The 144,179-nt window shown below is 37.9% G+C and overlaps 2 protein-coding genes and 1 non-coding gene across 17 annotated transcripts; 1 reads left to right on the top strand and 2 right to left on the bottom strand.

Annotated features, from left to right (window-relative positions):
- Positions 1-10,373: 10,373 nt before the first annotated feature.
- CCDC66 (coiled-coil domain containing 66) lies at positions 10,374-64,578 on the top strand. 9 transcript variants are annotated; one of them, XM_027121130.1, is made up of 18 exons: positions 10,374-10,466; positions 12,225-12,289; positions 12,954-12,979; positions 19,383-19,827; positions 21,308-21,473; positions 21,660-21,763; positions 23,205-23,326; positions 40,251-40,382; positions 40,771-41,021; positions 41,234-41,318; positions 42,149-42,310; positions 43,850-43,994; positions 44,450-44,590; positions 59,123-59,613; positions 60,235-60,275; positions 61,086-61,327; positions 61,567-61,682; positions 63,070-63,358. In XM_027121130.1, exons 1-18 carry the CDS (start codon positions 10,456-10,458, stop codon positions 63,154-63,156), a joined length of 2,832 nt encoding a protein of 943 aa, XP_026976931.1. In that variant the 5' UTR covers positions 10,374-10,455; the 3' UTR covers positions 63,157-63,358. The 9 variants fall into 9 exon arrangements, with proteins under 9 accessions (XP_026976931.1, XP_026976933.1, XP_026976938.1 ...); XM_027121131.1 differs by lacking the exon at positions 63,070-63,358 and adding an exon at positions 64,471-64,578 and having other exon boundaries at positions 10,382-10,466; positions 19,380-19,827; XM_027121129.1 differs by having other exon boundaries at positions 10,384-10,466; positions 19,380-19,827; positions 63,070-63,583.
- On the bottom strand, positions 30,892-30,997 carry LOC113628178 (U6 spliceosomal RNA). The gene has a single exon (XR_003435915.1). It is a non-coding gene; the product is annotated as a U6 spliceosomal RNA (small nuclear RNA).
- Positions 64,063-113,744, bottom strand: TASOR (transcription activation suppressor). 7 transcript variants are annotated; one of them, XM_027121127.1, is made up of 24 exons: positions 113,167-113,744; positions 105,246-105,391; positions 102,934-103,026; positions 102,130-102,202; positions 101,619-101,710; positions 100,970-101,131; positions 99,194-99,318; positions 97,027-97,058; positions 96,186-96,291; positions 95,183-95,286; positions 94,999-95,102; positions 84,396-84,468; positions 84,232-84,303; positions 82,476-83,177; positions 79,913-80,319; positions 78,250-78,391; positions 76,940-76,999; positions 72,222-73,012; positions 69,320-69,442; positions 68,392-68,551; positions 67,807-67,915; positions 66,318-66,496; positions 65,971-66,135; positions 64,063-65,440 (listed from the first exon to the last, which is right to left on the bottom strand). In XM_027121127.1, the coding sequence occupies exons 1-24, from the start codon at positions 113,492-113,494 to the stop codon at positions 65,385-65,387; spliced, it is 4,404 nt and encodes a 1,467-aa protein (XP_026976928.1). In that variant the 5' UTR covers positions 113,495-113,744; the 3' UTR covers positions 64,063-65,384. The 7 variants fall into 7 exon arrangements, with proteins under 7 accessions (XP_026976928.1, XP_026976929.1, XP_026976924.1 ...); XM_027121123.1 differs by having other exon boundaries at positions 64,432-65,163; XM_027121121.1 differs by having other exon boundaries at positions 64,432-65,163; positions 72,222-73,135.
- Positions 113,745-144,179: the final 30,435 nt, after the last annotated feature.

Below are 144,179 nucleotides of genomic sequence, written 5' to 3' on the forward strand. Positions count from 1 at the left end.
GGAATATTTGCCTTGTACTGACTAATTACCATAAAATAGTGATAGTGAGCAAAATGGGTGACAGTGGTCAAAAAGTACAAACTTCCAGTGATAAAATAAATACGTCCTGGAAATATAACATACAGCATGGTGACTATAGTTAATTATACTGTACTGTATATTTGAAAGTTGCTAAGAGAGTAGATCTTAAAAGTTCTCATCACAAGAAAAAGAATTCTATGTGTGGTGATAGATGTTAATGAGACCTTGTGGCGATCATTTTGCAATAAATACATATACAGAATCATTATGTTGTGCACCCAAAACTAATATAATGTTATATGTCAATAATTTTAAAAAATGAATAGTAGGGGCTTCCCTGGTGGCGCAGTGGTTGAGAGTCCGCCTGCCGATGCAGGGAACACGGGTTCGTGCCCCGGTCCAGGAAGATCCCACATGCCGTGGCGCGGCTGGGCCAGTGAGCCATGGCCGCTGAGCCTGCGCGTCTGCAGCCTGTGCTCCGCAACGGGAGAGACCACAACAGTGAGAGGCCCGAGTACCGCAAAAAAAAAAAAAAGTAACGTTGAGTTTAGAATCCAGAATTAGACTTATGTGGCTTTATCCTTACTTACTGTCTGATCCCACTCAAGTTATGTAATCTCTAAGCCTCAGTTTTATCATCTGTAATACGGAGATAATACTACTATCTACAGCTGAGTTTTTAGCTTTTTTAAGAATAAACTGAGATAGGGCTGCCCTGATGGCGCAGTGGTTGAGAGTCCGCCTGCCGATGCAGGGGACACGGGTTTGTGCCCTGGTCCGCGAAGATCCCACATGCCGCAGAGCAGCTGGCCCCGTGAGCCATGGCCGCTGTGCCTGCGCGTCCGGAGCCTGTGCTCCGCAACGGGAGAGGCCACGACAGTGAGAGGCCCACGTATCGCAAAAAATAAAAAAAGAATAAACTGAGATAATGCTATTAAGGTACTTATTACTATGCCTAATATATAGTAAATATTAAATAAATTGGAGCTTATTTCAACATATGACTGGTAAAACAATTAATTGGTTGTTTTGTTCTGTGTTCAAGAAGAATTTCATGATTAAAATTTTTGTTCATATTCAGTGATTCTCTATAGAAATAAAGTTAGGTAATTCTTGCTCTGATATATTCTGTGTTCTAGAAAAATCCATGAAGTTCTCAAAAATATCAAATTTTTGAATATCAAAATAATTTAACAAAGTTAAATTATCACAGAAATCTCTCCTACAACATGAAAACAATGGTTTAACACTTTCAAGTGTCTTTCTAACATGGCGCCTTATCAAATATTTCTAGTATTGGGAGAAAAGCCCATCTGGTGAATCTTCTAGCTGAAGCAAGGAATTCTCAGTTCTCCTGAGCCTTTCCTGGGGAAAGGTGGGAGGACTTGAAGAGAAGATGGCTGTGTCCCCAGCAGGGAAGGAGCAAACAAGTTCTGTCACTACATTCTTTGGAAATTAGAAGTAAATGAAGAAGAACTCTGGTGAGCAAGATGAGAGAGAAGTGGAGTTTCCGAATGGAAGAGAGAATGAGAAGAAGGAAAGAAAAGAATCAGGGCCTAATGATGGGCAGCATATTGGAGACACATCACTCCAAAGGCTGGGAAGGAAAGATGTCCGTGATGGGGGTTTCTACACATCCTGTAGAAGGGGAGAAAGAGAGAGAATATATACAAGAGGGTAACGTAGAGAGTAGAGCCTGGCAATCCTCAAGAACAGACATCTGTGCTAATACTGTGAACATATTATCACAGTAACCCTAAATGCTAAATTCTATTATTATCTCCATTTTACAGGGAAAGAAACTGAGTCTCAGAGATGCCAATGAACTTCCACTATATCACACAGGCAATCAGCAGCAAAGCAGGAATTTGAATCTGGTTCTGTTTAATTAGAGTTTGGACTCTCCTCCAGCTTGCTCTCCTGCCCTTATAGTTCTTGCTAAGGGAAGGGAAGCAGCAGATTCAAAAGAATCTGGAAAACTGGGGGATGTGGAGGAGGGGGGGAATGCAAAGAAATGTACTTGCAATTATCTCATATCTGCAGTTATTAAATAAAAATTGATTTAATTTAAATCTCTTTGGGTTTGATATTTTTTAAACTCTTGCCAAAAATGTAATCCTATACCATGGTAACAAAACATGAGGATTCATAAATAGTTTTATGAAGGGGTTTACTTGCCAAAGTCAAACTTGAAGTACTAGCTCAGACAATCATTCAAATCCTTGTGAGAATGAGTGTTGCTTAGTATTCTTTGGAGGCAATGATTCCTATTTCTGCTTAAGAATTAGCTTTTACTTTATTAATGAAGTATTTTTAATGAGTTTAATATAATTAGAAAATATGTCTCTAAATCCCCAGGAAGAGAGTCATAAGTTTCTATAATTTTACATTTTCTATATTAACCATTTAAAACCAAATTTTCTAGCTAAAATAAGTTTCATCTATGAACATGTCCATGTTATTATGGTATAGGAAACTGGACCTACACTGCCATCTGCTGTGTCAAGATTAGGTGAAAACAGCAAGATCCTTTTTGACCCAACTCCTAAAGTAATGGAAGTAAAAACAAAAATAAAGAAATGGGACCTAATGAAACTTAAAAGCTTTTACACAGCAAAGGAAAACATAAACAAGATGAAAAGACAACCCTCAGAATGGGAGAAAATATTTGCAAACAAAGCAACTGACAAAGGATTAATCTCCAAAATTCACAAGCAGCTCATGTAGCTCAATATCATAAAAACAAAGAACCCAGTCCAAAAATGGGCAGAAGACCTGAATAGACATTTCTCCAAAGATTTACAGATTGCCAACAAACACATGAAAGGATGCTCAACATCACTAATCATTAGAGAAATGCAAATCAAAACTACAATGAGATATCATCTCACACCAGTCAGAATGGCCATCATCAAAAAGTCTACAGACAATAAATGCTGGAGAGGGTGTGGAGAAAAGGGAACCCTCCTGCACTGTTGAATGTAAATTGATACAGCCACTGTGGAGAACAGTATGGAGGTTCCTTAAAAAGCTAAAAATAGAACTACCATATGACCCAGCAATCCCACTACTGGGCATATACCCTGAGAAAACCATAATTCAAAAAGAGGCGTGTACTACAATGTCCATTGCAGCACTATTTACAGTAGCCAGGACATGGATGTGGCACATATATACAATGGAATATTACGCAGCCAGAAAAAAAACGAAATTGAGTTATTTGTAGTGAGGTGGATGGACCTAGAGTCTGTCATACAGAGTGAACTAAGTCAGAAACAGAAAAACAAATACTGCATGCTAACACATGTATATGGAATCTAAATTTTAAAAAATGGTACTGATGAACCAAGTGGCAGGGCAGGAATAAAGACGTAGACATATAGAATGGACTTGAGGACATGGGGTGGGGGGAGGGGGAAGCTGGGGTAAAGTGAGAGTAGCATCGACATATATACACTACTGAATGTAAAATAGTTGGCTAGTGGGAAACAGCAGCATAGCACAAGGAGATCAGCTCAGTGCTTTGTGACCACCTAGAGGGGTGGGATAGGGAGTGTGGGAGGGAAGCTCAAGAAGGCAGGGATATGGGGATATATGTATATGTATAGCTGACTCACTTTGTTATAAAGCAGAAACTAACACAACATTATAAAGCAATTATACTCCAATAAAGATGTAAAAAACAAAGGATTAGATGAAAAATCACCCACATAAATTGGACTTGAGTAATGCAAAATATACATATGAAAAGCTTACATCACTTTGCTTTATGGAAATGAATGCAAGGGAAAATACATGCTTGCAGTTATATATTTCAAATTGTACTGGCAGCGTGGGGAAGAACTTTACGTGTATGTGTATTTTCAATATGACATAAAAAAATGGAGAATAATAAAACAAAACCTGTGTCCCCACCAGCTATATTTAAAATTGAATATTACCAATGCTATTGACGTTCCCTTTTTGTCTTCCTGGTCCCGTTCTCCACCACTCCCATGCCCACTCCAAAGAAATCACTCTCCAATATCATGTTTATCACTGGGAAAAGTTTCAACAGGCAAAGTTAAAAGGTAAGTATGTTCATTTTTTACTTTTGTAAACCTTTATCAAGGTTTACCAGTGAAGAAGTCTCTGTGCTAGCAGCACTTCATCCTGGGAAGTTAGCGGAGAGCACTCTATTCTGATACCCTTGTTCCCAAGAGTATTTTCCTCAAATTTAAGACTTTGTGCTGCCTAGCTAACTTCTTGGTTATCACTAAGTCTTATACCATTCATGGAGCTTCGCTTTTTCGGTATATCTAAGATATTACATCAGTTATGAGCTTCTGCTTTCCCATCACAAGTTCATGTGGGGAGAAAGGCAATCTAGGTAGGGGGAGTACAAAAGAAAAAACACAGGAATGAGAGAGAATAAAAAGTATATTTGGGGAAGAATAAATAGACTGTCACAGCTAGAGCATTAGGAGACTGGGGAAAGAGGACACGTCCTACCACTGGCACACCAACTACCAGGGGCTGGGAATGCCACTGTGCCCTTAATGAGAGAAGGGAAACTCAGGTACTTCTCTGGTCGTCCAGTGGTTAAGAATGTGCCTTCCAAAGCAGGGGTCGTGAATTCGATCCCTGGTCGGGGTACTAAAATCCCACATGCTGTGGGGCAACTAAGCCCATGCGCTGCAACTACTAAGCACCCAAGCCACAACTTGAGAGAACCGGTGTGCTGCAATGAAGAGCCTGCATGCCTAAACTAAGATCCAACACAGCCAAAAATAAAATAAATAAATATTTTTTTAAAAAAGGGAAACTCAGATGACAAGAGTCATGTTGGGGAAAGGATGGGACATCTGACATGGCCTCTACTGTATTTGAAGCGGTTCCACACAGCCAGAAAAGAACTGGCAGCCTGCAACTGGGGATTTTGTAGGTAAGGAGAGAAGTAGAGACTGGCGATTTCGGAGCCACCTTTATAGAGGTGAGACTGTGAATGAGGTGAGAGAGAGGTGAGCCAAGAGTCTAAGAGAAGAGCAGGGGCCACAGGGGCTAGAAAATAAAACTGGAGGAGTCAGTAATGAGATGCTGCAAAACACCACACTTTGAATGAAAAAAACACTCCTCTATGATTCTCCCCAGCACCTGATGGCTGTCATGGGCTATAACTGAAGACTCTTTCTTTTGGTTTTATCTCTTAAGTGTCCTTCTCTTCTAATGGACCCAAATGGAGGCAATCCCAGGAGGAAAGACACAGAGCCTGAGACATCACACCGTCTGCAACCCTTTCTCCACCTCCTTCAATACTTTTATGTAAGAATAAACTGGTTTAGATGAATATCAGGCCAACTAGAAGGAAAACAGAAGACACGACCAAAGAGGAGCCAGTAGAATCTGGGTTACAGGGAGGAGAAAGCCATCTCTTTGGAGGCTATTGCTAAAGAGGACCTTAGACACTTGCAGCAGGCCACATCTTCCCGAGTCATGTGGGTGTTTTGTGCTTTTACGTTTGCATGCATGTGGAGGACCTGCAGGACAAGTTACTTAATGAAGGGGTGCCGTGAGGAAGAGCATTCCAGCAAGAAGAAACAGCTCTGGAGGGCAGGGATTCTGTCTGTTTGGGTTACTGCTTTATCCTTTGTGCTAAAACAATTCTTGGGACACAGTAGGTACTCAATAAAATCTGTGATATGAATGACTACGTAAAGGTGGGAGATAGGAGTAAATGTGGCTACACTGAAGAAATGAAAGCAGATCAGTGGAAGGAGGCTTAAAGTTTGAGGGGCCAAGGTGAGGGGTGAAATTTAAAAGATCAAAATGGAGCTGGTGAACACAGTTAAGTCCTTTGGACTTTATATTGGGGCAACAGAGTTCTTAAATTAGTGAGAGATTTTAAGCAGCATAGTGACTTAAGCAGACTCACATTTTAGAAATCATTCTGGCTAGAGAATAGAGACTGCTTAGGAGGCTGTTGGAATACCCTTGGGGAGAAATGGGAGGGGCCCTAACTCTGGTGGAGGAGCAGGCATGGAGAGAGTTTGAGGATAATTTAGAATCAACCATTTACAAACTGAAAGAAACCTTAGACAGTTTGTCTAATCTTTTACATGAAGAGGTCAGAGAGGTTTAATTGACTTACTCCTGTAGTGGTTTTCTTTTTCTTCTTCCTCTGCTCTTTTGGTATTTCTTAAGACATTTCTCAGAATTGCCCAATTGAGACCTTCATCCCATCACACCTGAACAATTTACTTAATTTTACTTTTGTCTAACGTATTGGTCCTATGGTTTGTATCATCTGCCCCTAGAGCCAGAGAAGCCTGCTAATTAACTTGCTCTGTAGAGCAGCACTTACAAATGGATAGCCAACACTGCTTCACAGTGGTGGTCTGTAAGGCGGAAAAATTAAACCCATAAATGGAGGATGCAGGAAGGCCTTCCCAGTTATGTACTCCTGAAAAAGTCTTTGAACAGTTGCAGGCAAAGCTTCAGAGATCAGCAAACTAAAGGTTCAGGATGCAACCTTCCAAGCGGAATTGCTGAATCATAGGCAGATGTTTAAAAGTTTCTATTAAAAATTATCACACTGTTTTCCAATGAGATTGGACCATTTTACACTCCCAATGTAAGAAGATGAAGGTTCCAGTAGTGTCACATTTTCCCCAACATTTGGTATTGTCAGCTTTCCATTTTAGCTGTTCTAATGGATGTGAAATGGTATCTCATTATGTTTTCAACTTTCACTCTTGAAATTACTGTGTGGCTGGCATCTCTCTCCTGATTGGACCCAGACTGATACAAAGTCTTAGAAGCAAAATGAAAATGAAACACCTTTTTAACTTAAAGATACTTTATCAGGTACTTGATAAAAGTAGCAGTTTCCCATGACAAAAAGTGTTTACTCATACAGAAATGATGTACCGTATTTAGAGAAATGGAAATGATTTACACATTTGGGATTGAGCTGGCTAAGAAAAATAAAGCACATATAGAGATTTTTTTCTTATGCTTTCCTACTTAGTAATAATCATAACCATGTTTGTTTACTTTAGGATGAGCAAGATGTATAAATTTTATGATCTTAGGAGAGTCCCTGCAGTACTTAGATACTCAAAATTGCCTTAATCTAAAGTAAATTCAGGGGAGTCATAGACAACGAAAGGACTTACAAGCTCTCTTCTTTCTTCAGTAAAAAATTTCAAAACCTACTGTCATCTGTAGGGAAACATTTGTTAATTGTTTAAGTAGAATTCAAGGAGAACAGTTCTATAAAAGAAAGAAGCACAGAACAGTAGTTAAGATCATGGGTAAGTTACATCTCTGTGAGTCAGTTTCCTCATCTGTGAAAGGAGGCTGTCTGCAATTTTTACCTTAATTTTTTAAAAAGGAAAAAAAATCAAGTGATCTAAAACTCTGTAAATTATTGGACTCAATCAGCACTTCTCCTGTAACAATATTGATCATTGCTAATACTTACATGGCATTTATGTGCCAGCACTATTCTAAGTACTTTGCATGTGATTAAACTCATTTAATTCTCACAACAACCCTATGAGGTGGAATACTAGTATTCATCCTCCTTGTATCAGAGAAGAAACTGAAGCAGGTTAAGTTAATAACGTCCCATGATCACACAGCTAGAAAGCAAGAAAGCTGGGATCTGACCCCAGGCAGCCTCGATCCAAAGCTCTGGAAAACTATGCTATGCACTGGAACAGAAGAGAACACAAAAGGCATGCATTTCTCTTTCCTTACAGATGACTTGCAGCCTGGATACCTCAAGAGCTCCAGTGCACTCGGAGTGGGTTCCAGAAGTGCTTACTTAGCATGGGCCAAGATCCCACAGGTGCAGCTTGGAGCAAGATTATTGTCAAGGTGACACTCTTTGCACCCACAGGGTAATAAGATCTGAGGAAACTACACTGCATATAAATGAAGGATATGCTTGTAGTACCTCCAACCTTCACATACCTTTAAACAATAAATTCAAAGCATTTAACTAAACTCTCTTTTCCAGGGGAATGGACCTCAGGCAGACCATAAAGAAGCATGGAGTGTTAAGGGCGCGACAGGCCGCGCTTACAACTTGTAGCTTACAATGCTACAACTGGAAACTTGACCTTTGATTCCTATCTCACAATACGCTTGGGAAGTGGAATAGTTTTGCACCAATTTCTTGCACCTGGTAAACAAGTAGGCAGAGAAGAGTGGTATGTAAAGGATGTAAAACCATGCAAAAGATGACTTATTGAAAAATACAGAAAACACAAAATAAAAATCGTTCCTCATTATTAGGTGAAATGTTGTTGGGGAACAGAATATTTGCACAGTGCTAAACCATCAGCCCTCAGATTACTTACTGACTGCAAAGGGGAAAATAGATGCTTACAATAGAGAGATAGGACTGCCACGCACGACCAAGTCTTCAAACCTGACCACAGTAACTGTAGGACAACCTGATGTGATGCACGGTCGACCACATAATAACATCTTAAAAGTATTCACTTTTTATTGAAATATAGTTGGTATACAACATTCTGTAACCTTCAGGTGTACTACATAGTGATTTTATATTTGCATACATTATGAAATGAACATGATAAGTCCAGTAACCATCTGTTCCCATAAAAAGTTATTACAATATTATGGACCATATTCCTTCTGCTGTATACTATATCCCTGTGGCTTACTTATTTTGTAACTGGAGGTTTGTACTTCTTTTTTCTCTCTCTTTTTTTTTTTTTTTTTGCGGTACGCGGGCCTCTCACTGCTGTGGCCTCTCCCGTTGCGGAGCACAGGCTCCGGACGCGCAGGCTCAGCGGCCTTGGCTCACGGGCCCAGCCACTCCGCGGCATGTGGGATCTTCCCGAACCAGGGCACAAACCCGTGTCCCCTGCATCGGCAGGCGGACTCTCAACCACCACGCCACCAGGGAAGCCCCGGTTTGTACTTCTTAATCCCCTTCATCTATATAGAATATATTCCTAGAACAAGTGGGGAAAATTAAATAGGAATGGAACACTCGATATTATCATAAAATTGCTAATTTTCTTAAGTGTAATAATAGTGTTATGGTTATATAGGAGAATGTCTTAGGAGATACATGCTTTAATGTTTAAAGGCAAAGTGTTGTAATGTCTGTAACTTACTTGCAAATAGTGATGCAAAAAAAGGTGGGTGTGTTCATGGCCGTGGGTATGAGTGTATGGATGTGGATGTATGGGTGTGCCTGCCCACCTATGTGGAGAGAGAGAGAAAGCAAATGTAGCAAAACATTAACCATTGTCAAATCTAGGTAGAGGGTATATAGGCGTTCATTGAACTATTCTTATTTTTGTTTATTTAAACATTTTCATAATAATAAAAGCTAGAAACAAAATAAAATTTTAAAAGTCACACTACTCCCAGAAATACTCCTGCTAACGTGTTGGTTTAAATCCTTTGAGCCTTTTTTTTTTTACATGCACAGATGACTTTTCCTTTAAACGAAAACGAAAAACAACACAGGATCAAATATACATTGGTACCTGTTCATTTATTCAGTCAAATAAATTAACAAATGTTTATTTAAATATATCTTCCACAGGCCAGGTACATAAATAGAAAGATAACTTTGAGTTTTCACTGAATGTACCGTAAGAATTCAGTGTGCCTCATTTATTACAGCTATAGTTTGTAAAATTCATTTAAGAGTAAATAGATGAAAATTTGTAAACTTTTAGTAACTGCATTATATCTACGGGCATCCTCATCATGAAACATCATTGCCAAATTTAATAAGATTTTTGTTGGCATTAAAAACTTTTGCTGTTTATTCGTTTAACAAATATTTACTGTCTGTATTGTTCAGTTCCAGGTGCTGTGGGTATATAGGTGTCAAAAACCAACTCTGCCCCTCTGAAGCTCACTCTGACACAGGATCTGAAATGTATTAGTACCCTGATTGAAAGGGCAGGGACTGGGAAGTCCAGAAAATGGGTTCCTAATTTACCCACTAGTGGATTCCACAGGAGCTTCATGGAGGAAGTGACGTTTAAATTGAGATTTGAAGGATGGATAGGAGTTAGATTCATGTATCGCTAAATTGGAACATGGGCTCTGGGGTTACGTAGCTTGATACAGACCTCAGGCAAATTGCTTAACCAGCCACCTCCACTTGAGCTGAGGCACTTCTCTGAGAACTCCCTGTGAACTCTAAGGGCTACAATTGCGAGGAACGAAAAACCCCCAGCACTCCAGAGTCAGGACCAGGTGGGGCGAACCAACAGGGTCTCCCCGACAGCCCCGCCCCGCTGAGCGCAAGCGCCAGCACGCTCAACCCTGATTGGCCCGCTCTCCCAGCTCGCCGGCAACACTGTGTCCAATCGGCGTGGCGCTTGTTGAACGGCGGCGGCGACCGACGTATACAAGGGGCTTGAGCGGCTCGTGGAGAGCGCGGCCGGTTGCGCCATGAACTTAGGGTAAGCTGTGGAGAGAAAGGTGGTAGTTCGTGGAGAGCGGGTGAGGCTGGGTTGGCTCTTGGAGCCCTTCGCGGGGAGCCTTCCAGGCCTGCGGCGCCCCAAGCAGCAGTGCCCGGCTTCCTGAGGTTGAGGGGGCGAGGGGCTGGGTCGGCCTTTACAGCCTCCGCAGACTTCCGTTTTCCAGTTAATAACTCGCGAAACTGTCCGTGCCTCCTTTCCGCCTCCTCATTTACTTCAGGAGGGAGAGGGAGGAGAGGCGTGAGAGGAGATAAAAGGTGAGGGCAGGTGGAGAGATAAAGCGTAGCGGCTTCCTGGGGAGAAATCCTGGCCCAGGCCCTGGTGCTTTGCGACCCTGTGTGGGGGTTCTTTGCAGAGTGTGGGAGCGCCCAGAGGAGCTTAGCGGCCTACGTACGTGCTGGGAGCCGAGGCTTCTCGAGGAGTCGTGTATCACCGGTGCCTGGCACCTCATAGGCCCTCATTAAGTAGTGGTTGAGTAAATAAAAAGGACTGTTGCGTGGTTTATCACCACTGGGATGTTTGATATTTCAAGAAGATGAAAAGTCTTCAAACTTACACGTGTGCACCTCGTTTAGCAAATGGTTTCTGTGTTCTAGAATCTAGGGATAAGAAACAAGACAGTCTGCCCCTGAAGGTGTTTGCAACGCGGTAGTGCTGAATAGACGGTTTCATTCAAGGTCTTTCTTTTGCTTAAGTTTCACCGACATAAACATGAACTGTTTGTAACCGTGCTACCGGGAAACCCTTAAAACCCATTCTTTATGGTGTTTTTATCTTAGTAAGTTGAAATCGTTTGAGTAAGTTGAAATTGTTTGATTTCCCCAACCTTAGCATCACCGCAAATTTCGTGTTCCCTTTTATTGGCCCGCGAGATTTAATTTTGTCGCTTGGACATCATTTTTGTCCCTGTTGATATGTATTGACGTACGTCTATTCTCTCTCTCTCACTAAAACAATAAAATAACTGTGTGTACTGCTGTTTTTGTTTTCAGTGGAATTTTTATTGGGACCTTAACAGACGTACAAGTTTCGTTGGTAGTATCTACTGTTACTTTGTGCTCTTGGCGTTTGACAGGCACAGATAAAGTATAGCGGGCAAAGTTTATTATAGATGTATTGCTGTGATAGTTACAAAAGTGTCACTAAGTGTGAATATGTATTAGTTGAAATATTCAGAATAGAGTAGAACTCCATGCTCAAGCAGTTAATAACCCTGGTGGCAGTCTTACAGCTTCATTTTCAAATACTGCTCTAACAGGCCATAGAATGTGTTAGTCATGAGACCATTATGAAGCTAATAAATGGTAGCTAGATGTGTTTTGCTCCATTAACATAGGTGAGGAGTTTTGTAACAGCATTATTTTTTCCAGTCTAGAGTTAGAAGAACTAAATGATGTTACGATAACCAGATTAATTTATTCCTTGTCAGTAACCAAATGAAGTTTCAGATTAAAGATGATAAATTGTTGGAAAGTTTCAGTAATTTTCTCCATGAAGTTTTTGATTTTATGTTGAATTGAAAAATGTTTTAAATTAAAAGAATGGTTTCAGCTATACATCAATTTTTAAAAGAAAAATAAACATCTATAGAAATTTTTTTTAAAAACGTTTTAATATTTACAAGATTCCTTTATAAATTCAGGAGAACAAATTTACTTTCAAGGTTCAACTGAGCATTTCTGTCTATTTAAAATGTTGCTGCTTCTTAAAAATGACAGACAACTTTCTTTTATTTTGCAGAGATGGTTTAAAGCTTGAAACTGAATTATTGGATGGAAAAACCAAGCTAATACTGTCTCCATATGGTATGCTATATTACTAGAAATCGAAAATACTAACTTTTAAATTCCTACGAAAAATGTGTAGCTGTTTAACAGATTTTTTGCTTGTAGTGGAATATTTAAATGACACTTTGAAAAAAAGCTGGTTTCCCTAACTTCCTCAAATTTATTTTTAGCCAAGTAAAGTCACATTACATCATTGCTTACCACTGTCAGTATTTATTCATGGAATTTAATGTTCCAGTATATTTCATTTGTAATGTTTCTTTATTATATTTGTATACAGCACATATGCTTATTGCCTAATGAATAATCTAGGTAAAACTTATGCAGTTATGTTCTGTGCATGTAAAGAATATATTGTTTGAGAAAATTTATAATAAGACCATAGTTTTAAAGTCATTTTTAGTTTTAAAGCGCAGAGTATGCTTTGGTACTCTTTTCATTCACATTATTTTCTTTTTCTCTGATCTGTTTATAATTTTATCTTGGAAAATAAACAAAAATGAAATATAAATACTTGAACCACACTGTAAAAGAACACTCAGGCAGGACCTAAAGTTAATGCTTTGAGGGTTAATATTTTTACTTAATATCTTTTTAAAATAATGTTAATTAAAATTTTCTTTTGTGACTGCCTTAGTATGTTCTCGGTTGATAGTTTAGTAATTTTTTTTTTCTCTTGTAGAACATAAATCAAAAATTTCTGTAAAGGTAAGCCAAATGACTTTGACCTGACTTGTTTTCAAATGTAAAATGCAGTTTACTTTACAGTGGTTTGAAAATAATTCCTGTCAAACTGTTACACAGGGTTTGAAATGATGATGAAAAGTTATTATACCCTTGCTTTCAGGCTGGTCCTTTTACAGAAATAGATTCATAATTTTTCAGTTTAAAAAGCCTCCTAGAACTCACTTCTCTAGATCAGTTCTGTCCAGTAACACTTTCTGCAGTGATGGAAATGTTCTAAAATCAGTGCTGTCCGATATGATAGTCAGCCACTAGCCATGTGTAGTTATTAAGCACTTGAATGTGGCCAGTGTGACTAAGGAAGTGAATTTTTAATTCACTTGTTTGATTTTTAATTTAATGGCTACTGTACTGGACAGTGCAACTCGTGACATCTTTAAAAATAGTCAAACTTTAAAGCAAAATTTTTTTTTTCATACTCAAATTGCATTTTCCCACACCAAAAAGATGTATTTGATTGACAAAATCTTACATGCATTTAGCTTCCTCCTCTAAGAGGTTACACTTGAGTTAAATAATAGTTTTCCTTTTAAATTATTTTTCTTTATCAGGAGCCCACAGAGCCTTTTTCTACAAAATACATTACTGCTTCAAAATTTTGATACCACTACTTTTCTTGTTTCCCATTTCTTTTTCCATTAAGCAGCAGAAATTTCTACTGTCCCCCTCTATAACTTACTGTAGCCCATTTTATTTTGCAGTATCTTAAAGTCTGTCTTTCCATATCTTGACTAGAGACTGCTTTGGGTGATGCGGCCCTTTTCTCTTCAACTCTGAACCCCTGATGGCTTTGCTGTTTCTTCCTGGTTTAATCAAGGTGGAAAAGTTGCTTGAGAACCCAAGATATCAATTACTTGATAAATGGGTAATGCTGATCAGAGTAATTCCACAAGCTACCTATAAAAATTATTATATGCACACACACACACATACACAGTATATACATACCCTGTGTGTTCCCTTAATCACAGAATATAGATTGTATAGTTTTTCCTAACCCTGCGCTATTAAAATATTGCAACTAACTGTTCTTATTTGAGTCACATTAACAAATACAGTGCTCCTTTTCATGCTCCTAGATAGAAATCAACTATTACACATAGTTTTTTTTTATCTTCACCTGACCTCAATTCTGTCGCACACGTTCCCTCTTCTGTTGTGTTCTTAATGGATGTGTTATGGTCACTACATTTGTGAAGATATTTCATTATCTTTTTAACCAACTTAGAACATCTGGAGATCCCCTTTTATGCCTGTAATAAACAAAGTTACTAGTCTTGGACTTTTTGTAGAATCATTACAAAATTCTTTTAGCAGTTTAGGGATTTTTTTATTCTAGGATTCTTCTTTCCAGAGTAACTAATAAGTCTCTGCTGATATTGATCTTAAATTATTTATTGTCTTAAAGCAGATTATTTGAGTTTATTTCTCTTGCTTTTGGGACTCCAAAATACTGATGCATGGTAACTATGTGAAGTGATGGGTATGTTAATTAGCTTGATTGTGGTGATTATTTCACAATGTATACATATATCAAATCATCAAATTTTACACCTTAAATATATATGATTTTTAATGGTCAATTAAATCTCAGTAAAGCTGGAAAAAAATACTGATGCAACCTAAATCTCCTTTTTATATTGACTTTATTTCAAGGAGCTTCTCTTCCCTTATTTACAGAGGTTCCTGAGATGCTTATTTCTTTCTTTGCTCTTCACAGAAGACAAAAACCAAAAACAGTAGTGCTGTCTTCCTTTTTTTGTTTTAATCAGTTTTTTAGTTTCCAAAATCTCACAGTTCTGTAGATACATGTTGAATTCTCTTTTCTGTAAGTTATTCATGAATTCACTCATCATAGTGCTTTTCTTCTACTGGGGTAAGCTAAGTGACTATACTACCTACATTTTTGTTTTTCCTCTTCCTCACAGGTTGAATTACTGTCGTGTACATAGTGTGCTCTTTAGACACTGAACTCTATCTCATCATCATGAAGTTTAACAAACTGTGGTCAGAGTACTTTAATTCTTTCAAAATCTCTCCTGTACTTTTCTTTAATCTGTGGTAGTAAATATGAAGTAAAGATGGTTACCAGTCTAATTTCTTAAGCTTTTATAGAAAGATAAATGAGAGAAATATTAATGATTCAGTGTCATGGGTAATTTATACATTCTGACCTCAAAATTATCTCACAATTAGTTGAAATATAAAACATCTTAAAATTTTCGCAGGTATTTCTATGTGTGCGAGTCAATAGTAACACACTAAAAGATGTATACAATATTAGTGCTAGGTAGCACATTTTATATTTTAAAATGTTAATCTTCTCTGATTCTTTCTGGCGTTGGGATCCTGGCCCCATATAAATTGTGAAGTTGGCCAGCGTTAAATGCGTTGGACGCTGTCTTTATATATTTTTTTAATATTAGGAAAAGTACTGGTACAATCAAAACTAGGTAAGAGAGCAGCATGCTACCTAAGAATGTTTATGATGTGAAGACCTATTTGATGTATTAAAATTCATCTAATCCAGTAAACACTTGGGAGATGATTTGGGTTAGAGATTGCTTTTTCCTATTAATTAAGCTGAACATAATTGAATATTTATTTGGTAGTTCATGGATTTTTTTGCTGCCTCCACTCATTGCTCTTCTCTGGCATTAAGCTACAAATGTATTCAGGATTGAGCTGCATGTATATTGATCTCATGCCAGACATTGCTACCCCCCTTTTTTATTACATAATTTTTAGATGACTTTTTCTGTATGTTACTTCTGATTTAAGTGGAATGTGGCAAAATAGTTCTAGTTAAATTGGAGCTCCAATTAATAGGTTTCTGTTTAACAAGGATTTACTGCAGCTGTAAAACTCCATATGTGTGTACAGCTCCATTCTTGGCTTTATTTGTTCTGTGACTGAGAGAAAAATGGAGTAAAACCTAGTCCATGTTTCCTAGAAGCAGGGGTGTCAGTCAGGTAAATAACTATATAATACAAGTACAATAAAATGTGTGCCATGCTAGGGTTATAAAAAGAAGAAAACTGTGGAAAGCAGGTCTTTGTGGTTAAGGGAGACAGGGAATGCTTCATAAATGAGGTGACACTTTAATTAGAACTTAAAAGGTGAAGGAGATTTTCATAGTGAAAGAAGTAGGGTGGTATATTCTAAACTCAGAGAAAATAGTGGGCAAAAATACCAAGGTACAAAACAATTTGCATTTGGGGGATAGTGTGTATATCAGCGGGGAGTGTAGAACATAAAACTTAGGGAGGGTGGTTACAATCACAAGGAGTTTCAATGTATACACAGAGGGTTTGAACTTATTTGATTTGCATGTAGGGAGCATTAAAGACTTTTTGAAAAGTAGACTAGATATGATTTGTGTTGTAGGAACGGGCTTCAGGCAATTCTGTGAAGGACAGATTATCATAACACGGACACTACTTAAGGGACAATTATATTAGTCCAGGGAGAGTCTTATGAGACCCTGAAGCATGGTGGCTAGCAGAATGGAAAGAAGGGGACAAAATTGAGAGACTTTTAAGATACGTTTAGGGAATACACTACACTTCTTAGCAGTTTGAGTGAGAAACTGATTAGAGAACTGAAATACTCAGCTGTTAATGATCCCAAAAATGTCAGTATGAGTCAAAGAAGGGTAGGATTAGTAATAGCTGTAGTCGTTGGAGACTGGGGTGGAGCTTAGCTCTGTAACCTACGTGTAGTCTGCTGATAATTTGCCTAATCCACACAGTGGTTTTCAAAAACTAGAATGAATTGTGAGTGTCTAAAAAAATGGAACTTTTAAGGTAAAATATGGCATTCTTGGTTCTCTTGAAATACTGGATGATCTAGCAAGTAGACTCAGATTCCTCTTTGGCAATGTAGGCTGCTTCTGAGGGGTGGCTGCCTCCTTTAGACAGAAAAGTGCTTTTCAATTATCCTAGTTCCCACCCAGGCTAATTTACACTACGTATTTAAATTTGCCACCTCTCATTTAGAGTTAGTTATATAAAAATAGCCACAGAGATAGGAGGGTAAAAGCGCATTTTAGATTGTGGTATTGGTATTATCAAAAGTCTAAAGCCTGGAATAAAAGGGTATAGGTGAGGTGAAGAGGGTAAGAAAGAGATTTTTACTACTGATAATACAGGTACATTTTGAAAAGAAAGGTAAAATGGGGTTGATTCATTGGTCAAAGTGTGGTTGTGTATTATGTCATTTTTGAAAGACAAGGACATTGGGATATGATAAGCCAGATGAAAGCCATGTGGCATCTACCCCACTCCTTGATAACAAGAATCTTGTCTTACTCATTTTATACCTCCAACGTCTTTCCCATAGTGTTGCTCACCTAAAAAGCAACACTTAGTATTTATTGAATGACTGTTGAATTATTTTATGTTAGATGGGTTTGCAGAAATGTACAGTTGGATAGATTTGAGATAAGCTGTAATCAGTAGTGTGGTAATGAAAACCTGAATTTAGGTGTATTGTCATGTAAAAGGGGAGAAAAAGATATTTGGAAGGAAGAAATGACCAGTACTTGCTGGTAAGCTAAAGAAGACCGTGAAGGAGGATAAAGAGTCAAAGATGACTCTATGGTTGCTGGTCTGAAAGACTAGAACAACAGTGCTACAGAAATGAGATATTTTGGAAAGGGGAGCTAATTTGTGGGAGAGAGATAAAGAATCCAGTCTTTAAAATGGTATGGTTGAAGATAGTAATTCAACAAAAATTTACTGAAACCTACCCTGTTCCACTGACTGTTCAGATACTGGGGACACAGCAGTAGACAAAGCAAACAAAAATCTCTGCCCTGGGCTTCCCTGGTGGCACAGTGGTTAAGAATCTGCCTGCTAATGCAGGGGACACGGGTTCAGGCCCTGGTCCGGGGAGGTCCCACATGCCGCGGAGCAACTAAGCCTGTGTGCCACGATTACTGAAGCCCGCGCGCCTAGAGCCCGTGCTCCACAACAAGAGAAGCCACGGCAATGAGAAGTCCGCGCACTGCAACAAAGAGTAGCCCCCGCTTGCTGCAACTAGACAAAGCCGCGGGCAGCAATGAAGACCCAATGCAGCTAAAAATAAATAAAATAAATAAATTAAAAAAAAAATCTCTTCCCTGTAGTGTTTACGTTAGAAAAAGGTGGGAACTTCCCTGGTAGCGCAGTGATTAAGAATCTGCCTGCCAGTGCAGGGGACACGGGATCCATCCCTGGTCTTGGAAGAGCCCACATGCTGCGGAGCAACTAAGCCCGTGTGTCACAACTACTGAGCCTGTGCTCTAGAGCCCACGAGCCACAACTACTGAAGCCCGCACGCCTAGAGCCCATGCTCCGCAACGAGAGAAGCCACTGCAATGAGAAGCCCACGCTCCGCAACGAGAGAAGTCACTGCAATGAGAAGCCCACGCACCTCAAAGAAGAGTATTCCCACTTGCCACAACTAGAGAGAGCTCGTGCACAGCAGTGAAGACCCGATGCAGCCAAAAATAATAAATTTTTAAAAAGGTGGAATGGGCAGAAAATAATCAAAATAAATATAGAATATTACAGGACAAAAGTGCTATAGAGAAACATGAGAGAAAGGGAAGGGGCATGGTCATTTCAGGGGCATGGTAGCCTTGGGAAAGTGGGGAGTGCTAGGGAGGTGGGAGTGAAGTTAGAGCAGGAAGCCTGCAATTTTTAATAGGGTGTTCAGAGAAGACCTCACTGAGCCAGTGATGTTGAGCCAAGATTTGAACATGGTGAGTGAATGAGCCATGTGACTACTGCTAAGGCCTATGACTGGAGGTTCTTACTGAAATTGAGATTATTACAGTTATGGGTAGAGTTACAAGGTCAGTATAAGATATCACTGTGGCGATGAGTAACTGAGGTAGCATGGAAGACAAGAGTATAGGAACAGAGGTCAAGGAAATGAGGCCAGGGTATTGAAAGAACATGAAAGCACCAATAATTAAGACAGGAGTTAGGTTAGAGTGAGGGATGGTGACCCACAAGCTAAGTTATTCAAGGAATAAGGGCTAGTAACCTACCGGTGTATAAATGCCTGTAAAGAAAGATAGTGTGGGTGTTAGAATCATGACATGAGATTCAAAGCTGAAGCAGAATGGACTGTAAACACCTAGAATAAAAGTTGTTATGTAATCTTCGTTATCCTGAAATAAAATAATAATTTCCAGTTGTTAATGAAGCTTTCAAGTGGAGATTTGCGAAGGTTGAGTGTTAGTTTCTTATGGATATGTTATCTAACTAGAAAAATGAGAAAAAAAAGTTTCGAAGCCTGACTTATCACTGACTATATAAAGATAATTGTTGATTTTTCGTGGGCTCTTGTAAAGAATAAATTTCTGGTGTTTTAGCAGATGGGAAATAAGACCAAGATTGCAAAATGTCCTTTAAGAAATAAACAAACTGGATACATTCTGAAATCACAAAATACTTGTGTCAGGAGTGAAAAACTTTCGCAAAAGAAGAGAATTGGTTCAGAAACTTCATTGGCAAAAAGTGAAAAAAATAGTATGACTTTTTCACCCACTAAGGATTTATGCAAGCAGTATGCAGATAAAGACCATCTTCATATCCAGAAAGAAATTTCACCTGCAACCCCTAATATACAGAAGACTAGAAACAGCATAAATGCATTTGTAGTAGCTAAACAGAAGCCTTGCAAAAAGCACATCACAGCTGAAAATGTGAAGAGCAGTTTGGTGTGTCTAACACAAGGCCAACTACAACAGATTTTGATGACTGTAAACCAAGGAAATAAATCAGTTTCCCTGACTGAGAATGGAAAGAAGGAGGAAACAAGTAAGATTTTTCTGAAGTTTTAATATTAAGTTTATCAATATATAAGTTTTAGAATTTGAGTTTTATTGGATTTTACATAACTGTGCCTCTTAAATTCTAGTTTAATGTAACAATGTTTTAAAATAAATATTCGTTTAGAAAACATTCTCATAGGCAGAATTACTTTTGTAGTTAAAATATGCCATGTTTTAAGGTTAATGCTCAGAATATTATTCTCATGTACCATGGCCTTAAGAAACCTAGTTTCTGTGGATTCTAGATTTTAGTTCAGAAAGCTATTGTACTAATTTTGGAAGGTAGGAGGCTTTACTTACATGAAAACTAATTATGTAAAATGTTCTAAAAAATTGCTATTGTATTTCTAATGAAAAATGAGGGAATTTTGCTATGAAGATTTGACATGAGTTGCTGAAAAGGATTATTTTCCTGGCCCCGGCTTTTGCTCTTCCTGACTTTCAATCCTTGCTAAGAATTGGCAGCACTATCTTTTTAACCAGCGTAAAACACTGACTTGGAAGTAGTGGCGTATTATATGCCTTCTATTTTAGTAGTCAGGGTATTGTATTATGTTTTTAAAAGCCTTCTAGTTTTAGCTTTGAGCTAAGGAATTGTGACTATGAATAGAAATATTATTAAAATTTTGTTAAGCAACCGTGAAATAAATAAAAATAAAATTAACAGTCACCAGGAAGAGGCCCCACAACTGGTCTGGGGACTAGGTAGCTCCTTAGCACTCCCAAGGGGCTCAAAATGGAGTCATTTGCCTTCTCTTGGTATAGATTATTCTTTGTAAAGTCAGGGAGCTAACTTTTATCTTTAAGGCTAGAATTCTAGTTCAAAGAACAAAAAATAAAAACTTACTAGGCGTAATGAGAGATGATATCAACAAAGTTAAAAGCAGAATTTGCCTAATCATATAATGACCCGCATATTAGATATGCTTTCTCTCCATTGGGAGAACTATCACATTGAGGGATTTTTGAGCCAAGCATATGAGCCCTGTGTAAAACATTTGGAATAGATACAGCTGGGATATAGAGACAGTGGTCCATGGAAAAGATCATCACTGATTGCTTTCCCAGCTAAATGAGAAAAATAAGGGCAAGGTAATGAGTTTTTTATAAAGCTGTTTGCATTTATTCTCCTTTAAGTTGTGATTTGTATTATCATTTATATTATTTGTAAAAGTGTTGTTGGCAAGAGTAAATGGAGATTTTTTTGGTTGTTGCTTGTTTTCTTATTTGAAACAAAAGTTTGTATGGCTGTGGCCATACCTCTGGGCCATTTAACTTCTGAGGCTCAGGTTCCTCTTTTGACAAAAAGGGAATCGTAATACGCACTGCAAGGACTGCTGTGAGAGGTGATTAATTAGATGATGTGTAAAGCCGTGTTTTTTAAAACTGCGTAACTGTATCAAGATAAGGTATTATAATAGATGTAATTTTAGTATTAATTTTAAAACATGTATTTTACCTTCTAGGTCAGTATAGTCTAAATTTAAACAATATTCCTGATCAGCCAAAGGATGAGAACATCATGGGACTTCCGCAGAAAACTGAGGCCATTTCATCTGTTCAGGATGAAAAAAAGTCTGTTTTAAATGAAAATCAGGTGACATCTAATCAGTATGAGCAGAAAATTGCCACGTATGTAACTCACATCTATTGTTGTGGGGTCATCTTGGGAATATGGTTTTACTTTTCCTTGACTTGTATGTGAAATATTTACTCTGAAGACTAGAGCTATTTAAAAGTTTATTACTTAATATTTATGGAGTAAGTTGTATAGAAACATATGATAAGGTTTCTGTTATTTTTTGTGTCTTGTCTTAGAGAGAATATATGGAAACCAGCTGACATATTCAGTACTCTGGGAGAAAGAGAACGTGATAGAGGTTTGTTGGAAGCAAAAAAAGCCCAGTGGAGGAAAGAGCTTGGTAGGTAATTATTGCACATTTTATTATAGTTTTGTTGGCTTAAGGAATGTATATTGAGGATGAAGTACATCTTGCAGTATGATATTATCAAAAACCTTGTTTTATAACATTCACCATCTAGAGTAGTTTTCTGCAAGTGGCATAAGAAACTTTGTGATTTCACATTCCCTTATGTTATACCTTTTTGTTTTCTGCTCTGTGGTGTGCACCAAAAGCCACAGATGAACATTAGTATCATCAGTACCCTTCTGGAGCTCAAAGATTCCTAAACATTTCTCATTTCCTGAGAATCCATTTTAATATTTTTCCATTACAGAAATTCTATGGGTTAAAGATGGTTTTATTTAAAAATAATTCATTTTAAAAATTAAAACATTCTAATCAAGAATCATCAATATGATATCAATCAGTATATCCCATACAAAAATAAGCTTATTTCTTTTCTTCAGTCTGTAGACATCATAACAGAAAAAGTTATAATTTCTGTTAAGTAGGGTCTTAAGGTAAGTAAGATAATAACTAAGAAACTCCTGTTACTTCTTGGACTAGACTTAGGGTCCAGGTATCAGAGTTTGGAAAATACATGAGGTAATAGTTGTACTTGGGAATAGTTGTACTAAAAGCATGAAGATGGGATTCACTGTCCACTGAACTGGAAAGTCCTACCAGTTAGTCACAACCCTTCCAAGACAGGTGATCTAGAAAAAGATAAGCGAAGAAATAGGGAATGAATTGATGTTGGAAGTCAAAGTAATAGAATAATAAAGAAATTAAATGTATGGTAGCAGTATCAGAAGGTTTGGAGATCTGATGTGTTTTATATCATAATTGCAGCTTTAAATGTTTGTTCAGTACAAATTTGGACACATGATTTTTTGTACCTTTTCAGCAGTTACAAATAATAATGGCTGACATTTATTAAATATTTACTTTGTGTGAGGCCCTATACTGAAAATAGACATCATTATTGCTCTGATTTCACAGAATAAAAAATGGGGTTTAGAGGGATGAACATCATTCTGCCTTCAGTCACACAGCCGGGAAGTGGTTGAACCTGAATTTGACCCCAGGGTTCTCTGACTCCAGAGTTCTAGCTTTTAAGCCTTTTAGTAATAATTAAATGAACATTACTGTAGAGTAGAACCTCACAGTAATTAGCATAATATAAAATATGTTCTGAAAAAATTGCTCCTTATTTATAATTGTAGTAAAACAAACATTTTTACATCCATTTATGCCATACTTAAATTTGGTTCTGATTAAACATTTTCTTTTATTCCATATCCTTAAAATTCTTCTCTGTCTTGTGAGTTAATCTCCTTCCTAAAAAACAGTTTTGATCTGTGTTGGAATCTGCACTCTTTAAGAAGGTCATGATTTGTTTACGTCATTTTTTTTTTACAGTTTTTGTATATTTTTTTAAAAAGGACATTATTTACAGATGAACAGGTTGCTTTAAAGAAGAAAGAAAAAGACGCGTCTGAAAAATGGAATAATCCATGGAAAAAATCTGAAAGTGATAAAATAGTATGGGAAAAACTTCAAATTCTCGATCAGGCTAAGGTAAAAGTGTCAAAATCAGGCACTTATGGAATATAAAATACCTTAACTGCACTTTTTTAATGCTAAGCCTTGTTTATATCATACAGCTTTTTTTTTTTTTTTTAATTTATTTATTTATGGCTGCGTTGGGTCTTTGTTGCTGCACGCGGGCTTTTCTCTAGTTGTGGTGAGCGGGGCCTACTCTTCGTTGCGGTGCACGGACATCTCATTGCAATGGCTTCTCTTGTTGCGGAGCATGGGTTCTAGGCGCACGAGCTTCAGTAGTTGTGGCTCACAGGCTCTAGAGTGCAGGCTTCGTAGTTGTGGTGCACGGGCTTAGTTGCTGCACGGCATGTGGGACCTTTCCCGACCAGGGCTCGAACCCGTGTCTCCTGCATTGGCAGGCAAATTCTTAACCACTGTGCCACCAGGGAAGTCCCTCATAAAGCTTATTTTTGAAGCTTATTCATTTTTTTAAAACTCACTTTTCATATGGTATTTTAAAACAACGTTATTTTGAATTAAATTATGACCTCAGCTACTCTGTTTGCATTCTGTAAATAGTCTTACTGTGTTAGTAGGTGAGTGTAAAGGCCCCTGGCACCTCCTTTAGGCTCCTATAAAAGAGCTCCACGATGTTATAGATGACCACAAAACTCTACCACTGACCATGTGGTATTCACTACAAGGTTATCAAATCAAACATAAGTGATTGCTTATCAAACATAAGTATATACCATGTGTCCCTCGGGTAGTGCTTTGGGGACCTTTAAATTTTGCATATATTTAATACTAGACAAAAAAGTACCCTTGTTTATCGTTTTGTTGTTAGACTTCTGCTAGCTATTCTAGCATTCTGTCACAGTCTCCCAGTCAGGTAATGGTGATCCAGGCTGACAGGCATTCACTGCCTAGAGCTAGTCAGATTTTAGAGGTAAGTTCTAAATGTCATTACTTTGAATATATAAGCTCTTTAGTACATGATGACTATATAACTTATTTTCCTTGAAGAAGTGAATCTAAATACTCTTTTAAATCACCAGTTAATTTTTATTGAGTGCAGTATGCTCCTTAAATTTTTTTTTAATTTATTTATTTTAATTTTGGCTGCGATGGGTCTTCATTGCTGTGCGCGGGCTTTCTCTAGTTGCAGTGAGCGGGGGCTACTCTTCGTTGCGGTGCTTGGGCTTCTCGTTGTGGTGGCTTCCAACGTTGCAGAGCACGGGCTGTAGGCACGTGGGCTTCAGTAGTTGTGGTGCATGGGCTCAGTAGTTGTGGCTTGCGGGCTCTGGAGCACAGGCTCAGTAGTTGTGGTGCACGGGCTTAGTTGCTCTGCGGCATGTGGGATCTTCCTGGACCAGGGTTCAAACCCGTGTCCCTGGGTTCAAACCCGTGTCCCCTGCATTGGCAGGCGGATTCCTTTTTTTTTTTTAACATCTTTATTGGAGTACAATTGCTTTACATTATTGTGTTAGTTTCTGCTGTATAACAGAGTGAGTCAGCTATATGTATACACATATCCCCATATCCCCTCCCTCTTGCGTCTCCCTCCTACCCTTCCTATCCCACCCCTCTAGGTGGTCACAAAGCACCGAGCTGATCTCCCTGTGCTATGCGGCTGCTTCCCACTACCTATCTATTTTACATTTGGTAGTGTATATATGTCAATGCTACTTTCTCACTTCGTCCCAGCATCCCCTTCCCCTTCCCCATGTCCTCAAGTCCATCCTCTACATCTGCATCTTTATTCCTGTCCTGCCCCTAGGACAGGACAGGAATCGTTCTTCAGAACGATTTTTTCTTTTTTTTTTGTTTTTTAGATTCCATATACATGTGTTAGCATACGGTATTTATTTTTCTCTTTCTGACTTGCTTCACTCTGTATGACAGACTCTAGGTCCATCCACCTCACTACAAATAACTCAATTTCATTTCTTTTTATGGCTGAGTAATATTCCATTGTATGTATGTGTCACATCTTCTTTATCCATTCATCTGTCGATGGACACTTAGGTTGCTTCCATGTCCTGGCTATTGTAAATACTGGACAGGCGGATTCTTAACCACTGTGCCACTGGGGAAGCCCTGCTCCTTAAATTTTAAAAAAGTTATTAACTATTTCTTTTTTTCCTTCCTAATGAACATTTACATTTTAACAAATGTATTCTGAAAATAAGGCAGTAACCTAAAGGTATGATTCTGGTGGTAGACATTTTCAGTACTGGTAGAGTTCTTATAGAACCCCGCCAGTTAGATTGTTTGCATGGCAGCTTGTTCTCCATATAGGACTGACTAGCTTACATCAGTTTATAGTCTGTTGATAATTTTACGTTAACAAAAGGAATGAAATATGAATTACGTTTTTCTGTGTTCCCAAAAGCACTTTGACCAAATGTTAAAAGGCAATAAATTAGTCTTTCTAGAAGTTATTTTGGAAAACTCTATAGTTCTGGATGATAATTCTAAGTTTTTAAAGTTTAGAAATTGATGCATGCACATACTACTAAAAACTGCAAATAAAACTACTCATGACGTCATTGAGAATCAGTTGTAAGCTTATTTACTTTTCAACATGAGGATTAAAAAAACTTTAATGCTAAAAATATTAGGTATTTCTGTTACCGAAATGTCAGTTGAAGTGTTAGCATGTCATTTATTATTGCTTATTTTGCATGGCTTTTTAGGTCATTTATTATCTGGGAGTAATCCATACTATGATTGTTAATGATATAAAGAATTAACCATTTAAGGTGACTTTTAGTTTTTTTGCTTTTTTTTTTTGAATGATAGCATGTGTCATTTTTTTTTAATAATCTAGAAAACCAGTAAAGTTATTTATATTTTAGAGTCAGAGATAGGGGTTGGGGATGGGAGAAAGACTAGAAAGGAAATCATATACTAAATCCAGGGTTGGACAACCAAGGATTAGAGTATAATTACCTATGCATATTTTTACTGTTTAAATGTAGTTTTTATGTATTTATGTGTGAATGCTGTAAGATAATGGAGAGGTGCTACTGGGGGGACATGAACTGCAACAAAAAAATCCCCCTTTAAATACCTGAAAGCAGTTGGTTTCATAAATCCCAGCCATAGCCACAACCATTTATATTATTTGAATATTAAGTTAACCTCTTAATGTAATTGAGAGGAGGAGAAATTTAGTTGCAAGCAGAATCATCAAGGCCAATTTTGTTAAAACATGAGATAATGCGGGGCTTCCCTGGTGGCGCAGTGGTTGAGAGTCCGCCTGCCGATGCAGGGGACACGGGTTCGTGCCCCGGTCCGGGAAGATCCCACATGCTGCGGAACGGCTAGGCCTGTGAGCCATGGCCGCCGAGCCTGCGCGTCCGGAGCCTGTGGTCCGCAACGGGAGAGGCCACAACAGTGAGAGGCCCGCGTACCGCAAAAAATAAAAATTAAAAAAACATGAGGTAATGCATATTAAGTGCATAAGACAGTGGCTGACATATAACAAGTGTTTAATGAAAGTTTGCTCTAGTTATAATTTACAAAGTACAGGTCCATTCTGAACCCTGAGGCTGCTAAGAGTCAATCCTCTCACCATCTTCCTTTCCTCTCTCCTCTTCTTGATTCTCAGTCTTACTCCTCCTCCCCCAGTTGAATGGTCCTGTATTCTCTTTCCTGTATTGTTCAGCCCAAACGTTTTTTTACACTGTGCAGCTTAACATTTCTTTTTGTGTTTCTAAGAAATTTACTTATAGCCTCAGCCTTTGTGAGAATATGTCACCTCCATGAAACCTTGGCTTTCCCTAATGACTACCCCTTCCTGGGAAGCCTCTTAAGTGAAGGGAGTATATTCTAGCATACTAACATGGGATAGAAAGTGAGGTTATCTTTCTGCTAGCTTCTTACTGCTACCACCAGACCATAGTTCTGCAGTTAGCCAACAAAGAATTCCTCTTAATTTTCGGTGGTAAAAATTTGGTGGTAAAATATACATAACATCAAATTTACCCTTTTGTGGTGGTAAAATATACATAACATAAAATTTACCATTTTAATCATTTTTAAGTGTACAGTTAAGCGGCATTAAGTGCATTCACACTGTGTTGCAACCATCACCACTATCCATCTCCAGAATTTTTTAATCATTCCAAACTGAAACTATACCCATTAAATAGTAACTCCCCATTTCTCCCTCCCCTTAGCCCCTGGCAACCACCATTCTACTTTCTGTCTCTATGAATTTGATTATTCTCAGTATGTTTAAGTGGACTAACACAATATTTGTCCTTTTGTGTCTGACAGATTTCACTTAATGTTTAGAGGGTTCATCCATGTTGTAAACATGTATCAGAATTCCATTCCTTTTTAAGGGTGAAAATATTCCATTTTATGTATGATACTACATTTTGTTTATCCATTCATCCAAATGTTGATGGACATTTGAGTTGTTACCACCTTTTGGCTATTGGGAATAATGCTGTTATGAACCTTGATGTACAGATAATCTCTCCAAGTCTGTATTTGCAAGTCTTCTGGGTATATACCTATAAGTGAAATTGCTGGATCATATGGTAATTTTATGTTTTATCTTTTTATGTTAAATTTTTACCAGTTTTAATTTGATAATTTTATTTTTAATTGTTATACCGTTTCCACAGCTCCTGCACCATTGTGCATTCCCATCAGCAGTGCACAAGGGTTCTGATTACATCTTCACTAACACTTGTTTTTTTCTTTTTTTCTTTTGGTTGATAGCCATCCTAATGGATGTGGAGTGGCGTCTCGTAGTTCTGATTTACACTTCCCTAATGATTCTTGATGTTGAGCATTTTTTCATGTGCTTATTGGCCATCTGTATATCTTCTTTGGAGAGATGTCTATAAGTCCTTTGTGCATTTTTTTTTTAACATCTTTATTGGAGTATAATTGCTTTACAGTGGTGTGTTAGTTTTTGCTTTATAACAAAGTGAATCAACTGTACATATACATACACCCTCATATCTCCTCCCTCTTGCGTCTCCCTCCCACCCTCCCTATTCCACCTCTCTAGGTGGTCCCAAAACACTGAGCTGATCTCCCTGTGCTATGCAACTGATTCCTGCTAGCTATCTATTTTACATTTGGTAGTATATATAAGTCCATGCCACTCTCTCACTTCGTCCCAGCTTACCCTTCCCCCTCCCTGTGTCCTCAAGTCCATTCTCTACATCTGTGTCTTTATTCCTGTTCTGCCCCTAGGTTCTTCAGAACCTTTTTTTTTTTTTTAAGATTCCACATATATATGTTGGTTATACGGTATTTATTTTTCTCTTTCTGACTTTTTCACTCTGTATGACAGACTCTAGGTCCATCCACCTCACTACAAATAACTCAATTTCATTTCTTTTTATGGCTGAGTAATATTTCATTGTATGTATGTGCCACATCTTCTTTATCCATTCATCTGTTGATGGATATTTAGGTTGCTTCCATGTCCTGGCTATTGTAAATAGAGCTGCAGTGAACATTGTGGTACATGACTCTTTTTGAATTATGGTTTTCTCAGGGTATATGCCCAGTAGTGGGATTGCTGGGTCATATGGTAGTTCTATTTGTAGTTTTTTTTGTTTTTGTTTTTGTTTTGCGGTACGTGGGCCTCTCACTGTTGTGGCCTCTCCTGTTGCAGACCACAGGCTCCGGACGTGCAGGCTCAGCGGCCATGGCTCACGGACCCAGCCGCTCCGCAGCATGTGGGATCTTCCCAGACCGGGGCACGAACCCACGTCCCCTGCATCGGCAGGCGGACTCTCAACCACTGCGCCACCAGGGAAGCCCTATTTGTAGTTTTTTAAGGAACCTCCATACTGTTCTCCACAGTGGCTGTATCAGTTTACATTCCCACCAGCAGTGCAAGAGGGTTCCCTTTTCTCCACACCCTCTGCAGCATTTATTGTGTGTAGGTTTTTTGATGATGGCCATTCTGACTGGTGTGAGGTGATACCTCATTGTAGTTTTGATTTGCATTTCTCTAATGATTTGGGATGCTGAGCATCCTTTCATGTGTTTGTTGTCAATCTGTATATCTCCTTTGGAGAAATGTCTATTTAGGTCTTCTGTCCATTTTTGGATTGGGTTGTTTGTTTTTTTGATATTGAGCTGCATGAGCTGCTTGTGAATTTTGGAGATTAATACTTTGTCAGTTGCTTCATTTGCAAATACTTTCTCCCATTTTGAGGGTTGTCTTTTCGTCTTGTTTATGTTTTCCTTTGCTGTGCAAAAGCTTTTTAAGTTTCATTAGGTCCCATTTGTCTATTTTTCTTTTTATTTCCATTTCTCTAGGTGGTGGGTCAAAAAGGATCTTGCTGTGATTTATGTCATAGAGTGTTCTGCCTATGTTTTCCTCTAAGAGTTTGATAGTCTCTGGCCTTACATTTAGGTCTTTAATCCATTTTGAGTTTATTTTTGTGTATGATGTTAGGGAGTGTTCTAATTTCATACTTTTACATGTACCTGTCCAGTTTTCCCAGCACCACTCATTAAGGAGACTGTCTTTTATCCATTGTATATTCTTGCTTCCTTTATCAAAAATAAGGTGACCATATGTGTGTGGGTTTATCTCTGGACTTTCTATCCTGTTGTTCCATTTATCTGTATTTCTGTTTTTGTGCCAGTACAATACTGTTTTGATTACTGTAGCTTTGTAGTATAGTCTGAAGTCAGGGCACCTGATTCCTCCAGCTCCGTTTTTCTTTATCAAGATTGCTATGACTATTTGGGTTCTTTTGTGTTTCCATACAAATTGAGAAATTTTTTGTTCTAATTCTGTGAAAAATGTCAGTGGTAGTTTGGTAGGGATTGCATGGAATCTGTAGATTGCTTTGAGTAGTACAGTCATTTTCACAATGTTGATTCTTCCAATCCAAGAACATGGTATATCTCTCCATCTGTTTGTATCATCTTTAATTTCTTTAATCAGTGTCTTATAGTTTTCTGCATATAGATCTTTTGTCTCCTTAGGTAGGTTTATTCCTCGGTATTTTATTCTTTTTGTTGCAATGGTAAATGGGGGTGTTTCCTTAATTTCTCTTTCAGATTTTCACCATTAGTGTATAGGAATGCAAGAGATTTCTGTGCATTAATTTTGTATCCTGAAACTGTACCAGATTCATTGATTAGCTCTAGTAGTTTTCTGGTAGCATCTTTAGGATTCTCTATGTATAGTATCATGTCATTGGCAAACAGTGACAACTTTACTTCCTCTTTTCCGATTTGGATTCCTTTAATTTCTTTTTCTTCTCTGATTGCTGTGGTTAAAACTTCCAAAACTATTTGAATAACAGTGGTGCAAGTGGACAACCTTGTCTTATTCCTGATCTTAGAGGAAATGGTTTCAGTTTTTCACCATTGAGGATGATGTTGGCTGTGGGTTTGTCATATATGGCCTTTATTATGTTAAGGTAAGTTCCCTGTATGCCTACTTTCTGAAGGGTTTTTATCATAAACGGGTGTTGAATTTTGTTGAAAGCTTTTTCTGCCTCTATTGAGGTGATCATATGGTTTTTCTCCTTCAGTTTGTTAATATGGTGCATCACATGGACTGATTTACGTGTATTGAAGAATCCTTGCATTCCTGGGATAAAAATATGGAATGCTTCACGCATTTGCGTGTCATCCTATGTAGGGACCAAGCTCATCTTCTCTGTATCGTTCCAATTTTAGTATATGTGCTGCCGAAGCAAGCACCTTTGTCCATTTTTGAATTGGATTTTCTTTTTTGTTGAGTAGTAGGAGTTCTTTACATATTCTGGTTATTAACTCCTTATCAGGTATATAATTTACAGGTATTTCCTTCATGAGTTGACTTTTCACTCACTTCATAGTGTCCTTTCTTGTACAAAAGTTTTTAATTTTGATGAAGTCCATTTTACCTATTCTTTGTTTTTGTTGCCTGTGCTGTTGGTGTCATATCTAAGAAATCATTGCCAAATCTAACGTTGTGGAGCTTCCCCCTATGTTTTCTTCTAAAGGAGTTTTATAGTTTAGATCTTTGATCCATTTTGAGTTAATTTTTATATATGGTGTAAGGTAACGGTCCAGCTTCATTCTTTTGCATGTGGATATCCAGTTTTCCCGGCGCCAGACTCTTCTTTCCCCATCAAATCATCTTGGCACTCTTGTCGAAAATCATTTGACTGTATATGAAAGGGTTTATTTCTGGGCTCTCCATTCAGTTCATTTGTTCTGTATGTCTGTCTTTATGCCACTGTTTCACTGTTTTGATTACCATACCGGGGGCAGAGGTCGGTGGGACGTTGCACCAGCCTGAGGCGCGCTGTGCGTTCTCCCGCGGAAGTTGTCCCTGGATCCCGGGACCCTGGCCGTGGCGGGCTGCACAGGCTTCCGGGAGGGGAGGTGTGGATAGTGAGCTGTGCTCGCACACAGGCTTCTTGGTGGCGGCAGCAGCAGCCTTAGCGTCTCATGCCCGTATCTGGGGTTCGTGCTGTTAGCCGTGGCTCGCGCCCGTCTCTGGAGCTCCTTTAAGTAGGGCTCTTAATCCCCTCTCCTCAAGCACCAGGAAACAAAGAGGGAAGAAGAAGTCTCTTGCCTCTTTGGCGGGTCTAGACTTTTCCCCGGGCTCCCTCCCGGCTAGCCGTGGTGCACTAACCCCTTCAGGCTGTGTTCACGCCGCCAACCCCAGTCCTCTCCCTGGGATCCGACCGAAGCCCAAGCCTCACCTCCCAGCCCCAATCTGCCCCGGCGGGTGAGCAGACAAGCCTCTCGGGCTGGTGAGTGCCGGTCGGCACCAGTCCTCTGTGCGGGAATCTCTCTGCTTTGCCCTCCACACCCCTGTTGCTGTGCTCTCCTCCGCGGCTCCGAAGCTTCCCCCCTCCACCACCCGCAGTCTCCCTGCGAAGGGGCTTCCTAGTGTGTGGAAACCTTTCCTCCTTCACAGCTCCCTCCCACTGGTGCAGGTCCCATCCCTATTCTTTTGTCTCTGTTTATTCTTTTTTCTTTTGCCCTACCCAGGTACGTGGGGAGTTTCTTGCCTTTTGGGAGGTCTGAGGTCTTCTGCCAGCGTTCAGTGGGTGTTCTGTAGGAGCTGTTCCACGTGTAGATGTATTTCTGATGTATCTGTGGGGAGGAAGGTGATCTCCGCGTCTTACTCTTCCACCATCTTCCCCCTCTCTGTAGTAAGGTTTGAAATCAGAAAGTGGTTAAGTCCTCCAATTTTCTTTTTCAATATTATTTCACCTATTCAGGGTTCCTTGAGATTCCATATGAATTTTAAGATGCATTTTTCCATTTCTGCAAAAAACATCAAGATTTTCAGAGGGTTTGCTTTGAATCTGTAGCTTGCTTTAGGTAATCCTGACAATACGAAGTCTTCCTATTCATGAAGGTAGGGTCTTTCCATTTATTGATATTTGTGTCTTTAATTTCTATCAGCAATGTTTTGTAGTTTTCAGTGTACATGTCTTTGGCCTACTTATTCCTAAGTATTTTATTCTTAGTATTTGGTGCTATTGTACATGGAATAGTTTTCTTAATTTTATTTTCCCAGATTGTTCATTGTTAGTGTATAGAGATGCAACTGATTTTTTTCTCCTGGTTTTGTATCCTGCAAATTCGCTGAATTTGTTTTATTCTAACAGTTGTGTGTGTGTGTGTGTGTGTGTGTGTGTGTGTATAGACTCTTGAAGGTGGTGGTTATTGTGCAGCATATGAGTTTGATGTGGATCCTTTTGGTATTATATCTTCTTAATGAGTAGATACACAAACACCAGTCTGCATTAATGCCCAAGATATTCATATATAATAATCATCACTATATTACATATATTTTATCTTTTCCATTGTTTGGCATTTCAACTTTCTGACTTTTAAAAATATTATGTATTATTTCTGACACACAGAAGGATATGTTGACCTTAAAAAACAAAAGAGCAAGTTATTTTACCAGCAACATGAGTTTATTTGGGAATAGTAGACAGTTGTAATTCAGGACAAGCAAACTGTGACAAACCTTAGGCAAGTTTGGAGAACAGAGGAGAGGAACTTGATTTTGTAGAGGAAAGGAGGAAATTGGGGAGGGCTGTGGTAGCTGCAGGTGGTGGGAAGCTTGTTGCTAGTGAGAAGGAAATCTTGGTGGGGTCTGTAAGCTGTGGTGAGTCATATATGGGTGAGAGCTCCACCTTCACGGCTTTCTGACTCCATTTTAAATGAGGTTTCCTTTATTTTTCACAGGTATAAAGGATAATCCATAAAACATTTCTATCCATGTCATGTACCAAAAAGAGCTCATTATAGCATGGTTCAGAGTTCAACAAGAATTTCTCTAGATTTATAGCACTTACAGGACAGGATTTTTTTTAATAGTTGGTCACAACCCAGTAGAATAAAAATTGAATGCCTAGAACCTTTATATTCCATTTGTTGTCAAGTTACTTTAGAATTCTGAGAAGAGTGTTTGTGAATTATGAAGCCCTTTCCACAACAGAAATGGGTTGTGACTAAGTTATAAACTAGTACCAGTCCACTGATGGCCTAATTTCAGAAGAAAGAAATACAATAGCTTGACTAAAATGAATCAGTCCTAGCTAAAGTTTCCCTTTGCCTCTCTATACTGGCATTCTTGGAATCAGAGGAATCCTATCTCAGTCCTCCAAAATTAAACTTTATGGAAGGAAATCCTCTTCCTTATTCAACACTGGTGGGGGGGGATCCCCTGGCGGTCCAGTGGTTAGGACTCCGTGCTTCCACTGCACAGGTTTGATCCTTGGTCAGGGAACTAAGATCCCACATGCTGCATGGCGGGGCCAAAAAAAGAAAAGGAAAAAAAGCAAACAACTGAGTGGGTCTCTTTGCCTTATCAGAAAGATTTAATAATTAAATAAAATAAGGAAATTGATTTGTTTGAGGGCCTGTTAGGATCCAAGAAGTGTACTAAGTACTTCATATACCTGTGAATCCCCTTTTAGAATAAGAAGCAGAACTTACTAACAACTAAACAGGTGGAGGAGAACACTGAGAGTAAGTTGTGTACGCCAATTACCCATAACACTAAACCTAGATAAATCTCTCTTAAGTTAGGAAAAGAACAAAATAAACCTAAATTAGAAGAAATAGATCATGAAAATAAGGAATTTTCCCACCAGCTGTTGGTGGGAATGTAAATTAGTATAGCCATTATGGAAAACAGGATGGAGTTTCCTCCAAAAATTAAAAACAAAACTACCATACAATCCAGCAGTTCTACTTCTGGATATTCTTCCAAAGGAAAAAAACCACTAAATTGAAAAGATACATGCATCCCATGTTCATTGCAGTTTACAATAGGGGACATAAAGAAGCAACCTAGGGTCTATCGATAGATGAATGGATAAAGATGTGGTGTATGTATATAATGGCATGTTACTCAGCCATAAAAACAAATGAAACCTTGCTGTTTATAAAAACATGGACGGACCTAGAAGTCTATCTGCTTACTTCACTTATGCTAAGTGAAGTAAGAGAAAGACAAAGAGTACTATATGATTTCACTTATATGTAGAATCTAGGAAACAAAACAAATGAACAGAACATAATGAAGCAAACAGACTCATAGATACAGAGAATAAACAAGTGGTTTTGCCAGAGGGGAGGGGGGTGGGGGCATAAGTGAAACAGGTGACAGAAATTAAGAGGTATGAGCTTGTAGTTAAAAAATATATGAGTCATGGAGATAAATGTACAGCATGGGGAATATAGTCAATAATACTGTAATAACTTTGTATGGTGACAGATGATAACTAGACTTGTGATCATTTTGTAATGTATAGAAATATTGAATCACTATGTTGTGCACCTGGAACTAGCATAGTGTTGCAGGTCAGTTTTACTTAAATTTAAAAATTAAAAAAAAAGGAAAGAAAATAAGGGCACCAGTTGGTGAAATATATAATGAGTGAAAATGGCATTGCAGGTAGAGAGTGAATCATTAGTAAGTTAATATATTATGCCAATAATTATGAAAACTTAGATGAAGTGGGTAAATTACTGGAAAAGTTATAACTTACAGGAACTGACATAAAAATAAGTAAAAAGCTTGAATAATTATGTAACCATTAAAGTAATTGTAGATCTGGGTAAAAAAAAACTTTCCCACAAGGAGAACAAAATGCCCACATGGTTTTACTGACAGTTTCTACCAAACTTTAAAGAAATAAATCCCAAATTTATTCAGCTTTCCAGGCAGTAGAAATATGAAATGGCCCCCAATTCATTCTGCAAGCCCAGTATAAACTTGGTGTTAAAGCCAGAAAAATAACAAAAAAGGAAAATTAGGTTTATTTCATTCATGAATATACACACAAAAATTCTAAAAAAGTATATTAACAAGTAAAATTTGATAATGTGTAAAAAGGTAATATATCATGACTACGGTTCATAATGGGTTAAGGGAATTTTTAAAAATCTGCAAGTATAGTGTACCATTTTAACACAATAAAACAAAACATTTTAATAGATGCAGGAAAAGCATTTGATAAAACTCAAAGCCAGTTTGTTAAGGACAGTATTTCAGGCAATTAAACTAGAAGGAATTTCCAATTGAGTATTTAAAAAAAAAAAACAACCACCCTATAGCGAACATCATACTAAATGAGAAATTTTAGTAGTAGTCCCTTTAAAATTAAAAATTAAATAAAATGCCCATATTATTATTACTATGTTATTGGTAGTCCTAGCCAGTATAGCAAGACAAATTAAAAGTCTTAAGAACTGGAAAGGAAAAAATAAAACTGTAGCAGTTTGTCATTTATATAGAAAACCCAAAAAATCTATGGGCAAAATATTTTAGAAATTAAAAGTGAGAATTAAGGGCTTCCCTGGTGGCGCAGTGGTTGAGAGTCCACCTGCCGATGTAGGGGACATGGGTTCGTGCCCCGGTCCGGGAAGATCCCACATGCCGCGGAGCGGCTGGGCCGCTGAGCCATGGCCGCTGAGCCTGCGCATCTGGAGCCTGTGCTCCGCAACGGGAGAGGCCACACCAGTGAGAGGCCCACGTACTGCAAAAAAAAAAAAAAAAAAAAAAACCGAAAAAAATGTGAGAATTAGTAATTTGCTAGGCCATAAAGTCTCAACAAATTTCATAGGTTTAGATTACACAGAATATGTTACCTGATCACAGTGGAATTAAGCTAGATATCAGTAACAAATAACAAAATTTCCAAATGTTTGATATTTAAGCAGTAGTCTTTTAAGTGAAAGAAAACTCAGAATTAGAAAGTGTGTTGAACCGAATGATGATGAAAATATATATGAGAACATATGAGCTTCCTGTGCTTGGACGTTTATAGGCTTAAATGCATTTCTTGGAAGAGAAAGACTGAAAGCAAAACATAAATGATCTAAGTATTCATTTCAAGAAGTTAGAGAAAGAATTGCAACAGTTAAACCCAAAGGAAGTAGAAGGAAGGAAATAAGATCAGAATAGTTGGATGCAAGCGGCCCTCTGTATCCGTGGGTGCCAGATCCATAGATTCAACCAATCTCGGACTGAAAATGTTTGGAAAAAACTTCCAGATGCCATGAGTCTTAATAAGATACTTAACACCTCTGTGCCTTAGTTCTCATTTCTTTAAAAATGATGCCTACCCCATAATTTTATCATGGAAATTAATGTATATAAAATGCCCAGCAGTGCTTGTAACAGAGAGAGTGTTGTCAGCCAATTCGTATTATTATTGTTATTATTGTGAGGGCTAAAAAAGATAACATACATAAAGTTCTTTATGAAAATGTATAATAAAGTAATTAGTCAGTTAAAAAAAAAAAGAAAAAGGAAAATATCAGGGAAAAAATATTCCAGAAAGTTTCAAAAAGCCAAACTTCAATTTGCTATGCACTGGCAACTAGTTACATAGCATACACATTCTGTTAGGTATTGTAAGTAACCTAGAGTTGATTTTAAATACACATGAGGATGTGCATAGGTTACATGCAAATACTACACTATTTTATATAAGGGACTTGAGTATCTGCCAGTTTTGGTATATTCAGGAGGTCCTGCAACCCGGTACCCCACAGATACCAAGGGACGATTGTGTTAGTAAAATTGGAAAATAAGGAAAAGACTGAACAGATATGGCTCCAAAGATATGGCCAATAAGCACATGAAAACCAGGAGTTTAGCCACGTGCAGAACTGTGTAGTCCTGGTTCCAGAGATTTTACAGTTACTTTCAAGTTCAGAGTACTCCAGCCCACCCTCCAAAATGATTGTAGCTCTTGGTTGTGCTGCTCTTCCTCTTGGAAGATCTGTTTTTTTCTAGCCCAGTGTCCTGAAACCACCCACCACCCAGAAGCATGCCTTTTATGCGTACTGAGTGGACAAGATGAGTAGGTGGACAGACTGTCTAAAGTAGGGAGGCTTGGTGTCTGGGCTTGGGAATCATGCACTGGCAAGCAGGACTATTGTGGACCATGGCAAAGTCACCACTGAGTGTTCTCCTTTCACAGACATGCATTTTTAGACTGCTTTAAGGGGAGAATTAAATGAAACAGAACTAAGCATGTCTAGGTGACCATTTGAAAAGCCTCTACTTTCAGTTCTGATATGGCAGCTGCCATTCATACAGCATTTATATTAGGAGTAAGACTAGCAATTTCTAACATAGAAGAACTTGAAGGTAGCTAAAGATTTACATTAGGAACCTGTAACATTAGGAACTGTTTGTGGGGAAGTGTGTATTGAGTACCTGTGAAAATGAGTTTTCACTCAAGGCTGTCACTTGAGAATAGGCTCAAAATAGGTGTCTAGAAAAGGAGCTTTTATGTAGGGGAAGGGCATCTGAGGTCAATAATGTGAAAGAGAGAAAGTGAAAAAGTGAGTGAACCTAGAGAAAGAGGGTTCTTAGCCATGTTGAAGCATTAACAGAAGGGAGGTGCTAGATCATCATCAGAACACATTTGTTACACAGTGAGTCTTGCATTTTACACACATTTGCCTTACTCAGGTTTCAACTAAAATGAGCTCAGTAGTCAAAAGGGAGTTTTCATTTACCTACCACCTCTCCCACCCCCCAGATCCTTATACTTTCATTCCTGTAACTGAATGCACGTGGGGGAAGACTTGTAAAAAAGAAAGTAATAATTTAAAGAGTTTTCTAGTCGGTTGGAGAAGTGAAATGACTTATTCAGGTGGCAAGCAAGTAAAACAAGGATGTAAGTCATCCTTGAGTAAGAAGTTGAAGACTGAATTGGAAGAACTGATTATTAAATTTTCCACAGGGTTGTAAATATAAGACATGTATATAAAGCATTTGATGAGGATTTTAGGAATTTTCAAGGGTATTTTGTGTCTTATCCTTGAATAATTGGAAACCCCACCAAAATTTGAAACCAGATCTGGTTACGTCAGACTTAAGAAACAGATTACAGAATTCTATGTTGATTCAATGCCATATTGTGAATTTGTTTTTTTTTCTGGCCATGCCATGTGGCTTCTGGGATCTTAGTTCCCCGACCAGGGATTGAACCCGCTCCATTGGCAGTGAAATTGCGGAGTCCTAACCACTGGACTGCCAGGGAATTCCCTGTGAATTTCTTATAAGGAGTTCAAAGGGTCCTTTTTTTTTTTTTTTTCCAGTTAGACCTCTAAAATAACATTTCTAAAATTAGAAGAACTGTTAAATCACTTACCTGAAGAAAATGCTCCTTTTGAAGTGGTTCTTTTAGGCTTAAATAAATAGGGTTGGTTTTTATCTGTTTTAAAATGTGTGAGAGCACCTGCGATACTAAGATTTTTCCTTTTTGTGTATTTCCTTTGATCAAAGCAATTGGTTGAAAACTAATGAGCTTTGCCATTATATTATTCTGTCAAACTTTTAAAAATTATGTCCTGTAGTTATGTCATGTAACAAAATGTTTTGTTGCTTAGCTCTTGCATTTTAGGACAGTTTGAGTAGAATATATGCTTTCCTTTTTGTTAAAGCGTACTAAACTCTCATAAGTTAAAGGAACAATAAATTTTTATGCTACTGTTTTTATTTTTCTTAGAATTCAAGGACTTAATCTGGACACAATATATTTTTCTTAGTGAAATGTCATAGATCATGCTAGGGCTGTAGCAGCAGAAATGGGAACAAAAGGTATCCAAAAGAGGCATTATGATTCAGTAAGAGAAAGCCTCTGGCTGTATTATATCCTCCTGGCTCTTGGTCCCAAAGCAATGTTTTTGTATTCTGAAGCCAAGTGTTAAACAGTATTTATCTATTTCAGTTTATCAGTGATTCCTTTCAAAGTAAATGAGACTATATTAGGATAGAAATTTGAAAATCTTATAATTGGTTTGGAGAAAATTTTCTATTTTTCATTAGAAAATTTCCTTTACGTTTACTTAGTTATCTTATATCCTTCTGCTAGTATGTGTTACAAATATATGATTCTGAAAATTAGAATATATCTACTTAATTCTTGTATACTTGAATTTTTTTTAAGTATTATTATTTATACATTTATTTATTTATTTATTTTTGACTGCATTTGGCCTTTGTTGCGTGTGAGCTTTCTCTAGTTGTGGTGAGCGGGGGCGGGGGGGGGGCGCTACTCTTTGTTGTGGTGCATGGGCTTCTTATTATGTTGGCTTGTCTTTGTTCCGGAGCATGGGCTCTAGGCACGCAGGCTTTAATAGTTGTGGCACGCGGGGGCTCAATAGTTGCGGCTCACAAGCTGTAGAGTGCAGGCTCAGTAGTTGTGGCACACGGGCTTAGTTGCTCCGGGGCATGTGGGATCTTCCTGGACCAGGGCTTGAACTTGGGTCCCCTGCATTGGCAGGCGGATTCTTAACCACTGTGCCACAAGGGAAGTCCCTCGAATTTTTTTGTTTAAAATTATTGCTTCTCTTAGAGTTAAATACCTTTCCACGTTAAATCTATATAAATTATTTGGAAAGATTTGTAAATATAAAGTGGTTACAAAAAGAGGTAAACTTTTGATGGTATTGATGACTTGTTTAGGAAGCAGTACTGACGGAGCGCCCTTTCAGTGCTGTGAAACAAGAACAGCAGAGAAAATGGATTGAAGAGTTGAACAAGCAAATAGAGGATGACCGGCAAAAAAAAGTAGAGGAAAAAATTATATCTTCAAAGGTAATTTATGAAGTTTTATCGGTATAAAGGGGGAAAAAATAATTTCAGAGTCTCTAATCATAAACTTAAAAGTGTCCTGAAACTGTTTGACAAGAGTATTCAAATTATTCCATATTTGCCCTTGTGAACCTTTCGTTGAATGAATTCAGTGTGATTTTGCATAGCTTCTTGTAACTAACGTTTTAGAAATTTCCTGGTTCTTTGAATTTTTCATATTCTCCAAGCTTAATTGTCTAAATGTATATGGGATCAATACAGGATACAGTTTTGTTAATCTTTATGATGCTTGTTCTGTTGTGTGGTGACTTTTAGAAATCATGTTTGTCATTTGAGATTTTAAACATAAGAGTTGGAAGAGTTCTTAGCAGTTCTTATTTGTCGTGATTAGGGTGAGGAGCATGACAGATGGGCAATACATTTTGATTCATTCAAGAGCTGTCCTGGTTCTCAATCTCAGCTGTCCTCTCGGTCAACACAAACACAACCAGAGTACTTCTGTGTCTCTCCGGACGCTCAGGACCTGGCTGATATCAGCAGTCTGTATACACCTACAACGGGAAGCCAGGTTGAACCTTCAGAGGAGGAGCACGTAGCAAGACCTGTTAGAGACGTGGCTGTGGAAAGCAGTAAGAAAAGGAAGTAAGTGCCTCCTTCAGCACCTGTTGGTGTTTAAGGAGGTCTGTGTGCCTTTTTAGGATTGTTGTTATATTTGTATCTTAATTGGTTTCAGGTTTGGTGTTTTTCTTTACAGTAGAAATGACTAGTAGATACATTTCAAACAAAAATGACTTAGCACCTTGTTAAACCCACCTTTTGGAGGTTTTAAATAGCTAATGGATCTGTCTTGCCAGCTTTCTCCGTTCTATGACTGCTCTTTTGGACCCAGCTCAAATTGAGGAACGAGACAGGAGACGACAAAAACAGTTAGAACATCAGGTATTGCATTGTCAAATGTTGTTCTTTGCCTTAATCATTAGTAGTCATGGGCTAGATACCTAAGTAAATGGAAATTAAAATTCCAGTATAAACTTACAGAACAGGCCCTGCACAATCCTGTGATGAATCTAATCCCTACACCAACTGGCATTATATTAGAATTATACTTATGTTGAGAACCAGACAGTATCATGTAGTACAGCCACCTGCCTTCCAAGGAAGAAGGTCTTTAATGTTTAGGTTGTGTATCTGAAATGACACTAAATCTTAAGTTGGTATTGGATATTTTTTTCTCCAATTCTCCTGAATTCTGTTCAGGATGAGAATTAGTTCTTTGAAAGGGAAATAGATGCAAGGGATTGAAGTAGAATTATGATTAAGAAATCTAATGGATAATATAAGAAAGGAAACTAAGATTAAAATTTTGTCCTAATTTTAGTCTAATACTAAAGGGACTTAAATATCCAGTAATTCGGCAAATCGCTACTATATGAAGAATTTGGCTTAGTTAATATGGTTACTTGCAGTCGGTTAAGTGAACAGACATTTATAGAGCATCTGCTATTTTTACCAGGCACTATGTATGCTAAGCACTGAGATTGTTTCTTCAGTTGTTTTTCTCTTAGTTCTTCTACGAGCCCTCTTGGGATTAAAGAAAAAGCATGTAAAACTTGATGGGAGATGGGAAAAATACATTGGAAACCTGACATTTTAATTTAACTCATATACGTATTACTCTCTATATATTGATAAACATTTTTGAAACACCAGATGCTTTATGGATTTTTTAAAAATTTATGACAATAATTTACGTTACTGTTTATGACTAGAAAGCCATCACTGCTCAGGTAGAAGAGAAGCGCAAGAAGAAGCAGCTTGAAGAAGAGCAAAGAAAGAAGGAGGAACAAGAGGAGGAGCGTCGTTTAGCACGGGAACAAGAAGAGATGCAGAAACAGTATGAAGAAGATATACTTAAGCAAAAACAAAAGGAAGTAGGTATTTATATCCTAACTAACATTTTAGAGTAAAAATGGGTGTGTTGTTTTTTGGGTTTTTTTTAAATTTGTTTTTGGCTGCGTTGGGTCTTTGTTGCTGTGCGTGGGCTTTGTCTAGTTGTGGTGAACGGGGGGCTACTCTTTGTTGCGGCGTGTGGGCTTCTCATTGCTGTGACTTCTCTTGTTGCGGAGCACGGGCTCTAGGCGCGCGGGCTTCAGTAGTTGCAGCATGCAGGCTCAGTAGTTATGGCACACGGGCTCTAGAGCGCAGGCTCAGTAGTTGTGGCGCACAGGCTTAGTTGCTCCACGGCATGTGGGATCTTCCTGGACCAGGGATAGCACCTGTGTCCCCTGCATTGGCAGGCAGATTCTTAACCACTGCGCCACCAGGGAAGTCCCTGGGTGTGTTTTTAAAGAAAAAATAACCAGAACATTTGCATGTGTTTTGAAGTTGTGAAATTATGCAGAAACATTAAAGCTTTGCATAAAGAAGGTTTTGAAAGTAGGAGGGAAGCTGGAGGTTTTATTGTTTCAAATGATTGATTCACAAATGCTGTACTCCTTGGGTTTCTTTCTGCTAAGAAGGTAAGGATGAGTTATTACAAAATAAAACAAAAGTTATCCATTTGCTTGATTTTTAAATGTTTTCTAAGCAATGATTATAGTAATAAATTTCTAAATAGGTTAAGAGAAATGATTGGCCTTTCTGTCTGTATCCACTTGTGAACAGGAGCATTTACTTGCAGAGTCATTGGCTGGGATTGATGATAAGAGTTTGTTGCTGTGTTAGAGGATTCCTCTGTGCTAAGTAAGGGTCTATTAAAAAGAGTAGATATCTGGTTGGCTAGGAGAACCCCTATATTAAGTGGTACAGTCTGCATAGGTATGGTGATGTCAAGTGCCATGTTTGAGTGGGCCTGACAAAGAGCAAGTTATACAATGACATTTGATTGCCAAAGGTTCCTGAGGTCTACAGAGCAGACTATACAGCACTTCCCCTGGAGCTGGGAGGTGGCGCTGAGAGACTGCCTTTTCTTGCCGTTTCCCACTTGAAACCTTTACTTCAGAGTTAGCTGATGAAGGTACAAATGATTTAGGTTCTGATTTCATTATGTTGAATAGGCTGAGCCAACTACACCTATGAAATAACTACATATGTGAAAAAAATCAAAGTGTGATTTGCTTGAATTGCAAAAAATGGCTGTAAGTCTTGAGTCTTACCTCTTATTATCTATTTTTTTATCTTAATAAAATTCAGGTGGAATTGACTGTTGGTTTTAGAAGTTTTGAAAACTTTATAGCATGGGTAAAAGAGTGTTTGTATTTGTGGTCTAATAATACAGCTGTAGAAAAAGATACTAAAATGTAATCTGTAAAAGGGAAGGAACTTTGTTCTCTTGGCTTCTCTACTCCCAGTATCATGAATAGTGCCTGGCACATAGTAGGAGCTTAGAAAATATCTACTGAGAGAAAATATTCAAGTCTGTACGTTTGATAATTGTATTTAATTAACTTTGCGCACTTCAATATTGATAGGAAATCATGACCCTTAAGACAATTGAACTGTTCCAGACGATGCAGAGAGCGCAGGAGTTGGCACAGAGACTGAAACAAGAACAGAGAATCCGAGAATTGGCTCAAAAGGGACATGACACTTCTAGATTGATTAAAAATCTTGGCAGTAAGCACTGGACTAGAATTTTATTTATAATATTTCTTGAAAATTTTAAATAATTGCCTATTTTTAATACCTTTAAACACCTGTTAACTAAATATTTTTTGAGGAATTTCAGACTTTGAACTAATGTAAAGTTATAATGCTTACTTGGGAAATTGCCTTAAGAGTAGAACTAAATAATGTTATAATTTTCAGTATCTTTTCACATACATTTTCTTACATTTTCCTCACAATAGGTAAAATGTATACTTTTGTACCCATTTTTACAGAGGTATCCATTAAGTGATCTCCCAAAATTCAGTAAGGGATAAGAATGCTGATAGCTTTTTGTAAGAAACTTTAGGCTAGCCCTTCTAAATTTTTATTGCAGTGTTTGCACTGCTTGATTAAACTAAGAGTCTTGTGTGTATTTAGTTGCTGCTATGTCATTTTATCACATAACTTATTTCTCTTGCCAGTTGATACAATACAAGTGGAATATAATGCATCTACTGACAACATTGCAAATTCAGGACATGGCTTGGATAAAATCAGTGGTAAAATGAATGCATATATCAGCTCTACAGCCTCTCCGAGGAAGGACACTGGTGTGCAAACGGGTACTGGTATAAATTGTGATTTGGCTTAAAATTTACTTAAAATTTAAGTCACAATTAGAAGTAAGTTAAATTAATTTAAAATGTAAAGGAATTTGAGGTTTTCAGTACGAGTTAGGAAATAAAGGTATTTCTTGGTTTTTAATTTCTCTATAGCAGCTTTATTAAGATATAATTTACATAGTATAAAATTTACCCTTTTAAAGGGTACAATTCAGTGTTTTTTAAAAGAGCACAATTCAGTTTTTATATTCATAGTTGTGCAGCTATCACCGTAATTAACTTTAGAACATTTTTATCACTCCAAAAAGAAACCCTGTACCCATCGACAATCATTCTCCATTTCCTCTCTCCCCTCTATTCTTGGGCAACCACCAGTTTACTTTCTGTCTCTCTAGATTTGTCTGTTCTGGACATTTCATATAATTGGAATCATATCATATGTGGTCTTCTCTGTCTAGATTCTTTCACTTAGTATGTTTTAAGTTTCATCCATATTGTTGCATGTAATAGTAAGTACTTCATTCCTTTTTATCACTGAATAATATTCCATTTTATGGATATACCACCACATTTTGTTTATTCCTTCATCAGTTGAGGACATTTGGGTTCCACTTTTTGGCTGTTGGAAATATGCTGCTGTGAACATTCATGTGCAAATTTTTGTGTAGACATAAATTTTCAGTGTCTTGGGGGAGAAGAGTAGCATTGCTGAGTCGTATAGTAACTGTATGTTTAGAATATTGAGGAACTACTAAATTGTGTTCCACAGCAGCTGTACCATTTTACATTCTCATCAGAAATGTATGAAGATTCCAATTTCTTTACATCCTTGCCCATACTTACTATTCTCATGGTTGTAAAGTGCTCTCTCATTATGATTGCTGACGTTGAGCATCTTTTCATGTGCTTGTTTTAAATTTTTACATAACTAATTAGGTAATATCCATGTTGGGTATCATTATCATAGGTCTCCATGCTTACTGTGAATCCTTTCAGCCCTCCATCCATGCGTCTAGGAAATATTTTTTCTTTTTTTACATAACTTCCAATAAATCTTTTCATTTTTTTTGTAAAATTGAGATATAATTGACATATAATATTAGTTTCAGGTGTACAACATAATGTTTGATATCTGTATATATTGTAAAATAATCACAATAAGAAGTCTAGTTAACATTCGTTACCATACAGAGTTACAGTTTTTTTTCTTGTGATGAGAACTTTGAAGATTTACTCTCTTAGCAACTTTCAAATATACAGTACAATATTATTACTATAGCCAACATTCTGTACATTACATCCCCAGACTTACTTATTTTATAACTGGAAGGTTGTACATTTTGCTCACGTCCCAACCACCCTCTCTGGCAACACCAGTCTGTTCTCTGTATCTATGAGGTTTTTTTTTTTTCCACCCAGATTCCACATATACCTGAGGATCATGTGATATTTGTCTGTCTTTTTGACTTATTTTACTTAGCATAATGTCCCAGGTCGATTCATTTTGTTGGAAATGGCAAAATTTCATTCTTTTTCATGGCTAATATTCCATTGTGTGTATATACATGTGTGTGTGTGTGTGTGTGTGTGTGTGTGTGTGTACACACAGTACATTTTCTTCATTCATTTATCAGTAAACACTTAGGTTGCTTCCATTTGTTGGCTATTGTAAATAATGCTGCAGTGAACAAAGTAATGCATATATTTCTTTGAGTTAGTGTTTTTATTTCCTTCAGCTAAGTACCCAGAAGTGGGATTGCTGGATCACATGGTTCTATTTTTAATTTTTAAGGAACTTCCAATACTATTTTCCGTAGTGATTGCACCAGTTTACATTCGCACCAACAGTGCACAAAGGTTCCCTCTTCTCCACTTCTTCACCAGCTCTTATTTCTTGTCTTTTTGATAATCGCCATTCTGACAGGTGTGAGGTGGTATTTCATTGTGATTTTTATTTGCATTTTCCTGATGATCAGGGATATTGAGCATCTTTTCACATATCCGTGTTGGCTATCTAGATGTTGCCTTTGGAAAAATGTCTATTCAGATATTCTGCACATTTTTTAATTGGATTTTTTTTTTGCTGTTGCATAGTATGACTTCTTAATACATGATACATGATTTGTATATATTTTCTCCCATTCAGCCTTTTCATCTTGTTGATGGTTTCCTTTGCTGTACAGGACCTTTTTAGTTTGATGAAGTCTCAGTTGTTTAGTTTTGCTCACGCTACCTTTGCTTTTTGTGTCAAATCCAAAAAATCACTGCCAAGACCGGTGTCAGAGAACTTACTGCCTAAGTTTTCCTCTAGAAGTTTTATTATTTCAGGTCTTACATTTAAGTCTTCAATCTGTTTTTAATTCATTTTTGTGTATGATGTAAAATAGTGGTCAAGTTTCATTCCTGTGCATGTGGCTGTCCATTTTTTCCAATGCCATTTATTGAAGAAAATGTTGTTTCTCTTTGGATCTTTTGTTGTAAAATCATTGACCATATATGCATGGGTTTATGTCTGGGCTCTCTATTCTGTTTCACTGATCTATGTGTATGTCTTCATGCCAGTACCATACTCTTTTGATTACTACAGCTTTGTATTACACTCTGAAATCAGGAAGCATGATGCCTCCAGCTTTGTTCTTCTTTCTCAGGGTTGCTTTAGCTATTCAGGGTCTTTTGTGGTGCCATACAAATTTTATGATTGTTTGTTCTGTTTCTGTGAAAAATATCTTTGGAATTTTGATAGGGATTATGTGGAATCTGTAGATTGCTTTGGGTAGCATGGTCATTTTAACAATATTAATTCTTCCAGTCCATGAGCTTGGAATATGTTTCTATTTATTTGAGTCGTCTTCAGTTTCTTTCATTAATGTCTTATAGTTTTCAGTGTACAGGTCTTTCACCTCCATGGTTAAATTTATTCCTAGATATTTTATTCTTTTTTATGTACTTGTAATTGGGACTGTTGCAGTTGGAAATGGGATTGTGTTCTTAATTTCTCATTCTGACAGTTCATTATTAGTGTATAGAAATGCAGGAGATTTTTGTATGTTGATTTTGTATCCTGCAAGTTTACTGAATTCATTTGTTATTTCTAATAGGGTTTTTTTTGGTGGAGGCTTTAGAGTTTTCTGTATACGATATGTCACCTGCAAATAGTGACAGTTTTACTTTTCCCTTACAAATTTGGATGCCTTTTCTTTTTTTTTTTAAGATGTTGGGGGTAGGAGTTTTTATTAATTAATTTATTTTTGCTGTGTTGGGTCTTCGTTTCTGTGCAAGGGCTTTCTCTAGTTGTGGCAAGTGGGGGCCACTCTTCATCGCGGTGCGCGTGCCTCTCACTATCGTGGCCTCTCTTGTTGCGGAGCACAGGCTCCAGATGCGCAGGCTCAGTAGTTGTGGCTCACGGGCCTAGTTGCTCCGCGGCATGTGGGATCCTCCCAGACCAGGGCTCGAACTGTGTCCCCTGCATTAGCAGGCAGATTCTCAACCACTGCACCACCAGGGAAGCCCTGGATGCCTTTTCTTTCATTTTCCTCCCTAATTGCTCTTGCTAGGACTTCCACTACTATGTTGAATAAAACCAGTGAGAGTGGGCATCCTTGTCTTCTTCCTGGTCTTTGAAAAAGTTTTCAGCTTTTCATCATCAAGCATGATTTTAGCTGTGGGTTTGACATATATGGCCTTTATTAGGTTGAAATACTTTCCCTCTCTACCCACTTTGTTGAGAGTTTTTATCATAAACCATTGTTGAATTTTGGCAAATGCTTTTTCTGCATCTGTTGAGATGATTATATGATCTTTATCCTTCACTTTGTTAATGTGGTATATTGATTTTGTTGCTTTTGGATAGAACGTTCTGTATATACCTGTGAAGTCCTTCTGATTTAATGTATCATAAAAGGCTATTTGCTTATTTATTTTCTTTCCAGATGATCTATCCATTGATGTGAGTGGGGTATTAAAGTCTCCTACTGTTACTGTATTGCCATCTATTTCTCCCTTTAGGTCTGTTAATATTTGCTTTATGTATTTCGGTGCTCCCATGTTGGGTCCATAAATACTTACAAATGTTATATTTTCTGGTGGATTGACCTCTTTAAATGCCCTCCTTTGTCTCTTGTTACAGACTTTGTTTTAAAGTCTATTTTGTCTGATACAAATATAGCTATTCCCACTTTATTTTGGTTTTCAATTGTATGGAATATTTTTTCCCTTCTCTTCATTTTCAGTGTGTGGTGTGTCCTTGTATCTGATGTGAGTTTCTTGTAGGCAGCATATAAGATAAGTGTGGGTTTTTTTTTTTAATCCATTTAGCCATTTTTTCTCTTTTGATTGGAGAATTGAGTCCATTCACATTTAAAGTAATTAAGGATAGGAATGTATATATTGTACTTTTGTTAATTGTTTTGTGGTTGTTTTGTAGTTCCTCTTTGTCCCTTCTTCTCTTCCTTGGTGTTTTGATGACTTTCTTTAGAAGTATGCTTAGATACCTTTCTCTTTATCTTTTGTGTATCTACTATAGGTTTATGCATTGTGGTTATCATGAGGCTTACCAACTTTATAACAACTTAAGTTTGAATGCCACCTAAAGCTCTACATTTTTACTCTTCCCCTTTGTGTTTTATGTTTTTGATGTCACATTTTATATCTTTTACTTTGTGTGTCTTTGAACCTTCATACTAGCTTTATGAGTGATTTATGAGATTTATGAGTGAATAATCCACTGCCTTTAATATTAACCTTTACAGTGAGATTTATACTTGTATATGTTTTTCTGCTACTAATTATAGCACCCTTTTCAGCTTAAAGAAGTTCCTTTATAAAACCAGTTTAGTGGTGATGAACTCCTTTAGCTTTTGCTTATCTGGGAAAACACTCTTTCTCTCTCCTTCGATTCTGAATGATAACTTTGCTGGATAGAGTATTCTTTTTTTTTTTTTTTTTTGCCATACGTGGGCCTCTCACTGCTGTGGCCTCTCCTGTTGTGGAGCACAGGCTCCGGATGCACAGGCTCAGCGGCCATGGCTCACGGGCCCAGCCACTCTGCGGCATGTGGGATCCTCCCGGACCGGGGCACGAACCCATGTCCCCTGCATCGTCAGGCGGACTCTCAACCACTGCGCCACCAGGGAAGCCCGGATAGAATATTCTTAATGGAAGTTTTTTTCTTTAAACACTTCGAATATTTTTTGCCACTGCCTCTGGCTTGCAGAGTTTCTGCTGAAAAATCTCATAGTCTTATGAGGGTTCCTTTGTACATAACAAGTTGTTTTTCTCTTTTTTTTTTTGCGGTACGCAGGCCTCTCACTGTTGTGGCCTCTCCCGTTGTGGAGCACAGGCTCCGGACGCGCAAGCTCAGTGGCCGGGCGCAGCCGCTCTGCAGCATGTCGGATTTTCCCGGACGAGGGCACGAACCTATGTCCCCTGCATCTGCAGGCGGATTTTCAACCACTGCGCCACCAGGGAAGCCCAAGTTGTTTTTCTCTTGCAGCTATTAAGTGTCTCTCCTTGTCTTTAACTTTTTTGACATTTTCATTATACTGTGCCTTGGTGTGTGGGTCCATTGGGTTCATCTTGTTTAGTGTTCTCTGGGTTTCCACAGAGCTTTCTTCCCCAAGGTGAGGGAAGTCTTAAGCCATTATTTCTTCAGATAAGTTTTCTGTCCCTTTTCTGTCTCCTTCTGGGCCCCCTGTAATGCAAATTTTAGTTCACGTGATGTTGTCTCATAAATCCCTTAAGCTGTCTTCACTTTTATAATTCTTTTTCTCTTTGCCACTCTGATTAGATGAATTCTGCTGCCCTGTCATCAGGTTCATGAACTTTTCTTCTGCTTCTATTAGTCTGATGTTGGACCCCTCTATTTTTCAGTTTAGTTATTGTATTCTTCAGCTCTGTGGCTTCTATTTGGTACTATTTATATTTTATCTCTTCTGAAGTTCTCACTGTGTTTATCCATTGGTTTCTTGAATTTGGTGAGAACCTTTAGGATCATTACTTACTTTGAACTCTTTATCAGGTAGATTACTTATCACTTTTTCATTAAGGTTCTTTATTCTTTCATTTGGAACATGTTCTTCCTTTGTTTCTTCATTTTTCTTGACTCTCTTTGTTGGTTTCTTTGCATTAAATGAACAGCCACCTCTTCCAGTCTTGAAGGAACGTTATCATTCAATCTTACCCTAGCTTTTGGTTGTATCTCAAGCCTTTGTGATTGTCCGTGCAGGATATTCTGTTTTTAATAGCTCCCAGTGGTTGAGGAGGTGCCAGGATTTGTCAGTGTCCCAAATCTAAGCACCTAGATTCAGGCTGACTGGAAGCCAGACTCGCAGGCAGTCTTGGTTTGGTTTGGTTTGGTTTGGTTTTTTGCGGCACGCGGGCCTCTCACTGTTGTGGCCTCTCCCATTGTGGAGCACAGGCTCCGGATGCACATGCCTCATGGGCCCAGCTGCTCCGTGGCATGTGGGATCTTCCCAGACCGGGGCACGAACCTGTGTCCCCTGCATCAGCAGGCAGACTCTCAACCACTGCGCCACCAGGGAAGCCCCAGGTAGTCTTTTAAAGTATACAAATATATACAGTCCTGTGGGACTGCAGGCATAAGCTCCACTGGCCATCAGAGTTAGGCATTCTGGAGGCGTCTCCTGGATGGCAGTAGCAAAAACTGGGGCTCCAGACAATTGCATAAGCTCTTGTGTATAAGCTCTTTTCTGGGAGACATCAGCAAGCTGTAGTGAAGCAGAGGATAAGTGCAAAGATGGCGTCCAACAGCCTACATCCCTAAGAGCACCTCAGTAAGCCTCTAGATGTATGCCAAACCTGAAGCCTGCCCCTCAGGCCAAAGCTCCAGGATAAGCAGATAGACCTTTTTCATGAAAAGATAGGGTGTATGTGTTTCAGTTTCCTGTTTGTGTAGTGCCCTGGGGGTGGTAACATGCCAATAATTTTCAATTGTTGTAGTCCCTTGAGACTCTGGAACACAAGCCCCTCTGGTCACCAGAGCCAGGCAATCAAGAGACATCCCCCAGGCAGCAGCTGCAGAAACCAGGGCACAAGACGTAAAACCTGTGGCACCATAGGCAGGTAACAGCCCCCCTCCAAGAGATAATGGACGACTAGAGCATAGCTGAGAGTATGAAGATGGTGCTTGACCTCTAAGGTGTCTGGAAAGGGTTACAGTCAGCCCTTAGATAGGTGTTTAATTAGGAGCCTGCCCCTCAGGCTGTAGCTATGATACGCTAATAGGCTTCTTTCACAGAGAGACTGAACTCCTGCATCTGTTTTCTCTTCCTGTGCCCTGGCAGTAGTAGCTGTTTAAGAACTCTTTCTCCGTTGGTTACAGTCCTGTGGGACCTGCAAGCATGAGCGCTTGGCCACTAGAACCAGGTGATGTAGAAGTGTCTGCTGGTGGCAGCTGCAAAAATTGGGGCACCTTGCAAGGGTATAAGCTTTTTGGGAAATACTGGAAAGCTGGATTAAGGCGGAGAAATAATGTGAAGATTGCATCTAATGATCTCCATTCCCTGAGAGCTTGTCCGTAGGCCCCTAGATGTGTACCAAACTAGAAGCCTACCCTTAAGGCCAAACCTTTTGGAGAAGCAAATAGGAATCTTTCTCAGAAAGACTGGGGTTTGTTTCAGCCTGCTGTCCATGCAGTGTCCTGGGGGTGATAATCTGCCAAGAACTGTTTCTCTGATTGTTACAGTTTCATGGGACCCAGGAATGTGACCCACCTCTGCCCCCCCCAACCCCTGCCTCCACAGCCAGGCCATCAGGGGGCAACAGCTGTAAAAACCAGGGCTCCAGATGCGTGTAAAAGTTCCCCTTCAGGAGATACTGGCACTCTGAAATGGGGTAAAGGGAGCGGGTGAAGATGGCGTGTACCAGCTATAGCAAGGCAGAGGGTGGCTGTGAAGATGGTACCTCCCCCCCCCCCCACCCCGCCGCCCGCTTGAAGCTGGGGGTGGGGAGTGTAACAGCGGGGCAGGGGCAGCAAGGTGGGAATAAAAGGCTTAGTGTTTTTTAATTTTTAAAATTTTATTTATATTTTTTTGAGTATAAACAGAACATTTATTAAAGTACTTCTTAAAATTACAGAGTGCTTAGAGAAAATTCTTACAGAAACATCTGTAAGGAAAATAGTTTTGGTTAGTATTCAAAATGGCAGTAGTTCTTAGCATGCATCTACCTGTACTTCTCCCACCTCATTTTTATTTATTCTTACATAATAAACACTTACAGTACAATGTAAGGTATTCCTTATTTCAGACTTATCTAAGGTATTTTTCACCTGCTGACTTTAAAACTTTGGAGCAACTTGACTTAAATTTTTAAACTAGCACTGCAAGGTGAGTTCATCCCACTGCTTCATTTCAGTGAGAAGAGCCTGTCTTGAGTTCAAGCTTTTGTAATCCTTGGAATAGTCCAAAACTGTATAAAAGCCAATTTATGAGCTGTCACTTTATTTATTTTATTGGAGTATAATTGCTTTACAATATACAACGAAGTGAATATTGTACACTTTGTTGTACAACAAAGTGAATCAGCTATATGTATACATATATCCCCTCCTCTTGGACCTCCCTCCCCTGCCCCCGCATCTGGCCCATTTAGGTCATCACAGAGCACCAAGCTAAGGCTCCCTGTGCTATACTGCAGGTTCCAGCTAGCTATGTGTTTTACACATGGTACTGTATTTATGTCAAACCTAATCTCCCAATTCATCCCACCTGTGTCCACACATCCATTCTCTACATCTATGTCTCTATTCATTCTCTGGAAATAGGTTCATCGGTACTATTTTTCTAGATTCCACATATATGCATTAATATACGATATTTGTTTTTCTGACTTCACATTCTGTATGACAGACTCTAGGTCCATCCACATCTCTACAAATGACCCAGTTTTGTTCCTTTTTATGGCTGAGTAATATTCCATTGTATATATGTACCACATCTTCTTTATCGATTCATCTGTCAGTGGACATTTAGGTTGTTTCCATGACCTGGCTATTTTAAATAGTGCTGCAGTGAACATTGGGGTACATGTGTCTCTTTATTTTGTTTTTAAACATTTATTTATTTATTTTTGGCTGTGTTGGGTCTTTGTTACTGTGCGTGGGCTTTCTCTAGTTGCAGCGAGTGGGACCTACTCTTCATTGTGGTGTACGGGCTTCTCATTGCGGTGGCTTTTCTTGTTGCAGAGCATGGGCTCTAGGCATGCGGGCTTCAGTAGTTGTGGCTTGCGGGCTCTAGAGCACAGGCTCAGTAGTTGTGGCACATGGGCTTAGTTGCTTCACAGCATGTGGGATCTTCCCGGACCAGGGCTTGAACCCGTGTCCCCTGCATTGGCAGGAGGGTTCTTAACCACTGTGCCACCAGGGAAGTCCCATGTGTCTTTTTGAATTACAGTTTTCTCAGGGTATATGCCCAGTAGTGGGATTGCTGGGTCATATGGTAATTCTATTTTTAGTTTTTTTAAGGAACCTCCATACTGTTCTCCACAGTGGCTGTATCAATTTACATTCCCACCAACAGTGTAAAAAGGTTGGTTCCCTTTTCTCCACACCCTCTCCAGCATTTATTATTTGTAGATTTTTTGATGGTGGCCACTCTGACTGGTGTGAGATGACACCTCTTCATAGTTTTGATTTGCATTTCTCTAATGATTAGTGATGTTGAGCATCTTCTCATATGCCTTTTGGCCATCTGTATGTCTTTGGAGAAAAATGTCAATTTAGGTCTTCCGCCCATTTTTGGATTGGGTTGTTTGTTTTTTTGATATTGAGCTGCATGAGCTGTTTGTATATTTTGGACATTAATCTTTTGTCAGTTGCTTCGTTTGCAAGTATTTTCTCCCATTCTGAGGGTTGTCTTTTCGTTTTGTTTATAGTTTCCTTTGCTGCGCAAAAGCTTTTAAGTTTAATTAGGTCCCATTTGTTTATTTTTGTTTTTATTTTCATTACTGTAGGAGGTGGGTCAAAAAAGATCTTGCTGTGATTTATGTCAAAGAGTGTTCTGGGGCTTCCCTTGTGGCGCAGTGGTTGAGAGTCCGCCTGCTGAGGCAGGGGACACGGGTTCGTGCCCCAGACTGGGAGGATCCCACGTGCCGCGGAGCAGCTAGGCCCGTGAGCCATGGCCGGGAAGCCTGCGCGTCCGGAGCCTGTGCCCCGCAACGGGAGAGGCCACAACAGTGAGAGGCCTGCGTACCACAAAAAAAAAAAAAAAAAGTGTTCTGCCTATGTTTTCCACTAAGAATTTTATAGTGTCCAGTCTTACATTTAGGTCTTTAATCCATTTTGAGTTCATTGTTGTGTATGGTGTTAGAGAATGTTCTAATTTCATTCTTTTACATGTAGCTGTCCAGTTTTCCCAGCACCACTTATGAAGGAGACTGTCTTTTCTCCATTGTATATCCTTGCCTCCTTTGTCATAGATTAGGTGACCATAGGTGTGTGGGTTTATCTCTGGGCTTTCTATCCTGTACCATTGAGCTATATTTCTGTTTTTGTCCCAGTACCATACTGTCTTGATTACTGTAGCTTTGTAGTATAGTCTGAAGTTGGGAAGCCTGATTCTTCTAGCTCCATTTTTCTTTTTGCAGATTGCTTTGGCTGTGTGGGGTCTTTTGTGTTTCCATACAAATTGTTAAATTTTTTGTTCTAATTCTGTGAAAAATGCCATTGGTAATTTGATAGGGATTGCACTGAATCTATAGATTGCTTTGGGTAGTATAATCATTTTCACAATATTGATTCTTCCAATCCAAGAACATGGTATATCTCTCCATTTGTTGGTATCATCTTCAGTTTCTTTCAACAGTGTCTTATGGTTTTCTGCATACAGGTCTTTTGTCTCCCTAGGTAGGTTTATTCCTAGGTGTTTTATTCTTTTTGTTGCAATGGTAAATGGGATTCTTTCCTTAATTTCTCTTTCTGCTCTTTCATTGTTAGTGTATAGGAATGCAAGAGATTTCTGTGTATTAATTTTGTATCCTTCAGCTTTACCAGATTCATTGATTAGCTCTAGTAGTCTACCGGTGGCATCTTTAGTATTTTCTATGTATAGTATCATGTCATCTGTGAACAGTGACAGTTTTACTTCTTCTTTTCCAATTTGTATTCCTTTTATTTATTTTTCTTACCGATTGCTGTGGCTCGGACTTCAAAAACTATGTTGAATAAAGTGGCTAGAGTTGACATCTTTGTCTTATTCCTGATCTTAGAGGAAACGCCTTCAGTTTTTCACCATTGAGAATGATGTTTGCTGAGGGTTTGCTGTACATGTTGAAGTTGGGCGGGGGGCAGTGTAACAGCTGGGGCAGGGACAGCAAGGTGGGAGTAAAAGGCCTAGTGGTTCTTTTAAAAAAAAAAACAGGTGGTGCCCACCATCCTCATCCCCACCCCCATCCCAAGAGTATTCCAGCAAGCCCCTAGATGTGTTAAGTTACATTCCTACCTCTTGGGCCAACGCTTCAGCATATTTTTAAATGAGCCTCTTTCACATTTGGGTGTAATCAGCTGCCTCTGCACTGGGCCCTGAGGTAAGTGAGCCCTTTAAGAGCTGTTTCTCCCTTTTGCTATAGCTTTGTGGGTCTTGTGGACATGAGCCGCATTGGTTTTCAGTGCTGTGTGTTTTGGGGGATTATCTGTTCTGTGCAGATCATAAAAGTGGGGGTACCCAATGTGGGGTTCAAACCCTTATCTCCTTGGGGAAAAGCGCTGGGTTTTGAGTTCCCTCCCAATTGTGGGTTGCAGCACAGGGGTGGGGTTTATGGCTTGACTGTGTCTCAGCCTCTCCCAGCTGCTTTGATGGTGTGCCAGACTTGGGCAATGTGTAGGAGTCGCCCAGCCAGTTGTTTAGGTTTTTTTCAGAGGAAATTGTTCCATATGTAACTATAGGTTCAAGTGTGTCTGTAGGAGGCGAGTTCAGGATCTTCCTAGGTCACCACCTTGAACCAGACCTTCAGTTTTTAAACTAATTACCAGTGGACCCTCCTGTCAGTTATTTGTGGTCTTGGGGATCCCTTGGTAACTTAACAAGAGACAAAAACCAATTTGGCTGGCCATAAGTTAGGAGATAATATTAATGTTCCTCTAGAAATATCAAAAAGCTACTCTGGAGTTGCCTTGTGCTGAGCCCCAAGCCCAGAATGTCTTAATGGAAATCCATCCTCTAACATACCACTCTTTCTGCCAGTTAATTTTAGATCTTCAGTACAACACCAGATTACATAATATGACAGAAGGTAGAAGGGAATTTGAAAAGGGAATTGGGTAAAGCAACCTGTTTAGTTTATTAAAAAAAAAAAAACTTTTTTTTATAGTTTCCTCGTAAGCTTGAAGAATGTGGTTTCTCCCTTCTCTATGTCCAGATAAACAACAAAATTATATAAATCCTACACATCACTTAAGAGGAAGTCAAACTAAAAAAAAAAAGTCAAACTAGGTCTTTAAGACCATGAAATTATGTATATTATCACTGGGTGATTCTAAGGCAATTTAATCAGTCAGGGTCCCAAAGTAGAATAATTAAAGATGGATTATTTAAAAAGAGACTATTTTCAAAGGAGTGGATGTGAGGGAAAACAGCAGTAGTGCTTTGACTCTGGTGCTAGTAGCAACTGACTTGTTACCAGAACCTAGAAGACAAGCGTTGTATAGAGGTAACTTTGAGGGGAACCTTTGGTAAAGGGATAGAGTCAGCCTGAGGTCAGCTCACAGGGAATGAGCCAGTGGGATAAGTATCCTGAATTCACTCTTTTCCCTTCCTATAATCTGCATATGAACACTCCTGACAGAAACAGAAACCAGAGGACCCAGGAACCCATTGATAAGGTTCTTACCAGTCCGCCTGCTAGGTCAGAGAGCCGGGGAGAGAAAGGTGTAAAGTGGGTCTAGAGTGGCAAAAAAGGATATCCAGTATGAAAATGATGTAGGCTGGGCAGCCTTACTAGGATTAGTCCTGGCCAGCTCTAGTCTGCAATAACACACAGCAATAATTGGACTTTTTTTTAGCTAATTGTGAATTTAAAATTTTAATCGTATGTGAAAAAAAGTCTTTTGAGCAACAAAGTAATTTTGTTGCTCAATTGTTGTGATAGCTGAACACATATATAATCATGAACATTATGTAAATTTTAAGGAGATTTTAGATGTTTGAATGGTGAACTTTTCCTGTTTTCAAAATGGAAGAAAGTAAAAGGTTATATGTGATTCAGGGATGGCCTGGAGGCATAGCATGATGGTATATGAGATACAGACATTTAAAAAGTTAGATGAGGACTTCCCTGTTGGCACAGTGGTTAAGAATCCACCCTGCTATTGCGGGGTACACGGGTTCGAGCCCTCCTCCGGGAAGATCCCACCCACATGCCGCAGAGCAGCTGGGCCTGTGTGCTGCAACTACTGAGCCTGTGCTCTGGAGCCCACGAGCCACGACTGCTGAGCCCGTGTGCCACAACTACTGAAGCCGGCGCACCTAGACCCCGTGCTCCCCCGTGCACCACGGTAAGAAGCCGACATACCGCAATGAAGAGTAGCTGCCGCTCGCCACTAGAGAAAGCCCATGTGCAGCAACGAAGACCCAGCGCAGCCAAAAATAAAAAAAAAATAGCGAATCATCTGAAGTTCTGATATGTGCTGTAGCTTGAATAATCCGTGAAGGCATTATGCTGAGTGAAATAAGCTGCACGTGAGGGGCGGGGGGCAGTTGTGCAGGGAGACAAAAATATTGTATAGTTCCACTGGTGTAAGGAATTTAGGGTTGGGTGGACAAATTCAGAAGTGGAAAGTAGAGTGGAAGTTGCTGAGGGTTGGGAAGGAGGGTGGAATGGGGAGTTACTGCTTAGTGGGTGCAGGGTTTCTGCTTGAGGTGATGATGGGGTCTGGAATTGTGTGGCATCATGAGTGTGCTTGGCGCCACTGAATTGTACACTTAAAACTGCTTTAATGGAAGATTTAGGGAAATTGGAACCCTTGTGCATTGTTGGTGGGAATGTAAAATGGTGCAGCTGCTAAAGGAAACAGAATGGCATTTCCTCAGAAAATTCATAATTACTATATGGTCTGGCGATTCCACTTCTGGGTGTAGTCAGAAGAACTGAAAAAAGTAAGGTCTTGAAGAATAGCCCAAAGGTGGAGGCAACCCAAGTGTCCCTTGGCAGATGAATGGATAAACAAAAGTGTGGTATATACATACAATGGAATGTTTTATGGTGTGTGTGTATTCAGCCTTAAAAAGGAGGATATTCTGACACATGCTACAACTTGGATGAACTTTGAGGACATTATGCTAACAGAAGTCACAAAAAGAGACAGTCATAGAGACAAATTAGTATGGTGGTTGCTATGAGCTGGCAGGAAGCGGGGGATGGGGAGTTTAGTGGGTATAGAATTTTTTTTTTCAATTTTCAAACCAGAGTTTTAGAGGGCAGTTTTAATGCCTTTGAAAAAATGGTTAAAATGGTAAATTTTGCATTATGTATGTTTTACCACAATTTTTAAAAAATTAATCATCTGAAACTTTCTTTTAGATGATTTAAATGCTGGAATATTTACCAATATAGAATCATGCTGTGGATCGGTAATAGAGAGGGAAATTATAAACTGTTCATCTCCTGAGATTCCTGCAGAATTTAATGAACAGTTTAACACTAGGAAGAACAAGCAAGAACTAGTAAGTCATGATAACGGAGCCAACTTAGAAAAAGAAAACAGTTATAATGACCAGTGTAATCAGTTCACAAGAACAGAGAAACAAACAAAACATATGAAGAAGTGTCCTAAAAGGCCTGATTGGAATATAAATAAACCACTGAGACGGTATATTCCAGCATCAGAAAAGTACCCTAAACAGCTTCAAAAGCTGAGAGAAGAAAAAAGAGTAAGAAGGCAGATGGAACTGCTTCATTTGGTAGAAAGAAATAATCCTGGACACCTCTCTCAAAATAGAGTCACTTCACCAGATGTTCTTCATTCATCTCAAGAAACTGAACCAAGTTTCAGGTGGCAGCTAGTCAAAAAGGTAAAGCTCTTCTGTCTAGAAAAATATTTTAAAGCATGTATCGAAGTTTTTAGAATGAGAATACAGTTCCACACATGCATGTTTTGACAGGGCTATTCTGGGTGTGAATAAGAGTTCTAGAAATTTGCTGTAGTTTACAGCAGGGGTCAACAAACTATGGCCAATGGGCAAATCCATCGTGCTGCCTGCTTTTGCAAATAAAGTTTTTAGCAATACAGCCATGCTCATTTTTTTTTTAACCTATTGTCTGTGGCTGGCTTCATGCTGCAAGAAGAGTTTAGAGTAGTTGCAACAGAGACCACATGGCTCACAAAGCCAAGTGTTTACTATGTCCTTTACAGAAAAAGTTTACACTTAAACCCTGTATAGATTAATGCTATTCTTTATTCAGATACCCATTCAAAACTCTTGTTTATAGTCCATATAGACAGGATAATTTACAAGGTCAGGAATTACTGGATTGGTTTCTCTGACTCTGGAGAAGTACCAAGCCTCTCCTATCCTATTATCCAGTATGTGTTACTCAAATATTATCCTCAGATTATTTCAACAACCACTAAAAACATTTGTGGGGACGTATGGAAACACTGTTAACTCCTGTCTCTCCTGTCTATCATTTAGGAAGAAGAACCTCAGATAATTAATTCTTTCAACAAGGAAAGGTATGTTATGGATTCCGTAGCTACTTAGTGCTTTCTGTGTGATATAAAATACTTGCTCAAAATATAGGTGAGATCAAGCATGTATGCATGTCTGTGAAGACAGTAACAGGAAAGTTTGTGACTTCAGGTGAATAGAGGTTTAAGGGAAAGGGTGTCTGGCATTTTACCTAGAATTTGAAGGTCCAAATTGGACTGGACCTAGGCATCCTAAGCAGGAATGTGGGTGATATTTTGTTATCTTCAGACTTTAACAGTTTTGATTTTCCAGATATGCCAGCAGTGGAATAGACGTTCTGCTTGGATTGAGGGGGTAGGGAATAAATGACTGGTAGGGATAATGAGAAATTAACCAGTGGGAGATTTTAAATTGTTAGAATTTTTATTCTCTACTTTTGTGCACAAACCAGCTGGTTTAAGCTGTCTCTGAATATGGCTCTAATAGCAAGTTTAGTTTTAGGCGGTAAGTATATTATTTTATAGTGAATTATCTAAGGAGAAACATTAGGTTTAAATTAACTCAGGTAGTGTTGATCCTCAGAAGCTAGTAAATTTCTCCCTGTTCTAGCATATATATAATCCTCAGCAAGTACTAGTAAACCCCAAATTAATCCCATTTTGTTGCCCTGTTTTAGGAAATGGTATCATAGAACTCAAGCCTCTTACATATAGTGTTCCTAAAGGTGTTATAGGTACATTTAGAATAAATTGAAATGTGATTGAAGAATAGAATATGCTTAATCTAAAATAAAATACAGTTTCTCATTCATGCTTTTTAAGAAGTCCCTTATTGTGCTTTTTGGAAAAATACAGGTCTCAATCACCACCAGTTCTGGCAGTGAAAAACAGAACGCAGCAAACTCAGACACTAAAAAACAGTACTTATGAAAGAGAGGATCTGATCTCAGGAGACAGTCAAACAGAATTATCACCTGGGTTTTCTGAACCATTTCATTTTATTCCCTATGTCCGAACCAATGAGATCTATTACCTTGATCCAGATGCACCATTGTCTAGGCCTTTAACCCAGGATCCTCAGTACCAAAATCTACATGGTAAGTAAATATAAGTGTACCCCCCCCCAATTAAAAATCCAAATTGCCCCAAGAGAGGTAGAAAAAAATTTCTCTTTTGGAGTCAATTATTAAAATTTTTATTGAATATTTATTACTTAAATTCTACTTGGTGCTTTCCTAGGATATAAATTTATTAATGAATCCATAGAATGTTATAGCATAGGGCTATTTCATATTATAAGTGTATTTGAATTTTTGTCATTTTTATCTGGCTTCAGACTGTGACCAAGAACAGCTTTTTGACCATCTCAGGGACCCACTTCCTAATCCTAACTTGGTGAAAAACAGGGATCGACAGCAAGCAATCCTTAAGGGACTGTCAGAACTGAGACAGGTATGAGCTCTTCCAAAGTTTGGATGTGACCATTTTCTGGTGGAGGGCTGTGTTTTACCAGTTTTACTAAACATCGTTGGTTACACGACTTATGTGACTTCACCACATGTCAGTTTAATGTACAGGTGCTGATTCTTTTTAAAAAAACACAACTTTCTTTCTATTTCTTTCACATTGCCATCTCTAAGACTGTTTCTTTCCAGCATGAAATCATGAGACATTTTGAATATTAAGACAACTTTATTTAATGAAAAAAGGCATACATTTGAAATGGCAAAGCATGATCAATAAGGCCCTAAAACCAAAGGCAGAAAATAAATACAGTTATGCTTTAATTCTTAGTAATGCAGTTCACATTTTTTTAAATGAACGTGTTGGCCGTGTTTGGAATAGAACTTGACACAAGTCCCGAAGAGTAATATAATGTGAAATTACAGGTATAATCTTACCAGACTACTTTTTCTCCCAGACCAATTTTGACTCATTATCTGCTCAGATAAAAATAAAATCAGGTAACACATCCAATATTTAAGGCTATAACTGTTCTCTACCAGCTGGCCTTAAAAAACAAAAAAACACCTGTCCCTGTGCTTAAAAAAAGAAAAAGACTTGCAAAACTGGTTTTGCGATTAGCTTTGATTCACAGTATACTTCGTGTATTTGGGGAAAATAAACTGTAGTTTTAGGATTACCCTTTTCCATGTCCAGTCATTTATGAATGCCTCCTGCATTTCAAATTGTTGATCTATAGGACTAGAAAATCACCCCCACTAACCCAGGATTATAAAGTGTCCCTTAGTTTTTTAAATGCTGTAGCTTTGGTTACATGTGGATTGAATTTTGTAACTCAAGCTTGGTAATTCACACAGTGAAGATTTTACTTAAACCTCTTTTTAAAGTGACAAGGTATATTCTAGCTTAGTAGAGACAGAAGTTGTAGCTTAAGAGAAAGGAATGTGATGTATACACCTTAGTGACCATATCTTACTTCAGCAGGGCCTTGTACTAACTAGCCACTAAGGTTAATGCAGTCAAGATAAACACTGGATGGTTAAAGGGAGACTTATGACCATTTTAAGAGCATTTAGGGAAAAGGAAAGAGGTGGTGTTCAGCCCCACAGTTAGGAGACATGGTTTTAAGAAAGGTCATTTCTATTGGTTGTATGGCTAAAAATATAATCTTACAAATGTGTGATAGCTGCACAGTATCCAAGTGAGAAAGTCTGGTGTAAAAATTGAAAATTCTTGAGTTGAACATGACAAAGTAACTGAGCGTAATACGTGTTTTCAAAGTAAATATAGTTCTGTATTAACAAGAGAGAAAGGTAAAATAGGAATAATTTGCCCGTCTGCTGCACACCGTACTAACATATCAATACGATTTCAGGGCCTTCTCCAGAAGCAAAGAGAGTTGGAAACTAATCTCATGCCTTTAGCTGCAAATCAAGAAGAGAATTTTAGTTCTTCGTTTTAAATGTAGAAAATCAAATCCTTTACATTTGATTTGTCTTCCAAATTATGAAATGTGAGATTGGTTGTTGCGTAACTGTATTTATCAAATAGCCTAGATTTCTTTTTAAAATGCTTATTTAAAACTTGTACATTATGTAGTAAAGTGTGTGTGTATATATATTTTTTAAAAAACAATAAAACAAGACACTTGTAAAAAAGTAGTAAAAAAAAAAAAAAATTTTTTTCTGCTCATCACAATGTGGGTATTGAGGTATTGATCTACTTACCTTAACACAGTCTGGAGTTTACAGTGTTCTTCCACACTTTTTACATGTAGCTTATTAAAATATCACTTAGATATTTTGCTCTATAAAAAGATTTTAAAGAGTAGAACTCAAAGTTCTTTGGAGGTGCCAAAGGAAGGTCTGACATACTTACTTTTACTAAAATAGCCCAGATTCAGTTTAGGCTTACATGGAAATTTTTTTAAGTCCTTTTTTTAATGACTTCTTTTATTGTAGAAACTACAGTTTTCAAAAACATTTACAAGTTTGTATTAGTAATGGAGAGGCAGTTATTAGCAACAATACATGTGGATTTAAAATTTATCTTCACCATGTACTTTTATCTGTGAATTTAAAAAGTTAGCTTTAGTATATAGCACTTAAGTGCTTACCACCTGAAAAATATACTTACATTTTTCTAACAATTTTAAAATCTACAGCAAAGTTTATTTCAAATTGTTTAATGCCTTTAATAACCAAATTCAGTTTCATATTTCAAAAGATAAGATAGGTTTTTGTTTAAGGACCACACAAGCACTGAAAATTGTAATTATCAAATATTCTCAAAGGTTGACCAAAATTTTAGCAACAGGTGATTTTACATGGTTGTCTAAAAATAAAAAATAATGCTGCCTGGTGTTAAGTCCTATATGGTACATAGTTTTATCATCTAAATGAAATGGCTTTGTTCAATAAATCTTGAGGTATTGAGCCAAAATCGTGTAAATATTAACATCACTGGCTTATACCTGTGTAAAAGCACTATACAAAAAGCTTAAAATAAATGCATTAGTTGATATTTCAGCAAAAGTAGCAAATGCATCAGTTGATATATCATTTCAGCAAAAGTAGCTGGGATCATTGACATTAGAGGAGGGGAAAAAATGTAAAGCCATTGTTCACTATCCTTTTGCAACTATCTAGTTTTACATATAAAACAGGCTTCAATTTGAAGCCAAAGTACAGATGACATAAGTGTAAAACTTAAAAGTGCCAATATGAGATAATTCAAGTACAATATGTTAAAAATATATATTTATTTCAATTTTCAGATGCTTCAACTGTTACAGGCCATCATGATTTAAATAAGAGGAAAAAAACATTTGCGAAAGGAAAAGAAACCTTTTGTTTAGAGAATGAAATATAAATTGTGAATTCACTTTTAAGAAACAGAAAAAGTCCATAACAACCTACTTAAAAAAAAAAAAGTTACTGTAATTATTTCTCTTTTGAAAACGGCCTGGAAGTATCACTTTTCCACCAACTTAATGGAGATTTCTCTCTATCCAAGTTTTGAGTATAAGCAGATAAAAAGTAATTTTCACTTTCTTCAGACTGACTTGATGAAAGGGCATATGGTGTCCCCAAAAATGTCTGATGAGTGAGAACATTAAAATGACTAAACTGATGGGACATATTTAATTGACTGTGATAAACCTGAAAGTTGCTATATGAATCCTGTTCAGCTGAATTACTGTTCTCTCCTTCAGAGCATACTATATCAATAGAAGCTCTCTCTTCAGAATCAATTTCATAAGTCTTCTCTTCTAATAAACTTTTTTGCAAGTCAAGAGACGATTGCAACTCAATTTGAATATTCTTTTTTTGATCTGTTCCACGTGATCCTTTGGTCTCTTTCTCCAACATTTCTGAATGAAAATTGCTGCATACTTCTATTTTTGAGATTTCATCCCCTGAATCCAGAGACATATCCTCTTCGTCCTTTTCATCGTTTTCTAAAAGAGCTACATTTAAAAAACAAAAAGTCCTCCTCTATTGAAATACACAATTTGTTTAAGTTTTAAAATTATACACTACTCACACAATATAATGCGTCAGGGTCTGCAAGTCCACAATCCCTTAAAGCTTGGTCTTCTGCCACAAGTTCACTTAGTCACAACACTCACACTAGGTGTGAATGTCCAGATAATCCGATGCTAAAAGCTTCTGCGAAATGTGTTCACGTTTAATGTTGGGAAATCCCAACTCCCAGCTCCAAAGGGGTTAATGTCAAAACAGCATCTAAAGTTATACGGTAATTCAGTATTCGACAAGACAAATATAAAATAAAAATTCTGACATCTAGCTTCACTGGGTTACTACTAAACTGGTTAGCTGTATCAAATGTTCGAACATCTCTGCTTTTCCTCAAAAACAAAAGTACATCTTTCATTTTACATAAAACCTGGAACCAAAGCAAAGGCCATCTCACAAAAGACTAAAGCTATGGATATCTCTATTACCTTGTAATTAAACTGCTTTAATTCACAACAGAAGCCAATAAAGCTTATATACCCTCAAAAAGAAAATGCCTACTCTATAGTATGCAGTCTACATTAACTCAAACAGCTTATACTGACTATAGTATAATAAATGAGCAGATTTTGTGTATGCTAAGTAAAAGAATGATAAATGCCTTGAAACACTTCCCCTGAAGCTGAGTTTACACTGAGGTGAGCAGTTTCAAAATTAGCATTTCATTATATGAAATCAAAGCAAAACCATTCTTTTTCTGTCTGCCTTAAAGAAAATGAAAACTACTGAAAAGTTACCTGACTGTGACTCAAGATTCTCATTAGCACCAAGCAAAGGAAGGTTTTCTTCTGTGATTGAGTTGTGATAGCCCACAAGATTTTTAAAGTTTTGCATAAAGTCTTCAGCAGTCGCAACCACTATTCCATTATCGGTATAACTGGAAAGCATCTTGATACTCTTTTCTAAATTGAAAAAAAAAAGAAGTTGAGTATAAAACACTTGCAAATATAAAATGATAATGCCTGCGTCCAGCCCTCCAAAATCCTTTCCTCCACATTTTCAGAAACACCCAACACAGCCCCACAAAATCCTTTCATACACATTCCTGTATTCACAGTAGAAAGCTTAAGAGCACTCTCGTTACCTGTTAAAAAGACTATGTGTCGTTGCTGTATGTTTTGAGCCTGAAGTCTGATAAGGCAATCCAATTCTGGAGCATTTCGAGTTTGTGAATCACAGTTGTGGTATGACAAAATTTCAACCAGATGTTTCTTCTGATAGACATTCAGAAGGGTCAAGAGACTCAGAGCTTTAGCATTCAATCTGTGAAATTAAGTAGTTCAGTATCTGTATCTGCATTTCTAAAATTTAGTATGGACGTTTTCACTTGAAATTAAAGCCATAATTTCTCAATTGAGGCAACTAACGACAACTGCACTGCTTAGCTCACTGCCTGATGTACAGGTGCTTCTTAGTAGAGGGAAAGCAGGAATTGTGCAATCCACTGGTAACTCCAGGGGCTTTCTCTCGGTACAAAGCCTGAGGGCCAGCTATTCAGTTCAGACAAAAATCTCAACTTATTACTTACTAAATAAATTACACTTCTCTTCAGCTTCACTAATTTAGAACTATAATGAAGGGTGTAAAAGGACAAAAAAATATAAATCTTTCCTTCAGAAAATAACATGGCTCTGAGCTATTTCTATACTTCCAGATGCAAGGCAACATGTGGTAGAAATTACGGGCTATTGTCAGGAAGATGACGGTACTAATTTGTACAAGTTATACCTCCGGGCCTCAGTATTGCTATCTGTTATATAAAAATAAGACTTCCCCAATGCTTACTTCACATGATTTGAAGATAAAACAAGTTTTTAAAAAATGAAATAAAAAGTTAAATAATTTAAAATTACTAAAGCCTGAATTTCCCTAAGTGTGTCCAATGGAATATCAATAGGTATTAGAAGAAAAAAATGTTTTGTGGTCTAGGTTTCAGAAATGCTGACTGACAAAATGTAAAACAGGATCCTTAACTACAAAGTTTCTCAGATCTTCAAATGTGTAAATAAGTACATTATATGGACTCTAGTAGTAGGATATAGTATCCCAAACTCATGTGATTACAACAGTCATTTGCAGAGCCTCTCAAGGGACTAGTGCTCCAAGAATCACGTTTTGAGAAGTGACTTCTGGGCATGTTAGAAATCACTTACTACAGAAATGAATGTCCTAATCATAGATCCCTTTATCATGTCAAGATTAATCCTTGTCTCATATGTGTAATATTATTAGATTAACAATTAGGAGAGGGCCTGTTCTACTTGGCATGTACAGTTCCATAAAAAAATAAAGAATGCTGATTATCCCGTTTTGATTATTATTCTAAACCCAAGTGGTAAAGTTTAAGCCAATTTTATCTCTGTACATAACTAGAACTTCAACAAACCTCTACATAAACAATATCATTTTCAAACAGGCTAGAATAATTCAGCATCTACATTCCCTTACGGCTGGCAAAAGACATCTGTGAAAACTGAGCAGCATCTATAATTTACAAACATAAAAAATAGCAAAATTCTGTGAACACAATGTTAAAATCAACAACCAATATATAGTTATTTTTCAAACCTTACCTGCCCAGTTCCTTTAGTTTTTTCTGAAATTTACAGTGGACTTTCCATTGCCATTTTCCTTCTGGAGTACTAAGTTCTTCGAGGAATGTCAAAAAATTTTTAAGGTTCTCTGTTAGAGATAATGAAGTTCATTTTAAATTCAATAAACAAGTCACCCACTCCACAACTGAATTAAGGAAGAAGTGTTTGTTGATATCATGTAGAACACATACTTTCCTATGTAGTATTTTCTTTCTCTTTTTTCTCCTCTAAGGGAGACAGATCTATACATCCTCTTTGAGATCTAAGAACATAACATCTACACACAAAAAAACAACATGTTGATAACAATAACAAACCAAAAGTAATCCAAGGGAAGTAGGTACAGAGAGCCCTGCTTTATACCAGACTTAAGAGGAAATTATTCGTAAAGAGTAAAAGAATGGGAAAGAAATCTGAGATAATAAAAGCTCAAAAAATGATGGAAATGTACTAGTTATCTGCAACTGGCAGAATGGACAATGCATTAAAGTATGAGTGAGTCACTAATGAGAAAAACCTAGAAAAGACATAAGTTACATGCTTAAAAGAATAAATAAATCTTACCAATTGTGATTACTTCTGGATTTAGAATGGATTCATCAGAAACGATAAAACCTCCAGATACAAATAACTCATTGTATGTATGATTTTTAACATCATCCAAACTATCAACACCAGCAAAACTAACACAAGGAAGCTTCTTTAAAGTCACCAAGCCAGGTACCTATTTAAATACCAAAATAAAAATAGAAATAAGGACAGACAGACTCAAGTGTGAAGTAACCTACATTAGATGTACTATGGCTCACCTATATTAGTGTGTTGTCTCTGCAAAGTCAAGCACAAAAACAATATTTCCAACATTATTTCTAAATATACAAACCAACATTTATGTACTGGGCATCTACCTTGAACAGAACTCTCTAAGGAAGAGGCACTTAACAAGAGACCTGGAAACACAGAATGACAAATGCTAACTTGCCTGGCCCTGTGAGTACAGTCCGAATTCAAATGAGGCAGCAGCCTACGGACTGAAACAGTCAGGAAAGACTTCAAAGAGCAGTAGGACTTGAGACAGTCTCCTAAGACTAGACGGGGTACCTCCAAACCCAAGGGAAAGGGGGACTGCTTCAGCAAAGAGGGGGTACAGACAGGTTTTACCTAGGACATACAAATAAAGGTGATAACAATATAAAGAGAGTCAGCAGACCCAATGGCATTCAAGGAGTCAGTATTCTTAGTCTTGACCATTTAAGCGATAGGTAAGATCTGTGATATGCCACAATTTAAAATTTTGTAGAGGTATAAATATGAATCTCATGAGCTGATTCACAGAGGGTAGTTTAGGTCTCAAGTCCTAAACCTCCCAACCTCAAAGTTTTATCTCCTTTAAAGCTTATGAGGATATTTTAAAAACAAACAGCTTTAGTCTCAAAGATAGTAGGGATTTTTTACAACCAAAATAAGCAAAGAATTCAGCTTAATAGTCTACCTTGTGAATGAAACCTGCAATGTCTTCATTTTGAATAATAATCAATAGTTTATCTAATTTTGATCTTCTTTCCAAAAACTGTTCTGGATGACACTCTGTATTGCCTAATTTGATAAGATATTCCTGTTAAAGAAAAAAAACTAAATCAACATTTAAAAGCTTTTTTGCAAACATCCATTTAACACGAGAAATGCAAGATAAAGTAGTTAAGTTTAACTACTACTAGACCACTAATAATGATGCCCTTACACTAGGGACCTCAGAGATCAAGTCCACTCTTAGAGAAGACTCTGAAGCTCAGACCTTAACTGGTCACAATCACAATGTTACGACACTATGCAGTCAAAGCCAAGTAAACGCTAGCTTGGGGTAACAGAACCAGAAAAGCAATGGATTAGCCCAGGTTCTTAACTCTTATTACTTATTCTGGGCAATCCAGAGCTCAGTCATTAACCACTCTCTCACTCCCATTTTCCTTTCCTTTTGAAGCAGGCCCTTGATTCTCTGCAGCAGTGTTACCGGTATACTCCTTCAGAGTTAAAAAGCACTTTTATGACTACTGTAGTTCCTTTAACTCACAACAGCCCCAGGATCATTCATACAGAGCTTCAGTATGTACAACGTTACTTACATATTAATTAGCCATGCCTGTCAAGTTTACATCTTCAAACAAAACACTCTCCCATCTAACACATCCTTCCATGCTGCGGACACGGTACTACCTTTCAAAGGACACAAGAGAGCCAGTCCCAGCAGAATTCTCTTTGCTTGCTGGGGGAATCCTGAACTCTGAAGCAAACTGCAGGATTCTGAAGGTCACATTCCTCATTTCACAGATACAGGAGCAGATTAATTTTCTCAAGGTTGGCACGCTGGTTAGATAACCATAAATCTAAACCAAGGTTGCCTCACAATCAGTCTTTCAAGAGCTGTCTACAAGTGTCACACCCAAGGAGGATACTTCTATGTAGCCCTAAAGAAGCATCTTCTACAGTGTTTGATTTTGCTCTAACTTCTAAAGCCTCTGGGCAAATCTCAGAGCAGTTTACAATCAGGTTATGAAAAAGTAAATTATTGTCTGATAGGCCTGCTTGTAATTTTTGGTCTTTTTACATTAAGAAATTTTAAATGCAAGTTTGTGTTAAATAAGACACTTTAACTCATAAAGTAACAAATCAATTTGACTCCAGAAATATTTAGGAAGTTTAAAATTTTATTCATAAAGTCCTGTACTATACTGTAACATTTCTGCTAGAAAATTTCCAATGGATATTGAATAAAAGAATTAAAAGTGCTGATCTGATTTCCTATCATATTTATAAAACACACAGCATCCTTTTCTTCTTCTACATAAAATAAATAGCAGAAATATGATTTATTCTAAGCCAGAATGGATTAAAAGCACCATTCGTAAGTAAACACATTTCCCACAAGTGTGTTACAATCAATTTCTAAAATGCAATGGGAGGAGATGGAGTAATGGTGAGCACACTGGGAACTGTGCCCAACCCACTCTCTCATCTAGCCCTACACCACCATGTAGCTATGCCCCAAAGAGCTGGAAACGTGTTGCTGGGGGTGGAAGAATGTTGAGAAGCTCAATGTTCAATCATACAGGGCAAAAATGCAACCAAAAAATTCCTGGTAAGTCTGGTTTCATCTTCCCAAGAAACTACAGGGAATTGGTAAAGGCAGCACACTGAGCACTCTGTTGCCCCCATTTCCATGCTCTTCACATTCTCATCAACACATCACATGAAACATGCTGACGTCAAAGAGATCCTCAAACTGACAAAAGGCTGAGGACATGTCAAAGCATGGAGTTTCTGGGCCACTCTGGCTATACGCCACTTATTTATAGTCCCCTCTGCTTCCTCTAACTAAAAAAGCAGAAACTTATCATGGTAAGTAAATTCCATAAATAGGAGCAGGCATTTATTTTAAAAACTAGGGCATTCCCGGGCTTCCCTGGTGGCGCAGTGGTTGAGAGAGTCCGCCTGCCGATGCAGGGGACGCGGGTTTCTGCCCCGGTCCGGGAAGATCCCACATGCCGCGGAGCGGCTAGGCCCGTGAGCCATGGCCGCTGGCCCTGCACGTCCGGAGCCTGTGCTCCACAACGGGAGAGGCCACAACAGTGAGAAGCCTGCATACCGCAAAAAAAAAACCACAAAACAAAACAAAAAAAACCAAGGCATTCCCTTAAGGAATTAAAATGCTATACAGTTTAGTGAATACTAATTGGCAACATTAAACCACTAATTGTCCCATGTGTTATAAATTACACATCTATTGTTACAGATTTTACATACCTCTCTCTATGTGTGTATTTTTTTAAACCAAATGCCTGAAACGCCAGTCTACTCCATAGCTTCAGTACAAAACACATACCTTGCAAGGAGGAATCTTTCATGACTGGGGAAGTGTTTCAGGATCACCATGTTTTTTGATAATAAGGGCTATTGGGAAACCTGGCATGACCAGGGCATCAAGAAATGCCAAAAGATATCATCATTAGGTCATCCTGGACAGTTTTATTTTTCTACCTGATTGATAAAACCCCCTGAGGTAAACACTGACAACTTCATTTCTCTGCATCTTTCCCCCCGCTTTGTTAAAAACCCAGTAAGAAACATTGAAAATCTTTAAATCAACAATTTAAAGGTATCTGCAATATGTATACAACTGGTCTTTAAAATGACACTATGCAAAACAAGATTAAAAATTCTAAGACATTTAGATCACCAGTTGAAATTCAGTTGAAACTTACTAGTCTTTTATTCCACTCTGCATCAAATTATGAAAATAATATGGTCAACACCTAAAAACAAAAATCCATTTTATAGAGCTCAGACCCAACAAGAGAAGTTTAGACAGCATTACAATTACCTTCTCATTTAGTTACCTTTATTTCTTTACAGAGCACACTCTCCTCTTCTTCATGAATATAAAATTTCACAGTATTTTTCTGGACATCTTTCATGATTTTAACCAAACTGTTAAATACTTCAGGTTCTAACTGGCTTATAAAGTTTGAAAGAGCTGGTTGGGCAGAAATGTTTACATCACTGGGCGATTTTGTTTCTTTTTCTACTGGTTCCCGGGCAGTATGATCAGAAGTCATCACTGGCTCTGTGGCATGGTGTGGCTGGTTCACTTCTGCTTCAGTTAAACCCGAAGCCGAAGAGGAAGGCTGCTCATTAGAGTTGGTGTCTTTCAGAGGATCACTACCAAGTGGCTCAAGGAGGTGTTTATTGTTGAAGTCGCTTGAGGAAACTGGTATGACATGCCTTCCCAGAGGGCTCAATGCTATCTTAGTACTAGAATCATTAGGACTGACTGCTGGCAAATTCCCACCCTTGGCTGATGCTTTGATAACAGTATTTAGTTTCTCATGCAAGCCATCTACAAACTCCTGTACAGCAGCTTTGGAAGTCTTAGAATATATGAACTCAGAAAGCCGTTTCATCTTCTCTTGTGTTGAAAAGGTAGGTGTGGAAATTCTGCTGACATATGAAACATTCTTCTGCTTCAGAATCTCTTCTATCTTCCTAGAAAAGAGGCTGTACTCTCCTAACACTGTCCTTTCTGTGGTTTCACTCATTGCAGGCGGTTCTGCTGCTGGCACACACTGCTCCTCCACTGTCACCACCTGACCTGTCAACACGTCATCCTCAGTGGTGCCCTTTAGTGTGTCTGTAAATGGAGAGGATGGAAACTGATAATCAGAACTTCTCTGTCTACTTATTACCCGGGGGTCGTTAGGAAAGGCCTCCTGTGGTGGCAGACACACCAGTTGTTCTTCTGGTGATTTCATACCTATATGGGAAGAGTTTATTATTACAAAAGCAATCCAAAATAATAACATCTGAAAATACAAACTAACAAAGAAAAAAAATGCCAGGTCAAGTATATATTTAGAACAAACTATGCACTGGAAGGTAGAATAAAAACCTCAGATAATGGTGTGAACCTATTTCCTATGTGCCCTACTTATTTATGGCTGGTCTTTGTATTTCAGTAGCTAGAGTGGCAAGTCTGAATGTTACTTTCTTTGATTCCTTTTGAAGTATTCAAACAAGGGCCAATTTAACATCAATACAAATTAAGTCACTTGTTTATTTCTGCTTCCCTACCTTTCTGCAGATCTGACTTTAACAGACATGCTTTAAGCAGAATAGTCAGTTTCAACAGCTTGCTCAACCCCTATATTCTTTGCCAAGTAATGTCCACTAAGGTAATACCCCCTTAATAGGAAAATTTTGAGTGTAAGGCAGCTGAAAGAATGCCAAGCTGAAATGCTGTGGGAATAAGTCATCAAGTTAAGAGTTGCATTCAGGATCTAGGATAATTAATTTTATCTGTTTTCAGATTTGCTCTTACATATGGGGTTGCTTAGTGGATTTGCTACAATGTTAGGGACTTCAATTTATCAGGAAAAGAAAGTCTCAGTCATATAGGAAGAGAACACAATTTCATAGCTGCATTAACAGTAATACTTTTGATAGCACTTTTGTTCAGTATTTTTATTTTGTTTGGAAATCATTCCAAGAGAAATCATAATAGCTATTTACCCCATATGAGATGAAGACATCATCAAGCTAGCTGATGCTAATGAAAGTACGATAACCCGTGATCCTTGACAACTAGCTCAATCCGTAAGAACGTACTTTTTTCCACTCACAAATCCTAAATTCAAACACATATGTTCTTGAAACTACATTTCAAAACAGGAACCCTAAATCCCTTTTTAAAAAACATGGGGAAAATACATTTAACAGCAATTTATAGTAATACTTTATTTCACAAAAAAACAAACTTTTCATTATTTTTCCCTACAAGTTCATATTATACAATTTTATCCTTTAAAAAAGTACTAATTTTTCTTAAATCCTAGCCAACATTCCCTAACAAATTGCTGTTGTAGTATATAAAATGTTACCTCTAGATCAGAAAGTCCACACATAGGTATAGTTTTCAAAACTATAGTACTTTTAAGGTATAGTGAACTCCCTATTCAAGTCTGCACCCAGGTATAGCAGTGTAACCCCTCTCTACAAAAAATTCAGTTTTGATTTTCCCTACACTCACACTTTTCCAAAGGTTTAAACAGCCTAAGCAGCATTTAGGTTATAACATTTTGCTACCAACCCCAGCGGTTACCATGAACCACTGCACCCATTAAGTACTGCAAAGGCACCTGTCAGCATGGTAAGACCATACAGTAGGTCTGTAGGTCAAAGAAGAGAAGGGGAGCAAAATATCCAATGTACCAGGGTAAGAATTACAACTGTATAAAATCGATAAACCAGAAAATTCAACTTCCATAAAATAATTCAGGAATACTGAATGCCCTTCGTAAATCTCCAACATGGGGTTTAGTGCACATGTGAAATGTCAGCATGAGTACATAAGAAATCTGTAACAGGGAACTCCCTGGCGGTCCAGTGGTTGGGACTTGGCGCTCTTACTGCTGGAGCTCAAGTTCAAACCCTGGTCGGGGAACTAAGATCCTGCAAGTTGTGCAGCGTGGCCAAAAAAAAAAACACCACCACGAAAAAAATAAAATCTGTAACAGAGGTTGATCAATGGGGTGAAACTAAGTGTCTGGCCTAGGGGTGGAAGACTTATTTTTTGAAGTAGTTTTGTATTTCTTGAATTATGTACCATGTCAAATATCTGATTTATTCAGATAAAATGTCTTACTTGCATCTTGTAAAACAAATGAGTTGGGAAGGACCACGTGTAATTTTAAAACTTCTGAGTGGTTTGTTATTAAAAATACTTGAATACATTTTCCCAAATATCTCAGCTATAGTTGAGACCAATAAAGTTATTCCTAAATTTTTTTTTCTAAAAAAAAATTTTTTTTAAGTAACTGCACCATGAGGCATGCGGGATCTTAGTTCCCCAACCAGGGATCGAACCCGTGCCCCCTGCAGTGGAAGTGTGGAGTCTTAACCACTGGACCACCAGGGAAGTCTCCCAGTAAGCTTATTCCTGAAGGGCTACAGATAAAGGAAATGTTTTTAAGCTGAAATATAACTTAAATCAACATGGGAAATTTTCCATATTAAAAAACTCTAAACCAAATCCCTTTTGAAAATGCAAATGATCACCATCTAATTTTACTTTGTACAGATTTCCCCCATATAATTTTTATTATTAAGATAGACAACTTTATTATTTTTAAAATGTCTTCAATAAATGATTTAAAAGAAACATATCAATATCTATAATAATACATGTTTTCTACTAACTATCATTCAGGCATTGTGGTACTTTGACTTTTAAATGCAAGGGGAGTGGCGAGTTCTCAAAAAGTAGCATCACTTGGATTTTTATACTTTTAACCACAAAATATGAAGATGGTATGCCAAATAAAGACTGCAGATGCTGATGGAGCATTATGAAGCATAAACAAGATACCTGATTCTCCCAATGAGAAAGAATCACTGATAGAAGCAAAACTTACATGAATCTCAGACATATTGTTGTGTGAAAGAGCCAAAACCAAAAGAGGACATATGTAGTAGGTTCCATCTATCTGAAATTCAAGAGTAGGTAAAAACTAATGTATAGCAAAAGAAGTCAGATTAGTGGTTACGGTTTGGGGCAGGAAGAATACTGACTGGGAGGATGCAGACGACGACCTGCTGGGGTACTGAAAATGTTCTACATCTTGATTTGGGTGGTGGTCACCTAAGTGTTTACATATGTAAGAATTCATCAAGCTGTCTACTAAAGATTTATGCACTTTCCTGTATGTCATATCAATATATCTGTTCTTCCTGCTTTGTTTTTTTCAATCGTCTTTTCCTAGGAGGAGAGAAAGATCATCTTGAAGAAAACTATTAACTCAAAGTTTTTCTTAATTCCCAAAAGAGAGGAATAACCATAAAGATCTACTAAAATTAGTCATTTAGCTTTTCTTCCGAATTAAAAAAAACAACACCACAAGATTTCTGAAAGAGTAAGACAAAATGAAATGGAAACAAAAAAGACGCAGACCAAACTCCAACCAAGAAGAATCTGCCTATGGCCATCTGCAGGGATGCTGAATTGACTTGAGTTTAGACAAGAGAGACTGTCTTCTAGGCACCTACTACAACTAGCTAATCAGTAATATCTATAAATGTTTCTGGAATCCAAAAGTTTCCTAATCTCTTAGACTATCTGCAGAAATTAGCTTTACAATTAGCAAAAGAAGAATTGAGTCAAAAAAATTCAAGATTAGGAATAATGTACCTAAATGATACATGGCCTCACCTCCTCGTATTTTTTAAATTTAAGAGAAACTCGAAGACTGCTTCTCGTAAGATGTCCTGTAGAAATGGATTAAGAAAAATATTCTGGTCTTCCCAAGTCATCATATCAGACAGAATCTACTGTAGGTCAAAAAACCTTAATCTCTATGAATATTCAGTGACTCCCTTGAATACATTCTTTGTATAAGAATATTTGATATAAATCAATTAATGATTTAAATACAAATATGATATTGTCCAAATTTTCTGTAATTAACAGACTTAAACTGATGCCCTCCAGATAGAGGACCAGAACTGCAAGTAGCAATTCTGAAGAAGGGCACATTGGGAGGAAAAGCAAAGAGAGCCTTCTCACCTGGTGTTTGTTTCTCACCATGTTTCCCCAGCTGGTCTTCTGGGCTTCTTGCATTCCCTCCTGAGGGAAAGCATCCATTAGATTTGTAGACTCTCTTCAGGTACTGGTGACAACCTTTTAAAGCACCTTTCAGATAACCCCAAATGCTAACAAATTCAAGTATTCCCTCTTCTGCCTAAAATAATCCTGAAGGGTCATTAAGAAATGGGAAGTTGCTTCCCTTTCCATTCAGGTGATGATGGAATATCAACACCTAGATGTTGTGCCTTCAAATGGCTCTGAAACCAGCTATGAAGGTGTCTAAATGAGGAAGGTTAGGATAATCACCTTGTACAGACTACTCCCCTATTCTGTTTTTCCAACTCAAGCCAACTTCTCCAGGTCAGGAGTACCAGCTGCTGCTCTACGATCACTTCTAGGCCTCTTGCCCTCTCTGATAAGGTACTAAGTAGAGAATGGTGCTGAAGCCCATGGAAACTCATCAAGTTTTAGAAATTCTTTGCAGAGTCCTTGGAGGTCTCAGTAGCTTCTAGGTCACAAGCTAGAAAGTATATTTCAGTCGACTTTCTAGCAAAAACTGTTTGTTTTCCTTTTTAAAGGTTAAATAAAGATCTAGGAATGGAAAAGATGTGCCCTGGAAATATTTCCCCAAGTGCTTAGCTAACGAAGATGAATAAGAACTTGGAATATTAACAGTATCTGCATATGTGTGTGTATGTGTTTGTACAGAGAAATTAGAATACTGCAAAATGATCTTTCAACATCTGCTAAACTATATTCTTGCCTCATGGTTCAATAAGTTTTCTAGGGATATTTACATTTAATCATTTCAGGCCATTCTCTACAATGATCCAATTTCTCTCAAATTCTCCAATATTAAGAACTCAAATTTCTTTCAAACAGATGAACCTTAACATGACCACTTCTTAGACGACAGCTTGTGAAGTTTAATAATTTGAGAAGACAGCATATAATTGGCTGCCCAAAGACCCTCATTTCATCTCTGCAGCTACCTCACCTTATTAGAAACCCAATTTCTGATAACAATTTTCATTTGCAAGTTGCATGTTCAACTCCATCGGGAGAGTAAGGATATTTTAAATCCCTCTGTTTTTAATAGGCTCTTTTGCAGATACTGACCAAGAACAGCAACACTCAATGATGAATATCACATTGCTCAAAAATAAGATACCGAAGATGTCAGAGCCAAGCAAGACCCAAGAGTGGAATCTAGAAAAGACAAAACCCTTCAGGAAACTGGTCCCTAAGTAAAACCAAGCAAACCTAAGTCCCAGTATACTTGTTCTTACCTGTAATTGGAATCAGTTTCCAATGTATTTCAGTCTCTTCAACATTATTTGACTTAGATTGTCTACGGAATCCACGTTCAATGGGAACAGTGGGACACAAACTGCAATCTTCAAAATTACTCATGCTAATTAAATTTGGATCCTAAAAATTAGAGTACAGATTCAATACCTTTCTTTTTAATTAATTTTAATGTCAAGAAAAAACAACTATTTTTTCACAGCAAATTTACAAACTTCAACCTGAACATTACAAGCAAGTAAAATCAACATGGTGAAGTTATAATGCTCTAATCTCAAACTAGAACATAATTTTTTCTCTCAAAACGTAATTGTTTGATTTACAGCAGAGGTTGGTAAACTTTTTCAGTAAAGCACCCAATATTTTAGGCTTTGGAGGCCAGATACTCAGCTCTGCCATTGAAATGCAAAAGCAGCCATAAGCAATACCTAAATGAATGGGCATGACTGTGTTCCAATCAAATTTTAGTTACAAAAATAGGCAGTGGGCTGGGTTTGGTCCATGCCCCCATCAACACAATTTAGAGTTTTAAATATGTCAGGAAATGGTAACAATATAGGTTAGTTTCTTAGTGCCTACCTTACACATGCCTCCAACTGAGATCCCTGTCTTCATCCTCCCCATAAAATAAATATCCCCAAACTACATGTAGGAAGCCTGGGGACATGCATATGACTTTAAAAAAAATTTTTTTCTTTTGGCTGAGCCACGTAGCATACAGGATCTTAGTTCCCTGATCAGGGATCGAACCCGTGCCCCCTGCAGTGGAAGCAGAGTCTTAACCACTGGACAGCCAGGGAAGTCCCATGATGCATATGACTTTTACTCAAAGACAGGGAAGAGAAAAATGGAAGAAAGTAAATTAGGAACAAGTTTTTAGGAACATGGTGCCATCCTGGTACAGTTCCCCAAGTGATGCAACCACTTCTTGGGAAGGGGGGAGCTGGGGAGATTAGGCTACTTCTCAGCTAGATATCAGTACTCTAAGCACCTATCATAAACTGGATGCCCTGTCAAGCATGGCTGAGGGTTACCTCAGAGGTAATCCTAAAGGCCACTCATTTTCCATTGCATGAGAAATACAAAGTATTTAACCTTGTTTCTAACTGGTACACTGACTTTGGTCACCTCATCTGCCTCACCTATGGGTTCTGGTACTGCCAGCAGAAAGCCAGTGTTTTGAGGACTCAATTTTATTATGAAATGATAGAGAATTAACTCCAGTAAGCCATTCCTGACAAATAGATGGTCCAGCCTTCACTTTAACACAATGGTAAATTTCAGACTACACATAAAGCTTATGAGCAGGAAGGAAAACACTTCTGCGTTTATCTCTGTGTAACAAGGAATAACTTAGAAATACTATCCTGCACAGACAGCATTACTGAAATGTGTATCATTTCTTTGTGAAAAGGAAAAACAAGCACATTCACCCTTTTTTTTTTAATTCTTAAAAAAATTTTTTGGCTGTGCCATGCAGCATGTGGGATCTTAGTTCCCTGACCAGGGATTAAACCCGTGGCCCCCTGCAATGGAAGCGCAGAGTCCTAACCACTGGGCCACCAGGGAATTCCCCCCACATCCTCCCCTTTCATACACACATTCACAAAAGCAAACAAAGATAACCAATAGATATAGGCTTACTTCTTTCAAATGTAGTTTATGGTCAGTACCTACTTCACTGGTAGAAACAGCAAGAGGATACTTTAAAGATGATGTATCAACTTCTAGCAGTGGGCTCTGAGTATCCTTAAAATGTGCACTTTCCATTTTTACACCAGTAGGCTGCTCATATTCTTTCTTATCCAGGGTAGAGTTCAACTCATATTCATGCTTTTGCCTCATCTCTTCATAGGCACCATCAGAGCTCAATCCTAAGGCCTTGTTGACTGTGTCTGTCAGGGATGCATCAGAATGACGTGCATTTGCTAGTGTTTCTGATAGCCAATTAAACAACCTATGGATGTCAGCAATGCTAGAGTTAGAGGTATCCTGCTGCTGCCGTCTCAAGTCAGCATCATGCCCAAGTGAGCCAACAGGCTGTGGAGACTCTGAAGGGAAAAGAGAAAGAGACATCTCTTAAAGTCTGGAAGGCAAGCATAAAAATTAATTATCATATAACATTTATAGGCAGGAACTCAATCAAACCACCTGCTTAGAGTTTACAGGTATATCCGTCCCTTACTTTCCAAATATGACTGGTTCTAAAATTTTGCACACAGGTCAAAATTCCCATTAAATGAAGGTTTATTTTCATCATAATTTGAAAATTCTATTAAAAATGAGCTCAAATATTATGTTGGTAATATGGATAATATATATAAATAACTGTACTGTAGTTACCTTAAACTCTATCACCAAAATCCTAAAATCAGTGAGGTACTTGACAACAGAAAAATACCTACACAACTATTTTGCAAAATGTTAGAGAAAGGTATGCAGATTACTCTTAAATCTTCTAAAAATATAAAAACAACAAAAACCCATGATTTTATCTGATTTTGATCTCTCCCATTCTGTACGTAAAATACTGGCTAACCTTTTCATAATCTAAGCTTTATCTTAAATGACTAGATTACTTAATTCATAACAAAGCTGAGATATTAGAGATACAAAATCACCCCAAAGAAATCTACACCAATCTTGCACTAAGAACAAAAAGGACTATGAGAGAAAACATGTTAGACATGGCTCCAAGCAGGTATAAATCTGGGTTATCTGCACCACCAGTATATTTAAAAACTTGCAAAGGGAGGAGACATTCAGAAAGGCATGTGCTTTAATGCTGAAGGAGGGTAGAGCCAGGGTAGATATCAGGATTCCGATTTAGGTAGTGTATATGTACCACAGGCAAAAAAAAAGTTAGAAACAACAGGGTACATACTGTATGATTCTAATTATATGAAATTATAGAGAAGGCAAAATAATCTATAGAGACAGAAAGCAGATCAGCGGTGGAGTGGAATGAGATAAACTACAAAGAAGAACAAGGCAACATTTGGGGGTAATGAAAAATGTCCTATATATTGGAGTAGTGGTAACACAGCTATAAAAAAACTCATTAGACTGTGCACTTAAAATGAGTACATTGTATATAATTCATACTTTAAAAAGTTGATGTTAAAGGCAGTAGGGGAGACAGAAGGCTACCTCTTAATGAGTGGGCTCACCACCAAATCAAGATCAGAATGTTTTAAAAGTTAGAATCTAACCTTTAAATCTCTACTTTCAGGATCAGAAATAAAGTGTGCAAAATGATAAGAAACAAACACAAGTGAGGAACACCTAGATATGCAACTCTGACTATCACTAGTTCTACTTTAACCTATCTACCCCTTTTCCCCTGCCCCATTTCTCCTTTGGTCTATTATAACCAGCATAGCTTTCCCACCATTTTAATTACTGATAAAGCCCGATTTCCACCCACAAATATTTTTTCACACATACAAATTTGCCAATTATCAGCTAAAACGGTGCCAAAATTTAAGTACCTTGCCTATTATGTGTTCAGTGCTAGGAAATATAGCTGACTTTAGGAACAATGTTTGGAGTTAGTCAGAAGTGAGTTCAAACATGGATCAGTGAACTCATAACTTTAGGTAAAATTATTTAACTTCTCTGAGATGGCTTCCTCATCTGTAAAATAAGGATAATAATGTCTACCAATCAAGAACTAAATGAGTCCATACATGTAAAGCAGCTAGCACATAGTAAGCACTTAACTCTCAAGACACAGGTCAACAGTATTAGACAGTATGGATCAGTAAGCACCGTCAGGTTCAGCACAGAGCAGAAATCCAGCATAAGCTAAAGGAGATGAAAACCATCAAGGAGGAGAACAGCCAGAAAGCTAAGGAGGGTTATGAACTGCAAAGATATGAGCCTTGAGAGAAATGAAAGATGCTTCAGGAAAAAAGAAAGAAGTAAAGGGCTGACCATGACATGTTCTGAGAAAAGTGCCTTAACCAAGGAGAGTGGGAAACATGGCTACCCAGGCTGGACGTGGCCAGTCTTTAACAAAGCCTTGAAAAACGAATACAGAAGCTGAGATTGGCAGCAAAAGTTCCTTTATAAAAACAGGGGACTGCCTAGATTGGCTCTCAGGCTATAATTAGCAAACCCTTGTATGAGGAGAAAGGACAGAACTACTTTACTATGTTTTTGGTTGTTACTTTTATACTATATAAAAACAATTCTGATATTTTACCTTCATACAGATGGCAATTTTCAGATAAATTACTGGTTTTGGCGAGCTTTCTCATATTTTCAGGTAGATCCTCAAGTTTCCTCTTCAAGACAGTTTTGCTTCTCATATCTTCTTTGTCTGAGTCCCCACCCACATTTTTTTTCCTACACTGAATTAAATTAATCAATTCTTTGACTCTATCCTTATCATAATCCGAAGAGTGAGATGACTTCTGCTTTCCAGGTGTAATAGTTTCACCCCTTGAGTTAGTTCGTTTTCCGAATTTCATTTTTGTACCATTCATTTCTTCTTCTTGGCCTTCATAATCTGAAAGTGGACTAAACTGTTGAAGTTTTCTATTTTCTTCAAATAGCTCTTTTAATTTATAAATAGGTAACTGATACATTTCAGGCCGAAAAATATAGGTATGCAAACAATTATCAATATGGGATTTATTTCTTGGAGCTGAATATAAAAATTTTTTATCATCTAATCGTGAATCATATGGAAACATGATAAACTCTCGTTTACCTGAACCAAAACCTCGCTTAAAAAATTCACTTACATACTTTTCAACAACAGAATGAAAATTTATAGTATTTATATTTTTGAATTCCTTTCGACACTGAATCAAAGCAAACTGTAAAAATTGAGTTATTTTTAATACATCTGGTATGCTCTCACGTCTCTCCTGTGGTGCTGCACTGGTTGAACCTTTCTGTGCTGTAAACAAACAAAAAAGCAAACCATGTTAGCAATCAAGAAATTAGTCAAGTACAGATCTACATATTGTCAAAGCAATGTAACAACATCCATACATTAATGGTGGACCAAACCAGTATGTACCCTAATACATATATGTTATATAGGGATATATGAAAAGCATGCTTCTAAGCCCAGGAGCCTAAAATGGGCCAATAAGAAATTAAAACATGAAAACTGCAGAACATATTTTTAAAGGGAAAAACACCTGCCCGTTGAAGATCTTCTTCATGTCCCTAGGCATCAACTGGTGGCAAGGAAAATGTAAGGAGAAATAAAGACCTGAGGCTCCTAGCAAGACCGTCCAGCAAATGACAGTAATATCACTCCTTCCTGTTTTAACAACTTTATCTCTATCTCTCTATTCCCGTAAGCAGATATGTAGGCACTGAATGGCTACCACTGAGAATCTCATTTTTTTTGGCCGTGCCACGCCGCTTGAGGGATCTTAGTTCCCCCGACCAGGGACTGAACCCGAGCCCTCGAAACTGAAAGCATGGAATCCTAACCACTGGACCACCAGGGAATTCCTGAGAATTTCATTTTTAACCTAACAGTGAGAACTTTACCTTAAGACAGCATTAAAGTTCATTCTTAGAAATGGTGAATAGAAATGGTGTTCTCTAAAACAGTATGAAAATTCTTATTAATTGTGAATGGCCTAATATTTAACCTAGCACATGATGCACTTAGTCACTAAAATGTGAATACAAAAATGAACTAAGCTCAAAAAAAAAAAACATATAATAGAAACCCTGAAAAACTAAGCTATAATACTGTAACAATTACAATCAACATTTACTTAGTGAAAACACTGACAAAAACCAGATAATTTTTCATAGTTAAAAAAACAAGTCATATAATTTGTGTTTTATATTGCTAACACCTCTTAATACCCCCATTATCTCCCAAAACATGACGTAAGAAAGACAAAATGCTTAGTGAGTTATCTGGAAATTTTCAATAAAATGTTGGTATCTATATGTAAATGGATTTAGATATTCAAAGAACTTACAAGTAACTATGCCTCTAGGTTCTTGAAATAGAAACAAAGCATGTAAGACTCGAGACTTAGCAGTATGATGTTCTAAAAAAACAAAAGTGAAATTCATTAGCAATATATTTTAACTTTTAAAAAGTTAAAGGAGAATTATAAAAATTAAAGAGAAGATCACCTACCATATGGAGAAACCATTTGACAAGGAGAGAGAAGAAAAAGGTATCCTCGGTCTCCCAAAGGTTTAACAAGAACCTACATTTTTGGAAGAGGGAAGAAGTTGAATTTGCATTATTATTCACCATAAGGCAGAAACATAGCAGTTTCTACTAATTATAAGGAAAGCAAAAAGTTTCTGATCATCTTTTTAGGAAAAGTACTGCTAGTGAATTAGCTAAAAAACTCTTTCCACCAACCCTCTGCTCATTAACAGGATTCCAATCAATTAAGAAAGCCTTAGTTTTCATAATTTTAATGAGAAAATATTACTGAAAGAATTCTCCTATTAAATCAACTTGTTGATTTTTCCTTGAAGCTAAAATACAAGAACCAAACAAAAACTTCAAATATTTTCCTCAGCAATTCAAAAGACATGTTTTTAATTGCCAAGGTGGTGTGCTGGATGTTGGAGATACAAAACAAGTATGACACAAATGCTACCTTTCAAGAGTTCAGGCTAATCTCAAATGAAATGTGTTGCTGTAATCTAATTCTTCACATATTTAATGAACATCTTTCACACGCAAGGCAATTTGCCTTACCAGAGATAACTTGAAAGACAAGCAGCACAAGATCCTTTGATCAAAAGAAGGTTATAATTGGGTGGAGAAAGTAACACAAGAAATATTAATAATTAGATAAGACAGGAAAGGTCTTTAAAAGATTTACAAAGCAACAGAAAGGAAAAAATACAGTTAGTCTATGGTTGGAAAACATATTGAGAGTATATGGGAGGTGGATTTTGAAGGATGGCTACATTGCCAAGAGCCTAAAGTTGTGGGAAAGACATTTCAATAGAGGCAACGTCATGAACAAAGGGCAGAGTTATAACATAATGGACAGTTTGCAGGCATCAGAGTACTTACGACTGGCCAAGGGTGAGGAGAGACTAGGAGAAACATGTAAGACAAGTCTAGAAAGAAAGATCATGGGCTAGATTGTAAAAAGACAAGAATGCCAGGTTAGCCAGAAATGCCCTCGAGAGTATACCCTTTTGAGCTGAAGTGTTTCCCTAAAAAAAAACCCAAAGAAACTTGATAGCACTGCAGGAGGAAAGAGAACAATGTAATGCAAAGAACTCAGTTCACAGACTACTGCAATAGTTCACAATATTTTTTGGATTAAAGAAAGGGTAAGTAAAGGAAGAACTGAGTATGGCAGCTAAACACAAAAGGATATCTGGATTCTGAAAGAAAACTTGTGCTACCTAAATTCCTTTTAAACAATTCCAGTAAACAAAGTCTGTGTAAGAACCAATAATGTAAAGGACTAAAGTGACTACGCTACCAATTTACACTTAATAAAAACATTGTTTGAACACCCAAAAGTAAGGTGGACAATGTATCTGCAAAATTTTTGTTTCAGACTCAAACCCTTTTATCCAAAATGTTTTATGTATCATATCTCTTCTAACATTTTGCCCAACTCTTGTTGATTTGTCAGAACAGAAAGTTGGGAGACATGAGTAAGAGCTTCATGTTTTGTGGTTGCTCAGAAAAAAAACAATTAGATTATTTTAACTTCTCACCCACTCCAAATACCAGATTCTTTAACCTGACTGGCTTAGTGGCCTAAAGACCCTAGTGCGCTAAGGGGACTCAGTGTCCCCAGAGAGTCATGGAACACAGGGAATCTATACCCAGAAACAACACTCAGGCAGACAGAAGCCCTAGCAGTAATATCTGTGGCTTTAAGCCAAAGAAACACTTTCAATCCTGTGCAATAGGAAACACCTGTGAACTCTGTACTGATGCCTCTATTTATTACCCCTTACTGTTTCCTTCTCCCTCAGAAAACAACACTAGCCCAGTCTGTGGATTTATATTACTTGATTCTACTATTTTGGCTTTGCAGATAACATTACAGGTAATATGGTATGAAAACAAAAAGTATTTTTTAAAAATGTAAAATATTAAGCTCACAATCTTAAATTACCAAGTTTCAGAGAAAATAAGCTACCCTAAGAGAGATTCAGCAAAAACAATAGATTCAAATACCCAAGGGCTGCAGATTGGAATCAAAAGATGCAATATATAAAACAGGTATGAAATGTTCAAAGAAATAATATGGCAGAACTGAAAACATGTTCACACAGAAACTGTCATACAAATATTCACAGTAGAAATATTCTTAATAGCCAAAGAGTGGAACCAACTGATGAATGGCAAACAAAATGTGACATTATCCATACAGTGAAATAAAAGAAATGAAGTACTGATACATGCTACAACAAGGATGAACCTTAAAAGTATTATGCTAAGTGAAAGAAGGCACTAAAGGCTACATAGTGCATGATTCCACTTATATAAAATGTCCACTATAGACCAATCCATAAGAGAGAAGAGATTAGTGGTTGCCAGGGACTGAGGGGACGAAGGAATGTGAAGTGAATGCTTAGTGGGTATGAGGTTTCTTTCTGGAGTGATGAAAATATTCTGGAATAAGATAAGTGGTAATGGTTGCACAACATTGTAAATCTAGTAAAAACCACAGAATTGTACACTTTAAAACGGCTAAAATGGTGATGCAATTTTAAAAAATAGCAAGGAACATCAGAATATAATCTCTACCTCCTAGAACAGTCACTGGTACACAACAGGTACTCAATAAGTCTTTCTGAAAGAATTAACAAGAATCTGTTTTTTTAAAAAAAAAGTCAGGCAGACCTCAAAAAGAACCAAATATAGCTTTCAGAAATTAAAAATATTTTCTGTGAAATCGAAAATCAACAGCAAATTAGACACAACTAAAGACAGAATTTGTAATCTAGAAGATAGCTATGATGAAATTACTCAGAATGCAGTACAAAGGAATAAGACAGAAAACACAAGAGAGGTTAACAGACACTGAGAACAGCATGATGCTTCAGAGTCCTAGAAAGGCAGTCAAAAAAGAGTGAAGAAGTATAATCACAGAGATAATGACTAACAATACTCCAGAAAAAAAGCTATAAATCTACAAATATGAAGACAATATATACCAAGCTAGATAAATAAGAAATCTACACCTAGATATATTTAATGTAACTGCAAAACGCCAAAGAAAAAGAAAAAACTGAAAAAACAACCAGAAAAAAAGATGATCTACAAAGAAAACATCATTAGACTAAGAGTGGACCTCTCAACAAAAATAGAAGCCAGAAGATATCACAGTAAATACAGTCAAAGTGCTAAGAGATAATAGCTGTCAACCCAGAATTATGTCCCCAGGATTTAACATTTAAAAAAAACACATTTTTCTCAAATATAGAGGGGGCATGTACAAAAACTGACCACAGAGTTTTGTTTTTTTTAATCCCAATAAATTTCAAATAATTACCTGTTCTGATTTCAATGGAATTAAATTAGAAGAAAAAAGTGTTCTCATACATTTGGAAATTTGAAAATATTCCTGTACATCATATGACAAAGTGGAAATCATAATGGAAACTAAAAATTACTTAGAACTGGATGATAATGAAAATACCACATATTAAAATATGTAGGGCTTCCCTGGTGGCGCAGTGGTTGAGAGTCCGCCTGCCGATGCAGGGGACATGGGTTTGTGCCCCGGTCCGGGAAGATCCCACATGCCACGGAGCGGCTGGGCCCATGAGCCATGGCCGCTGAGCCTGCGCAGCCGGAGCCTGTGCTCCGCAATGGGAGAGGCCACAACAGTGAGAGGCCCGCGTACCGCAAAACAAACAAACAAACAAACAAAAAAAAACCATGTAGAATGCAGCTAAAGTAGTACTTAGAACTCAAGTTCACTGCCCATTTTTCTAACATAGTAAGTCAGAAACAGCTAAATAACACCGCCCCCCAAGTAGACTAAAACTGACAGCTGAAATTAATAAAACAGGAAAACAAAGGTACAAAGGATCAAAACCAAAATTTGGTTCTTAAGATGAATAAAATCAAGAAACCTCTGGTGAAAAGTACTAGTAAGAGACAGCCTAATGAAAATACTACTTGCAAAAATACTCACAGCAGCTATTAAAAAAACTATAAAAGTAATTCTAGCTCAATAAATTTAAAAACATAGAATGGACAATTTCCTAAAGAAAAAAACAAAAAACCCCATAATATATCCAGACTGACCTGAGAAGAAATAGAAAACCTGAGTTTTCTATTAAAAAATTTGAATCATAAACCCATAAACATTTTAAAGACAGTTTTGCAGCTAAGTGCTACCCGACATACGAAGAATAGATTCCTTTCATCATATATACATCCATCTTTTGTAAAATGAGGAAACACCACTTACAATTCTGGGAAGCTAGTATAACCTTGCCATAAAAACTAGATAAGGACAATATGAGAAAGAAAAATTGTAGGTCGATCTCACTCATCATCACAGATACAAAATTCCTAAACAAAACATTCACACAACAAACCAAGTATTTTTAAAAAATGGGGGAAGGTATTCTAAAGCCAGAAGCACAGGAATAGTTTAATACTGAAAAAAGATAAATATAATTCATCTTATTAAGTTTACAGGATAAATACTATTCATGATGATAAATTTTATGTGTCAACTTGACTGGGACACAGGGTGTCCAGATATTTGGCCAAACTTCATTCTGGATGTTTCTGCAGGTATTTTTGGATGAGTTAAATATATATACATGTGGATAGACAGAGTAAAGCAGGCTGCCTTCTCCAATGTGGGTGAGTCTTATCAGTTGAAGGTCTGATTAGAACAAAAAGGCTGACCCTCCCTGGAGTAAAGGGAAATTCTTCTTGCCTGCCTGCCTGCCTTTGAGCTGGGACACTGGTTTTTCTCTTGCATTTGAACTCTAAGTGAAATATCAGCTCTTCCTGGCCTCAAGCCTGCCAGACTTCATCAGGAGACATCAGGTCTCCTGGTCCTGAGACACCTGGATTCAGACTGCAGCTATGCCATCAGGTCTCCTGGGTCCCCAGCTTGCCAACTGCAAATCTTGGGACTTTTCAGCCTCCATAACTGTGCAAGGCAATTCTTTATAATAGATTTCTTTCTATATGTATACAGCTGACCCCTGAACAATGTGGGCATTAGGAACCCCCATGCAGCTGAAAATCTATAACTTTACAGTCAGCCCACCATATCTGTGGTTCTGCATCTGCAGATCAAACCAACCACGGATCATGTAGTACTGTAGTACATATTTACAGAAAAAAATTTGCATACAAATGGACTTGCACAAACCAATGCTGTTAAAGTATCAACTGCATATCCAACTGGTTCTGTTCCTCTGATGATACCTGACTAATACACCATGTAACCATCTCAATAAATACAAAAAAAAAAAAAAGAATTCAATAAAATTCAAAACCCATTCATGGTTAAAAAATAAAGAAGGAAAAAATTTAAAATGATAAAGATTAATTATGAAAAATCTAAAGCAAACTTCTTACCTAGTACAAACTTCCTACTAATGGTTAATGTTATAAATGTTCTTTTGAAGATCAAGAAGACAAGAATGGGACCTCCCTGGTGGCACAGTGGTTAAGAATCCACCTGCCAATGCAGGGGACATGGGTTCAAGCCCTGGTCCGGGAAGATCCCACATGCCACGGAGCAACTAAGCCCATGCGCCACAACTACTGAGCCTACGCTCTAGAGCCTGCGTTCCTAGAGCCCATGCTCTTCATCAAGAGAAGCCACTGCAGTGAGAAGCCTGCGCACCACAACAAAGAGTAGCCCCCGCTTGCCGCAACTAGAGAAAGCCCGCGTGCAGCAACGAAGACCCAACGCAGCCAAAAATATATAAATAAATAAATTTATATATATATAAAAAGACAAGAACGCCTACAATCACCACTTTCATTCAACATCATACTAAAGATCCTAGATTAGAGAGGAAAAAACAAAACAATGTTGCTCCCAGATAATGAGATCTATATAGTAATCCCAAATAACATACAAAACTGAACAAATTATTCAAATTTCATATACTGATCTGACATAAAATCAATATGTAAATATCAATTACATTTCTATATACACAACAAACAGAAAATGCACTGAAATGGAAAATACTGTTTACAACAAAAAATAAATAAATAAATAAGATGTCTGGGGATAAAACTAACAAAAAATGAGCAAGACTTGTATCCAGAAAATTATAAAACTCTGTTAAAAGAATACCCTAAAGGAGTAAAGAGATAATCTTGTCATGGATAAGACAGTATCGAATTTGATCTACAGATTTAATACAATTCCAATTTTAAAATTCCAATAGGGTTTTTTTGTGGGGGAGGGGAGTAAGGAGCTAACAAGCTGATCCTAAAATTTTTTTGAAAAAATCAAGCTGATTCTTAAAATTGGGGTGGTGGGGGGAAGCTAAATCTCAAATAGTGGAACACTCCAAAAAGGATGAAAAAAGTGGGGCGATTTGCCGTACCTGGTATCAAGACTTAGTGCAGAAAGGATGGACTATTCAGTAAATGGTTCAGGAACAACTTGTTATTCATATTGGGGAAAAAATGAAGTTGGATTCCTATATTATATCAAACAAAAATAAAAAACAAAACAATACACATACATATATTTTTTAAAAACTTAAGTGCCAAAGGCAAAACCATAACATATTCAAAAGAAAATATAGGGCAGTATCTGTAAGACCTAGGGGCAAGGAAAGATTTCTTAAGTTTAAGTCACAAACAGTACTTAACATTCAGGCAGACAAATTCAATTACATTAGAGTTATGAACATGTGTTCTTCAAAAAACACTGTGAATACAGTAGAAAGGCAAGTGTAAATTATGGAAAAACAATTGTAGCACACAGCTGAGTATTAGTTCCCAAAATATACATGAAGATCCTCAAATTAGTAAGAAAACACAAGCCACTCTATAATGGAATATAATTTGCAAAAATACTGAATCACTATGCTGTACACCTGAGAGTAACACAATATTGTATATCAACCATACTTCAAAGCAAAAAAAAAACCACAAGCCACTCAAAAGGAAAAATAGGTAGGCAGCTGAACATTAAAAGATATAAGCTTACGAAAGGATGATCAACTCATCATATTTCAGGACAGACAAGCTAAAATCACAATAAGATACTATTTTATACCCACCAGATTGGCAAGATTTTGCCAAAGTCTGACTATACCAAGTAATTATGAGTATGTGAATTAATGGGAACTTGCTGGTACTGAGGGTATAAATTGGTACAACCACTTGAAATAAAATGCATTATTTTGTAAAGCCAGTAATACATTATGATTCAGTAATTCTACTTACAGATAATAAATCTAATATACTAGATCTATACTTGAGAGAAAATTATCTTGTATATGTACATCAGGAGAGACTCAAAATGTTCACAGCAGAGACAATATTCAAACTTAGGGACATTTCTCTTATACTTTTTCTTATACTAAAGTTAGCTTTAAGAATTCATTGACTTCACTTTGTTATATACCTGAAACTAACACAACATTGTAAATCAACTATACTCCAATAAAAATTTTAAAAAAAAGTTAATTTGACTAACAACCAACCGAAAGAGAGTTCAGTATTTTACTTATTTTATAAATACCCGTGTGGGAAAATACCACTTCCCTGAATTCTGTGTTCCTGCAAAAAGCCCTAGCCTTCTGACATGCAGAAATATATATGATATAAAGATAGGAAATGTCTGTTTACATTTCCCCCAGAAATATTTCACTCTTCACATACCTTAAGAATTATATCTATAGCCAATTACCTAGTTAATTGCTCTGATCTAAAAGGATAGTTAAATTTCTCTTATCTCCCTGAAAGTGCCAAGTGAGTACACAAAAGGTTACAGTACAGATTAGGTTCCTAGGTTAACTCCCACAATTCCAGAAGACTGGAGATCTATCTCCCTAGGTATTACATTTCAAGGAAGAATAAATGGGTCGCAGGAACTTGGAGATGTCTTTAGGTCCAAGAGGGCTAACTGGCTCCTGAAGAGATTTCATTTATTCATCAAAGGGTTGGAGTTAATATTCATTACATTTTCAAGGATATCTTCTTCCAGAAGGGCAGGGAGATAGATGTCTCCTTCCCTTCATGAGCAAAGAAAAATCATTTTCCTCACCCCTTGCCTACTGAGTGTCCAACTACTTGCATAGGATAACTGACCTGAGTCTTGATGCATTGCCCTAAGGGTCGGAAATAGGGCAAAAGAGAGCCAACACATTCATTACTTACTGTGAGGTACTGACTAAGTCTCTCTCTGATCCAGAACATCTCCTGTGTGTATTCAGGATAAAATTATTAAGAACCCAACAGTCCCCAATGCACCTCCCATTATGATGACAACTATGAAGAAAGTAGCTATAGTTAGAATAATTCCCAGCGGGGTCTGCAGGAAAGGGGGCAGCCACACAAAGTACGTCAGTTCGTTAGATTCATGTAGTGTAACCTTATGGAATGCCTGTGCCCTCTAAGATCTAGGATCTTACTTTACTTCTTGATTCTGGGAAGACCCAGTCCTCCACAAACCTAATATAATACTTGCTCAGGTGAAAAACAAAATGCCAGTATCCTTCCTATACTGATTCTCACTATTAGGCACTCAACAGATACTGTACTTTTCTGATAAACTCCTCACTGTCCAGACCCACAATACTCATTCTCTGAAATTCAAGAACTGAACAGATTTGGATAACTCAATATCCCACCATATCCAAACCTACTACCTAAACTTTCACTTTATGAACTCAGGAACTGAATAGATTTTGGTCATGAGGAGTACTTGTATCATAGACAAATTTCGGGAGGAAAACAAGAAACGCAAATATAAATATAAAAGTATGTTCACATGTAGGTGAATGTGCATGTGTGTGTGTTCTAAGATGCCTACCTAAAGATTTCTAGCTGGTCCCAAAAAGTTATTGCTAGGTGTCCATCAATTCACAAGTGTACAAACTCTGCCTATGAGTTTTGTATATAATTTGACCCTCCATCTAAATATAAACGACGGATTGGTTAAGCAAATATATACGCATACAACAAAATTCTACGTAGCCATCTGTGAAGTTGCAGGTTCTGAAAATCACTGATACAACTCTCCGTGTGACTACCTGGAAACCGAGGCTCAACAAAATGAGGAGTAAAAAGAAGTCAACAGATGAAAACTTGTGGGCTTCCCTGGTGGTGCAGTGGTTGAGAGTCCACCTGCCAATGCAGGGGATATGGGTTCCTGCCCTGGTCCGGGAAGATCCCACATGCCGCGGAGCGGCTGGGCCCGTGAGCCATGGCCGCTGAGCCTGCGCGTCCGGGAGAGGCCACAACAATGAGAGGCCCACGTACCGCAAAAAAAAAAAAAAAAAAAAACAAAAAAAAAAACTTGTATTAAATGGCATACTTGTGCAAAAAAACTTCTCTCCCTCTCTACTGGAATGTCCCATCAACATTTAAACATGAGCTCACCTACCTCATGTTAACAGAAACCTTGGAATAGCCACTCTCCTCTGCAATCACCTCCTCTCCTTCAGCTAAATTATACATATTAGCATCACGTATTCATTTTCCATTCATTCCTGAATCCATCACAATCTGCTGCCTGACCTAGTAATCCCTCTACCCAAACTCGATATACTCAATACCTACTAAATTAGATACTACCTAGTAAATATCTCTTAAATCATTCTCCTTTTTCTTTTCTCATCCAACCTATCATTACCCTCTAAATGTAATAGTTTCCTACATCATCTCCCCGCTTCAATTCACTCTCTACAGAGTAACCAAGATAAATTTTTAAAACACAGATTTGATCACATTGCATACACGATTAAAACCTCATCCCACTCTTTAAAACCCATTGCTATAGGATCAAGTCCAAATGTCCAAACATTCGAGCACTGCCTGAACGACACTGCAGAATACAGCCCCCTACACACGTTTCTAGCCTCATGTTCTACCACTTTCCCCCAACTACTCTAGTGTTTTTATCCTTTCAACCTCACCAAGTGCCTTGTTCTTTTTGAATCTTCAAATATATCACTGTCTCTACTGGAACAAAGCACATCTGAGTAACTCCATTTATCACATAATCCAGGAAAACAGAGTCTCTTGCCTCATTCTTTTTTTTTTTTTTTTTTTTTCTTTGTGGTATGCGGGCCTCTCACTGCCGTGACCTCTTCCGTTGTGGAGCACAGGCTCTGGACGCGCAGGCCCAGCGGCCATGGCTCACAGGCACAGCCGCTCCGCGGCATGCGGGATCTTCCCGGACCGGGGCACGAACTCGTGTCCCCCACATCGGCAGGCGGACTCTCAACCACTGCGCCACCAGGGAAGCCCTCTTGCCTCATTCTTTACCAAACTATATACCCTGCATAAAAAAGTGATAATTAATAAATATTTGTTGAATATCACAGTCACAAAATATAATAAAGATACTTCATGGGAAAGACTGGTCTATAGAGGATCTAGTGTCGTGGCTAAAAAGAAAAGTACCAAAAGCCACCAAATTACATTAACCAAATGGCAGCAACAAAAACAGAGACCTTACGGTATTTTCAGAGGCAGAAATGAAATAAACCGAAATATTATCATAATCTCTTATTAATATGCATATTTCTAAGGGAGAATGAGGAACATTTTAAAACCTTTCACTCACAAGTTTTTCTTTCTCTAGTTTTTGCAGCAAATTTTCCATGTTACTTCCAATTCTTGTCTTTTCTACAACTTCATAGAGGCTGCAATACATTCCATTCTTCAAAACTGACATAGGAAAAAATACATAGTAAATATTCAAATCAAGTCTGCTTCTTATATATTTTAGTAAAATTAAATTGCTTTACCTTCATATGGACCTAAGTAAGTTTCCTTATAAAACAGCGCTGGAGGGATTTTCTGTTTCAGATGATCAATACTCATAACTGTTTCAACATCTAACTTCTCAGGACTGAAAGAAAATTGAAAAGGCGTATTTGCCTTACCTGTATTTTTAACTCTAGCAACGTTCTTTCTCTCTCGCTCCTTCTCTCTCTCTCTCTCTCTCTCTCTCTCTCTCTCACACACACACACACACACACGCACGCACACACAAACCCACACACACACACAAGTATCCTGATGGAATACAGAAGAGCATATTTATGAATATCATACTTGATATTTGATTTGGGCAGTTCAGATATATGTACAGGTAGCTAGACTGTCCAGCAATATTACCAACCTTCCATCTTTAAGCCAGAAACTAACCCTTATTTATACCAATTTTACTAACCACAAAAGATAAAAAGTTGCCATTTTATTAAATGCAATTCAAATATGAACAGTTAAATTAATCTTCAACCATTTATGGGGACCCATAATGTTTACTGTGGTGGTAGCAAAAGATCATTTTAAACCTTTCTATTCCAACATATGTTGCACAGGACTGAAAACAGCATATAAATTTTAACTTAACTCACCACATCAAGATGTTTCCAACAAAGAACTGATAAATTTTAAGTCTATCATGTTCAAATTGCTAAATGAAAAATATATCTAATTAGGACAAAACTTTGAAAAATACTTTTAATATTTAAAATCACTAAAAAAAAATCTTATGCCATAAATGTGTATAACTATTTAGCCCATCTGCAAATCAAGACAGAAAAGCATAGGGCTCATTCTGCCAACTAAGTTTCCAAAGTTATCAAATCAATCTTTTTTAAAACAAACCACTGTTTATATGTAAGTTCTTATGGATCAAAGTAAAATTTAAATGTAAGTAAGAAAAAGGAATTTTAAGTGTAAGTAAGAACTGAATAATTAGCAACTACTAACTGCTATTTTCTTGTAATATAACATACTTACAGCTTGATAGGCAAAAAAGCACGAGTGGCTGACCTCAGAGAAATATAACACAAAAGCTTTCCTTTATTTAAAAGCTGTCCTTTCCACAACGTGTAGTTAAATTTATCTAAATAAAAAGAATAATGACACAACTCAGCCTCTTGGCAGCCCAGAAGCAAATATTTACTAGAACTAAGGGGAAAAACATCCAGAAACACAGTTTAAGTAGAACCACCAAAAGAAACCTTGACATTTCTATTTACAGGGAATTCAAATACTAGGATTTTTGTTTCAGGTATCTTTTCCCCTATAAAATTATTCCAGATGAAAAGAATAACAAATTTATTTGCCTAAATGTCCTCATATCAGAAAGCTGAGGAGCAAAGACAATACAGTACTGCCCTCCTATGACCCCCAAAGGAGACTATACTAAATCCAGTTAACTACATGAATCCCTCACAATGTCTTACAGCTTCCACTTGCGCTCTTCTCATCACAGAGAAATCTGAAGATAGAAAGTGTCAATATTGCTTTCAATCTTCTCTCTCTTCTAAATTCTACACCTCTGATGAAGTTAATACTTTTAAAAGGCTGAGTTGTGAAACTTGTTCTATTTTTTACCTTTATCAACAAAGTGCTAAAATTCTTTGGTCTATTCACAGTACCAGCAGATTCTCAAAGGAGACCTTATGTTTGGATGACCAAATGTTGATGCTACATCATAACATGGCCTCGAGCTTTTTCATACTTTGCAGATTCTCATTCATTATAAAAATAAAACAAAGTACTTATTAATTTTTTTACTCTACATACTTATTCTTTCGATTTATAAAACTAAAAGAAAGAAATGTAAGAATCTTACCTGAGTTTCTATCTGCATTAAAGCTGTTAGATCTACAAATAAATTTTTAAAAACAAAAAAGAAATATTACTGATTTCTAACAACATGAAAGTTAACATTCAGGGCATTGATAGAAATGCTATTTTTTAATGGGATACTGTACAAGAGAATTAAATCCTTCCCTCCCAGTATGAAGAACAAATTACTTGTTACAACATTTAATAAATCCAAGTCTACTCAGAGAAATGAGAATCACTTACTTGGCTCAAATTACCGTATTTTCCCAAATTTAAGGGGGCTGTTTTTCCCAAAAATATCCATCAGGAGAGAATATAGTCCTTTAAAGTCTCGGTCAACTACTTTATTTTGGTGATGAGATGTGAGGAAATAGCCTCAATCATACTTAAATATTTACTAAGGTTCTATTATTTACTAGGCACAGTTCTGGGTAACAGAATTACAGGGATGAACAAAATCCCTGCCTTCATAAAGCTTACAGTCTCATAAGGAAGACAGACAACAATCAAAAAGTAAGTATATAGTTTACCAGATGATGATCGTTTTAAGTGCTATGGAAAAAAAGGAAGAAAGAAACTAAGGGTACATAGGTTTCAAAAAAAAATCATGGAAGGTCTCACTGACAGTGTAAACTATGCAGCTAACTGAGGAATGAGGAGGAATAGCAAATGCAGAGGCAGGAGCATTCATGGCAGCATTCAAGGTACAACAAGGATGTTCATTTTAAATGATATGGAGGGTCAACAGATCAAATCAAAGAGGCAAAGAAAATTAACAGACAATCATTATTCCTAGGGGTATAACCTTATAATTAAGTGCTGGGTGTCTTTTAAAAATCACTGTTGAAAGGCACTATAGTAAATGTATCATGGAGATCACAAATATAGAGCCACCGAAAAAAAAAAGAATGAAAGAAAAACACAACTGTCAGGATATTATGCAGATCAGTACTTGTGGCTGTGGATGGTTTCCAGGGCTATTCACTGACCAAAAAAAAGTGCTGCATCTCAAACAACTTAAATGAAGACAATCTGATCTGAAAACTGATTAAAAGGTTGACCTTAAAGGGCTTCCCTGGTGGCGCAGTGGTTGAGAGTCCACCTGCCAATGCAGGGGACACACCAAAAAATGCAAGGGGACACAAAAAAAAAAAAAGAAAAAAAAAGGCTGACCTCAAAAATGTTTGTTTCATGAAATGTGGCTTTTTAAAACTGCAGTATTTCTAAATTAATAGATATCACGCATGACTTCAAATCTGGGAACTCAAAGTAAAAATAAGTAGATATTTAACTGTTTCACCTACATCTCTGTAAATTTACTCATTCAATTTTGCCAAAACATTTTCTGGAATCACCCCCATGGGGGGGAAAAAAGAAACTGATTTGTACCTGGTCACCTTATCGTAGAGCTTGTAAGAAATCATCAATTAACTCATAATTAACTCTGACTGACCATTAGAATCACCCGGAAGTGTGTAAAAACTACCACAGCCTAGGCTCCTTCATAACTACTTGATTTAACTGGTTTGAGATGGGGCTGAGGATTTGTAGAAGCTCCCCATTTCCAGGAGAGCTAATACACAAAATTTCACTTTTAAAAACTGCATTTGGGGGAATTCGCTGGCAGTCCAGCAGTTAGGACTCTGTGGTTTCACTGCCGAGGGCCCAGGTTCGATCCCTGGTCTAGGAGCTATGATCCCACGTGCTTCACAGCACAGCAAAAAACAAAAAAACAAAATCAAACAAGCAAACAAAACTGCATTTGGGCATTCCCTGGTGGTCCAGTGGTTAGGACTCCCAAGCTTCCACTGCAGGGGGCACGGGTTTGATCCCTCATCAGGGAACTAAGATCCTGCATGCCACGTGACATGGCCAAAAAGAAAAACCCAAAAAAAACAGCTGCATTTATGCAGCTACACAAACCTTCAATATCAGGGAAAAAAAGGTTAACCAGTGAGGTTTAAGTAAATTTTAGTTTTTATTTCCACACAGTTAAGTATCTGTTCTTCTAAGTGACTTCTTAAAAGTCATCATGAACATTCATATATCTAATTAATTTCAAGAGAAGGAAAAAAAATGGGAAGAAATACAAAGTGTTCCTCCTAACTCAGAAGTGCAGGATACGTGATATAAGACCATTCTGGATGACGTCTAAAATTCATGAGTCTTACCTTGATGAAGGTACGAACTTCGGAGTTTGTATATCATCTTTATAAGTAAAAGACACAACTGCATATGGACACACGTGTCTCGGTCTTCGCCTTAGCTCATCAAAGCCATACTCATAAAAATAATACTAAAAATAAGAAAATGCAAAATTAACTTCCTTAAGAAGGCAAGAAGTAGACAGTGAAATCTTACAATTACCTGCCTGGTTTTTGAGAAACACAATACCACTTAAGTACCTTTAATGAAAAATATCTTTAAGCACTGCTTGTCAATTTAATTAAAATAATTTGTACTTTATATTCATTGTATGATATAAAATATTCTGCTTCTATATATATACCAGATGCCAGGATGCTAATAGGTATTCCAGAAGTTTACTTCTGAAGAACTGACCAGTGGGAATGTGCAACAAATTTCCTCATGAAAATGAAACAAATGGAGCCTAAGCTCCCAGGTCAGCCCAGAAAAACCAATTTGATACAACAGTAAAATACTAAGAACACAATCTCAAGCAAACCTAGCATTTTGCTCATTATTTCAAAAGAAAAACACTTTTTTGACTCCAACTGCAGACAAAGCAACAAAGGGGAGGTGGCGGAGATTACAAACATAGATGACAAAGGCAGCTGAACCTCTTCCTATTACCCTATCCATCTGCCTCTCCCCTTCACCTATTCACAACATTCATTAGATTAGGGTTTTCTGACCTGCAGTCTAGGGATTTTCATTAAAAAGAATGCCCTAGTTTATAAACAAAGCACTGTCCTTCAAAGTCCATTCTCTTGGGAAACTTCCAATAATGTTGCTGTTGCTCTAAAAATGCCTGGAATTTTTCTGGAAACATCAAGCCAATTTACAAGTTCTGCTAGAAAAACCAGTAACTACTTTATAGTTATATTTCATATCTACTAATACTACTGTCCAGAAGGTAATCAAATGAGTCAGCCCAGATGACTTTGGTGAATATAATTTTTGCTAAAAGCCCCCAACAACAGGTCTTGCCCACTGAGATTCTTCAAAAAGAAAAGAGCAAGAATAAACTTTATTTTATGTAAATAAAGTAAAAATCAAAGAAAAGAAAAAGAAAGAACATTTCCAGGGAGGTTAGCACCACCACTTTTCACATACAATCCATTCAGATCCATCCACATTTTTTATACATTTGTTAAAAAGAGTAACATTATAGTCAAACAACATATAAAAACACAACAACTGATATTCATCAAATACTATACTTTTAAATATGTGTAGTTTACTATAAATCAATTACATCTGAATAAAACTTAAAGAATGAATTCTAAGTTTGCATTTTAGAAAAATACTAATAAAAATAGAAAATATCTACCAAATCAATAATACAAAGTGATATGAATTAAGGTAATTCAAGGGGCTTTAACTTTACCTTAAAGAATGAGCAATATTTTATTAGACAGGATCTTTCTAGGCCAGGAGAAACCAAGGCTTCAAGAGGAAATGAGATCGTTGAGGGCAGGAATTATACAAAAAACAGGCTGGAGGTCACAGTCTACAGGCAGGGAGAGCTAGCTAGGCTAAGGAGTCTGAATATCACTGTAAGTCTAAGGGGGGGCCACTGTTACGTTTCTGAGCTATCTTGGAAACACTGAACAAACAGCAGTGAGAGTCACTGGAGTCTAGCAGTGGTAAGTGGAAACCAGAGTCTAGTGTGGTGGCAAGGAGAACTGAAAGGGAGACATTTTAAAGGACTTAGTGACAAACTGATATGAGGTCATAACACTAAAATGGATCCAGGTACTTACCTGAGTAAGCTCATAAGCTCTATAAGCCAAAAGTGATGTAATTCTATTGGCATTCTTCGACACATGACATTCATGCTTTGGTGTTGGGTCCAAAGCACTTTTATTTAATATAGATTCCAAACTTTTTACACCCATCGGGTCATATATACTCTTTATTTTACCCTAAAATACAGAAAACCTTTTAAGTCCACCAAAACCTAATTACTGACTGTATAACATTAATATTATAGAATAACTCTTTGAATATAGATTACCTATAACAACAGCTTTTTCCTTTAATACCTGGTAATAAAGTAATACCCAACACTTTTTACTAATATCGAAGCAGTAAGAAAAAGTTAACCAAAAAAAAAAAAAGCTTGTTTGAATTTAATACAAGGAAATAAAAATTTTCTTCACAACACTTCACTAGCTTAAATAACATTCTCAACATATTTCCCTCTCTTCATTCTTTTCTCTGGAAAGGAAAGCAAACTCTAAAGCTTAGAAAGCTCAGATTAAAGACGGCAAACCACTCTCAAAAGTATCTTTATATGCCAAACACAAGCAAGCGCTGGTTTTTAATTCAATCAAACCCCTAAAGACAGGGTCGACTAAAATCCAAGTCAAATGCTGTCTTTGATATGTGAAATGTAAAAGTTGAAATTACCTTCATTATTTTAAAAATAACAACATCGCCCACTGCCCCAGCTTCCAAAGGATTAGCTTGTAATAAATCAGCATACCTAGAAAGATAGACACCTAGCAAAGAGGGAAAAATTAAAGTTTTGTTTTAATATGGACACAAATATAAAAAGTCCAAATATTTAACATAATAAGAGATAAAAGGTATGACACCTTTAAAAAAATGTAATGATAGCTGATATTTAACCAAAGCAAAAAATAAAACTAGAAAAAACATGAAAAATCAAAATTTTCAAAATCACTAGAACTAGACTAAGACATTAAAAAAAAAGATAACCCTTGTTTAATTGGAAGTATGCAAAATCAGAAACAAAGGATAAAACTGGTTTTCATTGCAGAACCTGAAACTAGTCTCTTTTTCTGGGAACATGACAAAGCATACATGAATTTAATTATTAAGGACAACAGCGAAATTAGATAATATATTTTTAAAGGGCAACTTAGTAGTAGGTAAATGAAAAAAGAAAAAAGATTACCCATGGAAGGACTGCCAAGAATTGTTATTTTGGACTGGCCCACCTGTAATCCTTTTTCACATATGCTCTGAACCTAAATAAACAAAACATTTCATCTTACAGTCAATACATTAAAAATGTGAAAAGACAGTTTGTAAACTTGTTTTAAGTAAAATCCAAGCTTCTAAATTATATTTTTTTATGTTACAGAAATTATACATATACATGCTAGTTTATGACTAAATATCAATGTGAAACTGGCACACACTTCCAATGTACCATAGCTGTAATCTATTTTTGTTTATGCCAGGTCTGACATATACTTAGAATTCATGGCATTCATATATATAAACATCTCCTTTTAGAAAGAATTAGTCCTGGCAAACTATTTAAAGAGAAATTAACTCCACCTAAACATCTTTGATCAAAGGAGTAAAAATAGTTCCCAGCACATATAATCAGTAATATAGACGATAATCTACTTTAATAAAGGAAAAATTATTTACTATCAAGCACATTCCAGGGGGGAAAATTAGGTTTGATCAAAGAAAAAATGAACATATTTGAAAAGCAAATTACAAACAATGAAATACCTTGCACTAAGCCATTTTTTCCATTTCTACAAAAAATTGTTAGTTTATAAAAATCAAGTGTATAGTATAACTCATTCACTTTGTTATAAAGCAGAAACTAACACACCATTGTAAAGCAATTATACTCCAATAAAGATGTTAAAAAAAAAATCAAGTATTGATTAATTGCAAATTTAGGTAACTTACAATGGAAGCACTTTCAAATTGTTTTTTATAAAATGGGTTCACTTACCTGATACCGATCAACCATCAGAAATGCATAGGATTCTGAAAGTTCTTTATCTAAACGACCATCAAACTTCAGTTCTCTTCGCTTTTCTGTAAACTAAATGAAATTAAATCTATAACGACTCCTTAGTATGTGATTATGTTTTTCAAGCTAAGAGTTTCAGGAAGCTTATTTCTAAGAAATTCCAAATCAGCAATTCCCTGGTGGTCCAGTGGTTAGGACTCTGCGCTTCCACTGCTGGGGGCCCGGATTTGATCCCTGCTCAGGGAACTAAGATCCCACAAGCCGCGAGGCATGGCAAAAAAAAATCCATATCTACGAAAGTGGAAATTATCTTTTCTCTCCCTGTAATTTCTACACTTCATTTTTTCCCATTATAATTGGATCTTTATCCTTACAATATAGTCAAATAAGCATCTAGTGCTAAACAATTTTAACTAAATTTCTATTAAAATCTTACCACACTCCAACTCTCCCATAGATTTTTTTTTTTTTTTTTTTTTTTCCAGTATGCGGGCCTCTCACTGCCGTGGCCTCTCCCGTTGCGGAGCACAGGCTCCGGACGCGCAGGCTCAGCGGCCATGGCCCACGGGCGCAGCCGCTCCACGGCATGTGGGACCTTCCCGGACCGGGGCACGAACCCGTGTCCCCTGCATCGGCAGGCGGACTCTCCACCACTGCGCCACCAGGGAAGCCCTCCCATAGATTTTTAAGTTCATTTTCTGATTATCTTTGGATCTCTCATTTTACCTGACATGGTGCACTGCATATAGGTGGTTTAATAAATCTCTGTTTAATGACCAACTTCTAGACTATAAACTCAATTAGGACAAGGAAAAATGTTTCATTTCTTTATAATTATATTCTCAGTGCCAAGTACATAAGCCATGCTCCATACCCATTTCCAGGATAAAAGAGTGACTTGATCTAAGTACATCTGAACTGTAAGTCACCCTAAACTGCTGGCTTTCACTTTTAGATACAAGCAAATAGATATGGAGCCCATACCTAACAGATTTACATGCCATGTTCAGGCTATTACCGATCTTCAATAATATAATTAATGAATCTTTAAATTTTCATATAAAATTAACAAATAATCCCTATCATATCATGAAACCACATCAAACTACCAAGGTTTTAATTTCCTCTGGGAGCCATTAACATTCATCCACTTTAGGGATCCTTTCAAAGTTAAATTCTCATAGCACTAGATTAACCAACCTATAAAAGTACAAAATTAATAGTATTTCATGTACATCAGAAAGCAATATACACATCAAATATTTCTAAACATCTCATTTGTATTACCTCAGGATTATTATGGCTTTTCCTAAATCAAAACTCAAAAAAAGATTCTAATTTGTATATGAAACTTAAATTCACTACCTAACAGGCTCAACTATTCCCCTTTGTTCTCACTTTTTCACTAAGAATTTCTACTAATGATATTAAGATAACTCAATTACCAGGCAATAACTGGGGAAAAAATTAAGCATATCCTAAAAAAAAAAAAAAGTATTGTATTTCATTAACCTTCCAATTGAGACATAATATGCTCTTAGAGATTCCATTTAACTAACACGCTTGAAAGAGCAAAAAGCCTTGTAATGAATTTACAATTAAGCCATTATACAATAAGCTATCCCTATGCTTAAGATTCATTGTTAGTAAAAGAAGTTATCTTACACAATCACACGTTAATTTAACAGAACAGATAAATGTAGTGCAATATCAACAGTGTTTAGGGAAAACAACATGCCATTTAAAACTTGTTTTTTCCCTCCATAATTTGGTTTTCCTAAGAACTTTAGCATTTTTAAAGAAAAGGAAGAAAGTAAAACAAATTCCAGGCTATTAACTGGTTCTGAAGAATCTTACAAAAAGCACAATTTAAAACATACCTCCTGGACTTCCCTGGTGGCGCAGTGGTTAAGAATCCGCCTGCCAATGCAGGGGACACAGGTTCGAGCCCTGGTCCGGGAAGATCCCACATGCCGCGGAGCAACTAAGTTCGTGCGTCACAACTAGCGAGCCCGTGCTCTAGAGCCCGTGAGCTACAACTACTGAGCCCGCATGCCACAACTACTGAAGCCCGCGAGGCATAACTACTGAGCCCGCATGCTGTAACTACTGAAGCCCGCACACCTAGAGCCCATGCTCTGCAACGAGAAGCTACTGCAATGAGAAGCCCGCATACAGCAATGAAGAGTAGCCCCCGCTCGCCGAAACTAGAGAAAGCCCGCACGCAGCAATGAAGACCCAACACAGCCAAAAATAAATAAAAATAAATAAATTAAAAAAAAAAAACATACCTCCTTTTCCAAAAGCTCATTATGTATCAAGCAAGCACGTCTGTAGTTAAAATTTGTTACTGAAGTTGGTTCAAGGTAAGATGAGTGGAGAATATTTAAAACATCTTCAAATTCCCGAGAGCCTGGAGTTAATGGCTGAAAAAGTGCTAAAATAAAAAACAGTATTAATTTTAAGATTCCATCTTAAATGTAGTTTTTTATATTTTTGTGGCTTTGTTAATATAACTTTTAAATAAAGTTAAAAAAAAAGCATCAAGGCTATCTTATTTTGTGATATGCAAGAGAGATACTTATTAATTCATTAAAGAAAAAACTCTTCAGCAGCGAGCATCTGGCATTACACATGCAGAAAAGGAAGTTACAATTTTGCAAAACTTAGGGGATGCTACACTAGGCAACCTAAACTGCTTAAAGACGCTCATAAGAACCTGTGCATAAACTCAACTTGCCTCAACTCCTATTTTATGTTACATTTAGGTAGTATGTCTAGGACCATTTATTTCAGCAAATGAAATGCTTATGCCATAAGTAAAAGGATAAAAACATTTAAGACACTTAGCTGTCTATACAATAAAATGATTCTATCTGGTTTTTAATACTAAAGTTAGAATAAAATATGCTGCATCCTAATTTAGCTTCTTGTATTACCAATATAAAGTAGGAGGATATTTACTATGAAAACTTGGTGAAATGGAAAGATGTGGAACTTTGGAGACAAAACAGGACACAAATATCAGGTCTAGCATTTACTGGCTTTGTGGGAGACCTTGGGTAAATCAATGACTTAACAAAACAAGCTCGGTACTTTCTTCAGTAAAAAGGAGAACTCCAGCTATCCTAATAACCACTATATGCCATATGGCACATAAGACAACACATGGAAAAGGCTCTAAGCACAGCATCTGGTGCAAAGAAAAACAGTAAAAGTTTTTATTCCCCACTCCACCAACTACTGCATACTCCCTTTAATTTTTAAAATACTTAAGTGAAATATACAATTTGTTCTTCAAACAGTAGCCTAATAACCTCAAATTTCCACTTTATGCATGAAATAAGTTATAAATTTAAAACATCAAGTCTATATATATACTTTCCCCAAACCAAAAGGAACCACTTATTTTTCACTGTAGATAGAAGTATTCATAGAACTTATGTTATATGCTATTACCTTAATTTCTTTCAAGATACTATATATAGAGTCAATAAATGTCATTCAAAATACTTTTAGGCCACTACTGAAAGCGGTGTTCTACTTGTACATACTCTCAAAGGTACTAAAGAGCAGCTGTTTTTACTGTATTCCCTATAACGTCAAATGACATATCCATTCATCCACCAAACCATGTATATATTACAAAAGTGCCTGTAAAAATGTAGCTTTCAATGAGAGAATGTGTATAGAACAAATGATTCCCACTACTTTGGAATTGCACACTAAAAAAGGTGGCAGCGGGATAAAATCAACATACTTACAATAATGCAATAAAGACAGTAGGAGTAAGCAGGGAAAAAAAAACACTCAAAAAGAACTAAAGAACTACTAAACACAGAGTGTGCTATAATAAAATTTACAGCAGATGGATATACTCAATAATCTATTGATTGTAAGCTCCATGAGAGGAGGAACTATATCTGCCTTGTTCATTACTCTACCTTTTCTTGGGGCACTGGCCCCAAGCTGAATGACTGAGTGAGTGAAGATGAGAATAAACTTTGTCAAGACTTTTTTATATTGAATACAAATATATTCTAAACTACCAAAATATGATTGTTGTCATTTTAAATTAGGTCTCACAAATTCAACCATTCAGTGATATATAAAACAAAACGAAAGCTCAAAAAACGGAGACATCCATTCTCTCAATTCAAATCTGTTTTATAGAATACAGTAGGAGAAAACGTTTTATCTTTGTGTCTGTCCCCAACTAAACTGGAAAAACTTGTGAGGGAAAACAGCACGTGGAAGTTTTCATAGGCTTTCCCATCCAAAATGAGCCAAGCATGATTCTTAAAGTTGGGTTTTATGCATGATTGATTTTTATGTTTCTAAACTAACAAGTGACTTCAGGTATCTAAAGATGTGACAAAAAGAAGTATCAAAAGAAGTAGCTTTAAATTTCTATGAAATTTTACAATCTACAAAATGAAATCATTTTCCTTAGCTAAGCTATTCCAACACTATTTCCACTGTCAATCTAACCAAAAGTGAAAGATTCAAGTTAAATCATATAAATTTATATAGACATTAACTTTCAAATTATTCTCAAAAAAGTACTTAACATTTGTTTCATTCCAAAGCAATGTCCTAGTCACCTCAAGTAATACTCAACTAGACTGCCAGTGTGAAAAAAATTCTTGTGAATAAAAATACAGAAAAAGGTGCAAGATTTTAGGTCTAACAATACCTGTGTCCTAGTAGGTATTTTATATTTCAAATATCTCAGTTGGCTTTACTAGTTAGGCCAAAGTTATAATTTCTAGTTTTTCTTCCCAATTATCAATTTCTGTAAGAATAAAATTATGCTGTAGCTATTTTTAAAGATTTCAAGTCAATGTGCTGGTAACAGTAGTTTAGAAATATAACCAGTTTATGTTCTGAATGTACATTCCCTGGTGGTCTATTTTGTCCTTAATAATCCTCTAAAGGACATACCTGATCAACACATTCTGTCACTTCTTTTAAAGAAAACATATATACATCACAGTATTATGGGTCATCACTGAGGCAATAATAATAAATAAACCTGTAACTACCCGTAGGGGATCAGAACATTTTATATATTTATCATCCATTTCACATAGGAAGTCAGAATCCAATATACTGTTCTCCGGATTCTGACAATTTTTGAGTCTAACTTAGTGGCTCATTATTCCTTTTCAGATACTGTACTAAGAGCTTTATATGCATTATCTCATTTAATCATCGAAACCACCCTATGAAGTTCATTATGCCCATTTCACAAATGAAACTGAGCTAACAGTTAACTTGGCCCAAGGCTGATACGTGAATAGGGCAGGTGTGAATTCAAAATAAGGCTCCCTAGCTGCAAATCTTGTTTCCTGAACTATAAGTAAAACATGTATATGTAAGTGCTGAATATAAGTGATGAAACAAATCATTCCAAGAGCTGGAAAAACAGAATTGTTTCCTCATTTTAGACCAAGAAATTATATTAGCTATATGGAAATTAGCAATAAAAGAAAAAGAATTTGATGTCTAGAATGCTCTTTCTACCCTCTTATGTCTTCTTTTGAATCTCATTTCTTAGTATTTCTTTCTCATTTATTGCATTTAACAGGGCCAAAAGCCATAGCTAACACCCTTTTTTGGTTTATAAAGGTTAACAGCAGTCGTAATAATTCTTCCAGACATTAAGAAACATATAATTTTGCTTATTTACAGTGCTTCCATCAAATTCATGTCAGAAAGATAGTTACTGAGTTGATTTCTGATAATTCACAAGGCTCTTCTATTGACAAAACTGATGATAGATGTGTTTTCATCATTTTTTTTTCTCTTTTGTCCACACTACATGGCATGCAGGATCTTAGTTCCCCAACCAGGGATCAAACCTGTGCCCCTGCAGTGGAAGCACGAAGTCTTAACCATTAGACCATCAGGGGAGTCCCTTTTATAGATGTGTTTTTATGGGATTCAAGAAAAGACTTACAAAGGCACTTGGAGATTTATAATTCAAATGAGGAGACTGTCTATATCACAGAACCACAACTAGAATTGAGTATTTTATATTACTGGTAGCATACAAAACATACTAAGAATTAAATGTTAAACTTAAGCAGCTGGAATAGACATAAAATTAAGGTCACCAAATAGTAGCTTTGTTTCTTAGTCAAAGGAACATTTTTCCTCAACTACTTTTACCAACTCATTTAGTGTCAATGCCACTCTTTGTGTTTGTATTGTTTATGTGTATATGTAAAAAAAAAAAATCATAAGTGTAAAAACAAGCTAAAATTAAAAAAAGATGGACCAGCGTTATAAAAATATACCAAGGGAAATTCCAAAATATACATTCCAATTTAAAGTAATTCATGGAAGAAAAGGAAATGGCAAAGAGTAGGCTGCGGATCTCATTGGTCTGCAATACTCTCTGAATCCATCTCTCTGATGTCTATGGATATTAATGACTAAAATACAATGAATATCCATTTGTTCCTCATGATAATTTAGACATTTTAAAAATCATTTTTCTTCAGTCTAATAAAATTACTACAGACATAATACTGTAGGAATGGGTGATTCATCTCTACTCATGATTGAACATAGTGCAGAATCAGTAATAAACATTCTAGCAGAGATCTAGAGAGATAATATGAAACTTGACTTTTTTTGGACTGGGAATACGTCAAAGAAAGTTTTACCTCCATTACTTAGAATTTATATGCGCCTATCAAACGTTTTATGTGGATGACTGGATTCTGCCTGTACATTCCTGCTCAGATTTACTTCTATGTAGGGAAAACTGTGGTGCTTAGAACCAAGCCATTCATATACAACTACTAAAACATCATGTAAATTTCCTTAAGAAAGAGACTCAACCCCAAAGTCTTCAAAAAGACAACTCCAAATTTTGTGGGAAAAGATGGGGATTTGGGAGGAGAATTGGCCTTTAATTTTCCTGAACTAGACCAGTATGGATGCAGGTGCGTAAGAGCATTTAGTTTGTGATGCACCTGCATGAGACGCAGATGCACGAGAGCAATTAATCTTGTGCCCTACATAAAGCATTAACCAATAAACATTTTCCAGAAAGTGCATCATTACTACTTCATTTCCCAAGACCTTTGGAGGGAAAAATTATATCAAATACAATTACTGATTTTAATTTACTTTTGATGACTTACGCTATCAGATTTTAGAGTAGAAGAAGGCAATAGTGAAACATCTACTGACGAAGTGCAATTCCACAATTCGGTTAAATATAACAGTGACTCCTTACAGTACAGAAAGTAGCCCAGCCAATAAGTAAACAGAATAGCACACAGATCACAAAGAGTAAAATCTTACTCTTCTAGTCAACAGATGACTTAATCTGTGAGTACTTATTAAATGTGTTAATTTTCTAATGAACATAATTTTGGAATCTCAAAATTCCCCAGGGATGAAGACATACTAAACATCACTAAATTTAATAGTTGTTAAAAAAAATTTTTTTTAAGTGAACTAAAACTTTTCTACAATAAAAAATAAATAAGAAGTACTCTACACCTAGGTTCAAATTCCAACTCCACCATTTACTAGCTGTGTAACCTTGGGCAAGTTATTTACCTCAGTAGTTCAGTCTCCTCATCTGTAAAATGGGAATAGTACCTACCACATAGGATTACTGAGATTTAGTTAGTACATATAAACTTCTGAGAACAATGCCTGTAACTTATTAAGCACTATAAAATGTTTGTCAATATCATTACTTAATTAGAATGGCAGTATTTTGGATGTTATGCTACTGTGAAGACCAATAAAAGAACTGAGTCAAGTTATACTCACAGAGATTTACCTTTAAGCTACCAAAAACATGAGTCCTAATCTTAAATTTCACTGGTAAAGCAGTCACAAGCAAAGGTCTGCCATATTAAAATACGAATGCAACAGAACCTTTGATACTGAAAAGTTCAAGCAGAGGTATCTACTGAAAATGATCTAATATTCATGATAAAAGACTCAGATGACCACACCACTAATACCTAGCCAAATCCTATACATAAAGTGATACCTTTCAAGTCTTCCAAGAGGACATTATCTTGGGATCAAGTGTGAAACTAGCAGTACCTGCCGAACTGTTTCTGATAAAGCATTTTTTTAATGAAAAGTTATATTTTTCTATTAAATTCTATCACCAAGTATTAACTCCTTTCAGGTTGGACAGGATGAAGTCCATGATGGTAAAAAGCTGCTTATTTAAGTTTTAAAAGTGCTATTTAGATCGCTATTGCACTATTTGAACAGCTGCTGCTAAGTGTGCAAATATTTAGACAAGTTAAAAATTACTCACTTTCACGAAACATGAAAAAAGTCCACTGTGTTATATTTTCCTTACCAAAACCTCCCTAAGAGGAGAAAGGTAACAAATTTCCCCCAAAGAAGCATCAGACTCAGGGGAGAAAACAAAGACAACTAGGTTTTATATTTCCTAATTCCTCAATTATTATCTACTTTTAATGTGTTCAAATGAGGTCTATTTTACAGCAACCTCTGGATTTATCTAATTAAAAAAAAAACACACATGCAAACAGTGCCTTTCAACATTTCCTAGTGCCCTCCCACATTTCAACCCAAATGGGTTTTATGCCAATTTCCTGGTCCTATCAAAAATTAAAAGGAGGTACATCATGCTTTGTTTTGCTTAAAACCCTAAAAAAACGGACTTCAAAATTGTATCAAGCTAAAAAATTTTTTAAAAAGAAAAAAATTCAACCTCCTACTTCGATCCTATAACCAGAGCCCATCTGAATCTACTTCCAACCTATTCTCTACCAATTGATAACTCAGGATGAAATCTAATTTTCCTCATATAGACTCTACATCTTAACTAAACCAAAAGGATTGATAACCTTGACCTATACAAGAATTCTCTTGAACCCTAAAATGTATTACATTAACTCACTTAAAGGATACTTCTAGAAACATTCTGCATGCTAGTGGACAAAAGATAACTTCATCTTTCTCAACATGGTTTCTCACACCAAGGATTTCCCTGGCTTTATCATCCAAATAGAAATTAACAATTTGACTTTATTTGTATCTTACTGACAGAAGGCTAACAATTTCAGGTGTGCAAATGTAGCTGGTTATGCACATGGCAAGAGGAAGCACATGCTTCATTCAAGAGTCTCTTTACCAAGATTCAAGTTACAAATAAAAAACGTTTTCCGCAAATAAGAAAATTCCTATTACTTTCCAAAGTAAATCTGAAAAAACGGAACCACGCACTAAAACAAAAACAGGCTTTAAATTGACTAAATCCAGACAGAGTATCCCAAATCGCTGGAGAGTCAAAAATTGTTTTCTAAGAATTGAAAACGATAACTTCCTCCATTAGAAAGGTGTCACAATACGGCATTAAGTTTTAAAAAGGTAACGTACTTCATTTAACTGTTCCCATAATGGTTCCAAAAACCAGACTGGACTTTTAAATATTTTTCTGAAGTTCTCTCATCTGCAAGATCAAGTTGGTGACTCTTGGGCATAAGCTGACCTCTATTTTTTTCCACAGGGAAATTACTGCACCAAGAACCTACCTTCCCAAGCTTCTCAAATACAAGAAAAAAACATACTAACGTTGGATTTAGAGACAGCCCTATCTAGCGCTTCAAAAACAAGAAAAAAAAAATCTACATGGAAATGAAGTGTGATGGCAAACAGCAGTGTGCATGAATCACATCTAACGGAGATGTCTAAACAAGGGAAGACGCTGACATCGAGCAAATTTCAAGTAGACGCATAGAGCTGAAGAATTTCCACAGGGAGAAGCACTTGTGGTCCTCTCAACGCAATGGCCTTGGAGAAAGCCCCAGAATCCACGGCCACGGGTTATTTCCACAGTGAGACTTCTCAGAAGCATCCTTAGGAGGACACATCAGCTTCTCTGCCTTCAGGGGCTGGGAGGGAGGGGCGCCGAGCACCATCTTTCCTCTCTGGGAGCTGCAGCCTTACGGACAAGCTTCAAACCTGAGCTACTTCCAACTTCCACGGGGAGAGGGGGAGCAGGGAGCGTGGTTCCACCGCTTTCCTCTCGCACCAAGCGCAGCAGCTGGGCGGCCGTGGCAGTGCGGGGAGAGGCGGCTGGCGCTGCATGCGTGTTTACGTGTCTCGGATGGGTGTGGGAAGGAGACAGAGAGGTTCTAATGAAAAGATGGAGGGGAGAGAGAAAGAGGGGTTGGGAAAAAGGGGAAGCACCACCTTTCTTTTCTCTGCTCTTCCTGGGGATCTGAAAACTCCTCCTAACGGGTCTTTCGGGCTCTTCGGGGCCTTTGGGCAGAGCGGCCGCGCCCGCCTCACAGGAGTCCTGAGGCTGCTCGTGGCAGAGGCTCGGGGCGGCCTCGGCAGCCGCGGTCTCCTCAGGCCCGGCGCCGCCGCCGGGCTCCGCGACGCTGAGGCCGCCGCCATTTTGTGGGGAGGACTCAAGCTCCGGAAGCGCCTGCTTCAGCTCGTCGTCTCCGCCGCCGCCGCCACTTTCCCAGTTCGCGTCCGTCGGCGGAGAGGCCTCCGCCTCCGCAGCAGTAGCCATCGCGCCGGCGTGAGGAGCGCCGGGAAGCTTCTGCCTACAAGGTCGACGGAGGTGGGGGGAAGGGGTGGCGGGCCAGCTTCGCCGCCAAGCTGCTCTCAGCCCACCCACCCCCTTCCCCCCCGTGGCCGCTGGCCGCTATCCCGGCCCAGCAGCCTCTCGGGGGCCCCAAAGCGGGCGCTACAACCGTGCGGCCCGACCCCAAGAGCCGCTCCTCGCTCGGGCAGTTCTTCTGCCGGCCCCCACCACTCAACGTGCTGGCGTCGGGGCCGGGATGGGGCGGGGCCATCTCGGAGCGCTCCACCAATGGGGGCGCGGCGCCCGCCTCCGCGGGTGCGGACAGACAGCGCCGGGGGGTGGAGCCTCGGGGCGCCGGAGCCCGCCAAAAGGGGCGACCGCAACGGCCGGAGAGTACCTCGACGCCGCGGCCGGCTGCGGGGTGGATGGGCCTCAGGACGAGCTGCGAGTTCCCGGACCACGCTCGGCCAGTGTTGCAGGCGAGGGAGGCGCGCTGCGCCAGGTCCCGAGAACGCAGGCGTCGTCTCTTTACGGGCAAGATTACCCGGCTTCTCCGCGCACGATTCACATCGGCCAGGACAGTACAGAGGCAGTGGTTGTGGGACGATCTCGGCTTTGTGAAATATTTACGTGCATATAAAGCCCTGGAGTGGCGATAAGAGATAAGAGCATGAAAGCCTCGGGGGCCCACTTCACCGACCTGCAGTTCCCACCGGATCTTGCACCTTTACAACACATTACTCCCACCCGCCCCCCTCTTTTATCTAGAGGGGTTAGAACCAGTGGCACGCCTCCAGCAAACAGTCGATACCTTGGTCCTTTGATTTGACTTCATAGCCTAATGTTAACAGGATTTGGTTCTGGGGAGCTTGAGGAGAGAGGGGCTGCTGGCTTTTAGATTTCCCTTTGGTGTTTCAGTTTTCCTCAAGTGCGTGTATATTAAAGAAAAATAGAAACGTCTGCAGCCACGTTAAAAAATATACAGCAAGCGATCGCTTTCCCTTAAAACAACTTGACAGTCAAGTAGGCGGCCTTTAAAACAGCTTACACCGATTAGGTTGAAACTACTATTTATTTGTGTTATGGTGAATAGAGAAAATGTAATATTTCTTAGGTCCTTTCTGTACGCTAGGCACTGGACAAAGCGATTTACGTATACTATGTACATTTAATCCTCACAACAACACATGTTAGGGAGATACTATTATGCACAATTTAAAATAAGTGTTGCATAGGGAGGGTGAGAGGGAGGGAGACATAAGAGGGAAGAGATATGGGAACATATGTATATGTATAACTGATTCACTTTGTTATAAAGCAGAAACTAACACACCATTGTAAAGCAATTATACTCCAATAAAGATGTAAAAATAAATAAAGCAGGGATAATAGAAAAAATAAAATAAGTGTTGCAATTAGGAGTATGGGATTAATAGAAACACACCACTGTAAAACAAGGATTTACTGTATAGCACATGGAATTGTGTTCAATATCTTGTAATAACCTATTATAGAAAAGAATCTGTAAACTATAGTTAAATAAAAAATAAGTATTGCAAGATATAGAACAAATTAACAAAATGAGAATTTGAAGCCAGGTCTGTTTAACTCCAAATAAAATACTTGCCCTTGACTGCTTCTCTTAAGACCTAATCTTCACAGCAGCTCTGTACCTTTATGCATTTTATGTATGGAGAAATGAGGATTGACATTTTGCTCCATCTCTAAGCAGTAGGATAAGGATTGGGACCCAGACCTCAATTTTCAAACTCCAGGAGTTGACTGACCAAACCTATAATTATAATAAAACCCTAGGCTTTGCCACGTGGCTGCTACTTAAAGAGCATTCCCAAGGGCAATAGCAAAATTGGATTCCAATGTCCTGTGATAAATATCATACCTGTTTAACAGCTAATAGGAAAAGCTAATCATGACTTGCCCAACCTATTTGAATCAGCTCAGTAAGTCATAGGAAAGTATAAAACAATTATTCCTTTTAGTAAATAGTTAATATAAAAACACATTTTAAAATACTGATGAAAACACGAGGGCCATGTTGAGGCAAAATGCTACATTATTTTAAGTTAAAAATTACCCTCGAAATTTGGAGGAAGAAGCTTTACTTGATAGTAGAGGCTATCAGAAACTCAGGTGTTGGGGTCTCCAAAGGGTAACTCTGTTGTTGGTTCATTAAAGGCATTTCTAAAAACTCATTTTTATCAGATTAAAGATAAGTAGGAACAACTGCATACTGGTGCCACTACTCAGCTAAGGCTTTCCTCATTTGGTCAGCAAAAGCCAGCTTAAACTCGGAAGGTAGAAGTCCTAGGATATGTATAAGGCAAACACACCAGTTGGTGGTAAAGAGTACCTAAAACTAAGCCCAGAGAGAACCATTTGTCTTCCACAGAAATAGAATCTTAAATTCAGTGAGGATAAAATTTTTCTTCATTCCAAGTCATTTATTTTTTTTAATTTTAAATGAATTCAGTATTATTCCTTATAAGGTGTAAGAGGATTGGGAAGCTCTAATATATAATTTTAGCTATATATTCAATTATTGTAGATTAAAAAATTTAGGTTCAGCTGGATAACATTACTACTATTCAATATTAGAAATATTTTTCAGTTGTTTATTGGGTGCTGTGTGCTGAGGATATAATTCTGAAGCAAAGGGACATGGGTACCTCTTTCACGTTTACAGTTCATCAGAAAATATGTCTAAAACTAGAATCTATGGTGACGGCTAAGCGGAGACCTAAAAGTTAAGAATCAGCTACAGGAAAGGGATAGAGGGGGCATAAACTTGCTATCTCAGGAACACTAACACACACAGTGAGATACAGAGGGTATCCACATATGTGTTTATATACATGTATGCATATAGATATCCAGTATATGGGGATGGGGGTTCAAGGGGAGGAGCTACCACTGATACACAAGGTTCTGAAGCAAGAGCTACTAAAGGTTAAAGATATAAAAGCTACCTTGGGGACTTCCCTGGTGGTCCAGTGGTATAAAGAATCCGCCCTGCAATGCAGGGGACTTGGGTTCAATCCCTGGTCAGGGAACTAAGATCCCACATGCCGGGGGGCAACTAAGCCTGCACGCCATACCTACTGCGCTTGCGCACCTCAAGTAGAGCCTATGTACCACAAACTACAGAGCCTACACACCCTGGAGCCTGCTCGCCATAACTAGAGAAGAGAAAACCTACAGACCACAACTAGAGAGAAGCCCATGCACCACAACAAAGAGCCCGTGCACCACAACGAAAGATCCTGCGTGCCGCAACTAAGACCCAACGCAGCCAAAAATAATAATAATTTTTAAAATTAAAAAATAAAATAAAACCTACATTGTCCCCTACCCTAAGTAATGGACAAAACAACACAAGGAAAACTAGAGAACAATGAGATAGTGTATAATTAAATATGCAGGGACCACAATTGCCTTTTTAAATTGGAAACACAAAAATAATCCAGTTCAACTCTTCATTTTAAAAATAGGAAAAGACAGTGGACCAAGATCACATAGCAGGCTAGTAAGAAGACTTAACATTCATTGAGCACTTTCTGTGTGCCAGGCACTGGTATTAGGAGAGTTACATGTGTTGAATCATTAATCCCCACAAAAAGTATTAATGCTATCCAAATTTTACAGATAAGGAAACTGAGACAGAGGGTTTATTTAACTTTCTTATGGTCATTTCAGTTTTAAGTGGCAGAACCAAGATTCTAACCCAGGCAGTCTGCCTTCAAAGCCCATGCTCTTAATAACCACCCTAGGCTAACCTCTCGTTAGTAGCAAAACAAAGTCCAGAACTCAGTGCATTTTCCACTATGCCATTTCACCTCCCTTCCTCAAACAGTACTATAAAAGACAGGATATAAATAGTATAACTCAGCAATAACTGCCAGTATTACTGAAGCGTAAACCTTTGAGCTAGCAATTTTACTTCTAGAAATTTGTAGTAGAGATATGCTCATTCACATGTGAAAGGTTTATTCAAGGATATCCATTGTTATTTGTAATGGGATATCAAGTGTTGTTTGTAATAGTAAATAATTGGAAACTAAATGTCTATCAATAGGGTATACCCATAAAATAGATACTGATACATGCCAAAACATGGATGCATCTTGAAAACATGCTAAGTGAAAGAAGCCAGACACAAAAATCCACATACTGTGTGATTCCATTCACATGAAAGTTTAGAATAGTCAAATCCATAGAAACAGAGAGAAGATTGATGGTTACCAGGACCTGGAGAGAGGGGGGGAATGAGGATAGACTGACTGCTAATGAGTATAGGATCTCTTTTGGGGGTGATGAGAATGTTCTGGAATTAGGTATGAAGATAGTTGCACAATTTTGTGAATGTACTAAAAACCACTGAGTTATAAACTTTGCGGAGCACAGGCTTCGGATGCGCAGGCTCAGCGGCCATGGCTCACGGGCCCAGCCGCTCCGCAGCATGTGGGATCTTCCCGGACCGGGGCACGAACCCATGTCCCCTGCATCGACAGGCGGACTCTCAACCACTGCGCCACCAGGGAAGCCCGAGTTATACACTTTAAAGTATATAAGGATTGATTTCATGATATATGAATTATGTCTGAATTTTTTTTAAAATAGAGGACCTAGGTATTACCAGAGGACAGAGATTCCAAGCAGCAGGGAGTCTCTCCCATTGCTGGCTTTGAAGAAGCAGCCTGCCATAAATTCTACAGGTGCCAACACCTTGAGAGATCTTGGAAGCAAATTCTTTCCTAGTGAGTCTCCAGGTAAGAATGCAGTCCAGCTGACATCATGATTTCAGCTGTGTGAGACCCAGGCAGAGAAACCAGCTAAGCCATGTCCATACTCTGACCTACAGAAACTGTGAGATGATACAAGGATATTGTTTGAAGCTACTAAGTTTGTGGTAATTCATTATGCAGCAATAGAAAACTAATACAGAGGCTACAAAACACCTGGCTTTTCTAAGTGCTTTGCACATGTTAAATTTATTTAATTTGCACAATAAACTCTGTGAGGGGGCTTCCCTGGTGGTGCAGTGGTTAAGAATCCGCCTGCCAATGCAGGGGACACGGGTTCGAGCCCTGGTCTGGGAAGATCCCACATACCTCAGAGCAACTAAGCCTGTGCGCCACAACTACTGAGCCTGCATGCCACAACTACTGAAGCCTGGGTGCCTAGAGCCTGTGCTCCGCAACAAGAGAAGCCACCACAATGAGAAGCCCGCACATCACAAGAAGAGTAGCCCCCGCTCGCCACAGCAAGAGAAAAGCCCATGTGCAGCAACAAAGACCCAACACAGCCAAAAAATAATAATAATAAAATAAATAAATCTTTTAAAAAAATAACTGTGAGGTAGGTACTCATATTTTCCCCATTTTTCTGATGAAGAAGCTCATTAAGTGCTAAAACAAAACAGCCAAGGTACAGAACAAGATGGATAGAGTGTTTAGCATTTGTACCCCAAAAAGGGCAAACACAGTTATGTATATACACCTATTTGCAGAAAACTTTTGTGGAAGGCTACATAAATGACTAGCTACAGTGGTTGCCTGTGGAAAGGGAACCAGGGCTGGAGGGCAGAGGTGGGAGAGACTTCTCAGTCCATATCTTTTTATACTTTAAATCATATGAATGCATCACTTACTAAAAAAACAAAAACAAAAACATTTTAAAAAGAAAGGAGCGGGGAGGGATAAATTAGGAGTTTGGGATTAAATAGTCACACTACTACATATAAAATCGACAACAAACAAGGACCTACTATATAGCATAGGGAACTATACTCAATATTTTGTAATAACCTATCATGGAAAAGAATCTAAAAAAAGAATATATATATACATATATATCTGAATCACTTTGCTGTACACCTGAAAGTAATACAACATTGTAAATCAACTATATTTCAATAAAATTTTTTAATTAAAAAATAAAATAAAGAGAAAGGAAAAAATATATAGAAAAGCATACTGAGAAGCTGTCGTTGTGATTACTCAGTAGTTCACACAAGAGTGAAACAGTAGTATCTTAATAATCATCCAGAAATCCAATACAGAGATTTTAGAAGGATCCCTATGTTTCAACAGAGAGGAATTATAGACTCCCACATGCTGGTCAAATCAATTAGGTATGTATATAGTTAGAGTTACAGGATTCGCACATAGAAACAAAAGCATAACAGTACCTTCGAAGTGAACAAAGTAACTAAAAAGATTCAACAGTAACAACAGCCTTGAACATTTGCAAAGCAATTTCATGTGTTTTTTTTTTTTTTTCAGGTAAACCACGTTATTTGATGCTCACAGGTACCTACTTCAACCACATAGCTAGGAGGCTTTTTTTTTTTTTTTAACCTTTCCACTGATCAGCAGCAGGGAAAGATAATAAAGGCCAATCAACAAAACCACCACTAATCCAATGCATAGAACCTTAAGGAGATTAACCAGTTCAACCCGTTCATTTTGTGAATAAGGACAGTACTATAAGACTACAACTCCACGGCCTATTCAGATGCATTAAAAATATATGAAACTGCCATTCCTTCCATTATGCTTGAGCTAAAACAATAATTCTACTTCCATGAGTCATCTTCTTTCCCCCAAAGAACTTGTTCTATTACTCACTGAGCAGATATTTCTTGGGCGTGTCTCAAGGAAGTATAAGACCCTGACAACAAACTGGGTTGAAGTTCATCATGGTTGATGTCTGGAAGGAAAGACTTCCATGCAAGGAAGAGAAGGCACACAAGTAATCTTCAGTTGAAAATAATAATAAGGTTAGGGATGAACCAGCATGTGAGTAGCCCTTCAACTACACAGCTGACTCAGGTAACCACAAATCTCAACTAAACCCAGGAGTCAAGAGCTGTTACTAAGGTTTAAGTTTTGGTTTCATTTCTTTCTTTAATTTTTTAAAAATTGAAGTGTAAAAGACCTACGACACTATGTTAGTTCCAGGTGCACAGCAGAGTGATTCACTATTTCTATATGTTTCAAAATGATCACCACTTTAGTCATTTCTGAGTCAAACGCTTCTAAGATTTCTGTTACATGTAATACCATGAATGAGTCTCACAGGGATGATGTTAAGTGAAATAAGTCAGGCACAAGAGTACATACTGTATGATTCCATTTATATGAAGTTCAAGGGCAGACAAAAGTGGTAATAAAAGTCAGAATAGTGGTTCCCTTATGTGTCTGTCAGGGGGAGGAAGGGGGTATGAGAGGGTCCCCTTTGAGTCAAAGGGGACATGAAACAACTTTATGAAATGATGAAAATGTTCTATATCTTGATCTAGGTGATAGTTATATGTATATACAAAGATGGTATATACATACATAAATATTTATTGAACTCTACACTTGAAAGTTGTGCATTTTACTGTATGATGTTACTCTTCAATTAAACAACAACAAAAACTCTTCTGCATGTTCTCATTATTCAAGGGCTAAAGATAAGAATTCTTCACATAGCTTATAGAGTCCTGCTGATCCTGACCCTTTTCTACTTTCCATCTCCACCTCTCTTCCCTAAGCTCCTCCTTGGCATTTCCTGTGTCTAGCACACTTGCCGAGCTCCCCTGGCCACATGATCAACCTTGACACATATTGTTTCCCCAGCATGGTGTGCTTGCTCTTCTTCCCTGGACAACCCCTTCCCCGTTAGCTCCTGCACTTCCTCTGGCTTAAGTTTCACTTCCTTCTGTAAGCTTCCTCCATCATCCCCCTCCCATTCGAGGTTGGCTTTCCCTGTGTGGTGCTTTCATAGAACCTTCTTCTTTCCACTCAGACTATTTACCTCTCACTTCTCTCAATTTGTCATTACTCCCTCATTTGTGGGATTATTTAATTATATCTATCTCTCCCACTAGAACCTATGCTCCACTCCATGGGCTGAGGGGCAATGTCTGGGTTTGCTTACCACAATAACCCTGGGCCTGGCACAGTGCCTGGAACACAGTAGGTGTTTACTAAATATGTTTTGACTGCTGAGGACAGAGTGGCTATCTGATAGTTTCTGGCAAGAAAATCGCTATCTCACATAACATGATTTGCGTTTACCCCGTTAAGTGTTTACTGGTATATCTCGCTTTAAGCAAACTTTATTATATGGAAATCACACCCCAAAATGTAAGTTAGGGTGTGTCTGCCAAATGCCTTTTAAATGATTTATGCAAATTCAAAATGCCTTTCACTGCATTTGAGAAGACGGATGAACATCATTTGCCAAATCCAACGCTTACTGAAATAAAAAGGATTTAACAATTGGGAGCGATTCTTGTGTTATGTCAGCTGGCTAGCCAGTACAGACCCGGTTATAAGATCATTTATACCACCGCCATTTCCACCTGAAGAAAAACTCAGGTTTATACTAACTTCACACGGTGGTTGGTGAAGTTTTCTAAGTAAGAAGAGTGGTGCCAAGGACGTGAGTTACACAAAGAAACAAAATGCTCAAGAGGAAGTGATGTACTGCAAAAGTGCAAACAGCGGTGAAATGTGTGAAAAAAATTTTCAAATTAAGTGTTTTTGGGACTTCCCTGGTGGTCCATTGGTTAAATCTCTGTGCTTCCACTGCAGGGGTTGTGGGTTCGATCCCTGTTCAGGGAACTAAGATCCCGCATGCCGTACAGTGCAGCCAAAAAAAAAAAAAAAAAACCCACAAAAACAAAACCAAAAAAAACGCGTTTTTGATTTTATGCTTTTATAATAAAAGAGGGAAAAAGAAAGTTGTAGGAATTCATGTAGGAATTCAGAAGGTAATACATCTCACTACTCAATTTGGAAGACTGTGAATAAGTTGGAGGAAAAGGAATAATAATACAGATAATTTACCATTCATTCTCTCAACAAATATTTCTTGGGACCCTATCTGCTACCAGGCCCCAGTTTGGGCTTCTGGTGATACAGCTGAAAACAAACAGATCCATCCTGACCCTGCTGTGATCTTCACAGCAGTTGCCAGAGAAACATTGCCACTTTTGGCAGAGGAAGAAATGGTGGCTTAACTGTCTTACTCAAAGAAATACCACCAATAAGTGATTCATCAGGACTCAGATTTGCATCTTCTAACTCCAATTTCAGGCAACTATACGAAATTCTACTTGCTTGCAGGCCTCTGGGATCTCTAGTTTGTAAATCAAGGCTCTCAAGAGAAATAAAGAAAAATTACAAAGTTACAGCACTATACATTTCAAACACTCCCCTGTGTGTCATTTCTTCTCCCTTGTTTTGCCCCTCTATTCTTCTGAGTGAATAGGAAACTTCCCACCAACTCCCTTACAAACACAGGTTTCTTCATTTTTACTATTTCCTTTGGCACCTACCAATCTGTAGATGATTTCTGGACAGACAGAATTAAATCGGTCATCCAGTCTCCTTGGCTGAACAACAGCTGAACTGAGAGCCTGCCTCCCTTTGACTTCACATGATTCAGGTTATGGCTTTATTATCCGGTGCTTCAGAATACAAGAAAGGTACTCAGACTTACTTTAACTTTGGACATTTTCTCCCCAATTCATAAAAGCCCAGCAATAAAAACTAAAATTCCCTAAAAAAAAAAAAAAAAAATCCCAGCAATAAAGGATATAGTTGATGTGACCTTTTGCTACTGTGATTCTATGATTTATAAGAAATGTATACATTTGGCATTCAGATGACCAAAATATATTTCTCAGATATATTTGGCTTCATCCACAGTTCCTGGTTCACAGCTCCCTAAAACCTTGGAATTTTTTGGTTGATAAGAGCAATGGGAGCATCTTTTCTTATAATACACTGTTTGGTCTCTTGTCCTCAGTTCTTGAAAATGCTGCAGACAGAATGGGTATCTTGATATTGGTAACAATTCCTTTCCATCACAATTGGGTTTATGTTAATAAACGTGGCTTTGGATCCTACCCCAGGGTATGGACTGGTTGCCAGCCCATGTGAATGGTTGGTTTTCCTGATTCCAGTCCTACACCCTGATTTCAAGGCAGGAAGGGGAGCTTGAGGTTGAATCAATCTCCATTGGCCGATGATGTAGTCAATCATGGCTATGTCATGAAGCCTCCATAAAAGCCTCCAAAGACAGCTTTTCGACCCTTTGTTGGAGAGCTTCTACATGGGGGACCCAGATTGCTTCTGCATGCTACCTTGCCAGCTCCCAATTTCCAGGAGGACAGAAACTTCTTCGTTCAAGATGTCGCCCTACATATCTCTTCATCTGGCTGTAGATTTTTATCTTTTAATAGACTTTTATAATAAATTAGTAATCTTATGACTAAACAGGTTTTCCCAAGTTCTGTGAGCTGTTCTGGCAATTAAACCCAAAGAGAGAGTCATGGGAACTTATGATTCGTAGGCAGTTGGTCAGAAGCACAGGTAACAACCCGGGCTTGCTACTGGCATCAGAAGTGGAGGGTGATCTTGTGGGACTGAGCCTTTTACGTGTGGAATCTGATTCTATCTCTGAATAGAGAGTGTCAGAATTGAGTTGAATTCTTGAACACCCAGCTGGTGTCCGAGAATTGCTTGTTGGTATGAGGAAGCTTGCATGCACACATGCACATGTTGGGATTGGGTGCAGGAATCCTTAACAACTACATAGTAAATACTGATTTTAAAAGAACATTAAGGGCTTCCCTGGTGGCTCAGTGGTTAAGAATCCGCCTGCCAATGCAGGAGACACAGGTTCGAGACCTGGTCCTGGGAGATCCCACATGCCACGGAGCAACTAAGCCTGTGCGCCACAACTACTAAGCCTGCGCTCTAGAGCCCGCGAGCCACAACTACTGAGCCTGCATGCTGCAACTACTGAAGCCCACGTGCCTAGAGCCCATGCTCCACAACAAGAGAAGCCACCGCGATGAGAAGCCCGTGCACCACAACGATGATGAGTAGCCCCCGCTCGCGGCAACTAGAGAAAGCCCTCGCACAGCAATGAAGACCCAACGCAGTCAAAAATAAATTAATTAATTAATTTAAAAAAAGAAAAAATTCATTAAAAAATAAGAACATTATTAGCAAGTGTGCATTGACTGATGAATGGATGAAAAAAATGTATTGTCCATACAATGGAATTTTTTTTTTTCATACAATGGAATATTATTCAGCCACAAAAAGGAATAAAGTGCTGATACCTGCTATAAAATGGATGAACCTTGAAAACTATGCTAAGTGAAAGAAGCCAGTCACAAAACGCCACCTACAGTATAATTTTATTTATATGAAATGTCTGGAATAAGAAAATCTATTGAGACAAAGTGTATTAGTGGTTGCTTAGAACTGGAGGAATGGGTAGATTTACAGGTGAAAGCTAAAGAGTTTTCTTAGAGTGATGAAAATGTTCTAAAATGAATTGTGGTGATGGTTGCATAACTCTGATAATACTAAAGATCACTGAATTGTACACTTCAATAATTATGTGGTATGTGAATTATAACAATAAAACTTCTTTAAAAAAGGAAATTGACCTAGTGTTCCACTAGTAACTTGGGTATGTGACGCACAAAGTTATTTGACCTACAACCACTGCTTAAATTTGTGTTGAACATGTAGAGAGAACTGAATAAACAATTTTTTATGTTTTTTTCTTCAAATAAAAAGAAAAAACACTGGATTCTACCTATACTGCAGCAGCATAATTTAAATATTATAGCTGAGATGTATCCTAGTCAATTAAGGCAGCAACTGACACCAACACCCTATATATGTCTATACCCAGCCTTTACAGTATGTGAATATATAAGTAACAAGAGTGCTTGCTGTGTCTTTTCTTGATTTTTATATTTTAAAGATTTTTTAATTTAGTTAATATTAACCTCTTTTTAAAAAAGAATATTAAACAGAAGGCCTAGTGAATTATGAACTATCAATATAAAATATTCCAAATTCTTTAAAAAAAAAACCACTTCAACTATTTAAAATACAACACTATTGTTTGCTTCTAAACACCTTACTTCAAATGTCCTTCCCCATACTTCCAAACACACCAAAAAACATGTTTTTCCCAACTATTTCTCTATTAAAAAAAAAAATCTCTGGTTAGAAGAAATTTGCAAAAATAGGTCTTTACAAAAAATGCGACCTAGAGTTTTAGTACCCTCCAGTGGTTCTGAAAGGATGGGCAATAATTATTATAAGTTTTCTTCTAAGAACTCTTTGGGGAACCAGCCAAGTTTAGATGGGGTAATTGGTATGTCTATGGTTTCAATTTACATAAATTATAGAAACATAACACCAGATATTTATCTAATTGAAGAAAATGTGGTGTTCAGTTACCCAAACAGAGGAATTCTACTTGTGGTTTGTGCCATTTGGTGATTAGTCTATTCTCTTGAGAATCTAAATGTGCCTCTCTGGGGACAGAGTACAGTAATGTTAAAAAATTCAAATAAAAAAAACCCAATCAAAAAATGGGCAGAAGATCTAAACAGACATTCTCCAAAGAAGACATACAGATGGTCAAAAAGCACAGGAAAAGATGCTCAACATCACTAATTATCAGAGAAATGCAAATCAAAACTACAATGAGGTATCACCTCACACCACTCAGAATGGCCATCATCAAAAAGTCTATAAACAATAAATGCTGGAGAGGGTGTGGAGAAAAGGGAACCCTCCTACACTGTTGGTGGGAATGTCAATTAGTACAACCACTATGGAGAACAGTATGGGAATTCCTTAAAAAACTAAAAATAGAGCTACTGTATGATCATATGGTACCATATGATACCATAGCAATCCCACTCCTGGGCATATATCCAGTGAAAACCATAATTTGAAAAGATACATGCACCCCAATGTTCATTGCAGCACTATTTACAATAGCCAAGACATGAAAGCAACCTAAATGTCCATTGACAGAGGAATGAATAAAGAAGATGTAGTACATATATTCAATGGAATATTACTCAGCCATAAAAAGAATGAAGTAATGCCATTTGCAGCAACATGGATGGACCTAGAGATTATCATACTAAGTTAAGTAAGTCAGACAGAGAAAGACAAATATAATATGATATCATTCATATGTGGAATCTAATTTTTAAAAATGAAACAAATGAACTTACTTTATAAAACAGAAACAGACTTAGATATCAAAAACAAACTTATGGTTACCAAAGGTGAAACTGGGCGGGGTGGGGGGGAGGGACAAATTAGGAGCTTGGAATGAACATACACATACTACTATATATAAGATAGGTAACCAACAAGGACCTATTATATAGCACAGGGAACTCTACTCAATATTCTGTGATAACCTATATGGGAAAAGAATCTAAAAAAGAATGAATATTATGTGGATGTAAAACTGAATCACTTTGCTGTATACCTGAAAGTAAGACAGCATTGTAAATTGATTATACTGTAATAAAATTTAAAAAATGAAATAAAATAAAAATAGCAAAAAACGTCAGTTTCATTTTGCTTTGCAAAAACTCAAAAATATATAAAAACTATTCTTATATATTTCTTTAATAAAATAGTATTAAAATAATTCCTTTAGTAGATGTTTATCCACCTTCATAACAGAGATGTTGATTAGTTACACTCACCATTATGTGCTGCTTCTTTCTTTAAATGCTAATAAACTCTTCACTTCTAATCAATCTGCTATCATAGGTCCTATGGTCCTTGGCTGAGTTTGTTTCCTATAAATATAACAAGCAATGTAAGACATTTAATACTGCCAAAGTTTTCCAAGTATTTCTTTCAAATATTTCATACAAATAAGTATGAAGATACTATTTCTATGAAAAGCATATTAGATAGAATTTAGATTCTTACAGAAATGCATACAAGAGAATGTATCCCAAATATTTAAACTGCAGGTATTGTTCAAGCAAATTTCCATGTCCCTATTTCCTACCTGAAGGGGAGTCAAATTTCAAGTTTTATGGTTAAAAAAATACATAATAATGTACAAGTCTGTCTCAATGCCTCAGTCAACTTCCAACCACACACAGCATGTCTACAATAAGCTAGGAAATTTGCAAGACAGGAAAATGTCTCATACCCTTACCCTGGGACACTGATAACTTGAAGGTTACCACACTGATGTTACTGGTATTCATTTACTAAACTCATTCAATTACCTAGCAATTAATTATTGAACAACTTGTGTTTTTGAGGAACTGTATCTGATGCAGGGGATTAAACGTTAGACGAAGTTCCCACTGGCGAAGACAAACAAAGGAGACAACCTTGACACTGTCTAGCAGAGATTCACTGAGTCAGCAAAAGCCAGAGACGGGAGGAAGCTGAGTGGCAGGGGGCATGATAGGAATCTGGGAAGAGAGGACAGTGAGGGAAAAAGGGAACAAAGACACCAAAGGGAGAAGCAAAAAGGTTTATGTAGCAGGGAAGCAGAGTTGGTTCCTGTTGTGGTGAGGCAGGAAGCCGAGAGGCAGGCTGAGCTGAAACACAGGATCCCTCCTGTGCTATGTTAAAGGACTTGGACCTAATCCTGAGGCAAGAGATAAGAATTTAAAGACTAGGTAGAGGGCTTCCCTGGTGGCGCAGCGGTGAAGAATCTGCCTGCCAACGTGGGGGACACGGGTTCAAGGCCTGGTCCAGGAAGGTCCCACATGCAGTGAAGCAACTAAGTCTGTGCGCCACAACTACTGAGCCGGCACTCGAGAGCCTGTGTCCCACAACTACTGAAGCCTGTGCGCCTAGAGCCCGTGTGCCACAACTACTGAAGCCTGTGCGCCTAGAGCCCGTGCTCTGCAACAAGAGAAGCACTGCAACGAGAACCCTGCGCACTGCAGCGAAGTGTAGCCCCCACTCACCACAACTAGAGAAATCTGCATGTAGCAATGAAGACCCAACACAGCCAAAAATATAAATAAATAAATTTATTTTTAAAAAGTATTAAAAAAAGAGACTAGGTAGAGGCTGACCTAGTCAGAAGCACATTTTATTTTATTTTCATATTAATATATCTTTATTTTTTTAACATCTTTTTTGGAGTATAATTGCTTTACAATGGTTTGTTAGTTTCTGCTTTATAACAAAGTGAATCAGCTATACCTATACATATATCCCCATATCTCCTCCCTCTTGCATCTCCCTCCCACCCTCTCTATCCCACCCCTCTAGGTGGTCACAAAGCACGGAGCTGATCTCCCTGTGCTATGCGGCTGCTTCCCACTAGCTATCTATTTTGCATTTGGTAGTGTATATATGTCCATGCCACTCTCTCACTTTGTCCCAGCTTCCCCTTCCCCTTCCCCAAGTCCTCAAGTCCATTCTCTCGACCGCGTCTTTATTCCTGTCCTAGACGCACGTTTTAGACAAATCATTCTGGTTCTCATTATAGAAGGTGAGTTTTAAAGACATAACATGGAGGCAAGAAGATCAGTTAGCAGGAGTCTGTTACAAAAATCTAGGTAAGAGATGGCTTAGGACTTCAGCATGCCTGGTCATTGTCAGCCTAGATACAAACCAAGGTTCTGTTACTTTGTGAGAGAATTTTAAAGGGAAGAAGTAAAGAGATGGAAGAAATTAATAATAGTTAATAAAGAAAGCTACTGCTGTTCTCCCCACCACCACAATTCTTTTTTAAAAATGTGTAATTTCGAATTCTCTGAAAAGACTAAATGGTAAACCATGAAAGGATGTTGCCAGGTGTTTTGAAATAAGCCATGTAAAGGACGAAAACACTTTCAATTCATAATTCAGATGCAGAAGACCTTAAAATAGTTCACAATTTTCAAGCTAACAGAAACACCCCCTACAAAACATTATAAGTATTATTCCTAGTGGAATGGTTTAACAGACCACAGGGTTTGAAATGGAGTGATGGAGCAGAAAAGTATAAGAGCAGATAATAAGTAGACAGACTAGTGTAAGAAGACATTCTCTTTCCATCCCCAAACTAGATTCAGGCTATATCTGGTGTGTCAAAATTAGCCATGTAATATTTATTTTATTTTTATTTTTTTGGCCACACTGCACAGCTTGTGGGATCTCAGTTCCCTGACCAGGGAGTGAAGCCGGGCCATAGCAGTGAAAGCCCAAAACCCTAACCACTAGGCCAACAGGGAACTAGCCATGTAATATTTAAAAACACAGTATTGTTTTTATTGTAAAAATAGCTTAAATGTGTTTAGAAAATTTTGAATCAGACAGTTGCAGAATATCTGAGACATCTCCTTGAAACTCTAGGTTCGGAGAACAGAATCTAGCACTTGGCTAATGAATACCAAAGTTGACTTTCTATGATTCTTTTTTTGCCAAAAACCAGACCCTCAGGAGCATATACACAAACTTTCCAGCAGAGGGGAGCAAAACTTCACAAAACAGGTTTTTAAAACCCAGCAGCTTTTCTATACCACTTTCTAAAAGTATTTTTAAAATATTCAGCATAAGAGTTATGTAAACATGTTATTTGTGTGTATATGTATTACTTTATCTTTTAGGAATAATGGAATTGCAGGACTTACGTTTAGGCGGAAGAGAATTCTTTGCAAAGTTCTGAGAATGCTGAAGGCTCTTGGATGGACAGGAACTTAGGAAATAGCCAGAGGGAACAAAAGTGGGCCACAGTGTCTAGATGTCTTAGTGGGATCACCTGCTGGTGATTTGCCAGCTCTTTTACAAAGAATCATAGTTTAAGGTACAATGGGATTCTTTCAAAAATATGTTCTAATTATGCACCTAGGTTTCCTCACCTGTAAAATGGAGATAATAATTATACCTACACCTCAAGGGGTTGCTGTATAGAAGAAATATAAAGTGAGTGGGACACTGTTTCCTTTTGAAAATTATGGCAAAGTATATATAACAGAAAACATCATCTTAACCATTTTTTTTGTTTTTTGGCTGCGTTGGGTCTTCATTGCAGTGTGTGGGCTTCTCATTGCGGTGATTTCGCTTGTTGAGGAGCATGGGCTCTAGGCGTACGGGCTCAGTAGTTGTGGCTCGTGGGCTCCAGAGCACAGGCTCAGTAGCTGTGGCACACGGGCTTAGTTGCTCTGCAGCATGTGGGATCCTCCCAGACCAGGGCTCAAACCCGTGTCTCCTGCATTGTCAGGCAGATTCTTAACCACTGCACCACCAGGGAAGTCCCTCTACTTTCCTTTTTTTTTTTTTTTTGGCCATGCTGCGAGGCATGTGGGATCTTAGTTCCCTGACCAGGGATCAAACCTGCACCCCTACATTGGGAGTGTGGAGTCTTAACCACTGGACCACCAGGAAAGTTCCATACCATTCTACTTTCTAGCTCTATGATTTTGACTATTCTGGGTACATCATATAAGTAGAATCATACAGTGTTTGTCTTTTTGTGATTGACTTATTCACTTAGCATAATGCCCTCAAAGTTCATCCATATTGCAGCATGTGACAGAATTTCCTTCCATTTTAAGGCTGAATAACATTCCATTGTATGTATAAACTATATTTTGTTTATCTGTTCATTCATCGATGGACACTTGGGTTGCTTCCACATTTTGGCCATTGTGAATAATACTGCTATGAACATGGATGTGCAACTATCTCTTTGAGATCCTATCTTCAATTCTTTTGGATATATACCCATAAACAAGATTGCTGGATCATATGATAATCCTATTTTGATTTTTTTGAGGAACCACCATACTGCTTCCCACAGCAGCTGCACCATTTTACTTTCCCACCAACAGGGCACAAGGGTTTCAATTTCTCCACATTGTCACCAACACTTATTTTCTGATTTTCTTTTTAACAGTAGCCATCCTAATGAATGTGAGGTGGTATCATTGTGGTTTTGAATGCATTTCTCTAATGATTAATGATTTTGAGCATCTTTTCATGGCCGTGGGCCACAGTTAACCTTTTTAATTTTATAAATGTATTTATTTATTTTTGGCTGTGTTGGGTCTTCGTTGCTGCATGTGGGCTTTCTCTAGTTGTGGTGATCGGGGCCTACTCTTTGTTGTGGTGCACAGGCTTCTTATTGCGGTGGCTTCTCTTGTGGTGGAGCATGGGCTCTAGGAGTGCGGGCTTCAGTAGTTGTGGCACGCGGGATCAGTAGTTGTGGTTGAAGGGCTCTAGAGCACAGGCTCAGTAGTTGTGGCACATGGGCTTAGTTGCTCTGTGGCATGTGGGATATTCCCAGACCAGGGCTCGAAACTGTGTCCCCTGCATTGGCAGGCGGATTCTTAACCACTGTGCCACCAGATAAGTCCAATCTTTTTAATTTTAGACATATAAGAGGTAAATAGTGGTATCTCATTGTAGTATTAGCTTGCATTTATTTCACAACTAGTGATGTTGAGTCTTTTAATATACTTATTTACTATCCACATATCTTCTTTGGTCAAGTACCTGTCCAAATATTTTGTCTATTTTTAAATTGGGTTGCTTGCTTTCCTATTATTGAATTTTCAGATTTCTTTATATATACTGGATACAACTTCTCTATCAGAGATGTGATTTGCAAAAAATTTTCTCCCAGTATGTGCTTTGTCTTTTCAGTCTTATAACAATGTCTTTTTTTTTTTTTTTTTTTGCGGTACACGGGCCTCTCACCACTGTGGACTCTCTCGTTGCGGAGCACAGGCTCCGGACGTGCAGGCTCAGCGTCCATGGCTCACGGGCCCAGCCGCTCCGCGGCATGTGGGATCCTCCCGGACCGGGGCATGAATCCGTGTCCCCTGCATCGGCAGGCGGACTCTCAACCACTGCGCCACCAGGGAAGCCCTTAACAATGTCTTTTGAAGACCAGAAGTTCTTCATTTTATTGAAGCCCAATTTATCCATTTTTTTTCTTTTATAAATTATGATTTTGTGTCATATCTAAGAATTATTTGCAGAATTCTTTGCCTAACCCAAGGCAACAAAAATTTTCTCCTGGGGCTTCCCTGGTTTTTCTCTAGAGGCCTTACAACTTCAGGTTTTACATTTTTTTCTCCAGTCCATTTGTGTTAATTTTTGTATAAGATGTGATATAGGGTCTTACTTTATTGGTTTGTTTTGCTGAATACAAATGGCCAGTTGTTCTAGCATCACTTGTTGAAAAGATCTTTTGTCACTGTAATGCCTTTGTATCTTTGTTGAAAAATCATCTGACCATATGTCTGGTTGTATTTCTGGGCTCTATTTGGGTCTGTTGACTGTCTATCATACTATAATATACTGTTTTGGTTATTGCAGTTTCATAGTAAGTTTTAGGTAAGTCTTTCAACTTTGTTAATCTTTTTCAGAGTTGTTTTGGCTAATCTAGGTCTCTTAGATTTCCATATGAATTTTAGAATCAGCTTGTCAATTTCTAGAAAACAGTCCACCTTGATTTAGATTTGGATTGTGTTAAATCTGTGGAATAATTTTGCGCAGAGCTGACATCTTAACAGTATTGAGTCTTCCAATCTATGACTGTGGTATATTTTCCCATCTATTTTGGTGTTTCTTAAATTTTCCCAAAAAGAAAAGGGAATTCCCTCGTGGTCCAGTGGTTAGGACTCTGCGCTCTCACTGCTGAGAGCCTGGTTCAGTCCCTGGTAGGGGAACTAAGATCCCACAAGCTGCATGCTGTGACCAAAAAAATAACAATAATAATTTTTCAACTGTGTTTTATAATTTTCAGCGTACATGTTTTGCACATCTTTTCTCAGATTTATCTGTTTTAAATATTTTTATGATAATATAAACAGTATAGTTTTAAATTTCAATGTCCTGTTCATTGCTATCATATAGAAACAATAAATTTTTGCGTGTTTACCTTGTATCTTGCAACCTTGTTGACCTTATTTAATAAGTTTTGTACATTTCATATTTTCTACATAGATGATCATGTTATCTGTAAAAAACGACAGTTTTACTTCTTCCTTTCCCATCAAGATGTCTTCTATTTATTTTTCTTGCCTTATTGTGCTGGTTAGGACCTTCAGTACAATGTTGAATAGAAGTTGTGAGAATGAATATCCTTCCCTTGTTTCTCATCTTAGGGGAGAAAGCATTCAATCTTTCAGCATTATGATGTCAGTCATAGTTTGTGATAGATACCCTTTATCAGGTTGAGAACATTTCCTTGTATTTCTAGTTTGCTGAAAGTTTTTATCAGGAATGTATATTGTCAAATGCTTTTTCTATTGAGATGATCATATGCCTCCCCACTTTTTAATTTGATGAATTACCTGGGCTGTTTTCTGGGGGGGTTTTTTGGCCACACCATGCAGCATGTGGGATCTTAGTTCCCCAACCAGGGATCAAACCCATGTCCCCTGCAGTGGAAGTGTGGAGTCTTAACCACTGGCCCACTGGGGAATTCCCCATTGGCTGATTTTTTTTTTTTTTTTAATGTTAAGTCAACTATTGATATAATTTCCCTTCTGCCTCAAGGACGTCTTTTAACATGTCTTGTAGTTCTGGTCTCCTGGTAATGAATTGTTTCAACTTTTCTATGTTAGAAAATAATTTATTTTGCTTTGCTTTTGAAAGATATTTTCACTGGGTATAGAATTCTGGGCTCAGTTATTTTCCTTTCGGTACTTTAAAGATATCGCTGTCTTCCTGCTTGCCTTGTTTCCAGAGAGAAATCTTCTGTTATCCTTACCTGTGTTTCTTTGTATGTAACATGTCTTTTTCCTCCAGCTGGACTTTTAAGACTTTATTACCAGTTTTGAACAATTTCATTGATATGCCTTCATGTAGTTTTATTGTGTCTTGTGTTTGGAGTTCACTTTCTTGGATCTCTGGGTTTATAATTTCATCACATTTGGATAATTTTTTGCAATTATTTCTTCAAATATATTTTCTGTCTCCTCTCTCCATTCCTTTTTTTGAATTTTTGAATTTTATTTTATTTTTTTATACAGCAGGTCCTTATTAGTAACAATTTTATACATATCAGTGTATACATGTCAATCCCAATCGCCCAATTCATCCCACCACCACCTCCATCCCCCGCCGCTTCCCCCCCTTGGTGTCCATACGTTTGTTCTCTACATCTGTGTCTCAATTTCTGCCCTGCATACCAGTTCATCTGTACCATTTTTCTAGGTTCCACATATACGCGTTAATATACGATATTTGTTTTCTCTTTTTGACTTACTTCACTCTGTATGACAGCCTCTAGATTCATCCACATCACTACAAATGACCCACTTTCGTTCCTTTTGATGGCTGAGTAATATTCCATTGTATATATGTGCCACATCTTCTTTATCCATTCCTCTGTTGATGGGCATTTAGGTTGCTTCCATGACCTGGCTATTGTAAATAGTGCTGTAATGAACATTGGGGTGCATGTGTCTTTTTGAATTATGGTTTTCTCTGGGTATATGCCCAGTAGTGGGATTGCTGGGTCATATGGTAGTTCTAGTTTTAGTTTTTTAAGGAACCTCCATACTGTTCTCCATAGTGGCTGTAGCAATTTACATTCCCACCAACAGTGCAAGACGGTTCCCTTTTCTCCACACCCTCTCCAGCATTTGTTGTTTGTAGATTTTCTGATGATGCTCATTCTAACTGGTGTGAGGTGATACCTCATTGTAGTTTTGATTTGCATTTCTCTAATAATTAGTGATGTTGAGCAGCTTTCCATGTGTTTCTTGGCCATCTGTATGTCTTTGAAGAAATGTCTATTTAGGTCTTCCGTCCATTTTTTGATTGGGTTGTTTGTTTTTTAATATTGAGCTGCATGAGCTGTTTATGTATTTTGGAGATAAGTCCTTTGTCTGTTGATTCGTTTGCAAATATTTTCTCCCATTATGAGGGTTGTCTTTTCATCTTGTTTGTAGTTTCCTTTGCTGTGCAAAAGCTTTTAAGTTTCATTAGGTCCCATTTGTTTATTTTTATTTCCATCACTCTAGTAGGTGGATCAAAAAAGATCTTGCTGTGATTTAGATCAAAGAGTGTTCTTCCTATGTTTTCCTCTATGAGTTTTATAGTGTCCAGTCTTACATTTAGGTCTCTAATCCATTTTGAGTTTATTTTTGTGTATGGTGTTAGGGAGTGTTCTAATTTCATTCTTTTACATGTAGCTGTCCAGTTTTCCCAGCACCACTTATTGAAGAGACTATCTTTTCTCCACTGTATATCCTTGCCCCCTTTGTCATAGATTAGTTGACCTTAGGTGCGTGGGTTTATCTCTGGGCTTTCTATCCTGTTCCATTGATCTATATTTCTGTTTTTGTGCCAATACCATACTGTCTTGATTACTGTAGCTTTGTAGTGTAGTCTGAAGTCAGGGAGTCTGATTCCTCCAGCTCCATTTTTCTTTCTCAAGATTGCTTTGGCTATTCGGGGTCTTTTGTGTTTCCATACAAATTGTGAAATTTTTGTTCTAGTTCTGTGAAAAATGCCAGTGGTAGTTTGATAGGGATTGCACTGAATCTGTAGATTGCTTTGGGTAGTAGTCATTTTCACAATGTTAATTCTTGCAATCCAAGAACATGGTATATCTCTCCATCTATTTGTATCATCTTTAATTTCTTTCATCAGTGTCTTCTAATTTTCTGCATGCACGCCTTTTGTCTCCTTAGGTAGGTTTATTCCTATTTTATTCTTTTTGTTGCAATGGTAAATGGGAGTATTTTCTTAATTTCACTTTCAGATTTTTCATCATTTGTGTATAGGAATGCAAGAGATTTCTGTGCATTAATTTGGTATCCTGCTACTTTACCAAATTCACTGATTAGCTCTAGTAGTTTTCTGGTAGCATCTTTAGGATTCTCTAAGTATAGTATTATGTCATCTGCAAACAGTGACCACTTTACTTCTTCTTTTCTGATTTGGATTCCTTTTATTTCTTTTTCTTCTCTGATTGCTGTGGCTAAAACTTCCAAAACGATGTTGAATAATACTGGTTAGAGTGGGCAACCTTGTCTTGCTCCTGATCTTAGTGGAAATGGTTTCAGTGTTTCACCATTGAGGGTGATGTTGGCTGTGGGTTTGTCATTTATGGCCTTTATTATGTTGAGGTAAGTTCCCTCTATACCTACTTTCTGGAGGGTTTTTATCATAAATGGGTGTTGAATTTTGTCAAAAGCTTTCTCTGCATCTATTGAAATGATCAAATGGTTTTTCTCCTTCCATTTGTTAATACGGTGTATCACATTTATTGATTTGTGTATATTGAAGAATCCTTGCATTCCTGGGATAAACCCCACTTGATCATGGTGTATGATCCTTTTAATGTGCTGTTGGATTCTGTTTGCCAGTATTTTGTTGAGGATTTTTGCACCTACATTCATCAGTGATATTGGCCTGTAGTTTTCTTTCTTTGTGACATCTTTGCCTGGTTTTGGTATCAGGGTGATGGTGGCCTCATAGAATAAGTTTGGGAGTATTCCTTCCTCTTCAATTTTTTGGAAGAGTTTGAGAAGGATGGGTGTTAGCTCTTCTCTAAATGTTTGATAGAATTCACCTGTGAAGCCATCTGGTCCTTGACTTTTGTTTGTTGGACGATTTTTAATCACAGTTTCAATTTCATTACTTGTGACTGGTCTGTTCATATTTTCTATTTCTTCCTGGTTCAGTCTTGGAAGGTTATACCTTTCTAAGAATTTGTCCATTTCTTCCAAGTTGTCCATTTTATTGGCATAGAGTTGCTTGTAGTAGTCTCTTAGGATGCTTTGTATTTCTGTGGTGTCTGTTGTAACTTCTCCTTTTTCATTTCTAATTTTATTGATTTGAGTCCTCTCCCTCTTTTTCTTGATGAGTTTGGCTAATGGTTTATCAATTATCTTCTCAAAGAATCAGCTTTTAGTTTCATTGATTTTTGTCATTGTTTTCTTTGTTTCTATTTCATTTATTTCTGCTCTGATCTTTATGATTTCTTTTCTTCTGCTAACTTTGGGTTTTGTTTGTTCTTCTTTCTCTATTTTCTTTAGGTTTAAGGTTAGATTGTTTGAGATTTTTCTTGTTTCTTGAGGTAGGCTTGTAGAGCTATAAACTTCCCTCTTAGAACTACTTTTGCTGCATCCCATAGGTTTTGGATCATCGTGTTTTCATTGTCATTTGTCTCTAGGTATTTTCTGATTTCCTCTTTGATTTCTTCAGTGATCTCTTGGCTATTTACTAACGTATTGTATGGCCTCCATGTGTTTGTGTTTTTTACATTTTTTTCCCTGTAATTCATTTCTAATCTCATAGCATTGTGGTCAGAAAAGATGCTTGCTATGATTTCAATTTTCTTAAATTTACTGAGGCTTGATTTGTGACCCAAGATGTGATCTATCCTGGAGAATGTTTTGTGCGCACCTGAGAAGAAAGTGTAATCTGCTGTTTTTGGATGGAATGTCCTATAAATATCAATTAAATCTATCTGGTCTATTGTGTCATTTAAAGCTTGTGTTTCCTTATTAATTTTCTGTTTGGATGATTGGTCCATTGGTGTGAGGTGTTAAAGTGTCCCACTATTATTGTGTTACTGTCAATTTCCTCTTTTAGAGCTGTTAGCAGTTGCCTTATGTATTGAGGTGCTCCTATGTTGGCTGCATATATATTTATAATTGTTATATCTCTTCTTGGATTGATCCCGTGATCATTATGTAGGGTCCTTCCTTGTCTCTTGTAACATCCTTTATTTGAAAGTCTATTTTATCTGAGATGAGTATTGCTACTCCAGCTTTCTTTTGATTTCCATTTACATGGCATATCTTTTTCCATCCCCTCACTTTTAGTCTGTATGTGTCCCTAGGTCTGAAGTGGGTCTCTTGTAGACAGCATATATATGGGTCTTGTTTTTGTATCCATTCAGCAAGCCTGTGTCTTTTGGTTGGAGCATTTAATCCATTCACGTTTAAGGTAACTATCGATATGTATGTTCCTATTACCATTTTCTTAATTGGTTTGGGTTTGTTTTTGTAGGTCCTTTTCTTCTCTTGTGTTTCCCACTTAGAGAAGTTCCTTTAGCATTTGTTGTAGAGCTGGCTTGGTGGTGCTGAATTCTCTTAGCTTTTGCTTGTCTGTAAAGCTTTTGATTTCTCCATCGAATCTGAATGAGATCCTTGCCAGGTAGGGTAATCTTGGTTGTAGGTTCTTCCCTTTCATCACTTTAAGTATATCATGCCGCTCCCTTCTGGCTTGTAGAGTTTCTGCTGAGAAATCAGCTGCTATGGGAGTTCCCTTGTATGTTACTTGTCGTTTTTCCCTTGCTGCTTTCAATAATTTTTGTCTTTTATTTTTGCCAATTTGATTACTATGTGTCTTGGCGTGTTTCTCCTTGGGTTTATACTGTATGGGACTCTCTGCGCTTCCTGGACTTGGATGGCTATTTCCTTTCCCATGTTAGGGAAGTTTTCAACTATAATCCCTTCAAATATTTTCTTGGGTCCTTCCTCTCTCTCTTCTCCTTCTGGGACTCCTATAATGTGAATGTTGTTGAGTTTAATGTTGTCCCAGAGGTCTCTTAGGCTGTCTTCATTTCTTTTCATTCTTTTTTCTTTATTCTGTTCCACAGCAGTGAATTCCACCATTCTGTCTTCCAGGTCACTTATCCGTTCTTCTGCCTCAGTTATTCTGCCATTGATTCCTTCTAGTGTATTTTTCATTTCAGTTATTGTATTGCTCATCTCTGTTTCTTTGTTCTTTAATTCTTCTAGATCTTTGTTAAACATTTCTTGCATCTTCTTCATCTTTGCCTCCATTCTTTTCCCAAGGTCCTGGATCATCTTTACTATCATTATTCTGAATTCCTTTTCTGGAAGGTTGCCTATCTCCACCTCATTTAGTTGTTTTTCAGGTGTTTTACCTTGTTCCTTCATGTGGTACATAGCCCTCTGCCTTTTCATCTTGTCTATCTTTCTGTGAATGTGGTTTTTGTTCCACAGGCTGCAGGATTGTAGTTCTTCTTGCTTCTGCTGTCTGCCCTCTGGTGGATGAGGCTATCTAAGAGGCTTCTGCAAGTTCTCTGATGGGAGGGCCTGGTGGTGGGTAGTGCTGGCTGTTGCTTTGGTGGGCAGAGCTCAGTAAAACTTTAATCCACTTGTCTGTTGATGGGTGGGGCTGTGTTCCCTCACTGTTGGTTGTTTGGCCTGAGGCAACCCAACACTGGAGCCTATCAGGGCTCTTTGGTGGGGCTAATGACAGACTCTGGGAGGGCTCACGCCACGGAATACTTCCCAGAACCTCTGCTGCTAGTGTCCTTGTCCTCACCATGAGACACAGCCACCCTCCGTCTGTTCAGGAGACCCTCCAATACTAGCAGGTAGGTCTGGTTCAGTCTTCCCTGGGGTCACTGCTCCTTCCCCTGGGTCCTGATGCACACACTCCTTTGTGTGTGCCCTCCAAGAGTGGAGTCTCTGTTTCCCCCAGTCCTGTAGAAGTCCTGCAATCAAATCCCACTAGTCTTCAAAGTCTGATTCTCTAGGAATTCCTCCTCCCATTGCTGGACCCCCAGGTTGGGAAGCCTGACCTGGGGCTCAGTGAAGAAACTTCACCCCAGTGGGTGGACTTCTGTGGTATAAGTGTTCTCCAGTTTGTGAGTCACCCACCCAGCAGTTATGGGATTTGATTTTATTGTGACTGTGCCCCTCCTACCATCTCATAGTGGCTTCTCCTGAAGCCACTTTGGATGTGGGGTATCTTTTTTTGTGAGTTCCATTGTCTTCCTGTCGATGATTGTTCAGTAGTTAGTTGTGATTCTAGTGTTCTTGCAAGAGGGAGTGAGACCACATCCTTCTACTCCGCCATCTTGAACCTATCTCCTCTCCACTCTTTTAGAGACTCCAATTACATGCATATCATGGCACTTAATGTTGTCCAACGGGTCACCTATGCTCTTCTCACTTTTCAAAAATTCTCTTTTCTCTGTTTTATTTTGAATAGTTTATATTACTAGGTCTTATTCACTAATCTTTTCTTCTGAACTGTCTAATCTGATGTTAATCCCACACAGAGTATCTTTCATCTCACACATGGTAGTTTTCATTTTTAGAAGTTAGATTTGGGCCCTTTTTTCTGTATCTTTCATTTCTCCACTTAACATTATAATATACAGTTATAATAACTTTTCTTTTCTTTTGGCTGCACCAGGCAGCTTGAGGAATCACAGTTCCTGGACCAGGGACTGAACCTGTGCCCTTGGCAGTGAAAGCAGAGAGTCTTAACCACTAGACTGCCAGGGAATTCCCAACAGTTATAATACCTTTTAATGCCCTTGTCTGCTAATTCTAACATTTTTGTCTGTTCCGGGTTGGTTTCAATTGTTTTTGTATTTTTCTCCTCTTCATGAGTTGTATTGTCCTGCTTCTTTGCACACATTGTAGTCTTTGACTGGATGGTAGGCACTGTGAATTTTACCGTTAGGTGCTGGATATTTTTGTATTCCTATAAATATGCTTGTGCTTTGTTCTGGGATGCAGTTAAATTACTTGGAAATAGTTTGATCCTTTTTGGTCTTTAAGACTTGTTAGGTGGGGGGCTTCCCTGGTGGCACAGTGGTTAAGAATCCATCTGCTAATGCAGGGGACACGGGTTTGAGCCCTGGTCCGGGAAGATGCCATATGCTGCAGAGCAACTAAGCCCGTGAGCCACAACTACTGAGCCTGCGTGCCACAACTACTGAAGCCCACGAGCCTAGAGCCCATGCTCTGCAACAAGAGAAGCCACTGCAACGAGAAGCCCGCACACTGCAATGAAGAGGAGCCCCCTCTCGCCACAACTAGAGAAAGCCCGTGCACAGCAAGGAAGACCCAATGCAGCCAAAAATAAATAAACAAAATAAATGAAAAAAAAAAAAAAAAAAGACTTGTTAGGTGGAACCAAAGTAGTGTTTATGCTCAGGCTAATTATTCCCCACAACTTTTCAGGCCTTTCTGAGTACTTTATCCAACTGTGATATTCTACTAGTGTGATTTGTGGGAACAGGAACGATTCCCAGCACTGTGTGAGCTCCTGCTAATCCTTCTGGATAGTTCTCCCAGCCCTTGGGTAGTTTCTCACATGTGTTCCCTGCTCAGTATTCAGCTGAGTACCTTGGACAGGTGGCAGGGGAGCAGGGTCCTCTCTGCAGGCCTCCAAGGTTTGCTCTCCATGCAGTGCTCTCCTCTGTCCTCTAAACTGTAGCTGTCTTGGTTTTTCCCTGAACTCTCAGTCACATCTATTCCACTCAGGGACTTCACTGGACTAGGCTGGGTTTCCCCTCCCTGCCCTACTGCCTGACAACCCTCTCTAGGCTGTAAGCTGGAGCAAACACAGGGCTCAGTCATTTATTCTCTTCTCTTGGGGTCACTGTCCTTCACTGCCTGGTGTCCAGTGTGTTCAAAACCATAGTTTCACATATGTTGTCTTTCCTTTTAGTTTTTGGTTGTTTCAGGTGGAAGGGTAAACCCAGTGCTTCTTACTCCAACATGACGATTTTTTTTTTAAATTTTTAGGGCAACTATTTTCTTTCATAAATTTATTTATTTAATCTTTGGCTGCATTGGGTATTTGTTGCTGTGTACAGGCTTTCTTTAGTTGTGGAAGGCAGGGGCTACTCTTTGTTGCGGTGTGTGGGCTTCTCATTGTGGTGGCTTCTCTGTTGCAGAGCATGGACTCTAGGAGCCCAGGTTTCAGTAGTTGCAGCACACAGGCTCAGTAGTTGCGGCACGTGGGCCCTAGAGTGCGAAGGCTTCAGTAATTGTGGTGTGTGCGCTCAGTAGTTGTGGCGTGTGGGCTCTAGGGTGCACGGGCTTCAGTAGTTGTGGTGCCTGGGCTCAGTAGTTGTGGCTCACGGGCTCTAGAGTGCAGGCTCAGTAATTGTGGAGTACGGGCTTAGTTGCTCCGCGGCATGCGGGATCTTCCCAGACCAGGGATCGAACCTGTGTCCCCTGCATTGGCAGGCAGATTCTTAACCACTGCACCACCAGGGAAGTCCCCATGTTGCATTAGGTGCCCTTCATTCTGTTGTGTGGATCCACACATCCATCTGGTGTTGCATTCTATCAAAAGAAGTCCTTTAACAGTTTTTGCAGTATAGATCTGCTGGTAATGAACTTGTTGATTTCTGTTTCAGGCTCTTTTATGCCTGGAAAAGTCTTTATTTTGCCTTTCTTTCGAAAGATATTTTCATGTCTCTTCTCAGAAAATTATCCCTCACAACAAGAAATAGAAACAGGAAATCCATCTTTCATAATTCCAAAAGATATTTGTATCCTTGGACCACAACATATGAAAATAGAAAGCAGGTGGTAGAATGATCCCTGTGATGATGATGCTGAGAGCACATGTGTATAATGTTTATCATGTCAGGTACCGGTATCTATCAGAGGCCCAGCAGGCTCAGCAGCATATTCAAATTAGGTTAATTCAAAGAAGCTTTAAAAAGGGACTTTATACAAAGTTGTGGGCAGGGTGTAGAGGCAAGGCAATATCCTGGGGCTAGTGACAGTGGGGCTGTTACCATCCTAGGATGGAAGGGCTACTGGAACTCAGAGAGAACTCCTTGAGAGGAACTGTGACTTCATGTCAAGAGAGGTAGCCAGCCCAAGGCAATTCTTCGAGGAGAGAGCCAGGAGAATAAATACTCCAACCTCACTCTTTTCCCTCTCTCTGATATCATGCAAGGACTCCCCGTTGGTCAAATAAAACCAGAAGCTACAAGCAAGAGTTCATTGATGAAGTACATACATACCACAGGCACATAAAACGATGGATCAGGACAGAGAGGCAATTTGGAGAGGTAAGCGAAAATATACAATCCCATAAGTTACTATTATCCCTAGATAAATGAACAATGCAAGAAGAAAAATGCAACAAAACTATGGTACCCTGAGTTTAGCAAAGATAATGCCTTCACTAAATAAGAACAGGAAATGGATAACTAATGAGAACCTGCTGTATAAAAAAATAAATAAAATAAAATTCAAAAAAAAAAAAAAAGAACAGGGATGCTCTAAGAAAAGGAACAATGATAGAAAAAGTTTAGCAATAAAAATCTTTACCTCCAATTAATAGAAGGGTTAGAAGATAAAAGTGAAGAAATTTCCATGAGAACAAACTATTAGGAAATAAAAAGTAGGAATAAATAGATAAGAATATACGAAAACCAATCCAGGAGGGATGAGACAAAATCCAGGAGGTTCAACATCACTCTCTCTGAAGTTCCTGAAAGAGAAAACAGAAAATTGTGGAAAGGAATATGCCAATGAAAAAATACAAGAAAATACTCCAGATTCTCTGGATTGAGAAGCCCTCTCCACCCTACCCCCCAAATATGCAGAGAATGAGTGAAAAAGATCCCAGCCAAGGCCATACTTTCAAGAAATTTCATAACACCATGTGCAAATATAAAAGTGACTATTAAATAGCAAAAATGAAAACTGCTAGCTCTTAATAGTTTTCCAAGTGATTTCACATACAGCATCTTACTTTTTAAATGGCCTGAGGGTTTACAGTATCCCCATTTCATAGACATGGGATGAATAGAACATCAAGGATGACATGTTTCAAAATTCTACAGACAAGATAACACAGTTCTTTAATATTTAGATGTGTTGGTGTGTGAACATGTATGTGTAAGTGGACAAGTTATTTAGAATGCATGTCCAGTTTCCTGAACTAGATGATCAGCTCTCAAAGATACAGAGTGCCATTTCTAATTCCTTGCTAATCCTCCAGGTCAACTGATGAACTGCTTCCTCTGGGTAGATCTATGTAGCTGACTGAAGTGCAAAGCAACCTGGAGGAAGGAAATAAGATGCAGTGAGCAGTGATTTTTTTGGCCAACTTGTTTGCATAAGTATCCTCTA

Source organism: Aethalodelphis obliquidens, unplaced genomic scaffold (genome assembly GCF_003676395.1).
Source record: "Aethalodelphis obliquidens isolate GAN/ISIS:26980383/991018 unplaced genomic scaffold, ASM367639v1 scaffold22, whole genome shotgun sequence".
Lineage (NCBI taxonomy): Eukaryota > Metazoa > Chordata > Mammalia > Artiodactyla > Delphinidae > Aethalodelphis > Aethalodelphis obliquidens.

What these genes read in the sequence shown, in the direction of transcription:
- CCDC66 (XM_027121129.1), top strand. An exon ending in CCAGTGGAGGAAAGAGCTTG is followed by an intron (nt 21,764 to 23,204) that starts GTAGGTAATTAT and finishes CATTATTTACAG; the next exon opens with ATGAACAGGTTGCTTTAAAG. An exon ending in ATTGATTAAAAATCTTGGCA is followed by an intron (nt 43,995 to 44,449) that starts GTAAGCACTGGA and finishes TTCTCTTGCCAG; the next exon opens with TTGATACAATACAAGTGGAA.
- TASOR (XM_027121121.1), bottom strand. Translation starts at nt 113,494, where the DNA reads ATGGCTACTGCTGCGGAGGCGGAGGCCTCTCCGCCGACGGACGCGAAC. An exon ending in TAATGCAGATAGAAACTCAG is followed by an intron (nt 96,292 to 97,026) that starts GTAAGATTCTTA and finishes CTTTTTATTTAG; the next exon opens with ATAAATTTAACTACACGTTG. An exon ending in TGCTCTGTAAAGAAATAAAG is followed by an intron (nt 69,443 to 72,221) that starts GTAACTAAATGA and finishes TTTCTTTAACAG; the next exon opens with GAATATCTTATCAAATTAGG.